The following is a 114,433-nucleotide window of genomic DNA, read 5'->3' as shown; positions in this document are numbered from 1 at the left end:
AATAAATGGAGAGATAAGTCATGTGAATGGATCGAGAGACTTGATACTGTTAAGTCACTTCTCCCCAAATTGATCCATATGATCAAAGCAACTCCAATAGAAATCACGGAGAGCAATTTTTTTTTAGAAATTGAAAAACTGATTCTAAAATTTTTGTTTTAAAGATTTTATTTATTTGTCAGGGAGAAAGAGCACACACACACACAAGCAGGGGGAGTGGGAGAGGGAGAAGCAGGTTCCCCACTGAGCAGGGAGCCCAATGCAGGGCTCGATCCCAGGACCCCGGGATCACAATCTGAGCCAAAGGCAGATGCTCAACCTACTGAGCCACCCAGGTGTCCCCCGATTCTAAAATTTACATAGAAATGTAAAATGCCAATACAATCTTGAAAAAGAAAAAGGCTGTGGTACTTATCTAACACCCTAAAGCCATAGTAATCAAGACTGTGATTTTGATCAGGATAGACATGAAATTATACAGAATAGAGTCCAGAAATTGATTCACACTTATACAATCAACCGATTTCAATGAAAAGGAAAATATTTCAACTAGTAGTGCTGGAACAACTGGATATTTGCATGAAAAATAATGAACCTTGACACCTACCTGACACTATTCACAACAATTAATTCAAGATGGATCATAAAGCTAAATGTAAATCTGAAAACCATAAAATTTTTAGAAGAAATCATAGGGAATATTTCCAGGGCCTGAGGTTAAGCAAAGATTTCTGAGTAGGACCCAGAAAGCAGTAGCAATAAAATAAAAATATGATAAATTAGACTTCATCAAAATTTTAAAATTTTGCTCATCAGAAAATGGATAGCCATGGGGTGCCTGCCTGGCTCAGTAGGTAGAGTATGCAACTCTTGATCTCAGGGTCATGAGTTCAAGCCCCATGTTGGGGGTAGAATTTACTTAAAAAAAAAGAAAAAAGAAAAAAAAAACAGATAGCCAAGCCACAGACTGTGAGAAAATATTCACAAAATTTTATTATCAATAACAATATTAATAAAAGTATTACTGACAAAGGACTTGTATCTAGTATATGTGAAGAACTCCTGTCATTTAATAAGAAAAAAGACAAACCCAAAAAATGGGCAAAGTTGGGCGCCTGGGCAGCTCAGTCGGTTGAGCAATGGACTCTTGATTTAGGCTCACGTCATGATCTTGGAGCCCTGGGATCCAGCCCCATGTTAGGCTCCACGCTCAGTGGGGAGTATGTTTGTGGATTCTTTTTTTTTTTTTTTTAAAGATTTTATTTATTTAATTGACAGAGAGAGAGAGAGAGAGAGAGAGAGAGATAACACCAGCAGGGGGAGTGGGAGAGGGAGAAGCAGGCTTCCCGCCCAGCAGGAAGCCACATGCAGGGCTCGATCCCAGGACCCTGGGATCATGACCTGAGCCGAAGGCAGATGCTTAACCAACTGAGCCACCCAGGCGCCCCTGTTTGTGGATTCTTTCTCTCTCTCCCTCTGCCCCTCTCTCCAATTGCATCTCTGTCTCTCTCTAAAGATAAATAAATAAATCTTTTTTTTTTAAAGATTTCATTTGTTCATTTGAGAGAGAGAGAGAATGAGCGGGGGGAGGGGCAGTGGGAGAGGGAGAAGCAGACTCCCCGCTGAGCAAGGAGCCTGAAGTGGGGCTCGATCCCAGGACTCTGGGATCACGACCTAAGCTGAAGGCAGACACCTAACCAACTGAGCCACCCAGGCACTCCCAAAAAGAAAGAAATCTTAAAAAAGAAAAAGGGTAGAGTTAAGATTTGTGTATTTCGGGCGCCTGGGTGGCTCAGTTGGTTAAGCGACTGCCTTCGGCTCAGGTCATGATCCTGGAGTCCCAGGATCGAGTCCCGCATCAGGCTCCCTGCTCAGCAGGGAGTCTGCTTCTCCCTCTGACCCTCTTCCTTCTCGTGCTCTCTCTCATTCTCTCTCTCTCAAATAAATAAATAAAATCTTAAAAAAAAAAAAGATTTGTATATTTCAATTTTTACCCAAAAATGCCTGCATAAAAAAAAAAATCAAGATGACTGGGGTGCCTGGTTATCGGTAGAGCATGTGACTCTTGATCTCTGGGTCATGAATTCAAACCCCACGTTGGTTGTAGAGTTTACTTAAAAAAAAAAAATCAAGACGACTAAACCAACTGTAGTACATCCTCCCAATGGAATAGTACTCAACAATAGAAGGGAACAAACTACTGATACATGCAACATTATGGGTGAATCTCAAAACATGATGCTGAGCAAAAGAAGCCAGACAGAAAACATTAGATAAATGGTTCCATTTATTTATCTAGTATTCTGGAAAAGGCAAAATTAGAGAGAGACTAAAAACAGTAGTTGCCAAGGTGTCGACCACAACAGGGAAGCATGGGGCATCTTTTTGAGGTGATGGCAAGGTTCCATTCATTTGCTGTGCAGACCTAAATTCAGTCTACCATTTCCTGCAGGTGTTCAAGTATTTTCCACATGGCCAGGATTCCTGGTCACTTCTCTCTGCCCTCTGCTTCTGCCATCACATCTCCATCTCTAACTCTCTTGTCTCCCTCCTTCCTTATAAAGGACTCTTGCAAATGCACCACGGCCACCCATATAATATGACTAATATGACTATATAGGATATACAACTCTATCTGCTTATCAAAACTCAGAACTGTACCCATATAAAGGATGAATTGTATTGCATGTAAATTCTACCTCAACAAGCTTTTTAATTTTTTTTAAGGCTTTTTAATTTTTTTTAAAGATTTTATTTATTTCGGGGGGGCAGAGGAAGACAATGTCATGCAGACTCCCTGCTGAGCTTGGAGCCTGACGTGGGGTTTGATCTCACAGCTCCAAGATCATGACCTAAGCAGAAATCAAGAGTCGGATGCCCAACCACTTAAGCCACCCAGGTGCCCCTCAGTAACATTAAAAAAAAAAACAAAAACTAAGTTAGAGGTGAGCAGGGAGTGGGTGCAAGGATGAATATACCAGGAGAGAGGCAGGGGTGCCTGGATGGCTCAGTCAGTTAAGTGTCTGACTCTTGGTTTTGGCTCAGATCTTGGTGCCGGGGTTGTGGGATCAAGTCCCACATTGGGCTTTGTGCTCAGCACGGTCTGCTTTGGATTCTCTCTCACTCAGATAAATAGATAAAATCTTAAAAACAACAACAACAATAAGAGAGGCAGAATGCTGGTGAGTGGGGAAGCTCCGCGGTTGGTATAGGGTTGTCTGTTCTACTCTTAGGTTTATTTTATTTACATTTGAAATTTTCCATAATAAAAAGTTGTGGTTGTTCATTTTGAGGGAAAGGGAAATTGTGTGATGGAGGCAAAGATGTCGCAGAGTTGGTCAACTGTCCATCCTGCCAGGACACTTTTTGCACATGAAAGAACTGATGTCCCTGGGGTCTCAAACTGACTTCCCGCTTACCCCCTACCCCCCACCCAGGCCCTTAAACAAGCTAGAGCTTTTTACTTTAACAGTTTTTGCTGGTACTCCTCAAAAATTTTTAACGCCATTTGATTCTTAGCTGCCACAATTTTTTTTTTTTTGCTCTGTTTTAAGGTCTCCTTATTTATTTATTTTTAAAGATGCCCTTTTCCTCACAATAGCCTCTTTGATATGTCAGTAAACCATGCAGGGCTTATTTTTCAAGTGGCTGTTCTTTTGGATTTGTGCCATGCATTTATCACGGGCTTCCAATAAAGCACTTTTAAAACGAAATAGGCTCCAGGCTTTCTATGGGCTGTAACTTTTTAAACAATTCCTTTCATTTCTCCCCCTTAATGCCCTCATTCTGTCCTAGTTTCCCTTTCTAAAACCGAGCGATCAAATGATGGATTCGCCCCCTCCCTTTCCCGTTAGCAGGCTGAATGTGTATTGTGGTCACTACTGACGGGAGTGGTTTACCCATGACCACTCAGTGCCCCAGTGTGGTCACTGGGCAGACCCAGATTCAGCCTCCTCTTTCCTGCAGTGGGGGTTCAAGTATTTGCCAAGCGGCCAGCACTCCTGGGTGCATCAATCCTCACCTTTATATTGTTAATCGGCTCTCTATCATCCACGGGATAAAATCCAAGCTCTTCCCACCTACTAGAATGGCTCCGATAAAAAGACTGAACAGGCCAAGTACGGGTGACGAGAAGCAACTGAAACTCGTCCACTGCTGATGGGAAATGTGAGATGCGGCGGCCGCCCCGGAAAACAGTTTGGCAGGTCCTCAAAATGTTAGTCACAGAGTTACCACAGGACCCAGCGACTCCATTCCTAAGTAGATACCTAGGAGGACTGAAAATATATGTCCACACAAAAACCGGCTCATAGCAGCGTTGGTCACATAACCCAAAACTGCAAACAGCTCCAAGGCCCGTCAACAGGTGAATGGATTAAAGATGTGTGGAATACACACATAGCAATAAGGAAGAACTATTGAGGCAAGCCACAACACTGATGAATCTCAAAACAATGATGCTAAGTAAAAGAACCCAGACTACAAAAGAATGCATGCCTTATAATGCCATTTTTATAAAACTCTAGAAAACGCAAACTTCTCTGTATGACAGAAAGCAGATCGCTGTTTACCTGGAGATGAGGCTGGGGAAGAGCGAGGGATTACAAACTAACAGAAGACTTTTGGAGTGATGGATATGTTCATTATCTTGATTTCATGAGCATATCCGTATGTAAAAATTGATTAGATAGGACGTCTAAACATATGCATGTTATTATATGTCAGTTATACCTCAATAAAGCTGAAAAACAAAAGAATTGAAAATAAGACACTTCCTAGACTTGGCCAAGGAAGCCCCAACCTTCTCCAATACTCCACGGGGCAGCACCTGGGCCAGCCACCGTTATTGCTTCATGCTCTTAGTCCAAACTGTAAGGTTTACTTCAGATGCTCATGGTGACACACTGGTCACAGAAGACCCACTAGCCTTCCCCAGGACAGCATTTGCTCCCTCCTTCCTGAAAGCCACCAATACAACTAGCCATAACTGTCAGGCCACTTACCATTTAGTATATATTTCTAGGTCTGCTTTCCCTAATTCTAGAGAAACTCTATAGTAAGGATGTGTTTCAGTTACTTTTATATTCCCAATTTAGGCTTGCAGAGATTTTCAAAAAAATTTTACAAGTGTTCTTTCCACCTAAGGGGACAGCATCTCAGAGACAACTCTTGAAGAACATCATTCATGCAGTTAATAATTACAAAGGAGCTACCGCACAGGAGGCACTGAGCTAGGCCCCTAGGGCAAGGTTCAGTGTCACAGAGAAGATGAGCAAATGTTCAAGCAGTTCCAACACAGCCTGCCCAAGCCGAGAGATGCTGCAGGCACTAACAAGACACCTAACTTGATGTTGAAGTAGGAGTGACCTCTGTCAGGAAAGGCTTCTTAGAGGTGATACTTAATCTGAGGAATGAAGAATGAACAAGAGCCCTGAGTCAGTTGGGGTGGGAGAGTTTCCCTGTAAATGGACCACCACATGCAAAGAGCTGAGAAAGAGAGCAAGCTAGGTTAGCTGGGTTCTGGAATTTGGAGCCTTGTGTTGGTAGGCAGATGTGAAGTTTTGATGGACCTGTCAGGCCATGCAAGGAGTTTGGCATTTGTTTAGATTCTAGAAGACTCTAGAAGGCAACATGGAGCTTTTGAAAGATTTTAAGCTGGGGAATATATATATACTTTTTTTTTTAAGATTTTTTTTATTATTTGACAGAGAGAGACACAGCGAGAGAGAGAACACAAGCAGGGGAAGTGGGAGAGGGAGAAGCAGGCTCCCCGCTGAGCAGGGAACCCATGTGGGGCTGGATCCCAGGACTGTGGGATCATGACCTGAGCCGAAGGCAGACGCTCAATGACTGAGCCACCCAGGCGCCCCAAGCTGGGGAATATCTTGTTCACATTTGTGTTTCCAAAAAATAACCTTGGCAGGGCAAAGCTGGGGGCAGGGAACCTCTTAGGAAGGGATTGTGGTGGTTCTGGGAAAGGTGGTTCTGGGAAAGGCAGCCGATAGGCTGCCTGAGGCACAGCAAGGAGGGAAGACTGAAACAGGAGGATCTGTTACACTTCTGCTCCCACACGCGGCCCAGTCATCTACTTGCTAGTAGATCATCAGCTTCCTCCTATAGCATCCTAAGACCACGTCCTTGTCCTGACAGCCTAACCAAAAATGGCCCTCCCTCACCCAAGTCATTGATACTTCCTCTGAGAGCCAAGAATCCTTCACTCATTGGAAACAAACTTGTCCCCAAGACAGTGACCAAACCAGGATCTCCCTCACCCGCGGGGCTTTGAAACAATTGTCCTCATCAGTCTATCGACAAGACTCCTTTCTCCCATCTTTCTCTAACGTCCAAGAAGTGAAAGGATCAATCCATTCTAAGGGCTCAGCATTAAAGCAGCAGTAGGAGCCCATGACCCCACAAAATGCTGTGGGGCTGCTACTGGCTATATTCCCAAACTTTGGAGAATAGTTTGAGCATAAGTGGACCTTTTAGTTCTCAGCAGGCCTGGCTTCTGGAAACAAGGGTAGGGATGGGGAATCCTAGCCACTATGGGCCCATGCTGCTGTGCTGGAGGTCCGGCCCGGGAACCTGTGTAAGGAGTGTCCCAGTGGGCCCTCATGTGTTCAGGGCTAGAGGATGCATCCTTCTCAAAAACATCTTTGTCTCCCAGCACCTAACATAGGCATATGGTAGCTGCTTCTTAAAGATCTACAGTTAGGACGAGAATCACAGACTTACAGCTGCTTTTTGTCACTACCTATAGCGGGACTATGTTTCAGGAAAAGGGGGTTTGTGTATCAGAAAGTCTGCATTATTAGGGAAATATATCTTTAGCTCAGCTTCCAAAATCCCTTACAAATCCTTTGGAACCTTTGATGGTGGTAGGAGTGGTAGTGGGGCTTAGCTGGTTAGCTTCCAGGCTGAGGAGCAAGATGTGAAGCTGTGATGTAAACTGACCCTGGAAGACGGGCAAAATCGCCCCAAAGCTTCCACCCATAGAAGGCTGTGCTCATGCAGGCCTCTCCCTGCCCCTTGTAACCAACCACCCAGGTGACTTTCCTAGGCATTTGTTATAGTCAACATCCGTTTTTACCCAAAAAAACCTGTTTGGACATGAGTTTCCTAACCTGACACCATCTTATTTTCTGATTTTCCAATAAAGCATGGAAAGCATCAAGGTGCCCCAAATGCTCTCACCCTTCCCCTGCTCCACAAAACCCCCTCTGGGTCATTTCAGCTATCATTCATCCCTCCTGCCCTGCACTTAGAATTCACTCTAGACATCATCATTTACTACCTACATAGTATCTGGCATATGGAGTTTTAGAAATTAAGCTCTGCACCCAACATAGGGCTTGAACTCACGACCCCAAGATCAAGAGTCACATGCTGAGCCAGTCAGGGGCCCCTGGCATAATGTTTAGCTTTGGTTTTGTTTTCTTAAGTAGACTGTGAAGTCTTTTAAGGTAAATCTTGAGGCTTGGTTCCCATAGCACTTATTAGCACTGATCCCTGAACAGCTAATCAATGATTATTGATTGGCAGTGGTATTCAATCTACCAAGGTAGGGGGAGGAGGCTGGCCAGCAGAAGAGCCGCCTCCATTGGCTTTTTATCCACAAGCTATGACTCTACCTTGTATATTCGTTGGGTTTTCCCCAGAGTCCTTGGGTGATCTTGGAGAATACATCCTGGAACTAATTTTAAGTCATGAGGGAAGGGGTTGGCAAGGACCCCTAGCCAAAAAAGTGACATTTAAGGGCCAGAAAATCAGCAAGGCTACAGAGGAAACCCATCTGCTTGCTCACTGGCTTTGGTGAGAAACAGAAAGGCCGGGAGCTACTAACGTTTCACAGTGGAATCCAGGTTAAACAATCACAAGACGTGTGAACACGGGCAAACCACTTGACATCACTTGAGCCAGCAGAAAAATTGGATAAAAAGCAATTTTTGGCAAGGCAGCCAAGGCCGCACTGACACAGCTTCCCCAAACACCACCTCTTTCTGCCAAAGCAAGCTTCTACTTATTGGTGGCTCAGAATACAAAGCTCATCTCTCAAAACTAAATGGAGTTACCGTCGGCTGCCACCTTGTGGTCTAAACTACAACTGCCTATCAAGACTGAAATAGGTGGCTTCGAGCACAAAACCACCTGTTTCCAACTTAACGCTATGAAGCTCACTTGGCTAACTGTCCATCTCTGCACAATGCTTGGCCTGTAGTATCCCATAAATAGGACTCTCAAGTCCCCCCCACTCCCTTAAGATCCACCATTAGTTACCAGTTTTGCTGACCAAAAAAACTTACTTTGGTGGACATGTCCTGAGTTGTTAGCTGGCCCAGAGCCGCTGCCTCAAAAGCTTTGACCCCATCCTATTTCCTGCGACCATCACGTCATGGTTTGATCTGCAAGCCAAAGCCAGTATCTGACCCAGTAAGACTGTCTGCAGGATTATGCCCCTGAACTTATCACTGGCTGCACATTCATGGCCCCAACAAAGCCCCCTGGTACCTTTACCAAGATGACACTTGGACCCACTGGGGAATGTTAATGCTTTTATCCATTTACTCCCATCACATGTAGGGAAGGCCACCACTTATAAAGGCTCCAGGAAAACTCCAATGTTTCCTCCTTTTAAAGGAGCCCTGGGCTGGGGTGCCTGGGTGGTTCAGATGGTTAAGCATCTGCCTTTGGCTCAGGTCATGATCTTCGGACCAAGCCCCACATCTGGCTCCCAACTCAGCGGGGAGTTTGCTTCTCCCTCTCCCCCTACTTGTGTGCTCGCTCTCAAATGAATGAATAAAATCTTTAAGAAAAAATAAAAAGGAGCCCTTGGATGCCAAGAGCTCCAACCAACCAGCTATTATGTAAAAACAAGACTCCCATGGCTTCCTATGGCTGGCAGTCCTTTTCAGAGGTATTTGTGCAATCTTGATTCTGTTTTCTCCTAAGCCTTGAAGGTTGGGACTACTTAATTCCAGGGTCAACAAAGCAGCAACCTTCCCGTGCCACAGAGCTGCATCAGCATGGCCCACCTAGTGAACACCCCGCTCTCCAACTACCCCGCAGAACAGAAACCACACTGGACGGGACTCTGCGGGGCAGCATGTGCTGAACACAGGGCCTGCGCCAGAGCCAAATACTGCGACCCTAACAGCCACATGTGAGACCACCCTGCATGAGGACAACTCCTTCACAAAATCCAGTCTTGCCCTGTTTACATTCTGATCCTTCTATCATTCCTGTTCAGGCCACATAATGCAAACCAAACAGGACACACAAGATTAATTTTTTTCTGGCTACAAATTTATTCAACACAAAACATCTCCAACTTTACTGAGGTGGCTGACCACGTCCGCGACCAAATCCGCCTCTCTGCAAGAGAAAACAGACATCATCAGCATTAGCAGCACGCCGGGCAGCGGGCCTCATTACAACAGGACACGGCCCCCAACGTAAGGCTCAAGAGCTCAGGCCATAAATCCCAGCCCTGCCTCTTACTACGAGGACACGTTCACCTCCCAGGCTGGTTTCCACATCGGAAAAATGGGAATATGGATACCCACTCAAGAGTGTGTTTACGCACACACACGGGCGCACGTGCGCACTCCCAGCACAGGCCAAGACCTTGTGCCTGCCACACACACCTCCTTTCCACAAACGAGGCCGCAGACAACACCTGTCTGCTGTGAAGACCTGCCACAGGACAGTTGTTGCTGCCAACAGTGCTAGGCCTGCCCCCGTGCCAGGCACTTTACCTAGATTCATCTCACAAGTACCTGACATAGCTACTATCGTAACGTCTACTTTAAGGATGAGGAAACGGGCACGGAGGGTATGTGCCCAATATCACACCATCTGAAGATGAAGGACCAGACTCCAGCCATCTTGGTTCTAGAGCTTAATCTCTAGTTTGTAGTTCTTAACCCTAAGTCTTAGTTCATGAAATTAAGGGAGTCACAATTATCATGCTCATTAATGAAGAAACCACCACTATGCACATGTAGTATTGATTTGGGGGACTCATTTCAGTAATTTACGTAATTATAAAAGTTTGCATGCTGTATCTTAACGTAAAAACTCTTGGAATTCATTTTTTTTTGGGGGGGGGACTACTGCCAACAAGGGGTGGGACCCACCACACTGTATGGTATCCCTAAAATTTGCAGACCCCCAGGGCCATGGCCAGAACAATGACTGTCTATAGAGAGCCAACAGGGATACTCACAAACTGGAACTCAGTTGCTGACCCAGCCCCAGCCTCAGCTTTCTTGTCGGCACCAGCTGGAAGGAGAAACACCAATGCAGTCATCATATGTTATGATCTATTACACACCAAAGGAAGACAAGTCTCCAGCCCAATTCTGCAGGAAAAGCCCTGTCACCAAACGTACCCCATGAAGTACAAGTAAATTACACCCAGTGGTGGGAAACCCCCTGTGAACACTTCTGCCCCCTCCCTCTCCTGGGTCAGCTTTCCTTAAGTCATCCTTCCAAACTCACAGCCCAAACTATCACCTCTCCTCCAGGAAGGCTGCCCAGACCACAAGGCCTGGATTACGTGCCCCTCTATGGCCCAAGAAGACCCTCATTCCCATCGAGCGACTTACATGCTTCAGATCAGCATCTAGCTTACAGAGGAAGAGATAAAGGACACAAAGGCCCACAGGAGCGAAAAGCAACCTTGTCATGATCACAGTAAACAAGTAAGATGAAAGGTCCAGTGCTGCCCTGACCTGTATGGCAACCACTAGTCCAAACTGAGGAGTGTGCAAAATACATGTAAAATGTCAAGATTTCTGAGAATGCAAAACATCTCATTAATGTGTATAAAAATTACATGTTAGGGCGCCTGGGTGGCTCAGTCGTTAAGCGTCTGCCTTCGGCTCAGGTCATGATCCCAGGGTCCTGGGATCGAGTCCCACATCGGGCTCCCTGCTCAGCGGGAAGCCTGCTTCTCCCTCTCCCACTCCCCCTGCTTGTGTTCCTGTTCTTGCTGTCTCTGTCAAATAAATAAATAAAATCTTAAAAAAAAAATTACATTTGAAAATAACATTTTAAAAAATATACTGGATTTGGGGTGCCTGGCTGGCTCAGTTGGTAGAGTTTGCAACTCTTGATCTTGGGGTTGCAGGCCTGAGCCCCATGTTGGGTGTAGATCACTTAAAAATAAAATCTTAAAAAATAATAGTACAATAAACTCTACTGGATTTAAAAAATTATTGCTGTAAACTACTTCCACGTGCTTTAGGTGTGGCCAATAAGAAATGTTGTGGTTCACGGGGCGGGGGGGGGGGGGGCGGGTGGTGACAGCACCATCAGGGAGCGTAGTCTCGGTAAATCTTGTTCAATGGGGTCTCCCTTTGGCCCATTTCAGACCACATCCACTATTAGGGTCTTGTCCCCTCACTCCCCTGCGCCCCCAAAAGGCAAGCTACCCATGTCTCCAACCTTTGTTCAGGCTGCTTTCACCTGAAATGCTCATCCCCCCTCAACTCGGGGACCCCTCGGGCCCAGGCCCAACCTCACATCCTCTGGAGAATGACTCCCTGACGATTCCCCATGTGCTGTGACTTCTAATAAAAGCAAACCATTAACTTTCTCTGAACCGAGAGGCTGTTTATTGGAAAAATTCTTTCTTACAATCCAGTAACATACTCAGGTCAAGTGCTCGTTTCTATTTCACAGTTCAAGAATCAGGAACCATGACAAGAAGACAGGCTCGAGTGGAAGAAGTTGATGAAAATTCCCCTTAATACTTTGCCTTCCTATCATAATTAATTGCTTCTCAACAAAGACATGGACTCTCTGAAAAAATCCCAAGCCCTGGGACACCTGGGTGGCTCAGTCGGTTAAGCACCTGCCTTTGGCTCAGGTCATGATCCCAGGGGCCTGGGATGGAGCCCCACATCAGGCTCCTTGCTCAGCTGGGAGCCTGCTTCTCCCTCTGCCTGCCGCTCCCCCTGCTTGTGCTCTCTGACAAATAAGTAAAATCTTAAAAACAACAACAACAAAAAACCCAAGCCCTACCATGGCCCACAGAGCTATGAGACCTCCATCTTCTGACTCTCCTGCTGTCTTCTGGTTCAGAGAGCCACTGGCTGACTCCTTCCTTCAAGTGTTTGCTTAAATCGCTCTTAGGCAGCTTTCCCTGAAAACCCCACCGAAAATTGCACTGTGCATCCCCCTGCTTGAATTTTTCCCTGTAGCACCCCAGGCCACGGACATATTATATACTCAGTTTTGCTTACCAGTTTCCTACTACTAAAACGCAAGTTCAATGAGAAAGCTCGTCTGTTATACATATTACTGTCTCTCTAGCTCCTAAAGCAGTGCCTGGCAAGTCAGATACTCAATATATATTGACTGAACGAACAAACATCTGTTATTCCAAGTCAATGCAAACACCTGCTGTTTAAAAACAAGATCCTGAACTATTTTTTAAGAAAACAACAAAGATAATTTAAGTGGGCGCCCTCGAGGAGCTTGCAACACAGGAACAAAACCACAAAACTAAGAAGGGCATGTTGCTTTCTTAGAAATTTTCAATTTTGCCCTGGTTCAAGGTCTTCTGTGTCCCCAGTGAAGAGGGCTTTTCTCCTAATCCCATCCATCAAATCCATGTACAAGGCAAGAAACATAAAGGACTCCAGCTAAAGATGACCTGAAGACTGAGACCAAGAATCTTTCCTGTCACTTTGGCACTTTCAAGGGCTAAGCCCCAGAGATTCTCCCCCAACGCCCCTGAGAGAGATGACACATTACTCACGGGGCACAGCGCTTCGTCTGTAGGTGTCTCTGTCAGCTTCCCCTCGTGTGAGTCTTGCAGGTCGCTCTCCCTCCAGACCTATACAAATTAAACCACACTGTGAATGTAGGGCAATGTGGGAACTCTGTTCCCTTCGGGCCAAGAAAAGTGGGAATTGCTCTCCTATTCTCACTGGCAGCAACTTAGTTATGATGGCATAAAGGGGACAGAACTCTTGGACCCAGAGCTGTCAGCTAGAAATTTTGTCATCACTGACACTGGCTTCTTAAAAGTCTAGGAGAACACTCAATTAAAATGCTACCCATCTGCAAAAAGATTGCTTTTTTCTATTGTATTTCTCAACACAGATATTTTCCAATTACTCGGCAAATTAAGCAATCCAACCGTTTCTACAAACACCTGAATAGCCAAAATTTTGAACTTGACCCATCTCTGAAATGGAAAATCTCCTGTGCAAACAGGAAAGGAGGCACCATAAGCTGAAAGCCCCACCTCCAGCAGTCAGTGTATAAATACAGAGGCCAACAAGAGTCCTTTAGTTGCCCTGGGCTTCTCCACACACCTCACTAGGCTGTGGGATATATATATGAAAGCAGACTAAAAAGCTTTTAAAACATTCCCATAAACACTGGAAGTTTAATCTGGTATTCTACCTAGTTACCATGGAATTTTACTTCGAGTCTACATGATTAAATATAGACTGTACTTGATTTTGAACACAGGTTTGAACTCCATGGGTTCACGATTCCTTTTTCAATTAACTACTGTATAGTAGTAGAGCAAATATATTTACTTAAGATTTTCTTAATATTTTCTTCTTTATTGTAAAAATATCAATCAACCATTTGTTATCAGTAAGACTTCTGGTCAACAGGCTGTTAATAGTTTTCAAAAAATCCAAGTTACACATGGATTTTGGACTATGGGGGTAGGGATAGGGTTGGGGATGGGGACAATGAAGACACAGGCACCCTGACCCCTAAGCTGTTCCAGGGGCCAACTATATATTTTTTAAGTATGAGAAGTTAGATTGAACCTGTAGGGAATGGCTAAAATAAATGCTAGGTCCCATCTATGACAACCAAATCAGAATCTGTGAGGGTGCAGACAATGGAATCCCCCCTCCCCCGGCCAACGAGGGATTCCAAGATGCAGTGGAGAATCTCTGCTCTACAGATACATAATCCCACCCAGCAAGCCTCTCTCCAGAACCCGGACAGTCTAGCGATTGTCTGTTTTTAGGAATCTCTGCACCTCATCACCGAAGTCCACAAACTGCTCTTCCTACAAAGTTCCTGTGACAAGTTCTTTCAGAACCAAAGGAAAGAGAACCATAACCTTGACAAACTGCAACTGTGAGCCAGCCATGATCTTGAGCCAGAATGTAATTCACCATCCCCGCCCCCCGCACAAGCACATCCTTTCTCCCCTATTTGACTTTTGATTATTTTTGCTCCCATCGCCAAGAAACTCTAGAGTTAAACTCTCCATTTCTCTCACATGTGGTAAACAGCTTTGCTCTGTCCCGTAAAAGTTACTCAATGCTCAACCACATGTGCCTGGACGAAGATTATATTGTGTGTTTAATGGCATCTCCCAGGATGGCCCAAAGACCTGACCTGATTGTGGTTTCCATGACAACTCCCATGCGAGGGGACAAAGGTCCCAGGACTTGGCCCAGGTCCTGCATGCCAGAGCCCCCTCTAAAGCGGACACCAATGGTGTATTGTGAGACCTCTTCTGTCTGATCCTCCCTCCCCCCACTTTCACGGATACCCTTCCCCAAAGAAAGAGCAGCTTCAGTGCAGGACTTCATCTGGGCAACATACCTTTGGGCCGTGGTCGGCCAGTCTCAGGGCGGCTGCGGCGCAGAGTAGCAGGCACAATCTCGGGGGGCAGGTGGAGGTAATCACGGAGATACTGGATGCCCTCGTTGGTAAGGTACCAGTAGAAATGTCTCCAGGCAAACTGTTCCTTTACGTACCCTCGTGATTTGAGAGACTGGAAGACAGAACACGACTGTCAAGACGTAACCAGAGGCTCAAATCTAGAAACTCCGTGCAAAAGGCAGCTAAATTGCATAGACAAGTTTTCACGGTGTATCTACCTCAGCGCCCTTCAAGGCAGCAAGCAGCTCTGGCTGTCCTGACCTCTCCTTGGAATCTGCCTCGGACATTTAGTGGAAAATCCCTCCATCTGCACCCCACTCGAGCAGCCCCCAGGCTACCTGCATGGCTTTCATGACGTGAAGGTTGGGCACATTCTTGTCTGCCAGCTCAGGATGTTTGGGCATGTGGACATCCTTCTTGGCCACCATCACTCCCTCCTTGAAAAGGAGTTCATAAATGGCAATTCGGTTCTTCTTGGGCATCAACATCTGGAAGGAAGCGTATCATCAAGAGCATTTCTGAGCAATGGAGCCAGGGTCCAGCAACCAAGTTCAGGACCCCAGAACGACCCCCACGGAATCACTGTCCAATGGGCTGAAACCTCAAACCACATCGTAGAAAACATGCAGGGAGAACTTCAAACCCTGCAAAACTGAAAGCCGCCAGTTACCTTCCTTCATCCCGCAAAGGCGCTTGAGAAGAAAGTTGCCATGATGTTTAACCAAAACAGGAGCAGGGTTACTGTTCGCTCCAGACTTCGTTCTCACACCCACAGAAGTATAACGTGGGGGCGGGGGCCGCAAACCCTGTATTCCCGGAGCACGGGGGGGCATATCAGCAACGGTACCCTGCGCGGAACGGCGCGACATACTTTGAGGGACGCAGGGAGGGCCTGGGGGAGAGCCCTCCATTCTTGACAGGCCGCTGACCCCAAACCAAAGGGCCAAGGCCTTCGCACCCTCATCTCCCGCCACTCTTCCCCCAAACTAGAGCTCCAGGGCCAGGCAAGGAAACGGCCTGGGGTGAGGAATTCCGTATTAAACAAAAGCGAGCAAGCAGGGCGCAGTCTCCCTAACCTTGCCGAAAGAGTCACCGCGACACAAGGGCTTCAATCCTCCCCTCCTCGGCCTCTGCCAACGGGCCGCCAATCTTCTACCAGCGCCCCACTACTCCCCGAAGTGCGCCCCCGGCCCCTCACTACTCAGAGATGGGCGTGCGGGGAGCGGGAGAGTGGTTCCCCCGCCCCGACCCCGGGGAGGAGCGGCGACTACGACAGCTGGAGAGCCAGGATGGACGCCGATGCCACCCGGACCGAGGAGAAACTCACCTCGGCAGCTTCTATGTCCGGGGCCGGAGCTGGAAAGGAAGGGGCATGCGCGGCGCGCCGCGGCGTCTCTTCCGGGCTGGCGTGCTCCGCCCCCCCTCGAGGACCCGCGGACTGCCTGGGGTGGCCTCGGCGCTGCCTGAGAGGCGGCCGCGGCGGACCTTGACCTCTCTGGCTACACACGCACGTGGGAGCCGCCGCTGGAACCTGTGAGCCTGCGTGCTTGGTGGGAAAATGGTTACTCTTATGCTTGGACAGGCACTTTTGATACACGCTACTTCTTTATTTCCCAGCGATAACTTATAAGTATGGAAGTAGTAGCTGTTCTTTAGGCGGGGAGAGAACATACAGACAGAACAATAACAATAATAAAAGAATAAAACAGAATCCTGTACGCTAAAGATAATGGCCATTAACATTTTGGTGTCTGTTCTTCCAAACTCAAACGCACCCAAGCAAATATATGTATGTATTGGACAAGAATGGGATGTTTTGCGTGTACGTTATGTAAGATGTGGTTGGTGACCTGTGTTTTTCCACTTACCAATACATCGTGAATCTCTTTTCATGTTAATTAATACCTACAATTATAGTAACGGTAGTCCGCTGGTAGATAGTTTAATCAACACTCTGGATATATATTTTTAAAACCCTTTACTATTATAAGTAACAATACCACACACGTATTTGCACAATTGTCCAGTATTTTCCTTAGGATACGTTCCTGAAGTTGTAATTACTGAGTAACAAAGCACATATTTTTACATATTTGACACAGTCTACATTGACTTCCAGAAGGCGTTATCATTTTCATTCTAGTCAGCAGTACTAACAAGGCTCACTTCCCCCATTAACCCTGCTGGGATTGGATAACTTTTTTTTTAAGATTTTATTTATTTATTTGTCAGAGAGAGAGAGAGCACAAGCCGGGGGAGCGGCAGGCAGAGAGAGAAGCAGGCTCGCTGCTGAGCAAGGAGCCTGATGTGGGGCTCCATCCCAGGACCCTGAGATCATGACAGAGCAGAAGGCAGACACTTAACTGACTGAGCCACCCAGGCTTCCCTGGATAATATTCTTACTCATTTTTTGTCAGTCTGATAGATAAGAAATATTAATTTCATTGCTCTTTTTTTTTTTAGATTTTATTTATTTATTTGACAGAGAGAGAGGGATCACAGGAGGGAGAGAGAGAGAGGGAGAAGCAGGCTTCTTGTGGAGCAGGGAGCCTGATGCGGGGTTCGATCCCAGGACCCTGGGATCATGACCCCAGCCAAAGGCAGACGCCCAACGACTGAGCTACCCAGGCACCCTTCATTGCTCTTTTAATTCACTTTCCTTGATTACTTCTGTGGCTCAGCATTTGTATTCCTTCTTTTATAAATTGTTCATTTCCGTGATCAGTTTTCCTACTGAAACTTTCTTCCTATTGATTTGAAATCACTCTTTACATATGAAAGCTATTAATCCTTTGTCACATACTTTTTTTTAAAGATTTTTTTATTTGAGAGAGTGTGTGAGAGAGAGAGAGAGCACAAGCAGGGTGAGGGGCAGAGGGAGAAGCAGACTCCCCACTGAGCAGGAAGCCCAACACAGGGCTCGATCCCTGGACCCTGAGATCACGACCTGAGCTGAAGGCAGATGCTTAACCAACTGGAACCCAGGCACCCCAGTCACATACTTTTTCAAGAATTTCCCCCATTTTTTCATTTGTCTTGATTTTCATGGTATTTGGAAGTAGAAGTTTCACATTTCTTTATATCCAAATCTTTATGGTTTCAGACTTTGGTACAATGCTTAAAAAGTCACTCAACATCTCAAGATTATAGAAATATTCACCTAGTTTTTTCAAGTATTTTTTTTGTGGTCTTATTTAAAAATAAATATTTGTCAGTTTTGCAAGATGGGAAGAGTTCTGGACCTTGCTCGCACAACAATGTGAATTAATACTACTGAACTGTATACTTAGAAATAGCTAAGAGACAACTGGTGGCTCAGACAGTTGGGTATCCAACTCTTGATTTCAGCTCCCTGCACACTTCTCGGGGTCCTGGGATCGAACCCCGAGTTGGGCTTTGCGCTCATCCTGGAGTCTGCCTAAGAATTCCCTCTCCTTCTTCCTCTGCCCGTCCCCCTGCTCACACACTTTCTCTCTTTCAAATAAATAAATCAATCTTTTTTTTTTTAAAGATTTTATTTATTTATTTGACAGAGAGAGACACAGCGAGAGAGGGAACACAAGCAGGGGGAGTGGGAGAGGGAGAAGCAGGCTTCCCGCCGAGCAGGGAGCCCGATGTGGGACTCGATTCCAGGACCCTGGGATCATGACTTGAGCCGAAGGCAGACGCTTAACAACTGAGCCACCCAGGTGCCCAATAAATAAATCTTTTAAAAGATGGTTAAGATAGTAAATTTTATGTTATGTATATTTTACCACAACTAAAAAATGAGTATTCATAAAACATGTTTACAGAAAATTTTTAAAAAGATTGTATTTATTTATTTGACAGAGAGAGACGCAGCGAGAGAGGGAACACAAGCAGGGGGAGTGGGAGAGGGAGAAACAGGCTTCCCGCTGAGCAGGGAGTCCGATGCAGGGCTCGATACCAGGATCCTGAGATCATGACCTGAGTCGAAGGCAGACACTTAACGACTGAGCCACTCAGGCGCCCCCTACAGAAATTTTTTAAAAATAATCTTGAACATATAGACAATGATCAACATAATCTAAGGACTGGTCAAGATTTGAAAAAAACAAAACTTCCAGATGTGAAAACTAAAATGATTGAAATTTAAAACTTAATTAAAAATGAATAAACAATAGATTTGACACACTTGAAGAATAAACAATACTTATCACACATTTAAGCAAAATGGAAGATAGAAGTGAAAAAAAATATTCACAATGCAGCCCAGAGATTAAAAGAGATGGAGGGCGCCTGGGTGGCTCAGTTGGTTAAGCGACTGCCTTTGGCTCAGGTCATGATCCTGGAGTCCCGGGATCGGGTCCCGCATCGGGGTCCCTGCTCGGCGGGGAGTCTGCTTCTCCCTCTGACCCTCTCCCCTCTCATGCTCTCTCTCTATCTCATTCTCTCTCTCAAATAAATAAATAAAATCTTTAAAAAAATAAATAAAAAAAATAAAAGAGATGGAATATTTGAAAGAAAGGATAAGAGATATGATGGATAGAGAGAGAAAGCCTCCTATATGTCTAAGTGAAATCTCATAGGGAAATAATAGAGAATGTAAGAAAGAGACCCTTAGAATATTTTCCAGAATTACTGGGAAACAACACACTTCAGATTCACTGAGCTCATCAAATCCCGAGTTGGAGTACATAAAAACATATCCATCCCCACAAACAAAAAAACTCCAAATAACATTAAATATATATATTTATATATATCCATGCCTAAACATATCATAATGAAACTGCAGCACATCAAAAACAAAGAGAGAAAAACAATAACAAAACAGAGAAGATCTGAAAAGCAGGAAAAGACAGGACTGCTCTCTTCCTAGCAGCAACAATGGAATGCCCTCGATTGATATAGTCTCCCAAGTCTCTATGCTTATAATAGCTAGAGTGATCCCTCTACAACATCAGACCATGTCATTCCCTTGCTTAAAACCTTCAAAGCCTCCCTTGTTCACCTGCAAAAATATTCAATCTTTTTTGTGACTAAATTCTGTTCAGATCTTTAGCCTCCTGGAATGTTTTCTAATGTAAAATTTTTCCCTCCAAACGGTTAGCTGCCATCTCAACATCATTTCCTCAATAAGTTAAGCTTCTATTTCTCTGAAATACCACTAAACTGTTATGAGAGATAATTCAAAAAGATTTTATTTATTTATTTACCAGAGAGAGACACAGCAAGAGAGGGAACACAAGCAGGGGGAGCGGGAGAGGGAGAAGCAGGCTTCCCGCTGAGCAAGGAGCCCAATGAGGGACTCAATCTCCTCTGACAAGCATCAAATACCTCTGTTATGTGCTGGGAGCTATGAAGAAAATGATCAGGGTGACAGAGAGTAATGGGGAGTGAGGAGGTTGAAACCTATGGAGTTGAGCGTGGGTTGAGAACAGGCTGGGGACAGGCTCCTATGAAAGGCTCTGTCACAGAGGAGCGCTTGAATTGAAAGGCAGCCAGCATGGCTAGGACCTGGTGAGCAAGGAAGGCACCCCAGGACAGGCACAAGTGGCCTCAGGAAGAAGTTAGGAATTTATTCAAAGTTTAATGAAAAGCCACAGGTTTAAAGAAGTAGTGACAGGGGGTGCCTGGAGGGCTCAGTCGTTAGAGCATGTGACTCTTGATCACAAGGTTCTAAGTTCCAGCTCCACATTGGGTGTAGAGATTCCTTAAAAATAAAATCTTAAAAAAAAAAAAGTAGTGACAGGATCAGATGTATGTTTTCAGATTAACTTTATAAAGATCCATACCGTTTTTACCATTCCCATGCTATACTGTGCATAAGGTGTAAGTATGACACCTGCCAATCATTAAAGACGCAGAAACCCCAAAGAACAAAAACCCAGGGATGCCTGGGTGGCTCAGTCTGTTAAGCGCCTGCCTTAGGCTCAGGCCATGATCTCAGGGTCCTGAGATCAAGCCCCCAGTCAGGCTTCCTGCTCAGAGAGTCTGCTTCTCCCTCTCCCTGTGCCATTCCCCCTGCTTGTGCGCTCTCTCTCAATCTTTCTGTCAAAAGATTTTATTTTTATTTATTTGACAGAGAGACACAGCGAGAGAGGGAACACAAGCAGGGGGAGAGGGAGAGGGAGAAGCAGGCTTCCCATGGAGCAGAGAGCCCGATGCGGGGCTCCATCCCAGGACCCTGGGATCATGATCTGAACCGAAGGCACACGCTTAACGACTGAGCTACCCAGGCGCCCCAAATAAATAAAATCTTAAAAAAAAAAAAAAAAAGGAACCAAAAAAAACCTCCCAAAGCTGAGGTTTAGAGAAATAGATGTTTCTTTCTAGGTCACAGAGGTAAGAAGTGATGGAACTGGAGTCTGACTGCTACCTTAGGCTGCCCCTCTGCAATGGTTTTTTTTTGCTCGGCCAAGGGCAGGGGCAGGCAGGGAGCCAGAGCCCAGAACTCAGTGCAGCTACAGCAGGGATGTGGCTCTCCTGGGATTTGGTCTCATCCCCGTTCCCCGTTAGAATCCCTTGGGAGGTTTTTAAAAAATCCCTTCACCTAGGCCACACCTCAGACCAATTTAGTCAGCCGCTTTGGGGGTGGAGCCCAGGCATATTTTATTTTTCCATTTTTCTTGATGTGTAATATATGTAAAGTCCACAACTCTTAAGCTTCCAACTTAATATATTTTTATGTATGTGTGTATGTAAATCCGTGTTAACTACCATCTGGATCAAGAGGATCAAGAGATGGAGTATAACCAAACCCCAGAAGTCTCCAGTCAATGCCCCACGCCCACTCCCAGGTACACACTATCCTGACTGATGGGGCCACAGATGTATCTATCTGTGTCTGGCTACCCACCCCCGCCCATCATTAATCAGGTCTGTGAGAATCCACTTCACTGGGGTCAGCAGTTTGTTGCTTTTTGTTGCCGAGTGACGTTCCATTCTATACATATATCAGAATTTATCTATTTACCAGTTGATAGACATCTAAGTTGTTTCCAGTGTTTGGACACAATAAATAAAACTGCTGAGAACGTTCTTATACACGTCTTCTGGGGGACATGGGTGTCGGGCAGCAGCAATTTCTAAAGCAGCCAACCTTGAGAACCACCAGCTTTGAGGAATCTATAAACTCCTGAGTGCTCTTGCAAAAGATGGATGTCAGGGTCTGGGTCCCTGGGGCCCCTGCGAGCTCCGGGTCCGAAATGAGTAAACCATGGCTTGTAAAGATTTCTAGTTGCAGTTCCTTCCGTTTTGAGGTTCCGGAGCCTTTAGCAGGAATATGTGAGGCGCCAAGAATGGAAGGAGACCTGGGGAGCAGTGCCCCCTATGGCCAGCATGGTGGCCTCTATATCTGAGTCCCCGCGGACAGGATGGCCACGCCCTTTCATGGCCCAGGTAAGATGAGGCACTGGCTGTAACAGCAGTGAATCACACATCCCCAGCAGACACCTTGGGCCTCACCAGTTCCGCACATCTCTCTTCACCACATCTAGAATAGCTTTCTAATCCTGTAGCCTGTTACTTCCTCCCACTCTGAAGAAACCTCCTCAAAAGAGCCATCTGTGCTGCGAATTTTCGTTTATAGCTCGCACAGCCTATGTGAGTTTGTGATATGTAGGTAGATGGCTGCTGATACATTCCTGGACACACACGCGGGCACGCCCCCCCCACGCATGCATGCGTGCACACACACGCATGCGTACATGCATGCATGCTCCAGTCACCCACATCTGGCGCCATGGGGCTGGCAATGGGATTTCTCCTCTAACTGGAGCCTGACCATCCCCTCCACATGGGCAAACTGTATTATGGACAACCTCTCCTGTAGTGACTGTCACCTCTTTGCCTGTCATCGTTTGGGGCAGCTCCTGTGCCCTCACCTGCCTGGAGCGGCCCTGATTATTTCCCCGAATTATTTGATAATGATCAGTGTTGAGGCAAAAACGGTAGACAGAGTTCAAGGAATACTACATTTTTACAGCCTGTCAGATCTGTTGCGTTGCAGCCCTGCTCTTGCTGCTGCTGCAGAGATGATCCACGTTGCTGTCAAGGTCTGGTTCATCCCCGGTCAGCTATAAATCTCTGAGCATTTCTCATACTCCCTTGTTTTCTTTTTAACTGCCTAATTACATTTTTGAATGCCTGTTTACAGCTGGAAAAACTGACGCTTGGGAAATTTTGTAATGTCAGCTCCGTGAGGGCAGGGATTTCTGCTAGCAGTGCGCGCAGCCGGTGAGCTGGTATCCCAGCAGCCCGGGACAGTGACTGGCACACAGGAGGGGCTCAGTAAAGATTTCTTAATACATGAAGCTTGTGGTGCGTATTGGTTTTGAAACTCCCAGCTCGGGGCGCCTGGCTGGCTCAGTCAGTTAAGCGTCTGCCTTCGGCTCAGGTCATGATCCCAGAGTCCTGGGATCAGCCCCAGGTGGGGCTCCCTGCTCAGCAGGAAGCCTGCTTCTCCCTCTGCCCCTGCCCCTCCCCCTGCTTATGCTCTGTCTCTGTCTCTCTCTCTCTCTCTCTAATAAATAAATGAAATCTTAAAAAAAAAAATAAAGGTATAGCTTCATGAATTTTTATAAGGCAAATACCCTTGTAACCACCATCTGCGTCAAGAACTAGAACTTTGCTGTGTCCCCCGAGCCCCCTTCCCCCATCCCAGGTACAACCCCTGGCTCCCTCCCACATTGCCCACCAGCCTAGCCCATAGTATTCACTACCATGGAGCGTTATCACCTACGTGTGCATCTCTAGACACTGGAGTTCAGTCTCGCCCAGTTTAAAAATTAACTTTATGGAGGTATAATTTATATCCAAGAACGTTCACCAATTTTAAGTGTGCAGCTTGATGAGTCTTGACAAAAATATGTCGTCATGTAATAAGAACCAGTCATGATATAAGAACATTTGCATCATCCAAAAAATTCCCTTGTGCCCCTTTGTACCTCACAGGGTCCAGGCAACTACTTCTCTGCTTTGTCACTACAGATTAAATTTCCCTTTTCTAAAATTTTGTATAAATGAAATCATATGGTATATTCTTTTTTTGTGAATAGCCTCTTTCACTCCGCATAATGGTTTTAAAATTTATTCACGTTGTGGCCTGTTGCAGTATTTCCTTCCTCCTGTTGCTGTGTAGTATTCCACTGAACAAATATATTGGATGTGTTTATGCATTCGGCTTTTGATGGACATCTGGGTTATTAGCAGTGTTTGGCTATTATGAATAAAGCTGCTGTGAGTATTAGTATACAGGTTTTTGTATGGACATATGCCTCCATTCTCTTGGGTAAATACCCAGGAGTGGGAATGCTAGGTTGCATAAGAGGTGTGTGTTAAAATTTATATGAGCAGTGCCTGGGTGGCTCAGTCATTAAGCGTCTGCCTTTGGCTCAGGTCATGATCCCAGGACCCTAAGATCAAGCCCCGCATTGGTCTCCCTGCTCAGTGGGGAGCCTGCTTCTCCCTCTGCCACTCTCCCTGCTTGTGTTCTCTCTTTCTGTCAAATAAATAAATAAAATCTTAAAAAAAAAAAAAATCTTTTGCCCCTGTGGTGCCTGGGTGGCTCAGTCAGTTAAGTCTCTGACTCTTGGTTTTAGCTCAGGTCATGATCTCAAGGTCATGGGATCGAGCCCCACAATGGACTCCTTGCTCAGTGCAGAGTCTGCTTCAGATTCTTTCTCCCTCGCCCTCTGCCCCTACCCGCTCACACACGTGCGCACGCTCTCTCTCTCTCAAATAAATAAATAAAATCTTTGAAAACATAAATAAAATAAAATCTTTTGCCCATTACAAGGTTTAAAAATTGTGGTAAAATATGCATACCATAAAACTTACCATCATAACCATTTTTAAGTGTATGGTCAGTCTTTTGCCTGTCTCTAAACCTGGATCATTTTTCCTCTTATTACTGAATTGTAGGAGTTATTTTTATAAGCTGGATGCCAGTCCTTTTTTCAGATATATGTGTTATGAATATTTTCTCCTACTCTGTGGCTTGTCTTTTCATTTTCTTAACAGTGTCTTTTGAAGATCAGAAGTTTTAAAGTGATTAATTATTAATAGTCCAATTTATTAATGTTTTAACAACCATGCTTTTGTGTTCTAAGAAATCTTTGTCTACCTGAAGGGCACAAGGATATGTTTTCCTTTAAAGTTTTGTCATTTTAACTTTTACGCTTACATCTATGATCCATTTTAAATTAAAATTTGTGTGTGGTATAAAGTTGAGATTCTTTTTGTTTCCAATGGACATCTAGTTCTTCCAGTGTATTTGTTGAAAAGACGATTCTTTCCACATTGAACGACTTTGGCACCTTTGTTGAAAATGAATAGACCATAAATTTGTGGATCTGCTTCTGGATTCTTCTCTTTTACTGTTCTGTTGTTCTGTCCTGACACCAGCACCACACTTCCTCGATGCTGTTGCTTTACAGAAAGTCTTGAAATCAGGTAGTTTTTTAACTTTGTTCTTTAAAAAAAAATTGTTTTGGTTTGCTCATTAAAATTTTTTTTGAGGGGAACCTGGGTGGCTCAGTTGGTTAAGCGGCTGCCTTCGGCTCAGGTCATGATCCCGGGGTCCCAGAATCGAGCCCCACATTGGGCTCCCTGCTCAGCAGGGAGCCTGCTTCTCCCTCTGCCTGCCGCTCCCCCTGCTTGTGCTCTCTCTCTCTCTCTCTGACAAATAAATAAATAAATAAAATCTTAAAAAAAATAAAATAATTTTTTGATAACATCATAAAGACAAGGAAAGATTTTTTTAAAAATATTTTATTTATTTATTTGAGAGAATGAGATAGAGAGCATGAGAGGGGAGAGGGTCAGAGGGAGAAGTAGACTCCCTGCTGAGCAGGGAGCCCCATGCGGGACTTGATCCCGGGACTCCAGGATCATGACCTGAGCTGAAGGCAGTCACTTAACCAACTGAGCCACCCAGGTGCCCAAGGAGAGATTTTTTTTTAAAGATTTTATTTATTTGTCAGAGAGACAGAGCCCGTGTACAAGCAAGGTGAGCAAGGTGGGCTGCAGGCAGAGGGAGAAGCAGGCCCCCTGCTGAGCAAGGAGCCCAACACAGGAACCCCAGGACCCTGGGATCATGACCTGAGCTGAAGAGAGCCACTTAACCGACTGAGCCACCCAGGCGTCCCAAGACAAGGAAAGACTTACAAACGTACGGAGATTAAGGAGAAAAAACAACTAAATGCAATGTGGGATCCCAGATCAGATCCTGGAAACAAAAAGGAACATTAGTAAAAAATTCATGAAATTAAAGTCAGATCTGTGGCTTAATTAGTGTTGTACCCGTGTTACCTTCCTACTCTTGGTGATACAGATATTAACACTAAGAGAAGCAAGGTGGAGGATGATGACAGAGCAGAAGGCCAGCTGAAGACAGAGCGTAAGCTGACACCCTGCAACCTCCCCCCACCCCCCCACTCCTGGGTGGTACATGTGTGACATTCTTCCAGGAATCTCCCAACTACCTTAATGTTAATACCTTGCTAGAGGGGAAACAACCTTGACAATGGCAAGGCCTCTGGTATCCTGTAAGTATCTTGTAGGTTGGTCCTCTTTAGCATATGAAAGTTCTTTTGATTGATTGATTGATTGATTTTTATTATGTTCAGTTAGCCACTGTATAAGTATATCATTAGTTTTTTTTTGTTTGTTTTTTTAAAGATTTTATTTATTTATTTGACAGAGAGAAACACAGTGAGAGGGAACACAAGCAGGGGGAGCGGGAGAGGGAGAAGCCGGCTTCCCGAGGAGCAGGGAGCCCGATGCGGGGCTCGATCCCAGGACCCTGGGACCATGACCTGAGCTGAAGGCAGACGCTTAACGACTGAGCCACCCAGGCGCCCCAATACATCATTAGTTTTTGATGTAGTGTTCAATGATTCTTTAGTTGCATATAACAGCCAGTGCTCATCTTTTCCTTACTTCCCTCAACTCCCAAGTATATAATCAGCCACTCCTTAAGACCCCGGTGCAGCAGCTCTTTCTGCCCGCGGTCCTGGTCCCCATGCTTTAATAAACCACCATTTTGCATCAAAGACGTCTCAAGAATTCTTTCTTGGTTTTTGGCTCCAGACAACACCCCACCGAACCTGGCCTATGTTTCAAAACCCCATCAGAGGATATAAGACAACTCTTGGTACTATTCTTGCAACTTTTCTGTAGGTCTCAAATTAGGTGAGAATGAAAAGGGTTTTTATTTTTATTTTTTATTTTTTCAAGATTTTATTTATTTATTTGAGAGAGAGAGTACACACCCAAGATGGGGGGAGAGGCAGGGGGAGGGGCAGAGGAAGGGCAGGGGGAGGAGCAGACTTCCGGCTGAGCAGGGAGCGCGATGTGGGGATTCATTCCAGGACCCCAGGATCATGACCTGAGCTGAAGGCAGACACTTAACCAACTGAGCCACCCAGGTGCTCCTAAAAAAGGTTTTCTAAATGTACAAACACTGATTGTAACAGCTGTACCAGTCTGGTGGGGGAGGGGCAGGGGCTACATGAGAACTCTACATTCTACTCAGTTTTGCTGTAAATCTAAAACTGCTCTGAGCCGCCTGGCTGGCTCCGTCGGTGGAGCCTGCGACTCTTGATCTTGGGGTTGTGAGTTCGAGCCCCACGTTGGGTATAGAGATTATTTACAAGTAAAATCTTCAAAAACAACTGCTCTAAAAAACAAGGTCTATTAAAAAAGAAAAAGGTGTTGGGGCGCCTGGGTGGCTCAGGTCATGATCCCAGGGTCCTGGGATTGAGTCCCGCATCGGGCTCCTTGCTCAGCAGGGAGTCTGCTTCTCCCTCTCCCTCTGCCTCTCCCCCTGCTTGTTCTCTCTCTGTCTCTCTCGCAAACGAATAAATAAAATCTTAAAAAAAAATTAAAAAAGAAAAAGGTGCAAATAAAGAATGAGATAGGAAAAAAAACTTGGTATGACTTTTTTTGGGAGGGCAGACATTTCTCTCCCAATTTTTTTTGTTGTGGTAAGATACATGTAACATACAATTTACTGTCTTCCCCGGGCGCCTGGGTGGCTCAGTCGTTGAGCGTCTGCATTCGGCTCAGGTCATGATCCCAGGGTCCTGGGATCGAGCCCCACATCGGGCTTCCCCGCTCAGCCGGAAGCCTGCTTCTCCCTCTCTCACTCCCCCTGCCTGTGTTCACTCTCTCACTGTGTCTCTCTCTGTCAAATAAATAAATAATAAAAAAAAATTTACTGTCTTCCCCGTTTTTAAGTGGACAGTTCAATGTCATTAAGTACCTTCACACCGTTGTGCAACCATCTCCACCACCCATCTCCAGAACTCTTCTCATCTTGCAAAACTGAAACTCTATACTCATTAAACAATAACTCCCCGTCCCCCTTCCATCCAGCCCCTGACAACAACCATTCATTTTCTGTCTCTATGTTTTGACTACTCCAAGTATCTAATATAAGTGGAATCATACCATATTTGTCTTCCTGAGGCTGGTTTATTTCACTTAGCATAATGTCCTCAATCTTTATCTATGTTGTAGCACACACACACACAATAAGCACAAACAAAAAGAATGAGCAAGAAAAAAAATTTGATATGTCTTTAAACTCTCTTTTAATCTTCAGGTTCCCTCTCTGTATTAGCTTTTCTATGCCATGTAACAAATTGTCACAAATTTAGTGAGTTAAAACAACGCACATTTAAAAAAAATTATTATTATTTTAAAATGTTTTTTGGGGCACCTGCGTGGCTCAGTCAGTGAAGTGTCTGACACTTGATTTCAACTCAGGTCATGATCTTGGGGTTGTGGGATTGAGCCCCAGGTCAGGCTCCATGCTCAGCTGGGAGTGTGCTTGAGATTCTCCCCCTCTCTCTTTGCCCCTTCCCCCACTCACTCATGCACACTCTCTCTCAAATAAATAAATAAATAAATCTTAAAAAAATAAAAAATAAAATGTTTTTAATTCAAGTATAATTAACATACAGTGTTATATTACTTTCAGGTGTACAATATAATGATTCAACAATTCTGTACATGTCTCAGTGCTCATCAAAATAAGTGTACTCTTCTTTCTTTCATCACAACAAGTGCACTTCTTAATCCCCATGCCCTATTTCCCCCAGCCCCCCACTGACTCTGGCAACGATCAGTTTCTTTTTTTTTTTTTTAAGATTTTATTTATTTATTTTGACAGAGAGACAGTGAGAGAGGGAACACAAGCGGGGGGGAGTGGGAGAGGGAGAAGCAGGCTTCCCACTGAGCAGGGACCCTGATGCAGGGCTCGATCCCAGGACTCTGGGATCATGACCCGAGCAGAAGGCAGATGTTTAACCGACTGAGCCACCCATGCGCCCCCATCAGTTTTGTTTTCTACAGTTAATAGTCTGTTTCTTGGTTTGTCTTTGTTTTTTCTTCCTTTGCTCATTTGTTTTGTTTCTTAAATTCTACATATAAGCCAAATCATATGGTATTTGTCTTCCTCTGATGGACTTATTTCCCTTAGCATTATACCCTTTAGGTCCATCCGTGTTGTCGTCAATGGCAAGATTTCACTATTTTTTTATGGCTGAATAATATTCCATTGCATATGGATACCACGTCTTCTTTATCCATTCATCTACGGATGAATAGTTGGGTTGCCTCCACATCTTGCCTATTGTAAATTAATGCTGCACTAAACGTAGAGGTTCATGTATCTTTTCAAATTAGTTTTTTCATTTTCCTTTGGGTAAATACCCAGTAGTGTGATTACTAGATTATATGATATTTCTATTTCTCATTTTTTGAGGAACCTCCATACTGTCTTCCAGAGTGGCTGCACCTACCAACAATGCAAGAGGGTTCCTTTTTCTCCACATCCTTGCCAACACTTGTTATTTTTTGTGTTTATGATTTTAGCCATTCTGACAGGTGTGAGGTGATATCTCACTGTGATTTTAATTTGAACACACATTTATTATCTCACAGCTTCCACAGGTCAAAAGGCTGGGCATGACTGCATTGGGTCCTCTGCTCTGTGTCTCATAGGCTGCAATTAATGTGCTGGCCAGGCTGCATTCTTATCTGGTTGTCTGACTAGGGAAGAATCCATGTTTAAGTTCATTTAGGTTGTTGGCAGAACTCATTGCCTCCCAGTTGCATAACTGAGAGCCCCAGCTGTTTGCTGGGTGTTGAATGCAGCTGCCTTTAGGTTCTAGGAAGTGCCCCAAATTTCTTGTCATGTGACCCTCTCCATAGGCTGTTCATAGCATGGCTGTTTTCTTATTCAAAACAAATAAGAGAGTCTCTCCCTCCTGTTAAGATGGAGTCTTAAATAATAAAAAATAGTCATGGTAGTGACCTCCCATCACCTTTGCCACATTCTTTTGGCTGGAAGCAAGTCACAGGTGGTACTCACACTCAAGAGGAAGGGATCATACAAGGACATGACTCATTGGGGGTCACTTAGGGTATGTTGGCCACACTCCCCACCTACTTTTTTCTTAACAGTTAATTTGTTGAAGTACTGGGCTGTTACTATAGGGTTTCCCAGTCTAGATTTTTTTTTTTAGGATTTTATTTATTTATTTGAGAGCAAGCATGAGTGAGTGGGGGGAGGGAAGAGGGAGAAGGAAAGGGAGAAAAATCTCAGACTCTGCTGAGCATGGAGCTCAATGCGGGGCTCAATCTCATGACTCTGAGATCACGACCCGAGCTGAAATCAAGAGTCAGATGCTCAACCGACTGAGCCGCCCAGGTGCTCCTCCAGTCTAGATTTTCTGATTGCATGCACAGTTCAACATGTTCCTCTGTCTCCCGTGTTTCTGACAAACTGGTAGCTGGATCCAGAGGATCCATCAGACTCAGGTCAGATCCCTTTGGCAGCATTTACGTGGTAGTGTGATATTCCCTCAGGAGGCACATGATGTCTGGCTGTCTCTCTTTTTGATGATAGCAGCTATTGACGCTCAGTGCCTGCATCAGTTAATTCACAGGGTGTAGTGAAATGAAGACGTTCTATTTCTGCTATTTAATTTATTGGTTGCAAAACTCTTATAAAGAGATGCTTCTTCTCATCTATTACTTGTTTACCCAGTGGCATAGTTCATATAGGGAAGGCAGGATAAACGCTTGAGTCATTTCTTTTATTTACCAATTTCCAAGACAATAAATTGGTTCCCTATCAAGGTGGCCAATTATTTTTTAGGGGGGGGGGTCACTCCATTTTTATTCCCAGAGCCATGGCCACTCAGAGTTGTGTCCCAACACTGTAAAGGGCAAAAACCCAACCCTTCTTTGGTGTAAATTTTCAGGAGAAGTGGTATAGCACATTTTTGGAGTTTCCTAAACTAGCTGGCGACGTGCAAGGTCAGGTCGTTCCGAGAACTGGGGCATGGCCAATTATTTTTTAATAGCATTGTGAACCCATGTATTTAAACATATCTGATTGATTTGAATCCATTGCATTTCTTATCTTTATTGAAGTTCACAGTGTCCAGTGGGAGCCTCTCCAAACTGGTTCCTGAGTTTTTTTGACACGATCCTGTTAGTCTTGGAGAGTTTCCTGCTAGCTGGTCCATCAAGGCTCACTGTGTACCTTGCATCTCGTACCCTCCTGCTCCAGACTCGAAACAAGGCATTTCTCCAAGAAGCCTGATTTCTGTTCTTGGGAAATGATATTTCAAGACCACGATCTGGGCTTTTAGGAAGCTCATTGCTGTTGGGTTGATTGTCACGTCTAGCCTTTTTGGTGGACAGATTAGGAAATCTGTACAATTCCTTGTGAGCTCATCTGATAGGGGGAAGAAACAGGGTGTCATTGCTGAGAGGCAAACAAATTCATAACTGGCACATGCACCTTTTTCCTGGCCCTTCTCTTTCCTTCATTTCTGCTGTCCCTGCCCTGTGGCTCAATTTTATTCCATGACCAGCAACTTCTCCCCAGTGTGGGGTCCAGTCCTGTGGGGCAGGGAGCCTTGGATGGTCTCTCCAGGAGTTTATAGGAGTTACACCACTCCAGCCCCTTCAAGCACCTTGCATTTGGTCACACTCTAGCATCAGCTGCTCTTCTCAAATTGGATGCCGTGCTTTCCATGAATATCTGTTGATATTTTGGGGTTCTCCTGTTTTCAGGTCACCAGATGCTGCCCCCATTGCTTCATGCTGCTTCTTCCCCCACAGATGCAAGTCTTGTAGCTGTCTGCGATTTGACCGCATCCACTTGCATTTTAGGCTCCGTGGAGACAGCTTGTCACCAGTTGAGTTACAAACCTTGTCTGTGGCTTTTGGTGACAGCCACGGTCACTCACTCAGCTGGTGGCCGGGCTAGCCTGGAAGGTCCAAAACGTCTCACTCAGCATTCCCCCACATGGCCTTTCTGCCCACACGTTGACTCTGCAGTCCGTTATCAAAGCTTTGTCAAAACATGGTGGTGGCTTCCCAGAGAGCAGAAGGCAGAAGCTGCTAGGTCTCCTAAAGGTCAATCCCACTGCATTCTGTGGGTTGACTACAAGTCCTGCCCAGAGTCAAGGAGAGGGAAGCAGACTCCACCTCCTCAAGGGAGGAGCAGTAGGTGCATGCTGAGGGAGATGGACCAGGACATCTTCGGAGATCCCAGTTCCATCTTGTCTGACCCAGAGCCCAGGCAAGTATCATCCCCGACCCTTAGGAAATTCACCTGGGGCCAGCAGAAGCCTGTGTCAGTCACTGTCACTAAGGGGTAAAGCAAGGAGGGAGGGATGGGGGTGCTTCTGGCCTCCAGTTCCAGAAGGGAATCCTGGTGTTCCAACTCTACCATACTCCACCCCGGTTGGAGTTTCCACCTGGGGCTCTGGGGGACCCCCAGGACGGGTGGGCCCTCCTCTTGGGGGCCAGCACTGTGAAAAGGGAAGGAATTAGCTCTCATCTTTCCTCCCCGCCCCGGCACTCATTGGCCTTCTGAGGGCTGGCAGGACATATGGCCCTGCTGGTGGTAAGTCAAGCCGGGAGCCCTGCCAGGGAGGGCCAGATGGAGCTGGAGGAAGGCACAAATCAGCCGCCAGGGCCGGCCCCATAAATAACACTTCTGGGCGTAGTGGCTGCTCTCCAGGCCCATCTCACCGGCCTGGGAGTCTCCTGGAGGTGCCCCCCTCCCCTGCCTCTGGCCTGAAACAGCACGCAGAGCAGCCTGGCACAGTAGTTCCTTGCAGCCTGCAGGGCGAGGACAGCTGAAGGGGAAGGCAGCTAATGGGACATGTCAGGGCCACCCCAGAAGTCATCATTTTCTTCCTGCCTTGCCGCCCCCCGTGTGTGGGAGTGAGCCTCCTGGCTGAGTGTGGAGACGAGTCACCGGCTGGAGCCCCGGCATCATGATGGAGGAAAGGGAAGGGCATTTTCCTCTCTGATGCCTCAGCTTTTGTTCTGGGGCTGGCTGGGAGTGCCTGCAAGGCTGATGCCATATGGCAGTTGCACTTCCTCAGCAATAGAAGTAGGTTTTTGCAAATCGGAGAGCAGGCCCTGAGCCACGTTCCAGCCTTCTTCTGTGCCCGGCTTTTCCCTTCAAGGTGAAGATTGGACTTTTCGGCCTCCAGTCAAATTCCACAGACTGAGGCTTTCATCCTGAAGAATCAGAAACAGGGAGTTCAACCTGCCAGAACTCCCAGAATATTTTTGCTGTCGGGCTCACGGTGAGCTATGGTATTGGGAGGACAAGGGGGCAAAGATGAGCCAGGCTGAGTGTGGAGTCCGCATAAGCTAAGGACTGGGAAACATCTTCGTGCTCTGATTCTCAGTGTGAAGCCCTGGTCCCCTATGGGAGTCACCTGGGGAGCGTTAGAAAATGTCAGGTTCAATCAAGACACAGTGAAATATCACTTCACAGATATTAGCATGGCTACTATCAAAAAAACCCAGAAAACAACGAGAGTTGGCAAGGACGTGGAGAAAGTGGAACCCTGTGCACTGTTGGCAGGAATGGAAAATGGTGCAAGCACCATGGAAAAGAGTATGGAGGGGCGCCTGGTTGGCTCAGTCGTTAAGCGTCTGCCTTCGGCTCAGGTCATGATCCCAGGGTCCTGGGATCAAGCCCCGCATCGGGCTCCCTGCTCAGCTGGAAGCCTGCTTCTCCCTCTCCCACTCCCCCTGCTTGTGTTCCCTCTCTCGCTGTGTCTCTCTCTGTCAAATAAATAAATAAAATCTTTAAAAAAAAAAAAAGAAAAGAGTATGGAGGTTCCTCAAAAAATTACAAGTAGGATTACTCTATGGTTCAGCAATCCTGCTTCTGGGTATGTAACCAAAAGAATTGAAAGTGGAGTTTCCAAGAGACATTTGCTCACACCATGTTCATGGCAGCTGTAATTCACAGTAGCCAAGGGGCAGAAGTACCCCAAATGTCCATGTTTCGATGAAAAGGTGGAGAAATGTGGCATATACATGCAAGGGTACATTATGTGGCCTGAAAAAAGAAGGAAATCCTGTCCCATGCTACAACATGGATGAAACTCAAGGACATTATGCCAAGCAAATTAAGCCACTCATGAAAGGACAAATACTTTGTGATTGCACTGATATGAAGTACCTGAAGTAGTCAAAATTATAGAAACAGAAAATAGGTGGTTGCCAAGGCTGGGGGAAGGGAAAAGAGAAATTAGTGTTTGATGGATCCAGAGTTTTGCAAGATGAAAAAGTTCTAGACATCTATGGCACGATAATTTAAATATACTTGGGGCATCTGGGTGGCTCAGCTGGTTAAGCATCCGACTCTGGATTTCGGCTCAGGTCACAGTCTCAGGGTTGTGAGACTGAGCCCCAGGTTGGGCTCTGTGCTGGGCGGGGAGTCTGCTTGAGATTCTCTCTCCCTCTCCCTGTGCCCTCCCCATGGTCATTCTTTCTCTCCCTCTCTCTAAAAATAAATAAATAAATCTTTAAGAAATATATACTCAATACTAGTGAACTGTGCACTCAAAAATAGTTAAGATGGAATTTTTTTTTAAATTTTATTTTTAAGTAATCTTACAACTCAATGTAGGGCTTGAGCTTACAACCCTGAGATCAGGAGTCACACGTTCCATCAACTGAGCCAGCCAGGTGCCCCAATTAAGATGGAAAATTCAATGTTACATGTTTTTTTTTTTTAAGATTTATTCATTTATTTGAGATAGAGTGCATGAGTGTGAAAGGGGGGAGAGGGAGGGGAGAGGGAAGAGGGAGAGGGATAGAGAGAATCTCCAGCAGACTCCCCCACAAGCATGGAGCCTATCTTGGGTCTTGATCCCATGACCTGAGATCAGAATCTGAGCCGAAATCAAGAGTTGGAGGTTCGGGACGCCTGGGTGGCTCAGTCGGTTAAGTGGCTGCCTTCGGCCTGGGTCATGGTCCCAGGGTCCTGGGATCGAGTCCCACGTTGGGCTCCTTGCTCAGCAGGAGCTGAGCTGCTTCTCCCCCTCTCTCCCTCTGCTTGTGCTCTCTGTGTCAAAAAAAAAAAAAAAAAAGAGTTGGAGGCTCAACCAGCTGAGCCACCCTGGCACCCCTCTGTGATTTTTTTAAACACACACACACACACACAGGGATGGGCTCATTTCCATTTGCAAATGTAAACAATTAAAAAAAAAAAAGATTACCAGACCTCTAGAATCAGAATCCCTATAGAAGAGGCTCAGGAAGCTGCCTTTCTACCACCCCCTCTGCTTTTTTTTTTGTGGGAAGCTGCCTTTTAAACAGTCCTCAGGTGATTATTATTATTATTTTTTAAAAAGATTGTACTTATTTATCGAGAAAGAGAGAGAGAGTGCACACGCATGAGCTAGGGGAGCACCAGAGGGAGAGGGAGAGAATTTCAAGGAGACTCTGCTCTGAGAGTAGAGCCTGACCCGGGGCTTGATCTCAAGACCCTGAGATCATGACGTGAGCTGAAATCAAGAGTCAGATGCTTAACCGACTGAGCCACCCAGGAGTCCCCAGTCCTCAGGTAATTCTTAAGCCCAGTAACATTTCTTGTCTTAGATATCATGATCAAGAAAACACGTGCTGAAACCAAACTGCCTGGCCACTAAAGCGACCCAAGAAAAACAACTTGTGTTCTCGGTGCCTTAGTTTTCTCATCTGTATGATGGGAATAATCATGGTACCTACTCACAGATAGGAGTGCTGTAAGGATTAAATTAATTCACAGCCACAAAGCATTTGATCCGTGGACATATGATCACCAAGCACCACTAGCTCACCTACCACATGTGCTCTCCTGTGCCTCAGTCCCTGAGGGCTTGGCCAGGAGACCCGATCACGGCACTCACGGACTGGAGAGGAACTTGGCCCTTTCTCGAACACACCTGCATTTCCCCAGAATGCCTCCAAGGTGACCCCACATTGTTCATTTCCCTGGCAGATAGAGTGAGGGCTTGTTTTAGGCAAGACATGGACACATGGTTGGGGTGCTGTGGGCGGGCTGGCACGGAGCAGTGGGCCCCTATTCTCAACCCCTGGGCTTTCTCTGTCTGCCTCCCCGGCTTCTGGGGATGGGACAGCATGAGTGCAGACATATACAGAGCACCACGTTCTGGGAGGGTCCCTGGTCCTATATGACCGCACAAGCAAATGCAAACTAATGGCTGTTTGGTAGAACACTAAGAATAATGACAGAGCAAATGAGTTGCCTGTTTACTGTGTGCCTAGCTCTGTTATGATTATGATCCCATTTTACAGCTGATGAAACAGACACACAAAGGGTTTACCTACCTCACCCCGAGCCCCACGGCTAGTAGAGTGGAAGTAGCCTGGATGGTGTACGGAGCCTGGGGACTGGGTCCTACCTCTGCCCTGTGAAGAGGGCCAGCGGGGTCTGTTGATGTAGACCATGTCCAAGTCCCAGCTCTGTGACTCATGGGCTGCGTGGCCTTGGGAATGTCAGTTTCTCTGAGCCTCAGTTTCTCCATCTGTCAGATGGAGATAATGAGCTCGATCTTGTAAGGCTGATGTAAGAGTGAGGGCCCAGCAGAGCATATTCGTTTCCTATGGCTGCCATTACCACAAACTTAGTGGCTGAGAAATCCAAAATGAGTCTCATGGGGCTAAAATCATGACCACAGTGCTGGTTTCTTCTGGAGACTCCTCTAGCTTCTAGAGGCTCCCTGCGTTCCTCGGCCACAGGCCACCTCACTCCAACATCTGCCTTCCTCTCTTCTGTAGTCAGAAGTCTCTCCCTCTTATAAGGACCCCTGTGATTACATTGCATCCACCCAGATAATCTAGAATAATCTCTCCATCTCAGCAGCCTTAATTTAATAACTTCTAGAAAGTCCCCTTTGCCATGTAAGGTAACATAGTCACAGGTTCTGAGGATTCAGATATAGACATCTTTTGGGGGGGTGGTGGCCACCTTTTGGCCTGCTGCACAGGGACCAGCAATAAGGAGGGGTGAGGCAGGTGATCATTAGTATCTTCTGGCCTCAGGTCATTGCCAACTAGCTGTGTGATCCCGGACAAGGTGTTCTATTGTCTCAGTCCCAGTGTCCTCATCCGTGAACCGGGCATAATGATAGGGGCTATAAAATGAGGGGGCTGCATTCAGAGGTGAAAATGCCAGGCCATGGTCTATTGAGTTTGCTGAACGATGCGCAGACACTGAGTTCCCTTGGGGGAGCTCAGTGCAGGGTGAGGCGTGAGGAGGCCTGGCAGGGGGTCTCTGGGGTCTGGTGGGTCTGGGGCTCAGTCCATGGGCCTTGCTGTCTCTGGGGCCAGGATGGAGGAACTGGCAGGGGGTCTCTGGGGTCTGGTGGGTCTGGGGCTCAGTCCATGGGCCTTGCTGTCTCTGGGGCCAGGTGGCAGTTAGGCTCCATGGCAGGGCTTGGGAGGCTCAGGGTGTTGGGCTGTGTTGTAATTTGAGTAAAGGCTGCAACTTTGGGGGATGGGACAGGGATGCTGCCTGTGGATGAGCATTTCGCAGTCACCATGGCTGCTTTTCTTCCTTCTTTGGAATTCAGGGCCTGTGGGCAGGGGCAGGGTGTGCTCACAGGTGGACTTGGTCCTCAGCTCCTGCCCTGACCTGCTCCACTGCAGGTGGGATGAAGGAGACAGAGGGGGGTGGTGGGGACAGATGGGGCTCAGCACTGCCGTGGCCTGCCCAGCTCTCTCCTGTCGGGGCGAGTACAAATTCAGCTGTCTGGGACACCCAGAGCCAGAGAGGAGTAGGAGAAGAACAAGGGCTCTCCTTTCTGGAGAAAGTGTCAAACTCTCTTTCCCAGTCACAATCCAGATTTTCCAGGAGAAAAATCCTTCCCTTCGAGAGGTGGACATGCTATGTGATTAGTGGAGTAATCTTCCCCATCCTTTGTGGAGTACCACTATGCCCTCACATTATTGGTAGTCTCTCTGACAACACTTGCAAAGTGACCACTGTTTGTTCCATGTTGCAGATGGGAAAGTTGAGCCCAAGGGTTCAGCCTGGGCCCAGGCTCACTCTCACACGGCCAGCAAATGGCAGAGCCTGGTTGGGGGCTCAGGACTGCCAGGGCCCAAGGCGGTGCAAGCTTTCCCTGGGAAGACAGGTGGCCTCAGAAGTAAGGAAAGGGGCTTTGTGATAAACAGATTCAGGACAATCCCTACTAAGAGCCTGACGATCTTTTTTATAGAAATAGAAAAACTCATCATTACATTCATACGGAATCTCAAGTGACCCTAAATAGATAAAGCAATCTTTAAAAAAGAATAAAGTTGGGGTTGCTGGGCTGGCTCAGTCAATAGAGCATGTGACTCTTGGTCTTGGGGTTGTAAGTTCAAGGCCCATGTTGGGTGTAGAGATTAATTAAAAATAAAATCTTTAAAAAAAATTTAAAACCCCAAGATTGGAGATCTCACATTTCTTGATTTCCAAAACATACTGCAAAGCAACAGTAATCAAGATGGTGTGGTAATGGCATAAAGACAGACATACAGATCAATGGAACAGAACAGAGAGCCCAGAAATAAACCCTTGTATGTATGGCCAAATGATTTTTGACAAGGATACTAAGCCTACTCAATGGAGGAAGGACATTCTCTTTAATAAAGTGTTGGGAAAACTGGACAGCCACATGCAAACAAATGAAGCTGGATCCCTACCTCACACCATGTACAAAAATTAACTCAAAATGGATCAAAGACCTAAACGTCAGAGCTAAAACTAGAAAACTTAGAAGAAAACATTGGGGAAACTCTTCACGACATTGGATTTGGCAAGATTTCTTGGCTATGACACCAAAAGCACAGACAACAAAAGAAACAGCAAAAGAAAAAATAGACCAATTGGATTTCATCAAAATTAAAAACCATGTACATCGAAGGACTCTATCGAGAGATTAGTGAAAATTCTGATCCTGGTTTTTGCAATATTTTAACTGATATGTAAATCACATGACATAATAAATGATATGAAATAATCCACAGAACATAAAATTCACCATTTTAAAGCACACAGTTCCGTAGCATTTTGTACATTCAGAATGTTGTGCAGCCATTACCACTATTTAGTTCCAGAATATTTCCATCACCCCAAAAAGAAGTCCTGTACTCATTAGCTATCACTCTCCATTTACCCCTCTCCTCTTCCCCTGGCAACCGCTAATCTACTTTTTGTCTGTATGGATTTGCCTATTGATCCTATTTTTTTAAAAGATTTTTTATTTATTTGACAGAGAGAGACACAGCAAGAGAGGGAACACAAGCAGGGGGAGTGGGAGAGGGAGAAGCAGGCTTCCCGCTGAGCAGGGAGCCTGATGTGGGACTCAATCCCAGGACCCTGGGATCATGACCTAGCCAAAGGCAGACGCTTAATGACTGAGCCACCCAGTCATCCTTAATATAAAATTTTAATTATATTTTTCCCATTATCAATTTTCACTGAGAAAACATTTTCTGGAGTGAATCATATTAAGACAAGATAATTCCTTGAGCAATTTTCTAAAGTATATGGTAAAATTTTGTCCATTTTGATTTTTAACTTGTTGAGATTATTATTGTCATTGGGATTAATTCTTTTCTAATAATTTTTAAAAATCCCATGTGATTTATTGACTTTTTTGAAAAATTTTTTAAAGATTTTATTTATTTATTTGACAGAGAGAGAGAGACAGTGAGAGAGGGAACACAAGCAGGGGGAGTGTGAGAGGGAGAAGCAGGCTTCCCGCTGAGCAGGGAGCCCGATGTGGGACTCGATCCCAGGACCTGGGATCATGACCTGAGCCGAAGGCAGATGCTTAACCATCTGAGCCACCCAGGCGCCCCTCTTTGAGTCATTTTTATGTTGTTTTGATGACTTCTCAGGAACATTCATTGACCTCCCTCATAAATACTATCCCCTATTTCTCTCTTGGGTCCTGTTATTCTTCGTAGCACTATCACCACCTGACATGACTGTATATTTATTTGTTTATCTGCTCATTGTCTCTCTTCCCTGCTTCTCCCTCTCCCACTCCCCCTGCTTGTGTTCCCTCTCCGCTATGTCTCTCTCTCTCAAATAAATAAATAAAATCTTTAAAAAATTTTATTTGAGAGAGAGAGAGCCGGAGAGAGGGATGGAGAGGGAAGAGAAAAGAATCTCAAGCAGACTCCTTGCTGAGCGTGAAGCCGACTTGGGGCTCGATCTCATGACCCTGAGATCAGGCCTGAGCCAAACCCAAGAGTGGGAAGCTCACCAACTGAGCCACCCAGTTTCCCCAATCATGCAACTCTCTATCTTGGGGTCGTGAGTTCAAGCCCCACATTAGGCGTGGAGACTACTTTGAAAAAAAAATAAATAAAAAAGAAAAAGTCCATTTCACTGCCTGGGTGTGCCACAGTGTTTCTAATACACCCCTACAGAGGGGCTGTAGAAACTTCGCTGGGTTGCAGTCTTCAGCTGTAACACACTATGCTGTGATCCATACCCATTGTGTTGGTGAGGAAACCAAGGTTTGAGAGGCACAATTTCCCCCCACCCCCACCCCAGGTCACATGGCCAGCTGGTGGCAGAAGCAGGATCAGCTTCCAGTCCGCCGGCTCTATATGCTATGAGGTATACTCTTATCTCATCTTGGCTTGGTCCTCCTGACTCAGGGATGGGGGGACCAGCATGAAAGGGGACAGGTGGCTGGAGTGTGGGGCAGGATGGTGAGCAGGTAAACAACCAGTGTTGTCTCCTCGTCGGCCTGACACTGGCTTCGTGCTGAAGAACCAGTTGGAAGGAAGGCCCTAGATCCTCAGAGTGGAAAGCAGCCAAGCAGAGACCATGGGCTGAAGAGGGCGTTTTGCAGCAGTGAGCCTCGGGGCAGAGCCCTTGTATGAACCTTGTTGTTCCTTCAGGTAGGGTTTGCTTTGGAGGAAGTAGAGGCTGGAACACAGTCCAGGGGTGGAAAGGAGCCCAGCCCCATAATTCAGGAGATCTGGGACCGAGACCCAGGCCTGTCACTGACTCACGGGATCCTTGGGCAAGTCACTTAGCCTCTCTGGGCCTGGAAGTTGGGAGCTTGACCCAATGGGGCCTCTCCCGTCGCAAGATCTAGGTTCTGGAGCCACTGGGATTAGTTTTTTTTTTTTTTTTTTCCCGATTTTATTTATTTATTTGACAGAGAGAGAGAGCACAAGAAGAGGGAGGGGCAGAGGGAGAGGGAGAAGCAGATCCCCCCTGAGCAGGGAGCCTGACATGGGGCTCGATCCCAGGACCCTGGGACCATGACCTGAGCTGAAGGCGACGCTTAACTGACTGAGCCACCCAGGCACCCCTGGGATTAGGTTTCTAATTTTTTTTTAAGATTGTATTTATTTATTTGACAGAGAGAGACGCAGCGATAGAGGGAACACAAGCAGGGGGAGTGGGAGAGGGAGAAGCAGGGTTCCCGCCGAGCAGGGAGCCCGATGCACGGCTCGATCCCAGGATCCTGAGATCATGACCTGAGCCGAAGGCAGACACTTAATGACTGAGCCACCCAGGCGCCCCTGGGATTAGGTTTCAGGGCCAACTGAATCAAGGCTCCCTTGACAAGTCTCATTCTCTCATTAACACAGGAGTCAAAATAATACCAGATGTGGTAAGAGTCAAATGAGATAATGTATATGAAAGACCTTGGAAAACTAAAAAACCTAAAAAAAGATATTCATTTTGAGGTTGATATTACAAATGGTGAACTCTGCCCATTAGCACATCTTCAATATAAAAGATTATTAGTGAACTACATCTCTCTGTTGTTCGGGACACAGATATTTAAAATCCAAGCCAAAACACAAAATCTTTGTTGGGTATTGAACTTGATACCTAGCTTCTGTTTAGGTAATCTGCCTGCATTTAAGGTATAGTGCCACTAGGTGGCAATGGCGTCCAGGCCACTGCGGTGTGCTCCAGAGCAGAAATCCTTTGGACCATCTGGAAGTCCTTTTTTATAGGTTGAGAGGCCTTACTGAAGGACCTGGCTAAGCCTCAGTTACCGCATCTGTAAAATAGGGATAACAGCACTAAATGCAATCGTGTAAAATCCTCCTGTGTACAGTAAGACCCTCAGGAAGTGTTTGCTTCTTTCCTAGCTAAGTGACTAAGAGCCTGGCTTTTGGAACCAGACTGCCTGGGTTTGAATCCCAGCTGTGTGACCTTAGGCAAGTTACCTAAACCTCTCTGGGCTTCCATTTTCCCTGTCTGTCAATGGGCTGGTAATTGTGCCTATCCTCATGGTTAATATGCATGAAGTGCTTAGAAAGTGCCCGGTCCCAGAAGAATGCTCTGAGTTTGCCACTGTCTATGTATGTCCTAGGGCAAACCCTCTCTCATGCATAGTCTGGCTCCTAAATCTGGGCACCTCCCAAGATGGAGTGCCTTGTCAAGACAATAGGTCTTCAGGGCATTTTTAACCCTCCTGGCATGACTCATGGCCAGAGAAAGCTGCAATTCCAAGACTCCCGACACCCTGGTCTCCAGATTCGGGGCACAGCTGCCAATAGCCTCTGTCCACCAGGCAGGTGATGGAAACCAATTTGCAAGTGTGAAGCCAGCTGGTGGGAAGATAAGGAGAGGGCAGAAGGGGCTGTGAGGCTGTTTTAAAAGTACTTTTGTCCCTGGGGGGTGTCTTGCTCACCTTCGTGCATGCTGTTGGGAGGCAGCTCAGAAAATAAAAAATCATGGGCTACTGGGCCAATGGCTTTCCCCTGCTCTGTCCTGCCCCAGCTCCGTGCAGGTTTGCGGGGGAGGTAGAGGCATCTGGTGACGACAGCACCTGACCAGAAGTCAGGAGATCTGTTTTTAGCCCAGCTCTGTCACCAGTGCACTGTGTGACCTTGATGAGTCTCTCTTCCTCTCTGGGCTTCAGAGTCCCGCTCTGCCAAAATTGGGACACACTCCCTGCCCTTCCTTTCCAACCAGAGATGTGGTGAGTATAGAGAAACTCCTCCAAACCTCACCTCCTCCTTGAAGCCTTCCATATTGGATGGAACAAAAGGACTCCAAATCTTTCCCATCTCCCCTCCACCTCTCCCAGGCGAAACATGTGATATGGGCTACTAATCTGTTATTTGCTCATTGATTGATTCCACAGGCTTGTTCAGTGCTGGTCTATCCTCCTGTCTACATGTCCTTTTTGACTTGTCTGCATTAGACACTCATCTGGGGAGGGCTGTGCCTGCCTCCTCAACTCTGAATGGCATGCGGAGTCTAGCAGAGGAGGCTAGCATGACCAAGGCATGGCTTGGGGTTCTCAGTGGGGAGGAAGTTCCCACTGAATCCCAGATGGGCTGGAACCCTTAGTAGGACTGAGAAAAGTGAATTGTTGGGGAAACAAGAGATGTGAAAAGTGCCTTGAGGAGCGAAACGGATAAATGTCTTATTTTCTGGCTAGGGCACAGAATAATAGAGGGAGAGGGAGATGGAGGGGTCAGCTTTGAAGAGCATAAGATTTGCAAGCAGAAAATCTGGAAGGAAACTAGTTCAATTTTAAGAAGCAGGAAAGTTCTGTGTCAATTTCCAAAATAACATATTATTTTGGTGTACACATGGACAGGTGTGTGTGTGTGCGTGTGCGTGTGTGTGTCCGTGTACTTTCTACTCTTTTTTCTTTTTTTTCTTCAGGGCTTAGGCTTGCTAGGGTTTTAATTCTAGGCTGGGCATACCTCAACTCCAAAGGGAATAAGCCAAGCCTACCGGCTCCCTCACCTCCCTACCCTTCCCTCCATCATCTGCCTAATCAGGTCGGCCTCTCTATTCTTCTCCCCACAGTTGCCCTCCCTGGTTCTACCTTCTGTCAACCTCCAGCCCCCTAGCCTTTCTTACTCTCTGCATGACGACCCCCATCCCCTGGGGATGCCTCTACCCTTCCCCCTCTTGCCATCCTCCACCAAATGCCTGGCTGCCAAGGGACACTGAGCATCTTTGATCAGTCAGTGTCATATGCTCTGGACTTCACTACGTCTTCAAAACGTACTAGTCCTGGGCCCCATTCCATCTGCCTCAAAGCCTGATGACACACTGGGCAGGCTGATATTGAGGAGGGGCAGGTATTGTAGTCTATCCAATCTAGAGTGCACTTTAAGAGCTCTTGGGGAATTAGCCTTTTCACCTTGAGAAAATTCTGTCCAACAGGGGAATTTCACAGCGCTGTGGAGACCCAAAGGGGAGGGATTTAGGGGTATGTGCAGTTAATGATAATAATAGATATGATTTATTGCACACCTATTATGTTCCAGGCACTAGGTTAGGTGCCTTACATCCTTTGCCTGATTCCAACAACCCTGCGAAGCAAGTGTATTGATCATGATAATAAAAACAACAAAATTCTCTGAGTACTTATGTGCTAAACAATTCATCTTTATTGTCTTGTGTAACATTCACACGACCTGTGAGGCTGGAGCTGTTGCTGTGCCCCTTTTCCAAATGAGGGAACTGAGGCACAGATCAATGAAGTAAGTTGACACACAGCTGTTAAGATAAGGAGGCTGAACCTCGGAGGGGTTAAGTAATATGTCCCTTTTTACCCAGCAAATAAGCAACTGAGTGAATCTCTGTCTCCCCCCAACTCCCCCAAACATGCTCAACACACCTCCTCTTAGCAATGGGAAGTTCCAGGTTGACAGAGGCAACTGGGACCAGAAACTTCTGGGGTGGGGAAGAGCGTGGGATTTCATCAGCTCCAGACACGAGGGTGTCCAGCATGCTCCGGGACCCCAGCCCAGCTACCTGCCAAATGTCTCCCGGCTTTGCTGGCCTGTCTCAGTAATCCTTCACTGCCTCTGGCCGCATCTGGCTCATCAGAATCGCAGCACACCCACTAGAATGCTGCCTCCTTCAGGAAGCCTTCCTGGTTGGCCCTAAACCAGAGCCCTTTGACCTTTTCTGGGACACTCCACTCGCTTGGTTGCTCTCTTCATCCTTGCGGTAGGTACTGTCATCTGGCCTCCCTAATTAGGTGTTGATTTCCTCTAGGCTCTACACCTGACATGCAGTCAGTACTCAGAATTCTCACTGAATGAATAAACGCCGCTCACCCACATTCCCCTGGGTCATGAATTTCAGTGCCTCTGGTGAGGAGGGGTGGGAGAGGGATGGCAGGAAATTATGTGTGGCCAGCCCAGGTGCATACAATAGAGAGTGGTGAGGTCTGTGGCAAAGGAGAGTTTGCATGCCTACCTGAGGGACTTACAATCAAATTCCACCACTCCCATTCCCCACGAATGTCCGGGACCTGATGGCCCTGTGAACACTCTATCTTTCCTTTTCCCTGGCTTTATTTTCCTACTTTGTGTGTAACATCTTAAAATATACCATTTATTATATTCAACATCTGTTTTCCCTGACAAATGCGAACTCCCTGAGGGCAGAGATTTGGTGTTTTGTATTCTGCTGTAGCCCAGCCCCCACGGGCACCTACTAGACCCTCAACAGACAGGTGTTGAATAAGTCATCAGCCCCTGGTATGTGTCTGCAGTGGAGAGCTGCCCCAGTGCCCCTGCTGTGTCCAGGCTCCCGGAAACACTCAGGGTTCAAGTCAAGAAGAGTGAAGGCCGTTGGGGGTCACAACAAGCCTCCCACAGAGCCCCAAGGAGACGGCCTAGGGTCTGTCTTCTTGATGACAGCAGATCCAGCAGGAACTAAGGCACGAGGGTTAGCGGCTGACCTTTGGGGGTCAATTGGGGCGAAGGTGATTTTGGGGGGGAGGGTGGGTTGGTGGGAGAGGAGGGGCCGTCACTCCAGAGCGCTCCCCCCGCAACACACACACGCCACACGCACCCACAATACACGCACCCGCTCGTACCAGAAGACGCAGGGTTAGGAGAGGCCGGAAACCGACGGACGGACTGTCAGCCAGGACGGTCAGACAGGGCGGGAGCAAAGTCCCAGAAGGTGTGGAAAGGGCACTGAAGGGAGGGGAGCGCCCCCCCCCGTCGCCCCTCCGGAACGCGCTTGCTGGAGGGCTGGGGAGAGGAGGAAGGGGGGGTGCACCCGGCGCCCGCCCGTCCGCCGCAGAGCCCCCGTGGCCCAGCCGGGAGCACCCCCAGGAGGCGGCCCAGCAACTGGGGGAGCCGCCGGCCCCCCCCTTACCCCGGGGGCGCCTGCTAAGCCGGGTGCTGCCTCCGCGGCGCTTCCACCTGCGCAGGCACCGCGCCGCCCTGCGCCGAGCTGCCATTGGCTCGCTAAAAATGCCTCTCTAATCTGCGCCCATCTGTGCACGCCTCCCCCCCCCGCCCCCCCCCCCCCCCCCCCGCCTCCTCGGCTCTGACCTTCCTCCTTCCCGCAGCCCCGGCGCGGTCCGGAGAGACGCGGTGGCGGCGGCGGCGGCGGCAGCGGCGCAGCTTCCTCTTCCCCCGGGAAGTCGTCCGGGCTTGAGGCCGGCCCCAGACGCCCCGCTCTGCCCCGTGGCGCCGCCGCTGGTGCCGGGCGCTCCTGCCCCCAGGTAGGGGGTCTGGGCCTGGGGTAGCGGGTGCGCAGGGAGGGGGCCCGTTCGCGAGTGCGTGCCTGCGGAGCGCGGGCGAGGACTGGGCAGTTACCTGGAGAGCGGCGGGCGCGCGGCCGGGGCTGCTTTGCGGGCACCGGGGCTCGCGGGCATCACCCAGGCAGTGCCGGGATGCCCCTGCGCCGGGCCCCTTGGGAAAGGCAGCTAGAGGCTGAGGCCTTTACCCTGGGGGAAAATGCAGGAACCAGGTTTCTGAGGAAGCTGGCGCCCAGGCCCGGGGATTCCGAGTGGCTGGCCTGGGGCCGTCTGGTCCCAGCGGGATGGGTGGGCTTGTGCCAGCTTGGCGCGTAAGCTATTTATGGATCAGAGTGGGCTGGGAGAAACACAGCAGTTGATGCGCCCTGTGCTGTCTGGTTTGCAGTTAAAGATCTTTTCTTCTGTTCCTCCACCCCTTCCCCCATACCTGGGATGGGGGGGAACGAGGTGATGCTACCTAGCTTGCAAGTAAGCGGAAGCCGTGGTCTTCCTGGCACCGCTCCCCTCCTCACCCCCCAGGCTACTTGCTGCCTGTTGGAACTACCTCTCCCTCTTATTTTTGCCTTAGGAGGGCATGAAAAGATTAAAAGGTCATCAGGGCGTGAGGGCCGCGGTGGCGAACCCCAGAGCTTGGCTGGACCCAGCTTCAAGCCCCAACCTCCCCCTCCGCCCGCAGCCCAGCCCTGCCCCCCATGTGCAGTGACACATGTAGCTGCTTTTCTCTGGGCACAACCATTAATAACCCACATTTCCCTGGCTCTGGCACGGCTGGGGTGCAAACAGCACTGTCTGTCCCTGATGGTGGAGGTTCTATCCCTTACCCACCTGACCTTCCGGTCACATGCAAATCGCCACTCACAAACCACCCCCTCCAGGAAGCTTCCTGATGCCCAGGTGAGATCCTTGCCTCCTGCCCTGCATTCCTCGACCTAGTCTGCCTTGTGGTTTAGTTATTTATGTCCTGTCTGTCACCCTCTAGACCAGAAGTGCCTTCGGGGTAGGAATCTGTTTGATTCATCTCTGTCGCTGACCCTGTGCCTGCCCAGGGTCTGGCACCACGTAATGTTTGTGGAATGAATGGATGAATGGGTCTGAACTATGGGAGGTAGCCGGCAACCTGCAGATGGCGAGGGAGCCTCCTCTTGGGCTTTCTTTCCACCCCCCAGGCCCAGGGGCCACCAAAGGCAGAGAGTCCCATTTAGGCCCTTCCTGGTCCTGCAACTGATGGGCACCTATGGCATTTGGAGATAAATGTCACAGTCCCGATGGCTCCAGAGGGTCTTTCTGGGCCCCTGGTTTGAGTTCCTGGCCTGAGCCAGACTTGGTGGAAGGTCCCGGGGAAGGTCTGGCTTTCCTCAGGCCCCTGGGTTAGCACTCTCTTCCTGGGGTGCCCAGCTCAGACCGCGGGTGTCTGTCTCTGTCCCAGCACTTGGGAAAGTCCTGATCAGCCTCAGGGCATCCGGGAAGGCCCCAGCCAGGCCGTCCTTAGCTTTTGTTTTTGTTTTTTTAATTAAGATTTTGTTTATTTATTTGAGAGAGAGAATGAGATAGAGAGAGAGAGCATGAGACAGGGGAGGGTCAGAGGGAGAAGCAGACCCCCCGCCAAGCAGGGAGCCCGATGCGGGACTCGATCCCGGGACTCCAGGATCATGACCTGAGCCGAAGGCAGTCGCTTAACCAACTGAGCCACCCAGGCACCCTAGACTCCTTTTTTCAGATTTTTTTATTTATTCATTTGAGACACACACAGAGAGAGAGAGAGCATGAGCAGGGGGAGGAGCAGAAGGAGAGGGAGAAGCAGGTTCCCCGCTGAGCCAGGAGCCCAATGTGGGACTTGATCCCAGGACCCCGGGATCATGACCTGAGCTGAAGGCAGACGCCTAACCATTTGAGCCACTCAGGCGCCCCAGGAGGCAGACTCCTGGTGGGTTTTCTGGCCTGACTGGCACATCCACCGTCCTTAGCTTTTGGAGTCCTCATAGCGAGCTTGGAGCAAATCTCATGACTCCATTGTGTGGAGGAGGAAACCCAGGCCAGAAGGAGAGGCCAAGGGTTCTGGGGTCTGTGACAGATGTGGACATTTAGCAGACCTTTCCCCAGCCCTTGTCGCTCCTTTGACAGCCACGCTGATGAGACATCTGCAAGATGTTCTTGTCCTGGCCTTACAGAGGGGGAGACTGAGGCCCAGAGAAGGTCAGCAGCAGAGCCGGGGGTGACACTCAGTTCCTGGCTCCAAGTCCAGTACTCTCTCCCATGGGGCGAGAGGGAGCTAGGGTGAGGCCCCAGAGCCAGGTGGGGATTGTTTTAGAGGTTCCCCCTCTCTGGCTCTGTCTTGACCCCTAGTCATGGAAAGTGTAAGAGAGTATGGGAGGGGTGCTTCAGGGGAAGGGGGAGGCAAGTGGAGGATGGGTTAGTTAGTGCCTGTAGGGGGTTGGCCCTGGGGGTCTCCAGAAGAGGGTGCAGCAATAGCAGTAAAAACTAACAGCACTTGGCATTTGTCACGTGCCAGGTCCTGGTCCAACTCTAACTCGTTCACTCCTCACTGTAGCCCCATGAAGTAGGTACCGGGATTAGCCCCATTTTACAAATGAGGAGACTGAGGCACAGAGACGTTCTCTGTCCAAGGTCACACAGTTTGAAAGTGGAGGAGCTAGGATTTGAACGGTAGGCTCCAGAGTCCATGCTCTTAACCTGTATTCCCTATTGCAAGAGCAAGAGGGCTGTGGAGCTGGCTGCTGGGGCTTGCTGTCTCCATGGAGATACAGGTTTCAGGTGCTCCGCGGCTCAAGTTCGAGCACAGTGGGGGGGATGTGCCCGATCGTGATTGTGGGTTGTGGCTACTGAGAATAAGAATCCACATCAGTGAGCAGGAGTGTGACCTTTGTATGATGCACACCTGGCCCTGTGTCCCTCCCCTGCTCTGCATCCTTCAGTGGCTCTCCATTGCCCTGAGAACAAAGGACAGTCTCCTTAATGTGGCACTGTTGTCCTCCCCAAGTATGGGTTTCCGCCGTCTTTTCACCCTCCCTCTGCCCTCCTGCTCCTCTGAACTGCTCTCAGTTCCTCAAGGAAGTCATGCTTCTCTCACCTGCAGGCCTGCGCGGAGGTTGTCGCCCTACTCGGACACTCTCCCTCCTCTTCCCTCCACGTCACTTCTCACCCTGGGGCGGGGGAGGGGGGGTGAGACTTCTGCTCCTCCCGGAAGCTTCCTGACTTGGGCATCCTGGTCACTCACCTCCCCTCGCCCAGCACCCTCTGGGGCACTGGGGTGTTGCCCCACCTTCCCACTGCAAGGCTATGAAGTCCAAGGGGCAGAGTCTGTGTCCTGTGTCCAGTGTCCCCCGCGCCTGGCACTGGGTCGCTCTAGCTCACTTGTAGAATGAGTGAATGCGTATTGGTCCCTCACATCATCAACCTCAGGACACATGAAGCATTTTTCTTCTCCCCATAGGAGTTGAGGAAGTCGCTCATCAATTTGCATCTAGCCCCCGGCAAGGGTAGGCTGGTGGTAGAAAGCCTTCACTGGAGAAGTGAAACGGCCTGTGGGCCTGGTGGGACAGGGTTGGGGGGGTGGAGGGGTGGGAGAGTTCACGGATTTGGGGGCAGCCCTCCCTCCCGCGGGAACAGGTGGGAGGGATGGGGGAGGAGTGAGTGTGGAGGAGGGATGCTTGGTTTTACACTTTTATTAAGTTTCAAGAAAAAAAAAAAGCTTTTCTTTTTCTTTTTTTTAAAGATTTTATTTTTGACAGAGAGAGAGGGAGAAGCAGATTCCCCGCCGAGCAGGGAGCCCAATGTGGGGCTCGATCCCAGGACCCCGAGATCATGACCTGAGCCAAAGGCAGACGCTTAACCGTCTGAGCCACCCAGGCGCCCCAGCTTTTATTTTTCTTATTACCAAAGTAAGATGTGCTTGTTGTGGAAAATTTGGAAAGTACTGGAAAGCCAAATAAAATCCATTAGCCAGCACCACACCCACCTGATGTAGGCACTTTGTGGCTGGTTTCCAGCCAGGGGCAGCAGACTGGGGCAGGGGATGGGGGGTGGTAGGGACTGGGGACAGGTGGGGTAGAAGGTGGAGGGGGGATTAGCGTGCAGGTGGGGGGTGGTCCCTGAGTCTTGGCTCTGGTCAGCCGGGGCGGGAAGCAGGCAGAACAGGGTGAAGGAAGAAGTGGAGCTCCGAAGTAGCCCCGGCAGGCAACCTCAGAGACCCACGGTTGGCTCTGGAGCTAGACTGGGCCTCTGGAGCCAAGCTTGGAATGGTCAGACCTCTAGACCTCAGCAGCCATCAGGCACTGGGCGGGGCGAGGGCCTCGCTCTTAGGCAGGTGGCTCTGTAGCAACAGCAGTCCCCGAGGGGCTGCCACCTGAGGGTCACATCACACACACGCCCCCCACCCCCGGGGCAGCTGGGTCGAGAGATAGTGCTTACCCACCTGCACGGTGGGCCAGGGGAGATGAGCAGGAAGCTGGCCCCAGCTGGCTCTGAGGGGATGGGAACTCCAATACCAGGGAAGCTGGTGGGGCCATCTCTGAGTGGCAGGTGTGCCGTGCGGGTAGGGGCGATGCTTCTGGAGACTTTTCTGACTGTGAGGGGCAGCGGGCTGGGCAGGCGGCAGAGGAGGCCTCGGCTGCTGCTGGGTGGGGGCTGCAGGAGGCTTAAGGGATAAAAACCAGGATGCTCAGTTAAATTTGACCTCCAGATACACAATGAATTTGTTTAGCACGAGCGTGTCCTAAATATTGCATGGAACATACTTGCACTAAGAATTTTGTTTGTTGTTTATCTGAAAGTCACATTTAAGTAGGTGTCCTGTATTTTGAGTTGCTAAATCTGGCTACCCTAGACTGGGATGGGGAGGGGGAGAGAGAGAGAGAAATAGAGAGAGAGGGTGGGAGTCCTCATTTTCTCTTCTTTTGTATTGTGGGAGGGGTCAGTGGATACTTGCTTGAAGTTGACAGTTAAAAATTAACGACCATTTTTAGAAGTCAAAGAGATGTTTCAGATTTTGCATCTGTAAACTGTTTACTGTCTAGAGAATGACTCTTTACTGTGGATTTGGGCTCCCGAGGGCGGCTCAGAAACAATAAAGGATGAGTCCTCTCATTTATTCAGGAGGGACAAAAGGAGATTTGAGGACCCAGGGTGGAGTCTCTAAATAGCGTTAGTTCATTCGAGAAATAAAAGCCATCATCATAGTAAACCTCTGCTGTGGCTGAGGGTATGGGAAGCCGGGGGAGTAGGTGGGCACTGCCTTCCTGGCAACAGCGATCAGAGCTTTGACCTGGTAGTCTCTCCCACAGGTGCCTTCACAGGGTGCAGAGTGGAGATGGTCAGCGCGGCAGAGCTTCATGTCCGGCAGGGGTGCTGGGGACAGAATTAAGATGTCTCCAGCCGGTGCAATTTTAGGCAGCTGTTCAATTCTTTCGTTTGGTCAGTGGATCTCTCCACTGCACGTCCCCTGTGTGCCAGGCACCGTTTTAGATGCTGGGGGACGCTGAGAGAGAACAGATGGTCAGAACGTATGGGCAAGTGAAGGCAAGTGGAATGATGTATTTCATGTGATCCCATTTAAAAAATATACGTATGTGTCTGTGTGTGCATATCGCATAAACATGTTTAGAAGGCTGCATACCCGATTGTTACTGGGGCTTACCTCTGGGGGCAGGTAGCGGGAGGCTTGGTGCCAGGCAGGATGGGGAATGCTTCCTTCTTTTAGCCATCCTGTGCTGTTTGCATTGTATACAACAAATGTCATCCCTCGTAAAAACATAATTAAGATTACACTTGATAATATCTGGGATTTTTCTTGGAAATCTTAAAAAAGTGAGCATTTAAATTGCATTCCCCTCAGTTGGTCAGATGCTGCCACTTGGGTTTACATTTTTATTTGTGGCTGGTTTTGAACTGGTCCCCACATGGCCTTCTTTCTCCTCTCCTTCCTTGCATTCCTGGGGTGGATGAGACCTGGTAGGATGGGCACGTGGGTAAGGTAAGTCTGGGAACCAGGAAGGCAGAAGGAATGTCACAGAAGCCAGGTTTCCATGAAAGTGGTGATTGGGCGCCCACTGTGTGTGTGGTACTGAGGTGTCCTGGGGGGGGCCACAAAGGAGGGAGGCAGGCCCTGGACAGCAATGCCAGGGGGCCCCAGGGGGCCTGAGGTCCACTGACATGCACCAGGCACTATTTTGTTTATCCATATTTATGAACTCATTTAGTTTTCCTCAGTAGTGTTATCCCCATTTTACAGATGGGGAAACTGAGGTTAAGTGCCTTGCCTGAGGTCACACTGTAAGTAAGTGGCTGACGCAGGAGTCATACCCATGCAATCTGGATCCGGAGACTCTACTATATTTTTTTTTTTTTTAAGATTTTATTTATTTATTTTAGAGAGTGGGGAGGGGCAGAGGGAAAGGGAGAGAATCCCAAGCAGACACCTCGCTGAGTGTGGAGCCCGATGCGAGGCTCAATCTCAAGACCCTGAGATCATGACCTGAGCTGAAATCAAGAGTCGGACGCTTAACTGACTGAGCCACCGAGGCGCTCCAGAGGATTTGCTCTTAACCTCTATGCCACGGCACCTCTCATTAGGGAGTGCAGATAGGCATGCTCCTGAAGACTGAGCGTGGTTGACCATGGAAGGTCTTCTGCCAGAGGTAGATCTGGAAGGAAAGGATGGTAGATTTGGAGAGGTGGAAGGTGCCTTCCAGGCAAAATGACAGGGACAAAGATGCAGAGGCTGGAGCACGAGAGGTGGATTGTAGGGGCTGGGGAGGAAATCTGCGCAGGAACCCGAGGGAGGAAGTGGGAGGTGAGGCTAGGGGCAAATGCCAAATATTTTAAACCACTGGCCTCATTGGACTTTCTGGAACAGGTAGCCCAGCACCTCTCAACCCCCTTCTGTCCTGTCTGGCCCTTCCCCAGGGCTATACCACCCTATCCCTGGCCTGCCTGGGTCCAGCCTTGACCGACCATTGGAGGAGAGACAGCTGAGGCAGGGCAGGAGCATGGGCTGGGACGCAGGGGGGCCGAGGGCGAGATCCTGGTCTTTACACCCACTCATGGAGGAGCCTTGGCCATTTGGCACCTTGCCTGGGACTCAGTTTCCTCTTCTGTTTTTTATTTTTAAACTTTCTATTATGGGAAAATATAAGCCTTTACAGAAGTAGAGAGAATAGGATAATGCACCACCATGTACCTACTGCTCAGCTTTAACTCCTACCAGCTCATGGCCAGTCTTGTTCCATTTCTGCCCCCAACCGCCCCCGCCGCCATTCAGACCAAGTCCCAGACACCATTTCCTCACAAATACATCAAGATGTGTCTCGAAATGATAAGGACTTTTCCTAACATAATCACAATGCCATTTATTCTACCTAAGAAGAAACTATTCCTTTATATTGTCACATATCCACTGAGTGTTACAGACATGTCTTTGCTTTGTTTTGTCTTGTTTTTATTTTTTTGCACTGAGTTTGACTCAGGATCCAAATAAGGGCCGCACATTGTGATTGGTTGATACGTGTCTTAGTCTCTCTTAATCCGTAGTTTCCCTCTCCATCTTTTCCTTTGTCCTTGGCAGTTGATCTATTGGAGAAGCCAGGTTGTTTGTCCTGTAGAATTTCCTGCAGTCTGGATTTCGTTGATTGCATCCCCGGGGTATAGGTTGACATGTCCCTCCTCCCCTCTGTAAATTGGGTAGTTGAATCCATCTGTCTCCTGACTACCTTCCTGACTTTACCTTCACAACGCCTAGAATTGCACCACCTCTCCCCACATTCATTGCTGCCCTCCCTTCTGAGCCTCCACTGTAGCTTTCCTGCATCATTGCAACAGCCCCTACCCGGTCTCCCTGCTTCCCTCCTTGTCCTAGCAGCCAAAGAGACTCTTTTAAAACCTAAATCAGATCCATCCCTTCTCTGCTCAAAACTTCAATGACTCCCTCTTCTTTGGAATAAAACCCAAAGTCCTATAAAAAGTCCTGTTAACGGCCTACAAGGCCCTGCGTGATCTAGCTGCATAGTACCTCTGACCTCATCTCATGCCACTCCTTCCTCACTTGGTTCCTGGCCACTTTTTGGATGTATTGGACATCCTCCTGCCTCAGGGCCTTTGGACTGCCATTCCCTGGAAGTGCCTGGCTTCAGAGGTCAGGATGGCTCATGATGTTCACATCTCTGCCCATGTCACCTCCTCAGAGAGGCCTTCCCAGAGCATCTCATCTAAAATAGCTGCTGATGGGGCGCCTGGGTGGCTTAGTTCATTAAGTGTCTGCCTTCGGCTCAGGTGATGGTCCCAGGGTCCTGGGATCGAGCCCCGCATCGGGCTCCCTGCTCAGCGGGAGCCTGCTTCTCCCCCTGCTTGTGCTCTCTCCCTCTCTCTCTGTCAAATAAATAAATGAATAAAATAAAAAAAATAAAATAGCTGCTGTTAACTGATGAATTACTGAACTCTACATCTGAAACTGATGTACTCTGTATTGGCTAATTGAATTAAAATTAAGGAAAAAATAGCTGCTGTCGTTCTCCATCCCCCACCCCGGCTTCAGTTTCCTTCGTAGCAGTTGCCCGTCCTTGATGTTAACAGTCTTGTTGCTTTCCCCTCCCCGGCTCCGCTACCTGCCTGTGAGCTTGGTGAGGGCAGGGCAGCAGGACTCTGCCCACAGAGCAGACAGACATCCTCTTTCACTTACGGGCTCCCAGTCAGCTCCTCTCTTTTCAGCATTTCCTGGAAAATAAAACAATGCTTCAGAGTTTACAAAATACTTTCTGTCCTAGGTCAGATGCTGGGAAGCATAACCCAAGACAAGTGATTTACTGCAGGCAGGCCTGCAGAAGGGAGACAGGGTGTCTGCAGGGCACTTGAGAAGGGGACAGCAAGTGCCAGGGATGGGGTCCTGCCTGGAGGCAAGGGGCCAGGCCTCTTGGACCCCCTTACTAGGTAGTCGTTGGCTGCCCCCCACCCTGGGGGAGGGTATAACCTCCCAGGCATCTTGGGTGTGGCCACACACCCAGAAGCCCCTACCAACTCTCAGGAGAGGGGGACAGTGGTACGGGCATCAGGTACCCCTTCTCTACTTCCTTTGTATCCATTTGCTGCTGTGAGCCCAGCCATCAGCTGCGAGGGTGGTATTTATTTATTTATTATTATTATTTTTTTAAAGATTTTATTTATTTATTTGAGAGAGAGAAAGTGAGAGACAGCACGAGCGGAGGGGGGGCAGAGGGAGAGGGAGAAGCAGGCTCCCCACTGAGCAGGGAGCCCGACGCGACATGGGACTCCATCCCAGGGCCCCAGGATCATGACCTGAGCCGAAGGCAGACGCTTAACCGACTGAGCCACCCAGGTGCCTGGAGTATTTGCTAATGACTGCCATTCCTGTGTGATATATGAAGAAGCCCAGGTTCTGGGGGGCAGGATGGTGGAATGACTTGCCTGGGGTGGCAGAGCCAGAAAGGGGCAGACCTGGGATTTGAGCTCTGATTCTTCCTTGGGTCTCTCTTAGTGACTGCTGGTTCCTGATATTCTTCTCATATGTTCGTTCCGCAAATAGGTATCCAGAGCTGTGTGCCGACTGACCTGGGTGCTGGCCATTCGGTGGCGAGTGAGCCCCCTCCCGGCTGTGGACGTGTTCGTCCGCACCCTGCTCACCCCCGCGGAACCCTGAGCCCCAGCTTCCGTAACGACAGCATGCGCACTCGTGCCCGCCCTGTGTTAGACCCCTCGTGGGGATTAGCACACGTCAGCCTCACAGCACCACAGTCAGATGGGCAAGCTGAGGCTGCAGCGGGGCTTAAGGCTTCGGGCCAGGGTTCCTAGCGAATGTGTGATAGAGCTGGGATTCACCCTGGGTCTGAACACGGCTCTCCCCACTCCCACCTCCCCTCCCCCGGCCCCGCCCACAGCAGGCTATCTGGTGTCACCTCTATCAGCAGCTCCATCGGACACCAGGCTGCCACCCTGTCCTGCTCCCCAAGTGTTGGGTGACCAACTGCCATCTCACCTGCCCCACTTGGCCAGGCCCCAGGCAGGGCATCTCTGATGGGAAGTTTCCGCCACCGTACAGGGCCCTGGATTCCTGCCTCCGCCCCTTCCCCAGCCCCTTTGTCAATGGTGCTGACTGGCTGGGTGGGGCCCTTGTGCACTGGGGGCCCCTCCCCCTCACACCAGCTGGCCTGGTAAGCTGCAAAGCTGGCTTGGCCTGGGTGCCCCTGGACAGGGCTGGGGGTGGGGTGGCAAATCACAGCAGGCTTCCTTTGCGCCTCCTCACTCCCCAAACAGGGTCAAGACAAGTCTGACAGAGAAATCAAGTCAGTGACTTAAGTTGTAACATTGCTGCATTAGGTATGGAAGGGCGAGGAGGGGCCCCCCCACTGCCTTGGGGATGGGGGTCTGTGAGGCAGTAGATTGGGGATGGGGGGCCCCTACTTGCGTCAACTCCAGATTCCCGAGATCCCTGCTCCCCCCAGGACCCTTTCCTATCCCATCCCCAGGCTGCTCTGGACCACTGCTCAGCTGAGCTGGGTGCTAGAGGCCAGGCTCTTTCCCAAGTCTGAGGGTTCGAGGCTCCTGCCAGGGGCTATGCCCAGGAGGGGTCTATGCCCCCCTTGGCAAGAACTCCAGGAATGTTTGTGCAAATTCTGGACAGGAAATAGCATGCAAAGCACGTGCAAAAAAGCCCATCGTCCTGTTGCTGTAGCCAGTGGAGTAGTTACCCTGCTCACAGCCTGGTCTGGATGGCTGGAGTGCTTCAGTCTGCAGGGGAGTGAGGCACTCCCCAGAGCTGCTGCAGGGGTGCAGGGGAGGTGGGAGCCCCAAGAGCTGTGACCACCTCACCCTTAACTGTAAGTCAACAGCTGATTTCCATCATATTTTCCTTCTCACCAGATGGTGATTTTCTAATTTAATCATTTTGTTTGCATTAGCTAGACTTCTGTAAAGGACTTTCCCTCTTCATTTATTTTGTTATTCTGAAATATGGTATGTGTAGTAGGATAAAGACTTGATTCTTTCCCTTTATTTATCAGTTTTAAAAGAAATGATGGGGGGTTGCCTGGGTGGCTCAGTCGGTTAAGCGTCTGCCTTTGGTTCAGGTCATGGTCTCAGGGTCCTGGGATCGAGCCCCACGTCAGGCTCCCCGTTCAGCAGGGAGTCTGCTTCTCCCTCTCCCTCTGCCCCTCCTCCCACCCCCCTCTTGTGCTCTCTCTCTCTCAGATAAATAAATAAAATCTTTAAAAAAAAATGAGTTGGTGCTCTAGCAACCTCCAAAGGTGACCAGTGAGTATTTTTCTCATTTTAAAATACAAAAGTGTATAACATAGGTTATACATTTTAGCAAATCAATACAAAGCCAACATCCAAGTCACTACCATGTAGGTCAAAACCAGAGAATTGCTATAGTCACAAAAGCCTCCCTAGCACCCTTCTCCCCCACTGGGCCTCCCTCCCAGAGGGACCCACCATTCTAAATAGTTAGTGTTATTAGCTGCTTTGTGTTTGGTTTTACCACGTAAGTATGCATCCAAAACCAAACAGTTCTGTCTCTCTTTGAATTTTAATTAATAGAATTACTATTCTTTAATGGCTCCAAGCGGACAGCCTGACGCGGAGCTTGAACCCAGGACCCCGGGATCATGACCTGAGCCAAAGGTAGATGCTCAACAGACTGAGCCACCCAGGTGCCCTGTTTCTTTCTTTCTTTCTTTCTTCTTTCTTTCTTCCTTCCTTCCTTCCTTCCTTCCTTCCTTCCTTTCTTTCTTTCTTTCTTTTCTTTCTTTTCTTTCTTTTCTTTCTTTTCTTTCTTCTTATTTATTTGACAGAGAGAGACACAGCGAGAGAGGGAACACAAGCAGGGGGAGTGGGAGAGGGAGAAGCAGACTTCCCGCTGAGCAGGGAGCCCGATGCAGGACTCCATCCCAAAACCCTGGGATCATGACCTGAGCCAAAGGCAGACGCCCAACGACTGAGCCACCCAGGTGCCCTCAATTAGCATTTTCTCTTTACCATGCATCTAGAGTGTTCTTTGTAGTAGTGATTCTTTCATTTTTCCTCGTTGTATGGTATTCTAATATGTGAATAGACCATGATTTACTTATCCAGGCTAGCATTTACATGATCATGGTTGTTTCTGATTTACGGCTATTGTGAAAAATGCTACTCTGAACATTCTCTGAATAAACCACTCATGCAGTTCTTTTTTTTTTAATTTAAAGATTTTTATTTATTTACTTGAGCGAGAACAAGGGAGAGGGAGAGAAAGAGAGAACACAGAGGGAGAAGCAGGCTCCCTGCTGAGCAGGGAGCCCGATGCAGGGCTCGATCCCAGGACCCTGGGATCATGACCTGAGCTGAAGGCAGACGCTTAACCAGCTGAGCCACTCAGACACCCCCCAACTCATGCAGTTCTGCAGGGTATAAACCTAGGAGTGGAATTGCTGGGTCACAGGGTGTGTCTTCACATTTACCGGATAGTGCTAAACTGTTATCCAGGGGTGCCTGGGTGGCTCAGTCGTTAAGCGTCTGCCTTCGGCTCAGGTCATGATCCCAGGGTCCTGGGATCGAGCCCCGCGTCGGGCTCCCCGCTCCGTGGGAAGCCTGCTTCTCCCTCTCCCACTCCCCCTGCTTGTGTCCCCTCTCTCGCTGTGTCTCTCTCTGTCAAATAAATAAAATCTTTAAAAAATAAAATAAAATAAAATAAACTGTTATCCAAAGTGGTTGTACCAGTCCCCACACGTACAGGCAGTGTGTGCTAGATCTCGGTGCTCCACATTCTTGCAGACATTTGGTTATTAACAGACTTTTAAAGTTTTTTTAGATTTTGATTTTTATTATCGTTATGGATTTTTATAAATTTGATGAGTTTCAGACCTTGTATTCATTACTCTCAATGATGCTTAAGTTGTCCCACTTTTGGCCAGTGGGAGCCTCTTCAAGTTAACTCTGGTATCCTTTTCACATAAGTGCACTGGTGTTTGGAAGTGTCCTTGCTTTCTGGAATGAAGGTGTTCTAGGCTCCTCAGAGCTGTAATCAGCCATTTCTTCAGGGAGCTCTGGGTCATTTTATTTATGTGTGTGTATGTGTGTGTGTGTATAAAATTGTGATATAATTCTATACCATAATTTTATCCCTTTTAAAATGTACAGTTTGGGGGCGCCTGAGTGGCTCAGTCTGTTAAGCTTCTGCCTTAGGCTCAGGTCATGATTCCGGGGTCCTGCGATCAAGCCCCTCGTCCGGCTCCCTAGTCAGCAGGGAGCCTGCTTCTCCCTTTCCCTCTGCAGCTCCCCCTGCTTGTGCTTTCTCTCTTTCTCTCTCTGCCAAATAAATAAATAAAATATTTTTAAAAAATAAAATATATAATTCGGTGGCTTTTAGCGCATTCACAAAGTTGTGCACCATCACCACTATCTAATTCCGGAACATTTCCATTACTCCAGAAAGAAACCGCATGCCCTTGAGCACTTACTCCTCAGTTCCCCTCCCTGAAGCTCCTGGCAACCACCCATCTCCTCTCTGTCTGTATAAATTCACTGATTCTAGATAATGCTTATATAGTAAGTGGACTCATACAAGACTTTTCTGACTGGCTTCTTTCATTTAGTGTACTGTTTTTAAGGGTCACCCATGTTGTAGCCTGGGTCAAGACTTCATTCCTTTTTATGACTGAATAATATTCCATTGTATGGGTATACACGTTTTGTTCATCCACTCATCCAGTAACGGACATCTGAGTTGTTTCTACCTTTGGGTTGTTACGAGTAATGCTTCTATGAGCATTTAGGTACAAGTGGACATAGGCTTTCATTTCTGTTGGATCTATACCCAGGGTCACATGGTAAATCTACTTTTAACTTTTTGAGGAGCTACCAGGCTGTTTCCCAGACTGCACTGGTTCACATTTCCACCGGCAGGGTATGAAAGTTCCAGTTTCTCCTCATCCTCCCCAGTGCTTTCTGTTGTCCATCTTTTTTTTCTTTAATTTTAAAAAAGATTTTATTTATTTGTCAGAGAGAGAGAGAGAGAGAGAGCACAAGCAGGGGGGAGCTGTAGGCAGAGGGAGAAGCAGACTCCGAGCAGGGAACCTGATGCGGGGCTCAGTGCCAGGACTCTGGGATCATGACCTGAGCTGAAGGCAGACCTTTAACTGACTGAGCCACCCAGGCATCCCTATTGTCCATCTTTTTTTTTTTTAAAGGTTTTATTTATTTATTTGACAGAGAGAGACACAGCGAGAGAGGGAACACAAGCAGGGGGAGTGGGAGAGGGAGAAGCAGACTCCCCGCTGAGCAAGGAGCCCAATGCGGGGCTCGATCCCAGGACCCTGGGATCATGACCTGAGCTGAAGGCAGACGCTTAACGACTGAGCCCAGGCGCCCCGCTATTGTCTATCTTTTTGATCATAGCCATCCTAGTGGGTGTAAAGTAACATCTTATGGTGGTTGCGATAGGCATTTTCCTAATGACAAATGATGTTGAGCGTCTTCTCATGTGTTTATTGGCCTTTCGTATATCTTCTTTGGAGAAATATCTTTTCACATCCTTCCCCAAGTTTTTTTAAGATTTTATTTATTTATCTGAGAGATTGTGAGAGAGAGAGAGCACAAGCTCGGCGGAGAGGCAGAGAGAGAAGGAGAAGCAGACTCCCGGCTGAGCTGGGAGCCTGATGTGGGGCTCGATCTCAGGACCCTGAGATCATGACCTAAGCTGAAGGCATATGCTTAACCGACTAAGCCACCCAGGCACCCCTCCTTCCCCAATTTTTAATCGGGTACTTTGTCTTTTTATTGATGAGTTTTCAGAGTTCTTTATATATTCTAGATACACTTGTCAGATATATGACTTGCACATTTTTTTTACTCATTTCTGTGAGTTGTCTTTTCTCCGTGGATCCATTAAATGAGGAATGGTGATTAGAGATTCAGTCTGGGCGTTAGAGGCATTATGCTTTTTGAATTCTAGAAACTAACCTAAGAACCTACCCATAGCCTCAGAAGCTCTGGGCAGTAGGGCCTTGGGCTGTAGGGACCAGCCAGCCTTGCCTGATCTCCTTGTCTCATCAGGACACTGAGAGGCAGAGGGGCACCCAGTTGCTATGTGGCTATGGGGCACCAGAGTCAGGTCCCCATTTTAGTTCCCATTACTCCTCTTGGGGTCCTCACCCTCGCCTGACCTACATCTTCCAAACCCCCAGACCCAACCATTCTCTTTACTTCGGTGCCTCCAGCTCTGCTTTGTGGCTCTCAGCTTCTCTTCTTTCAAGGAGAAGCTTCTTTGGTTGCCCTAACCCAGAGGGCTTGTCTGGGATGTGCTCCTGTTGCCCCAGGAGGTGGGAAGTTGCATTATCCAGTGCATTGGATGCATTGTTAGTGGTCAAATATGGGTAAAACCAGGTACACCCAAGGTAAAGAGTTTGTTTTATGCAGGACTCATCAGTGCCTTTAACATACTGTTGTTTATTGTGAATGTCAAGGTATTTAATTGCCAACACTTAGAAGCAAACCAAGACATCTTGTAATAGGTGAATGGATAAATAAACTCGTATGTCCAGACAATGGCATACTAATCAGGACTCAAAAGAAATGAATTATCAAGCCACGAAAGACATGGAGAAACCTTAAAGAAATTAATAAGTAAGAGAAAGTCAGTCTGAAAAGACTACATACTTTTTTTTTTAAGATTTTATTTACTTATTTATTTATTTGAAAGAGCGAGAATGAGAGAGAGAGAGAGCACATGAGAGGGGGGAGGGTCGGAGGGAGAAGCAGACTCCCTGCTGAGCAGGGAGCCCGATGTGGGACTCGATCCCGGGACTCCGGGATCATGACCTGAGCCGAAGGCAGACGCTTAACCAGCTGAGCCACCCAGGCGCCCAAGACTACATACTTTGTGATCCCAACTATATGACATTCTGGAAAAGGCAAAACTTACAGAGACAATAAAAAGATCATGGTTGCCAAGGGTTTGGGGAAAGGGAGGGAGGGTGAGAGGGATGGATGGGTGAATAGATGGAGCACAGGGGACTTTCAGGGCAATGAAACAGTAGATGGATACATGTCATTATACGTCTGCCAAAATCTGTAGGATGTACACCACCAAGAGCAAACCCTAATGTAATCTATGGACTTTGGTTGGCAATGATGTGTCAGTGTTGATTCATTGATTATAACAAGCACACTGATGGGATGTTGGTGGTAGGGGAAATGGGGGAGTGGGAATATATGGGAATTCTCTGTATTTTCTGCTCAGTTTTGCTGTGAACCGAAAACTGCTCTAAAAATAAAGTCTGTTAATTAAAAAAAATAACAGGGAGTGATGAGTGTTACAAAGGGAAAATAAAACAGAAGGGGCTAGGGAGTGACAGGGGTGGACTGGCTATTTTAGATAGGTTAGGGGTCAGAGACATGAATTAGAGACCTAACAAGGCAAGGAAATGAGCCTTGTGGACATCAGGGGAGGACCATCCCAGCACAGGGAGGGTGCATGCAAAGGCCCTGGGGCAGGAAAGAGCCTGATGTGTGTAAGGGACACAGAAGGGACAAAGTGCCTGGAAGGGAGAAGGGGATGGGGGGAGCGGCTGGAGGTAAGAGTAAGCAAACAGGTTGGGGCCCTCCATGTTCCACCTGTAGGCAAGGCAAGCCCTTGGGTCTTGTTCTCAGTGAGATGGTGAGTCACTGGAGGGTGGGGTGTGACATGTCAAAATTATATTTATGATTTAAAAAGAGGGATGTCTGTCAAATAGATGGTAGGGGGCAAGGGTGTAAGGGAGACCTGTTAGGGGGCCACACAGTCCTCCAAGTGAGAGATGATGGTGTTGACCCACCGTCTATGGCAGAGGGAGTGCAGAGTAGCTGGAGTCTGGGTATAGTCTGAGGGGAGAGTCAGGGGGATGTGGGGATGAGGGAAGGAGAGAAATCTACATCATTGGTTTGAGCATTTAGGTGAACAGTGATGTCATTTTGGGGGGTGGAGATGACCAGGGTTGGAGCCAGCTCCAGAGCAATCAAGAGTCCTTTGGGGACAGGTCAACTTGTTGGACATCCAGATGGGATGCTGAGGAGGTGGTTGGATTTATGAGGCTGAATGGAGTTCAGTGCCAGAGTTGGGGCCAGAAATATGAGGGGATCACTTGGAGAGTAGATGTGCTCAAGAAAGAGAAGAGGCCCCAGGGCTGAGCCCTGGATGTGCGGGCCATAGAGAGTCAAGGAAAGATGACGGTGAAAGTGTGGTGTCCGGAGCAGGAAGGCCATGATGTCAGGGCCCATGGGGCGGCAGCCGCGTGGCAGTGGGAGGGGGACTAGAGAGGGGCTGGGGCTTTGGCGCCATGGGGGCCAGTGGTGACCAGTGAGGGCCAGAGCCTGACTGGAGGGGCTTTGGGAAGGAGGGCCTGTGGACGGCCTTCTCGGAGTGTCCTTGATGAGCCATGGGAGCAGGCCCACGGGGTAGGAACTGAGGGCAGTGTGCAGTTCTGGGGGGCCTTTTTTTTTTAAGATTTTGTTTATTTACTTGACAGAGAGACACAGCGAGAGAGGGAACACAAGCAGGGAGAGCGGGAGAGGGAGAAACAGGCTTCCCGCTGAGCAGGGAGCCCGATGTGGGGCTCGATCCCAGAACCCTGGGATCATGACCGGAGCTGAAGGCAGACACTTAACAACTGAGCCACCCAGGCTCCCTGCCCCCCTTTTTTTTAATGAGAGAAACAAACCCTGTTTCTCCCTTGGTGGGAAGGAGTCTGTGTGGAGGGAGAGTCCGAGCATTGCAGTTGGAGAGCCAGGAGGCCAGGGGCTAGCGCCGGGTGCCTGGGAGGCAGCGCTTGGGAGCGGGGACGAGTGAGTGTGGGGGTGTTCTCGGCAGGCTGCTCCCATTTTCTTTTCTTTTTTTTTTTTTTTAAAGATTTATTTATTTTATTTTGAGAGAGTGAGAATGAGAGAGAGAGAGTACATGAGGGGGGAGGGGTGGAGGGAGAAGCAGGCTCCTCGCCGAGCAGGGAGCCCGATGGGGGACTCGATCCCGGGACTCCAGGATCATGACCTGAGCCGAAGGCAGTTACTTAACCAACTGAGCCACCCAGGCACCCAGGCTGCTCCCATTTTCTCCTGACAACGGCACCTGCGTCAGCTGGGAGCAAGGAAGGAGGAGGTGTTGTGAAACATTGGTCTCCCATGGTGGTTCTCACAGCCGCCCTGTGAAGTAGGTGCCATCATCCCTGCTTTGCAGAAGATGAGAAAGGAGAAAGTGGGCCCAAGGGTGACTTGCCAGGAAGCGGCAGGACTGAGATCGGAACAGGGTCTGGTGGATTCCCAGGGCACTCTCCGGGTGTTCATACAGGAGTGTGGACATCAGGATGGGAGTCTACACCCTGCTCATCCAGCCTCCCCGCCTAGGGCAGCCCTTGCCCCGCACAGTGGGCACCAGGGCCCAGACAGGGGAGGTGACTGCCCCTAGCTCATACAGAGTGGCACAGGGTGGACTCAGTGGACTACCCGGGAGCCAAACCTGGGCCAGGAATCCATTTGGCATCTGGCCCCCATTATGCTCCCACCAAACAGGGGCCATGATGACTTTGGGGCCCTGGACTGATATCCATTTGGACCCTGTGTCTAATAGGCCTTGAAATGCTGGGTATTCCTCCTTCTCCAGTGATGCTTACCCTGAGAAATGGCTGTGTAAGTCCCTCTAGGGAGGCGTTGTTCAAATCATTATCACATATATTTGTTCTGGGGTCACGGGGCCCTTCCTTGGGGGGACCTGGTCTCTACTTCAGTCACTTAGATCTGAAACCTTGCTCAGGTCTGGAAATCGGCAAAGGATCATGACTTTTATTGATCCTCAGGCCTTGGTTTCTTTTGATTCTGTAGAGGGGGAATGTCTTTGTTGGCTGCCTATCCGGCTTGCCCCCGAGGCCACCACCTTCTGTTTTTTTTTTTTTTTTTTTTAAGATTATTTATTTATTTATTTGACAGAGAGAGACTCAGAGAGAGAGGGAACACAAGCAGGGGGAGTGGGAGAGCGAGAAGCAGGCTTCCCGCCGAGCAGGGAGCCCGATGTGGGGCTCGATCCCAGGACCCTGGGATCATGACCTGAGCTGAAGGCAGATGCTTAATGACTGAGCCACCCAGGCGCCCCACATTCTGTTAATCATTCTCATAGCTCTGCAGCTCAGGCTGTCCCAGCCGTGGCTCTGACCTTGCCCGTAGTTGTGATCATTGTACCCACCTTGCTTCTGACGAGGAATCGCTGTGACCTGGCCTCTTATTGGGGGAATCCTATCATCTCATTGCCGTAAGGGCACCCAGTTCTGTAACAACAGCTCCTACTCTTGGGTCTTTGAAGGATACTCACCCCTAAGCTTGTCAGGCTGCTGAGATCCACGCCCCCCCCCCGCCCCGTCACGCCACCACGTTCCTTATGGCTTTGGCAAAGGGAGGGCCCATCAGTCCTGCAGGAGGTAGACTCCTTTTTTTTTTTAAAGATTTTATTTATTTATTTGAGAGAGAATGAGAGAGAGAGACCACATGAGAGGGGGGAAGGTCAGAGGGAGAAGCAGACTCCCTGCTGAGCAGGGAGCCCGATGCGGGACTCGATTCCGGGACTCCAGGATCATGACCTGAGCCGAAGGCAGTCTCTTAACCAACTGAGCCACCCAGGCACTCTAGACTCCTTTTTTCAGATTTTTTTATTTATTCATTTGAGACACAGAGAGAGAGAGAGAGAGAGGGAGAGAGAGAGAGAGAGAGAGCATGAGCAGGGGGAGGAGCAGAAGGAGAGGGAGAAGCAGGTTCCCCGCTGAGCCAGGAGCCCAATGTGGGACTTGATCCCAGGACCCCGGGATCATGACCTGAGCTGAAGGCAGACGCCTAACCATTTGAGCCACTCAGGCGCCCCAGGAGGCAGACTCCTGGTGGGTTTTCTGGCCTGACTGGCACATCCACTGAATGTGTCTGAGGCTTTGACTCCCTTTTCCGCTGACACAGCAGCCCGGGCGTTTCTGCCTCGCCCGTGGTGGTCAGGGCTTTCTCCCTGTAACTCTTACATGTGGGATTACCTCTCCCTGATCCAGCTTCGTGACCCGCCCCACCCCTTGATCCAGCCCTCAGCTGGCATCTGCCTGCTCTCCTGGCTTCAGCAGCCGGGCCGACGTGTGCCTTACCCTAGATACTGGGCTGGTGGCCAGGGCGAGGTGGGGCGGGGGGCAGATCTGAGGGAGGATCCTCAGCGCTGTCTTCAATGTGAAGGCATGCTAGGCTCTGAGGAGTCACTTCCAAGTCCCACTCTTTCCAGAGCAAGACCTGACCTTGGTGCCACAGACTCATCAAGGGCTGAGAATTCAACCATCTCTGACATTCCGGCCCCTTATCATGAAGCCCTGTGTCTCTTCCTTAGCTATTCCCTCCCCCTCAGCTGCAGGGGAGAATTTTTATGCAGCTAAGGAGGCCCTTGGCTTTGACACTTGGCCTTGAATTAGTGATTCATCACTCTCAGCCTCTCATTGTCTTTCTCCAGGCCACAGAGCCCCCAGCTACAGCCAGCCCATCCCCTGGGCTTTATAAGGAATTACTACTCCCCCAAGCCTCTCCCAGTTCCAGAGGCATCGCCCCTGCCGTGTGCTCCCCCTTCCTCCTGCAGCCCCGGAAAGTGTTAGCAGCTTCACAGGGGTCCTGCATTAAGGTGAGGGATCCGGGCCTGGTGGCAGCCAGTTACTGGAGGTGAGCTGCCCACCTGGAGAGGTCTGTCAGGTGGAGGGCAGTTCTTGGGGAGGGACTGAGGGTTGTCAGCGGTAAGCACCCCCCACAGCTGGAGTAGGGGCACCTTTGGCCTGAAGCAGGGCTCTGGGGAGCGTAGCACATGTGACTGCACACAGTTGAGTCTTTCCACTATCGGTGGACATCTGGGTGGTTTGGGCCTAATACCATACCACTGCCGTGAGCATTCATGCACTGGCTCCGGTGGCTACCTGCGCTCGTGACCCTGGGGCATATAGCGAAGAGTGGAAGTGTGGGTCTAAGGTGTGCATGCGGTAAACTTTGGTAGACATTGACAAATGCTTTTCCAAAGTGGCATCTTCCACCCCCCACCAGTGGTGTTTGAGAGTTCTGGTTGCTCTTCGTCCTTGCCAACACTTGAGATCTTCTGTCTTTTTCACCATTGTGGTGGTCCAGACAGCTCTGGTTCTTATATACAGACAGGGTGTCCCCGCTCTGGCAGGTGGGTGGCTGTGAGATTTGGGGAGCCGGGAGCACCCCCACCTGACTGTACCTGGTACCCATTTCCAAGGGCCTTTTCAGATCCTGGCAGATGCATTAAAACATTATCAGAAAATAACACCGTCGCGGGACTTGGTTTGTCTGCCTCCTTTCAGCCTGAGATTCCAGCTCTGAAGGGTCATGGGAAGGAAACAGGTAAGTTTGGCTGCCTGCGAGGCCAGGTGTACGTGGGGTCTCCTGAGGACACCAGGAAACAGCGGCAGTGACTCACTCTGTCTAGAGGCTCAGAGTTTCCAAAATGCTTTCTCATCATAGCTCCTCTGGGCCCCATGACACCCTCACGTTAGTGACAAAGTGAGCTGTGCACCCAGTGACGGACTCCCAAGTCAAGGGCCCCAACTTTACTTCTCATCTTATTGGCCTATGCCCCCCTCCCTTCCTTTAGAAGGCAGTTCAGGGCCAGCTCAGTGGTGGGGTTTAACTCCTCTCCCCAGTCGCCCCCCCCACTTGTTTTATGTGGTACCCCTGCCTGTTGCCCGTTCATGTTCTCTTAGAAGCAGGTAATGCCCGAGGTTCTCTGGGGCTAACTGCTAATTGGACTAGAGCTTCTTATGTGCTCAAAAGTCTCTTGGGGATTTTGTTAAAAGATTCGGAGTCAGAGGATGTGGTGGGCCCAGGTTCTGCATTTTTTGCAAACATCTGGGTGATGCCTGTGCGGCTGGTCCATGGACCACACTTTGAGTTGCGAGGAGTTAGACCATTCCCGGTTGTGGGCTGTGCTTGGCCTCCGCCCATGGAGCTCAGGCAGGCACTGCTTACCGTCTGGACTCTGGCATGAGTGTCAGTTACTACAAGTTCAAGCCTCTCTCTTTTCCCATTGGAGACATGCCAGTCAAGTCATTTGGCTCAGTTCAAAGCCCCTTAACTCCTAATATGTCTCTCAGGAGCATCTCTATTCCCTCCCTCTTCTTGTTCTCTTCTCTTCCCTCAACACTCCCTTTTTTTTCTTTTTTTAAGATTTACTTATTTATTTGTGAGAGAAACAGAGAGCACCAACAGGGGGAGGGGCAAAGGGAGAGGGAGAGAATCCCAAGCAGACTCCCCACTGAGTGCAGAGTCTGACGTGGGGCTCGATCCCATAACCCATGAGATCATGACCTGAGCAGAAACCAAGAGTCGGACTGGGCTCGACCCAGGCTCAACGCTTCTAATTCCTACCCTCCTCTTCTCCTAAATGGGTAGATTGTCAGCTAGACATTAGGCAGAAAGCTGGCTGAGTAAACTTCTTTATACTAAAGTGTGAGTGACTCACATCTCTTCCCTTACCTCTCCCAGGGGTTATTTAGATGTGAAAAAGAAGGTGCTTTGGGTTGTTAGAAAAGTCGGCAGTGAGGGAAAGAACAGAAAATATTCATGAATTCCTTCCTGTGCCTCCTAACGTTTCCCAAGCTTGGGCTTATTATTGAAATCATACGAGGGAACTTTTAAAAAATATAACAAAACAAGACAGAGACACTTGGGTTTTACCCCAGATCAGCAGACTCAAGACTCTCCAGAGCGGGGACTAGGAATGTGTATTTTCTTTGAAAGCGATTTTGTCACACATCCAGGTTTAGAAACTGCTTCCCTAAATTATACCACGGGTGCTACTCGTGTGTCCATTTCCCCTCTGTTTCTGGAGGAAAATGACTCAGAGGGTCTTTCCGCCTCACCCAGGAAACTGTTGAGTGGGAATACAGGGGACCCAGATGAGGTGTGAAGGGGCCAGCTCCCGCCCGATCTCAGCTGCTTACAGGCCACTCGTCCTCAGTGAGGAGGGGCCTCTGTTTGCTCATCTCTGCAATGGGGCTGAAGCCAGCCACCAGCAGCCCACCCTGTGGTTGTGGCTGGAGGGTGGAGAGGTTGTGCACTTGCAGCTGATTATGCCATGGGACAGAAGGCAGCCTGTGTGTGGGGGCAGGCAGCAACCACAGCACATTGGGGGCTCAGCACCTGCACTGAAGCCTGGTCACAATGGCTTGCTGGGAATAATTGCTGTGGTAATTATGAAGATTGCAGAGGCAAATGGATTCCACTTTACATTCTGCTCCCTTGCAAAGGTCATCTGTAATCGCCTGACTTCCTCCCTGTGGTGGGTAAGAGGCTGCGTTGGGGGCCCGTCAGGGGGTCTCTGTGATGCAGGCCCAAGCTGGGGGGCGGGACTGGGAGCCCCTCCGGGAGACCTCGGCCTGCCTGAGGTGGGTGGCAGGTGGCTGAGCCCTCAGTGCAGAAGCTGCCCTGCCTCCTCCTCCAGGGTAACGCCGGGGCCCCCTACTGCGCTCTTAGTTGAGCTGGGCTGCAGTTTGGGGCACTCGGTGCTTCCTGCCTCATGGGGAGGCTGAGGCCAACGTGGTGATCTGTCCTGCCCATCAGTCCAACTGGAAGCCTCAGCCCCAGTTCCCCTGCAGCCTGCCATGCTGTGGGGCTCTGCGCCGTCACCAACCTTCTCTGGTTGTCTTTCTCTACAAAACGAAGGAGATGCAGTGGCTTTGGGAGGCCCCCTCCAGCTCTGGGTTCCAGGAATCCAGCATCTGTTCCCAAGTTTTGTAGAAGATTTGTGCACAACTTTGGAGTCGGACAGAATGGAGTTTCAATCCTGGCTCATTCCTGCTGGGTGATATTGGGGCACTGACTTTACCTCTCTGATCCCCAGTTTCCTCTTGGAAAAAATAGATAATGGTATCCATCTCTTAGGGTTGCTGTTGAAATTAAAGGAGATAATAATGAAGAAATCCCTGGTTGGCACTACTGATCCCTTCTTCCACGTCAGGCAGGGTTCCAGGGGCTTTTCCTGTCCCGGGTCACATAATCCACCCAGCTGCCCTGTGCGCCAGGGACTGCTGCTGTCCCCGGTTTAAAGATGAGGAAACGTAACAGTGGAAAAGCATGGGCAGAGAGGCTCCCAGCAGATGTCAGCTGCTGGTACAAATATTTCCTCTTCTGTCCTCCTTGGGAAGCTTCTCCACCTTTGCATCAGGTGTACGCATCTACATGCCTCTGCTGGGGCTCCTCCTCCTCTGAACTCCCCTTCCTTCTGGCCCTTCAAGGCTGTACCCCAGCCCTGCCTTCAGGCAGCCCTCCCCTGCAGCCAGACCTCTCTGATTCTGTGGTGTAGACAGCCTGCCTTACACTGTCCAGCACCCTATTACCATCTGACTCTGGTCTCTCCTGAGTCTATCCATGTTTCCCTGGTGCTGACTCTGTGGCCAGATCTTATTTATCTCCTTAGATGCACCTGGCATAGCATGGAAGGTGCTGGAGAACTGTGTGTTTGAAAAGTTCAGACATGAAACATGTGCATGAAAGATGACATACAGAATGGGAGAAAATATTTGCAAATAGTATATCTGATAAGGGATTAATATTCAGAATACATAAAGAACTACAACTCAACACAAAGAACCAAGAACCTGGTTTAAAAATAAGCGAAAGATTTGAATAGATATTTCTTTAAAGAAGAGATGCAGGTGGCAAATAAGCACTTGAAATGTGTTCAACCGCATTAATCATTAGGGAAATGCAAATCAAAACTACAATGAGGTATCACTTCACAGCCGTTAGGATGGCTATTATTAAAAAAAAAAGTAACAACTGTCGCTGAGGATGTGGAGAAATTGGAACCCTTTCTGCATTGCTGATGGGAATGTAAATGGTACAGCTGCTGTGGAAAACCAGTTGAGCAGTTCTTCAAAAAGTTAAACACAGAGTATGACCCAAAATTCCACTTCTAGGTATCCACCCAAAAGCAGTGAAAGCAGGAACTGAAAAACAGATACTGAAACACAATGTTCATAGCAGCATTATTCACAATAGCCAAAAGGTGAAAACAACCCAGTGTCCCTTGGCAGATGAATGGATAAAGAAAATGGGGCAGATGCCTCCAATGGAATATGATTTGGCCTTAAAAAAGGAATAAAGTACTGACCCAAGCTACAACATGGATGAACCGTGAAAACATTAAGCTAGGTGAAAGAAGCCAGCCACAAAAGATACATTGTGTGATTACACTTAATAGGAGGTGGTCCGTATATTAGGCAAATTCGTAGGTACAGGAGGAGGTGGAATGGTAATTACCAGGGACTGGTCGAAGAGGGGGAATGGGGAGTTTATTCATGGGGACAGAGTTTCAGTTTGGGATGATGAAAACGTTGTAGAGATGGGTTTTAGCGATGGTCGCATTAACAGTGGGAATATACTTAATTGTATACTTAAAAATGGTTAAAATGGTAAATTTTATGTTATGTGTATTTTACCACAATTAAAAAGAAGTGTTCCAGGTAATTCTTGTGTGCATCTGGGTTGAAAAGAACTTTAAGAGGGGCCAGCAGATTGCATGAAAGTGATAGTTGCAGTTAAATATTACAAGTGCTGTGATAGACATGAACGTGTATGTAGAAAGGTCAGGGGGTCAGGGAAGATATTTTTCCCCACCAGGCAGGCTGCTATAGTTATTAGAAGGTCAGTTCTAGGGCCAGACTATTTGGTTTCAAATCCCAGCTTGCTCCGTGGGTCTTGTGCAGTAATTTGGGCAAGTTAGTGCTGTGTGCCTCAGTTTCCCCCTCTGTAAAATGGGAATTCTAATAATGCCTGCCTAATAGGGACACTATGAGGTTAAGCAAGGTAATTCATGTAAAATGACTTTATAAAAGGCAGTATCTGCTCAGTAAATGTTAATGTTAGGATGCCTGGGTGGTTCAGTCAGTTAAGTGTCCAACTCTTGGTTTCAGCTCAGGTCATGATCTCAGGGTGGTGGAATCAGGTCCCGGGTGGAGCCCTACATCGGGCCCCACGCTCAGCAGGAAGTCTGCTTGAGGATTCTCTCTCCCCCTCTCCCTCTGTCTCTCCCCCATCTTGCACGCAAGCATGCATACTCGCTCTCTTGCTCTCTCTCAAATAAATAAATTAATTTTAAAAATGTTAACTAGAGGAACCTGGGTGGCTCAGTTGGTTAAGTGTCTGCCTTCAGCTCAGGTCATGATCCCAGAGTCCTGGGATTGAGCCCCACATCGGGCTCCCTGCTCAGCAGGGAGCCTACTTCTCCCTCTCCTTCTGCCTGCCGCTCCCCCTGCTTGTGCTCTCTCTCTCTCTCTCTTTGTCAAATAAGTAAATAAAATCTTAAAAAAATAAAAAATGTTAACTAATGTCATGATAATATGAGTATACTGTAATTTATTTATTAATTTCCCCAACTATGGACATTTAGGTTTTCTTCCTTTCCTGATGTAACAAAATTGCAAAGGACATTTTAATGTTTGTTTTCTTGAGCATATGTTAAGTTTTTCTCAAGAGTGTATGCCATTAAGTGGAATTCCTGTGTTGTAGGTATGGGCATGGTCAACTATATGAGGCATGGCCATAGTGTTCTCCAGTGTTGGGAAGACTGTTGGGACCTCTCTTGAGAGAATTATTTCAATGTGATTTAAATGTATGAATCCTGTATTCAGATGGGTTAGCTTAAGCCATTGTTTCTCGAATTTTATTGTGTATACAGATCATATATTACCTGTGAAAATACAGGCTCTGAAAAAAAAAAAAAAAGAAAATACAGGCTCTGAGAGTAGGTCCCAGAGTGTGGGGTGGGGCCTAAGATTCTCCGTTTCTGACAAGCTCTCAGATAATGCTAATGTTGATGGTCCTTCAACCACACTTGGAGTAGCAAGGGTTCTCAAACTTGGCTGGCCATTGAAACACCTGCGGAAACTTAAAAAATACCAATTCTTGGATTGTACACTCAGAGGTTCTGACTTAATTGATGTGGGGTGAGTTTTAAAGTTTCCCATGTATTCTAATGGACAGTAAAGTTGGGGAACTAGTTGCTTAAACTAAAAGGAAAACTTGCTCTCTTGCTCACCAAGATCTCCTGAAGACAGCTCCAGCATTAGTTCTGTGACTCAACCACCGCCAGAAACAAGCTTTCCATCTTCAGTGGGTAGGTTTAGCCCTCAAGCTAGAGCCTTCTGGGAGCCCAAAATGGCTGCCACAACTCCAGACATCTCATGCAAACTCCACAGTGTTCAAGAAGAAGGGACTGTTTCTTCCCAAGTGCCTCTTATCATCAACAAGGAAACCTTTCCTGGAAGCTCTTTCTCTCCGGTCTGATTGGCCAGGGGAACAGGAATGCCACAAATGACTTAGACCAGTGGTTCTCAAAGTGGGTCCCTGAACCAGGACCGTAAGCATCACCTGGATGCTCAATAAAATGCAAATTCTTGAACCCACCACAGACCTATTGAATCAGAAACTTTGGGAGTGAGGCCCAGCAATCTGTGTTTTATCAAGTCCACCAGGTGATCCTGATGTATATTCAAGTTTGAGAACCACTGGCTTAGAGTTTATGCCTTAGGCCAGTGGTTCTCAACCTGGGTTCATTTTGCCCTTTCCAGGAGACATTTGGCAATGTCTGCAGAGTTTTTGGTTATTTTAACTCGGAGGGAGGCTGCTGTTGGCATCTACTGGGTAGAAGCCTGGGCTGAAGCCTGGGTTGCTGCCAAACCTCCTACAAAGCGCAGGTCAGCCCCACAGCAAAGAATTACCAGCCCCAAATGTCAGTAGTGCTGAAGTTGGGAAAACCTGCCTTCGGCCTCTCAGCCTTTCTTATGAGTCTCTCGTAATGCAGTTGGCACTCCGGTCAGCAAGTACAAAGGAGGACCAGCTGTTGGTTAGACAACCAACAGTGGCTGCTCCTAAAAATTGCTTTCACGGTAAATCAGACAGCCCGCCATCTTTCCCACACTGTCCCCTTGCAGAGCAGCCCTTTAGAAATAGACAACCCCATGGGGCTTGCAGGGTCAAAGAAGTTCCTATCTGTCAGGATGAGCAAGAAGGTGGAATCCGAAGGGGCAGGTTATGGGTAGGGGCCATAGTTGGTGGCCTACCCCAGATATTATTGGTCATGCAGTTTTATCAAGATCTTAATCATCTTTCTTTCTTTTAAGATTTTATTTATTTATTTGAGAGAGTGAGAGGGAGAGACAACATGAGCGGGGGGGGCGGGCAGGATGCAAAGGGAAAGGGAGAAGCAGACTCCCCACTGAGCAGGGAGCCCGACACAGGGTTCGATCCCAGGACCCCGGAATCATGACCTGAGCCAAAGGCAGACGCTTAACCGACTGAGCCACCCAGGCACCCCAATCATCTTTTTTTAAACATAGTACATGATTCTAAAGGTTGGCTGCATTCCAGGGGTCCTGGCTGGCTCAGTTGGTAGAGCACATGGCTCTTGATCTTGAGGTTGTAAGCTCAAGCCCCACGTTGGGTATAGAGCTTACTTAAAAATAAAATCTTAAAAAGAAATGTGGTTGGCTGCATCCCTAAGTGTGATTTTTGCACTGTTTTGGAGCCAGTTTTCTTCTTCTTCTTTTTTTTTTTTTTGCCCAAGAAATGCATTTCCATTGTATCATATGAGCAGCTAGAATTTGATGTGTAGGAGCTCTCCTTTTGGACCCCATCAAATGGATAGTGTTGGGCATGCCTGCATTTGTATCTTTTCTTAAGGTTTTATTTATTTATTTTTTTTAGAGAGAGAGAGAGAGAGATCGGGGGCAGGGGCAGAGGGAGAGAGGATCTCAAGCTGACTCCACGCTGAGCATGGAGCCTGACATGGGGCTCGACCTCACGACCCTGCGATCGTGACCTGAGCCAAAATCAAGAGTCAGATGCCTCAATGACTGAGCCACCCAGGCACCCCTGCTTTTGTATTTTTGGTGATACCTTACAACACTGTGTGTTTGGATTTTCTGCAGTGATGAGAATGTTCTGTATCTACCCTACTACGGTAGCCACTAATGACTATTGAGCACATGGAATGTGACTCGTGCAACTGAGGTTCTGTTTTGTTTTTTTTTTAAGGAATTGAATTTTCAACTTAAAGAATTTTTTTTTAAGATTTTATTTATTTGAGGGAGGGAGAGAGAGAAAGAGTGAGAGAGAGAGAGAGAGAGAGAGAGCGAGCAAGCATGAGCAGGGGAGGGGCAGAGGCAGAGGGAGAAGCAGATTCCCCACTGAGCAGGGGGCCCTACTCGGGGATCGATCCCAGGACCCTGGGATCATGACCTGAGCTGAAGGCAGATGCTTAACCGACTGAGCCACCCAGGCACCCCAAATTTTCAATTTTATTTAATTCTATTGAACTTAAATTTAAATAGTCAAATGGCACTAGTGACTACCACAATGGACAGTGCATCCTTAGACACCCTGTGTTTTCCCCAGGGTGCAGGGCGGGGTGCTGGCTGGTCCATTTCAGTTAGAGGCCTCCAAGATTCCAGAGAGGAGCTCGGATATTGTCAGAACTGCCCCCAAACTGAGCATTTCCCACACTGAGGCAGTTCAGTCCATCCAGGACCTCAGAGCGCTTTGCTCTGAGTGGGAGTTTTATCAGTTCAGCGTAGAAATGTTGGTAATGTGCTGATCAGAAACTCTACGTGGTAATTAATTGAGTCAAAAGTAATTTGTTGACTAGATTTTTAAAAATGTCTTAGCTCACACAGTTTGTTTGGTAGATAAAAATCTTTCCAAACATGGAGCTCCTTTGGGGTGCCTGGGTGGCTCAGTCGTTAAGCGTCTGCCTTCAGCTCAGGTCGTGATCCCAGGGTCCTGGGATCGAGTCCCGCATCGGGCTCCCTGCTCAGCGGGAAGCCTGCTTCTCCCTCTCCCACTCCCCTGCTTGTGTCCCCTCTGTTGCTGTGTCTCTCTCTGTCAAATAAATAAATAAAATCTTAAAAAAAAAAAAAAGAGTAGTAGAGTAGAGAAGCTATTTAAAAAAAAAACAAAACAAAACATGGAGCTCCTTGGGTGAAGAAATATGTAAAGGGTCCCTCAATGGTGCAGAGGTTAGAGATTGTTCATCTGGGCCAACCCCCTCACTTTGAGGGGAGCAGACTGACACCCAGGGAGGGATTGACCTGTGCAAGGCCACCTGGCTGGATTGAGTCCCACCCTTGTTGGAGAAGCTAGTATCTGAACAGTGTTCTTGTGACCCAATGGGTGTGTGGCTGCCCTGGGCTGTCCACCCCCCGCCCCCAGAGAGTGATTGTATCTGTGACATTCCCTTTGATCGGTGACCAGAACAGGTGGGGAGACTTAAAAGCCTCTTTGATGTTGGTGTCATAGAATAGGTGTAGGAATAGGATAGGCTGAGTTCTTGCAGCGGTCACTGGAACGCCTATATCCCCATCACAGTGGGGAGCTACCTGGAAAGAAGGTCATAGAACATGCAAATCCGTGGGCCCCACCACTGACCTACTGTGATGGTCCGGTACATCGGTGCTCCCCGCTGTCACCTGTGATCCCCACCTCCTGCTAGATGCATCCTGGTGTAGGGCCCCGCGCCCCGCACCCCCCCCCCCCGACCCCGGGCTTGCTCTGTGACCTGCTTTGGGCAATGTGACATTGGCCAGCATGAGAGAGGCAGAGGCTTAATAAATAAGACAATTGAAAGACAAGATGCACACTGGAACTTGTCCTTCTGAATGTCTACTCTTGGAGCCCTGAGCTACCTTGTAAGTAGGTCTAAGGTCCCCTGCTGGAGAGACCAGAGCCTGGGGGGAAGGATGGGTGGGGTGGAGGGGCAGGGTCAGCTGAGGGCCACTCACTCGGATGAAGAAGCTGTCTCGGACACTGCAGCCCCAGCTGAGGCCGCTGTAGAAGAGACAAGGCACCCAGCCAAGGGTGAACCCCGGTGAACCCAGCCAAGCCACAGCATTGCAAAACACAATAAATCGGTGTTTTAGGTCACTAAATTCTGGGGAGCTTTGTCATGCGGTGACAGACAACCGAAACCCCTGCTGGATCAGCATCTCTGTGGCTGTGGCCAGAATCTCCATTTTATCCAAACCTCCAGATGGTTCTGGAGCTTCCTAAAGCCTGACAACCCCTGGAAGGGGAAAGGACCTGATTCAAATCACCGTGAGCTGTGTGACTGCAGACAAATTCCGTAGCTTCTCCCATTTTCCTTTTCCTCGTGGGGTAAGTACAGACGCCAGAGATTCGGGGAGACAAGGGGTTTTTTCAGACACTACTTTGAGGACTCTTTCAGCCCCACACTCTTTCTCTCCCCACCACCCCCCCCCCCCAGCAGGAATGTTGGCTCTTCTGTTATGGGCCCATAGCGCCCTGAGGCTCTGTTCTTTATCTGTTGTGCAGATTGGGTCAGTTCTATTGTTTTATCTTCAAGTTCACGGATTCTTTCCTCTCTTGTCTCCACCCCACTGTTGAGCCCCTCCGAGGACCTTAGAGTTCCAAAATTCCAGTTTGATATTCCTTCGCATCTTCTGTTTCTTTGCTAAGGCTTTCTATTTTGTCATTTGTTTCCAGGGTGTTCATAATTGCTTGTTGAAGCATTTTTAAGACTGCAGCTTTAACTTCCTTGTCAGATAGCTCCAATATTTGTGTCATCTTGCTGTTGGCATATGTTGGTTGCCTTTTCTCATTCAGATTGAGATTTTTCTGGCTCTTGGTATGACAGATGATTTTTCTCTTGTATCCTGGACTTTGGGGTATTGTTATGAGACACTGGCTCTTATTCAGATCTTCTGTCTTAGCAGGTCTAAGGCTGTGCCTGTTGATGCCGGGTCGGGGCGGAAGTCCAGTTCTACACTTCACCTCCGTTGACAGCCTGGTAGGAAAGAAGGCTGCCGCCTCCTTACTGCTGGGCAGGGGTGGGAGTTCTGGCTTCCCACCAGACCTCCACTGATCTGTTACTGCCGGGGATGGTGGAAGGGCTACTAGGCCTCCTAGACCCCCACCCAGCGTGGAGGGGGAGGGTCACCTTCATGCCGTTGGGTATGGATGGAAGCCCCAACTCCCCACCTGTTCTTCTCTATAACCAATTGGTGGTAGGGGAAGGGGTCACTGGTTACACCCAGACAAGCTCCCCACTTGGTGTCTGGTCCTGCAGAGAGGATGGGGCTGTAGTTTTTTCCATGGTGTTTGGCTCTAGGACATTTATTGTTTTAAGGATTTTTGTCTGGCTAGACTGTGCCTTTCCTAGTCCTGCAGCTAGGGGGAAGAGGCTTTCCTGAGGCTGTTTTTGTCCACACTCGTTGGTATTTTTGGGTTGCCAACTTCCCAGCTCCAAATCTGAGATATGTGGGGCAAGAAGAAAACCCAGAGAACCCACTGCTGTGTTGTTCCTGGGGTCCTGAGATCCCTAGTCAGTCTGCCTTCTTCTCTCCCTTTTTAGAGTTTTTGTAAGTTTGTTTTAATATATAATGCCCAGGGCATTAGCTCTACTTCTCAGGAGGAATAGGGAGAAGTGTATCTCCTCCATCTTATGCAGGAACCAGAAGTCAGTATTTACCTATTCTTGAACTTCATATAGAGTCCACTACATATGTTCCTTTAAGCTTGGCTTCTCTTACTCACATGATGTCTTGAAATTATCCATGTAGTTGTGTGTAGTCAGATGTTTTTCATTGCTGTGTAAGATTTGATGGTGTGGGGTCTCCTGGGTGGCTCAGTCGGTTAAGTGTCTGCCTTCGGCTCAGGTCATGATCTGGGGGTCCTGGGATTGAGCCCCACATCAGACTCCCTCCATCAGGGAATCTGCTTCTCCCTCTCCCTCTGCCCCTCCCTCCTGCTCATTCTCTCTCTCTCTCAAATAAATAAATTAAATCTTTAACATTAAAAAAAAGGTTTGATGATATGAACAAACCACACTGTGGAATTTGCCTGGTGGAATCCTATATAGCCATGAAAAAGCAAACTACCTATCTCGACTGTACGCAGTAAACCACACACTTTGCCGATCAAGTCCTTTTGTAGATGGCATCTGGGTTGCTTCCGATTTGGAGCTATTATGAACAAAGCAGCTTTGAAGAGAATTTGCTATTATGAACAAATGTTCTTGGATGTGTGTTTTAGTGGCCACAGCACTCCTTTCTGTTGGGAATAAATATTTCAAAAGCCTCTTAACTGGTTTGCTTCTTCAGCCCTTGCTTCCTTCTACCCACTTTTCCACGTAAAAGCCATGGCAATCTTTTGAAAACATAAATTGGATCTCTTCCCCCCCCCCCTCAAAAATAGCGAAGGCTTCGGGGCACCTCGCTGGCTCATTTGGTGGAATGTGTGACTCTTGGCCTTGGGGTTCTGGGTTTGAGCCCTACATTGGGTATAGAGATTACTTAAAAGTAAAATCTTAAAAAAATATCAATGGCTTCTCTTCATACTTAGAACAAGATAATAGAATCCTCCCTATGACCCATGAGGCCCTGCAGGATCTAGCCCCTGCCTGCCTCTTCTTTATTTCTACCTTATTTACTACCTCTCTCTACCTGCCATCCCTTTGTCTACCCACCTGTCCATCCATCCAGACATCCATTCAGTTTTGGGGAGTCTTTTAGTGTGCCTGGCTCCTGGCTTCCTCCTGCTTCAGGACTTTTGCCCTTGCTCTACCTTCCGCCGGAAAACACTGTTCCTGCAAATCACAACATACCTCCCTTTCCCCCTTTATTTAAATCTCTGTTCAAATGTTATCTCGTCTAAGAGAGATTCTTTTTTTTTTTTTAAGATTTTATGTATTTATTTGACAGAGAGATAGAGAGAGAGAGCACAAGTAGGCAGAGTGGCAGGCAGAGGGAGAGGGAGAAGCAGGCTCTCTGCTGAGCAGGGAGCCAGACGTGGGGCTCAACCCCAGGGCCCCAGAATCATGACCTGAGCTGAAGGCAGCCGCTTAACCGCTTGAGCCACCCAGGCGCCCCTCATCTAAGAGAGATTCTGACATGTCCCCCCATTCATCCTCTCTCTTTGCCCCCCATTATTTTTCTTGATAGCTCCTCTCACCACTTGAACTGCTATTATATATTTGTTGGGTGTCTCCCGCTTTGGGAAAATGTTCGTGTACTATCCACGAGGTTATGGATATCATGTGTCTGGTTGTCTCCTGGGTCCCTCCCCTAGCGCAGTGCTGCACATAGTAGGTGCTCAGGAAAGATTTGTTAATTTGGGATTAACTGGTTCAGGCCCCAGTTTCCTCTCCTGGCTGCATATCAGAGGGCAGGTCCCTTAATGAGTACTTCTCCCGCTCTAGTCTCCTGGGCTCTTGTGGCAATGTGAACTCTGATTCAGGGTCTGGGGTGGGACCTGAGATTCTGCATTTCCTCCCAGCTCCCAGATGATGCCCCAGCTGCTGGTCCTGAGATGCAGGCGTTGAGTAGCGAGGCCTTAACAGCTCTGAGCCTCAGTTTCCACATCTGTAAGATGGTTCATTGTGAAAAGCAAGTGGGTAAAGTGCATAAAGCACTGTGCATGGTGCCTGTACTTTGCAGGTGCTTGTTAAGTATCTACTGCTCTTCCTCTGGGTGCCTCTCTGGGTCTGAAACTGGAAGTTGCCTCTGTTTTCTCCTTCTGCCCTTCCCCGTCCCTCCATGTTTAGCCCCCTATGCAGACCCTCAGTGGAATTTTATCCATTTTATTTCTCCAGAGCTGGCCAGCCCTGCCTGTCATGGGCAGCGGTTTTGGGAGGATTCTGGCATTTTGACAGTCGTGGGAACATTATGCAAATGAGATGCAAAGCAGCAGCTAATGAGCCCTGATTGCATTTGCCTTGGCACTCGGGAAATGTGGGATAGTTGTGCTGGGCTGGGAAGGGGGGCGGGCAATGAATGTTTTCTGGTTTGGATGGGGAGACAGTAACAGAAGGGTTTGGCTTCTCCTGGGTGGCATGAGGCCCCCTCCTCATATGTTGATTGCTCCCGCCTGTGGGACTGCATATGGTTAAGGTCCAGCGATAGGGCTGAGGTCAGGCGTGGTGTGTGTTTGTGTGTGTGTGTGCTGTAGGGGTGTCCCCGAGACTGTCTGAGACCTGCAGGTGGGAGGGTACAGGACTGCCCACTGTGGCTTGGGGGCCCTCCCAATAGCAGATGAGACTGGATCAGGCTGACAGTGGGACAGCATGGAGGTGGATGCTCTGCAGGCAGAGAAGGGGCCACAGTGGGGTCAGCTTCTCATGGGAGGGAAGAACTCAGGGGTCTGCCAGGCAGCAGGTGGGGCTGGATCAGGCTGAGGGAGGGGTGGAGGTGGGGGGCAGCTATCTTTCGAAACCCAGGTTGAGCCTGGCTCCTTAGGAGAAAGATGATCCGGGGCTGGGGGGCTGGCAGGTGGGCAGGGGGCTCTGCTTACAGAGCCTGGAAACCCAATCCCTCCTTGCCCCCAGCTGAGGTCTCCCCGCTCTCCAGGGAGCCCTGGCTCTCAGGTGCTAGGTATCCCCACTCTCTTGGCCTGGGCCTTGACTTGACCCTCTACTGAGAACCTCCAGGCCTGGGGACAACTGTCAGGCTTCTGGCTCAAGGATGGTCAGGCTAGAAGTCACTTCTGAGGTCACTTGGTGGGGGAGGGGGAGTCTTTACTCACATTGAGTTCTTTTTGTTTAAGATTTGCATTCGCATGGGGGGGGAGCGGAGGGGCAGAAGGAGAAGCAGACTCCCCGGGGAGCAGGGAGCCCCATGCGGGACTTGATCCCAGGACCCCGGGATCATGACCTGAGCCAAAGGCAGCTGCTTAACCCACTGAGCCACCCAGACGCCCTCGCCCTCACATCGACTTCTTGACTGGCACTTTAAATGCATATGACCCCGTCTTGCCTTTGATCTAAGCATGAGAAGCACACTTGGCTGTGAAACTTGTAGAAAATGGGTGGCTGCTGCCATGTCACCTAATCAGATCTTAATGGAGCCAGTGTAGAGCATAGGAAAAAGCTTGGCAAAGCCGCGGGTTCAAATCCCAGCCCAAGCATTTACTGGCTGTGTCACCTTGGGCAAATTGCTCAGTCTCTAGAGCCTCTGTCACCTTGTCAGTTCTGTGACCTCACCTGTAGGACAGCCAGAGGCGCTGCAGGAGAAGAGGAGGTCAGCACATCTGCTCGCTCGGCACCCTCGAGGGCAGAGACTTTGTTTTGCTCATGGCTGTGTCCCCGTTCCTAGAACAGTCCCTGCTACCTGGTGGGTGCCTAGTAGCATCTGCTGAATGAACGAGAGGCCCTGTTTTATCTCTCCCAACGTGATTTTCCCCCTCCCAGTTGACCTCTCTGACATTTGGATGCAACGCCGAGCTTACAGCCTTGGTGTAATCGGTGGTGGTCTCATGGTTGAGGGGGGTCTTAGATGGGATGAACTATGGAAGAGGCTATTATTGTTATTATTAACAGTTTTTTGGTGGGCTTCTGGGTTTTTCCGATTGTATCTGCCTTCTCTGAACTGTCTGAGGCCCCTGAGAAGTGCCCTGGGGCACAGGGGCGGCCCATGATCCTTGCCTGGGTCCTTCTGCTGTGGCGCTGGGCTGGGGATGGTGCGTCCCGTGGAGCACACCATGGGTCCTGGGCCCCAGTCCCCACTTGACATCCCCACCTGGCCTCCACCACATACTGCCCCTCCTGGGGGATGGCAGGGTTCTCTGAACCTGGAATTCCCTCCAAGGAGGAGGGGCCCATTTTACTGTATCTGTCATGATTCCAAGTCCCAGGACCTGACAGCAACTGAGGGGTGGGTGGGTGGGGATATCTGTGAGTCCCTGAGGCTGAGGGGGCTCTAGGTAGGATTTAGTTTGGATCGGATCAGTAGGGGAATTTCAGAATGAGGGAGGGAGTTAGGGGAGGGTGTGCCCTGTCTCCACCCCTACCCCAGGCCCCTCCTGCAGCAGGGCTGAGACAAGGTGGGCAGATTAGTGTCTGGTCTCTAGAGGGCAGGTGCAGAGCAGACAGATCCTTTCCTGGAAGTGGATTCTGGTTCAGTCTCCTGGGTGGGACACTGGCTTGTGTCACTGATCCCCTCCCATGGGGCTAGTGCTGGGGGCTTGTGTGGACAGCTGTTGATCTTGTATAGAAAGGGCTTATGAGTTGCATGTTCTGGACCCATGTGGATATGTGTACATGTGTCTTAAAGATGTGTAAATGCCGGTGTTAATGTGTGTCTGTCACCTGTGCACAGGTGTGTAGGTAGATACACAGACTTGTGGGAATGCATGGGTGCAAATACATGGCGTGGGTGTTTGTATTAGAAGCGTGTTGTGGGGTGCACGTTTGCATGGACACGCACGGCAGCGCGTGGGTCACATGAGCGCAGAGCAAGCCTAGTGGTTTGCCTTGAGGGGGTGTGCACTAGCTGTGGCCTGTGGGAGCAGCACCAGAGATGGAATCACAAGGCCTCACTGCCAGTGACCAGCCCAGGAGCCTCGGATGCTCAGCCAAGTTGTTTGACTATGGTGGGCCTCAGTTTCCAGTCTGTAAAACGGGCACGGATTCTCCGGGGATGAGACTGTAGGGGAGCATCCTATACTCCGCCTGACCCAGAACACACTCAAAATTGTGAGGAATGACTGAGTGAGTATAAGTGATGAAGCAAACACATGTTGACGGAGCAATGAGCAGTGAGGTGTAAGCACCTGTGGCAAGTGCAGGGGACGGTGCCTGTGCCGCCCACAAGGTCTTGAAGGGAGGTTGGGAGGCAGGGTCTTGGGCAGAGAGAGAGGAGAGGGGCTGGAGCGGGGTCCCCCACAGCCAGGGGTGGCCGTGTGAGCCCGTCTGTTCACCAGCATCTCAGCGAAGGTGAAGGGTGCGCACCCCGCCTGGGGTGATGTCCTCCACACGTAGAAGGCAGGCGTCCCCTGGCGTAGGGGAGGGAGGCTGGCTGTGCGGCATTGCCCGGTCGCCATAGAAACGAGCAGAAGGCGGTGGGTGGCTGGAGAAGGAGGCGGGTCGGGAGGAGGGAGGGGAGGAGGCATTGGGGGGAGGGCGGGGAGCTGGCTTCTGCAGTTCTGGCGCTGCTGCCTTCCCGAGCCGAGCCAGCGGTGGAGGGAACCCGAGAGGACCGAGCCCCCAGCCCGGGCACCAGGCCCCCTCCCTGCCCGCCACCACGGAGGAGGAGGAGGACAGCCAGCCCCTCCGGCCCTGGCCTGGCCCAGTGGGGGCAGTGAGCTCCTACCTGCCCCTGGCTTGGTGCCCAGACAGGCCCAGGTAGGCATCCCGATGGGGATAGCTGGAAGCGGCGGCATGGAGAATGGGGGGCCCCCCCCTGCCCCCGAGCTGCCCCCTGCCTTCCTCCCAGCAGCACCCGGTAGGAAGCATGCAGGCTGGAGGGGCTGGGGTCAGTGGACCTGGGTGGGGAGCAGCCTGCATCCTGGGAGGCCCTCTCCAGAACCCGGATCTTCCTCAACAGGAGGACCGTCCCCACCGTCCCCACCGTTGCCTCCCTCCTCTGCACCTCTGTCCCTCTCTCCGCCACGGCCACAGGTCCCGACTGTAGACATGCTCCCCTCCCTGGGGGGAAGTGGCCGAGGGGGGCTGGAGCTTCCAGGGACCCACGGTGCTACCCTTCCCCAGGCTGAGGCTAGAGGGAGAAGTGAGGATGCCCCCTGCCCCCCACTCAGGGCACTGGTAGGCCCTGGCCATTGGAGCAGCGGACTCATGTCCCACCCTCCACGCCAGCTGCCTCCATGCTGGCCCCAGATGATCTGGGGCATTGGGCTTAGACCCCCTGATCAGGCAAGAGGCATCTTTCCTTCCTGGGTAAAGCCCCAGAGGGCCCAAGGGAGCCCTGTCCCTTCCCCAGCAAGCCCAGGGTCTCCATGTTGGGGGATCGGGTGGGGGTGCGTGTGGCCCTCCCTCCCCCATCACTGTCCCTCTGCTGCATTGCTTCTGGGGACAGGTTGGGCTGCTGCTGGGGAGCTCAGGCACTGCGGAGGAGGGGGTGGGGCTGGGGCCTGGGGATGACCTGGGCCGCACTGCTTCGCTCTGGGCCCTGAAAGGACAGGAGAGGGCGTGCGGTAGTGCAGTGGGTGAGTTGCACCTGGTCCAGGTCTGCCCTGGGACAGAGCAGAAGGGCCTCAGCTGGCGTGTGTGTGGTGGTGGTGGTGGGGGGGTGGAGATCCTAGCCTGAGAAGGGCAGGGGATTGGCGCGTGCAGCCCCTGGGAATGCTGCAGGCACCTGGGCATCCGAGGGTCTGCCTCCTTCTCCCACTGGTCTTCTCCCACCATCTTCCTGTATTCCCTGCGAGCCTGGCTGGGTCCTTTGCTGGGCCCTGAAACCACATTAGGGGGCTTCCCGTTTCCCTGGGCACATGGGGGTCAGAGTACCTGGCGCGGGGCCAGGGAGGGATCCTGGGGCCTGTGATGGGGTGGGGGAAGCCTCTCCAAGGAGCTCGTTCCTTTCTGCAAACATTAGTTGCACCTGCTGAATGCTAGGCACGGGGGGAGGGGGGTGGGGGGGGCTTCTGCTTTGGGGTTCAGGGCCTGGGGGTGAGAAGGCCAGACAAGGTGGGGGATGTCGATCTGCCCAGGAGCTGGTGGCCAAGTAACCCGTATACACTGTCACTGTCTGCCCCCCTGCTCCTCTGAACCCCACCACCCTCTTTGCTCATCTCTCTCCTTCGGGGGGAGCTAGAGACCCCCCTCCCCACCAGGGCCTGGCATGGGCATCTGGGGCCTGCTTCCATCTGGCCGGAACAGGGGGCTAGTGAGGCCTGGAGGGGAAGTTCCCTTGGCGAGAGCTGGAAGGAGCTGCCCCTTCCCCCCCAGACCCTCCAGGCCTGGCCCTGTCTCCCCTGCTGCTCACCCACCTTCTCTTGGCCACTTTCCCGCTCTTCCTTGTTTTCCGCCCCACATGTCTCTAGGGCCTGTGCTTGCTCTGTGTCTCTCTCTTGCCCCCAGACCCTGGGGCAGAGAGCCCACCAGGATGGCCTCCTGGGGCACATTCCCCAACTCTACCCCGTTGCGTCCAGTGGGCCCACAATAGAAGCCAGTTTGAGACCCAGCCTCCCCGCATCAGTCTTCCCCGTGTGAGAAGGGTTGAAAGGAAGCCCCAGCGGCACCCAAGGCCTGGGGTTTAGCCAGGGGCTGGGGCCCTGGGACAGGCTGCAGTAACTTTGGCCCGAGGCTGGCCCCTCCTCACAGGCCCCCTGTGCAGGAGCTCTGGGGGAGAGCCAGGAGGCCTCTCCACCTGGCTCCTTCTGGGCATCTCAGGGCTCCAAAACCCGGGTCCAGCTCTGTTCCCCCTCTCAGGACATAGCACTCCCCCTGCTGGCTGCTCAGGCCCGAACCCCAGAGCTATCCGCAACTCCTTCCAGGGGTCCCACGCTCTCCCCCAAGCCATGAGCAGATCCCGTGGGCTTCCGTGTCAGAGCCATTTCCAGACCCCAGCCCCTTCTCGCTGCTCCAGCACGAGCGCCTCGAACTCCTCGAGCGCCTCGCTGGGACCCTGCCCTCTCACCCAGAGGACTGTAGCCGCCTGCCAGCCAGCCTCCTGCTCTCCTCTGCTCCCCCCCAGCAGCCAGGGATCCTTTAAAACCAAAGCCAAGTCACAATCCTGCCTCTTCTGAAACCCCCGCAGGGGCTCCCAGCTCACCCTGGGGGAAGAAGTCAGAGGTCTCACTTTGACCCACAAGGCCCCATGGAATCGGCCTCTGGCCTCAGCCTCCCCCCCCACCCCACAACCTTCCCAACCTCATCCCTTCCCTCTCCCCGTCACAACCTCTCCTCCAGCCACACGGCCTCCTTACTCTTCAACCACGGTGGCCACACTTCCGCCTCAGGGCCCCTGCCTTGGCTGCTCTCTCTGCCTGGTGCTCTTCCCCCAGACTCCCGCATGGCTCCCGCCTTCACCTCCTGCAGGTCTTCCCGCAAATGTCACTTCCTGACCATGGCCTTCTCTGACTGCCCCGTGTAAAATAGCGTGACTGCTAGCCGCCACCATCGCTCCCTGCCCCCTTCCCTGCCTTGTTCTCCACCGCACTCGGCACCAGCTGACCCACCTGATCATTTCCTTATTCATCTGGTTTCTTCTCTGTCCAGCCCCTCCAGAATGTCAGCTCTGTGAGGCCGGGGGCGGGGGGGGGGGGTTTGGTTTGTCTCACTCACTGCCATAGCTCAGAGCTGCCCTGCAAGGACCTGGGCCGTGGAGTAAAGCTGGGGCCTGCCTCCCCATCCCTGGCCACAAAGGGGAAGAAAGTGAACCGCACGCATTCCATCCCCGGTGCCACTAAAGACACAGGGCACCTTCCTCCAGGTCCGAATTTGTCCCCAAATTTGATGCCATCGGGAAAGCATGCTGTGCACCCCTCAGGGGCCTCCCCTACAGAGCAGGCCGACCTGGTCCCTGCCCTCCAGGAGACCGTGGAGGCTGAGGGCTCAGGACAGGACCGACCCTCTCAGGCGAGCCATGTGTGGGATGACTGGTCTCAAGGAGAGAAATGCACCCAGAGCAGAGAGGACAGGGGCCTGTGTATCGCCAGCCCCCACTCCTGCTTCCTCCTCTGTGGTGTTATGGTTTGGGATCCCCAAGAGGCTGACCCAGAGACAAGGATATGATTTGAGAGGTGATCCCTGGAAACAGTGAGCCTGTTCCTCCTGTGGGCAACTAGGCCACAGTCCTGCTGTGGGCCTCTGGGAGCCATTGGAGGACCCACCTCAGCCTTGGCCCACCAGGAGGGGGCTGCTGGGGTGTGTCTACACCATTCCCCCGCCATTGCTTTAGGGCTGCTCCTGACCCCCTCTCACCCTGCCTGACTTTCCCCTGAACTCTTGTCCCCACCTAGCGAGCAAGATGATAGGCCTTCACTTCCTGGCCTTCTGCCTGACCTGGAGTGTAGGCTCCGTTGGGGAGGCCGACATCATTCCCTGTGGAGCCTGCACCATCCTAGGGGCTCCCTGGTGGTGGACAGGCTGGATGAGATGTTTCCTCAACCACTTGGCCTGGGAGCCAGGAGGTGGGGGACAGGGTGGGGGCTGCCTTTAGGAATGATTTTCTAGAGGAGAGAGAGTCTGGGGCTGGAGGAAGAAGGAGAGGGTAGGGAGGGTAGAAGCCAAGGTCAGAGTGTAGGGAGGAGGGGAGCAGAGGCCAGCCAAGGTGGCTGAGGTGGAATGGCTTTACCCATTTGCTTTAACCATTTTCCGGCAAGGATGAGCCTACCTGGTCCCTCCCCACCCCCGGCCCTGGGCCTCTCTGGGGCCCTCCAGACTCAAAGGAGACCCAGGCTCTGCCTCCCCCAGTTTCCCCATTTGTCTTTCCACCCTCTTCCTTACTCCCTACCTTGGGACTGAGCTGTGAAGGGAGGACCCCTTGGGGCCTGCCCCATGGACCTTACTTAGAGGAGATGGAGGTTGGGGGGGGCCTGGATTTTACAGCCAAAGAGAAGGCAAGAGGAAGCCAGGCCTGGGTCTTTTCACAGGGTACCTGGAGACCTGGGGGTCCCAGAGGAGGCCCAACAGTCATAGAATGGAATCTCAGCTCAGGTTGCCAGAACAAAACACCATAGACTGGGTGGTGTGAACACTGGCTATTTATTTCCCACAGTTCCAGAGGCTAGAAGTCCAAGGTCAAGGTGCTGGCCTATTGGGTTCCTGGTGAGGCCTTTCTTCCTGGCTTGCAGATGGCTGCCTTCTCGCTGGGTCCTCACGTGGACTTCCCTCAGTGTGTGCACAGAGGGAGACTGCTCTGTTCCTCTTCTTATAAGGGCACCCATCCTATGAGATTGGGACCCCACCCTTCTGACCTCATTTACCTTTAATCACCTCTTAAAAGCCCTGTCTCCAAATATAGTCACACTGGGGAGGGGGTAAAATATTAGCATATGAATTTGGTGGGGACACAAGTCAGTCTTTAGCAAAGGTCTCTGGGGGCATTAGCCCAAAGAGAGGAGAAGGGGGTGCGAAGTCATCCAGAGAGATGAGCATCTCCTGCTTTGAAAGGTCTGCAGCTGTGGGAAGCACGGGTAATAATACCTCTGATAATAATACTAATAGTTAACACGGTGCCTCTTGCACACTGCACATCATTTCACAATAACCCCGTGGGCTGGTACCCTCACCCTCACATTTTGCCGATGGGGAAACTGAGGCACAGAGAGTTTAAGCAACTTAACCAAGGTCACTCGGCTGGCAAGCGGCAGGGCCGGGATTTGAACTTAGTCGTCCCCTCTGGCCCCCCAGGCAGTGCTGTCAACCACTGTGCTAGCCTAGCCGGATTTTCTCTACTTGTCTGGAGGGAACCAGCAAGATGTGGTTCAGGGCAGGTGTGACGAAGAACCGCACCAGGGTGTAGTGGGGAAGTAGGTGAGGGCTGGCGTATTCACGGAAGGCTTCCAGGAGGGGGTGGGACTGAGTTGGCCCTTGAAGGGAAGGAAGTGGGGTTCTTGTATTTTGGGGAGGGGTGAGTGATAGGACAGCATGCACCCCAGGCAGGAGGGAAGGCGAGCAAAGCGGCAGAAACTGGAATGAGGAGGGGGTATGCATCACAGGGAGGGGTGGAAGGACAGTGCCTTACAGCTGCATCTGAAGCCCCAGCAGGGGCTGGTAAGGGTCCTGGTGTGACCCCAAGTCAGGCGCAGTGAGCCCGTCCATCTTGGGGTAACGTGAGGAGCAGGGCTGCTGCTGGGAATGTTTGTGGGACCTGAAGACCACCCTGGGTGAGGGCGAGGCAGCTCTGGCTTCCCATGGCCCTGCCCGGGTTTGAGCCGAGCCGCTCCCTTGGGAGAGTGTCTTAGGCCAGGAGGGCTGGGGTGACGCCCACGGAGGGCTGGCTCTGCACTGGGCACCTGGTGGGAGGCAGGGGAAGGACTTGCCCCTGGTCTGGATCTGACTCTGTGTCCTCCCTGCTGTGTGAGCTTAGATGGGTCATTTAACCTCTCTGAGTCTCCGAGAAGACAGGAAAGTCACCGCCCATCTCAGTGGGTTGTCTCGAGGATTGGAGATGAAGGTATGAAGAGGCTGGCACATAGCGGGTACTCAGAAACGGCTGGTATAGGGTGCTATAAAGGGAGAGTGAGGAGAAGGGTAATAGAACAGCCTTGTCTGTGGGCGGTGGCTCCCTGGGGAGGGAGGGCTCCCCCCTGAGGGCAGAATCTTCATGGGGGACCAAGGAGGAAGAGACCCTGGAACTGGACCCTGAGGGTTGGCCAAGAGGAGAGGAAGGGGATGCCTAGAGAAGCAGGAGGCCTGGGAACAGATTTTGATTGTATCACCATCATTATCAACATTTTTGAATACCTACTGTGTGCAGGTGACTGTATTTGGCTCTGAGGGACAGAATTCAGTATTTCTACTATTTAATGAATGAATGTTACAGAAGGTGCTTGGCTTTCATTCATTCATTCAACAAAAAGGTACTGTGCATTTAACTATGTGCCAGGCACTGCTCTGGATGCTAAAAATACAGCAGAGAACCAGACAGACAAAAACTACTGACCTTAACAAGCTGACATTACAGTGAGAGAAGAAGACACAAACATGATGAATACTCTAATGTTGGGAGCCTGGCATATGGTAACACGTGCTGTGAAGAATAATAAAGCGAGGAAAGGGAGACAGGAGAGTGCCGGGGGTGGGAAAAAGTGTCAAGTGAAATGTGGGGAGGTTAGGACATTTGAGCAGACATGGAAATCTGGAGCGGGGGGCACTCCTAGCAAGTGCAAAGGCCCTGGGGTTAGAGCAGCAAGGAGGTCAGTGGAGCTGGAGGAGATGCAGGGCCCCCTGGGAAGGAATTAGACTTTTACCTGGAGGAAATGGGGAGTCACGAGAGGATTCCGAGGAGGGCAGTCTTAGGTATTACCGGTGTCCCTCTGGCTGTTGTGGCAGGGAACAGACTGGAGTGGGGGCGGGGGTGAGAGACACAAGGTCGGAGGCAGGAAGGCCACTGAGGAGAGTGATGGGGCTGGGACCAGGGTGGTTGAGAGCAGAGCCCAGGATCTGCTGATGGATTGGGTGGTGGTGGGGGAGAAACGGGCTCCTGTGATTGTCAGTGACTCGTGCGGGATGCAGGAATCCACATGCCACCTTTGTCCATAGCTCTCCCGCCCTCTCTGGGCCCCTGCGTGTAATTCCTCAGTCCCTTCTTCAAGCCAGGGTGGACAGAACATGCCCAAGGCCCCGGACCTCCAGGGGCTTTTAGAGGAAGCAGGCAGGAAGCCTGGGGCCCAGAGGAGGGACGCTTTTCACCCTGGGGCTCCTTTCTCCCAAAGGAAAGGTCAAGGCCAACATGCAAACTTCACACTTCCATAAATGGTCTGTATTTTTCAATAATGCCCTCTTAACGATTTGAGTGTCACATGGTTGTTTTCCCATCAGATGAGTTAGAAAACCCAGACCCCATGACAGGGCAGTGCTGGAGCAGAGCCCATGTCCCCGCCCCCCCCCCCCCCGCCCCGTTCAGCAATCTGAGGGCTGCACCATCTTTGTGGGCAAAAAAGACCTGGCTCCTTCCCTGGCTCTACAAAAACAGCACGCGCCCCCCCCCTCCCGCCCCGCCCGCTACGGGACCGCCGCCCCCACTGTAGCAGTGGTGACAAATCAATAATGAGAGCTGACAAGCTCTTTCGGTCATGTCCCAGCCTCTGGGCTCTCTCTGCAATAACGTGGGGGTGATAGTAGCACCTGCCGTAGAGGGGTGCTGGCAGGATTTGATGAGTTAAGACACATGGACGGTCCTTGGCACCAACTCTGTGCTCCATAAATGCCGGTCGTTATTATCAGTGACAAAGGGCTTGCAGGGCCGCGATTGCTTTACAAGCACCAGGGAAGAAAAGTCAGATGGGCACTGTGCCCATTTGATGGCTTCTGCTCGGAGCACATCAGGCTCCCCCATGGGCATGACATGTCGGCCACACCGGCTTCCTGACTCTCAGAGAAGCAGCGTTTTCAGTGGCGGCTCCTGATCACCATTCAGGAGGGACCTGGCATTTGACCAGAGTTAAGCCTCTCTCCGGTGCCCAGGGTGGGGGTGTGAGGCTGATTTGCGGGATGTGTGTCTGGCAGGTGGTGCTGGGGGCCTTCGTGCCCCCCCCCACATCCTCTCCTGCCTCTGTGTGGGTCCAGCCTGGCCCCTCACCATTTCATCCGGTCCTAGTGTTGGGTCATAGCATCCTCATTTCACAGCGAGGCCCGACACAGTCACGTGAATCGCCTAAGGTCACACAGCAGTTTGGTGACCAAGCCCCCCAAGGCTAGAGCGACGCGTGCTACCCCAGCTGGGAGCCTGGAGACCTATGACTTGCCTGCATTGAGAGAGGGGCCCCGGCAAGTCCTGTCCCTCCCCCCAGGTCTGGACAGAGTGGAGATTGGTCTCTGCCTTGGTGCATTCCCGGCTATCTGACATGCCAGGGCTTAGCTGCACGGTCCCCTTCCTCCGGGCGTCCAGTGCACTCTAGGTCCTGGCTCCCAGCTCCCTCCAACGCTGGCCAGAGGGTTTTAAAAACTGTGCAATGTATGCACACAAGGCAAAATATAAAAGCCATAAAGGACTGACAGTGACAAATCTCCTTCCCATCACATCCCCCAGCCACCTAGTTCCCTGAAGGCTGCCACGCTACCAGCTTTCCAGAAGTGTTCCCTGTTTGTATATTTCCCCCCATACAAATGGAAGCGTCCGTAGCCTCCCTGTTCTGCACCCTGCTCCTTTTGTCTCAGTGCCATGGCTTGGGGAGAGCTCCTGTCAGGACCAGAGCATTCTGTTGCCTGCCTGCACCAGAATTTACTTAAGCAGTACCCTGGACGGGCAGCTGGGATGTTTCCAGCCTTTGGCTTTTATAAGCAGTGCTGCAGCAAATGGAATTAGGCAGCGCCAGTTCGCCCCGCTGGCTGGAAGGTGAATTCCTAGGAGCGGCATTGGCATTGTGGGGTGAGGGAGGCGTGCCTCTGTAGTGGGGAAGAGAAGGCACACCCCTGCCCCCTCTGATCAAGGCTCATCAGGTCACTTCCCCACTACCTGGGGTGGGTTTGACCTTCATTCTCATGAATTCTCCACCCACTCCTGCCCCCACCGCCAGCCTGCTGACAGCTGTGCATTATTTGGATCCCAAAGAGCACAGTTCGGTATGACTTCAAGGGTTCTAGATAGGGCTCTGGCCCCAGAGATGCTTACCTAACCTGGCCGAAAGTCCTTCATTAAATATCCCTGCCTTTTACTTTCCCATATCTATATGCAGCACTCTTTTATGAAGTGAACACTGCTTTGTAAGTGAAAAGTGCCAAAGTCAGAAGAAAAAAAATCCAGACCCTTTCTTTGTCCCTTGATGAATTCTAGCCACCTTCCCTCCCATCCACCCCCACTGTGCATGAGTTTGTGGGAAAGTTTATCTGTGGTTTTGCTAAGTGGAAAGGAACACAATATACTTAGGGCCTGGGAGGAGCAAGGTGAAGGCATTCCTGGGTTATTACTGGGAAAAGGGCACTAGCCCCTGGACAGATAGGGAGACTGAGGCCAGAGAAGGGAGGAATATCCTTGACCAAGGATCCTCCCGTGGTGATGCCACCTGCTCTGAGCCTGAAGGTGAGCTGCTGTAAGGGCTGAGCATCCCCTGGACCCCCAGGTTGGACCGAACTTTGCAGAGGCCAGCCCTCCCCCAGTATCCTCATGGCATGGGCTACCGTAGTCTCTGAGCGGTGCAGAGACAGGGGGGCATCCCCTGGACATCCCCTGTCTTGAGGCTGGCAGCTCCTCATGGGGTCATTCCTGCCCTGGCCTCACTGCCCCTTTGAAGACCAGGTCCCTGGCCCTCTGGGTCCTGTCTGCTGACTACTGAGCCATTCTTGCCAGCGGGGGGGGGGGGGGGGGGGGGGCAGTGAGGCCTGGGTGGGGGATGGGAGAAGGGCAGCGTCCCCAGCCCTGGGGCAGCACATGGCCTAGATTGGACCGCCGCGATGCCGACCGACAGATCCAGGCCACACAGAGCAGCTCCAGTGTTTACACAGATCACAGTGGTCTGACCCATAGGCCAGGAAGCCACATGTTTGGGACTCTTAAGGAGACATGTAAGTGGCTAATGGAGGCTTTGGAGGCCGGGTACCAGGGCAGCCAAAAGGGCATTTACAGGGGCCCAGCCTGGGCCAGGGAACTCAAGTCCAGGCTCCAGGTGGGGCATCTGGGGAGGTTCTAAGGGGCTGAGATCAGGGACTCTGCTGTGTGGGGGAGCTGAGGAGGGTATTTTGGGCCTGGTGCAAGGGTTCAGGTGGATCAGGGTGGGGGCAGTGCGAAGAGGGACAGATTGAAAAGCCACCTGGGGTTCATTGAGCCCCAGTGGGTCCTACGGGGTGCCAGGTCCTGGGGAGGGGGTATAGGACATGCATAAAGATTAGCCCGATTGCTGGTTTTGAGGAGCTGTGTGTGTCTATGAGGCAAACTGCGAGCTTATATAAAGCCAATATGTAATTGTGTGTCTCTAATTTGGCTCTGAGTCCAGGAGCCCGAAAACATTTGTGGTTGGGGTAGGCTTCTGAGAAGAGCTGCCACACTGGAGCTGGAGAATGGATCTGGGGGAGAAGGGAGGGAGAGGATGTGGGCTGAAGGGCTCATGGAGGACAGGTGGGGGGATGCGCACAAGGGGTGCTACGAGCTTACTCTTGGGGTTACGCCAGGGATGGCGAGCCAATCACCCGGCAGGAAGTCCCCATCCCAATGCAAGGCCCAAGCCTGTGGAGCCCTCATGCCCACAGCACGTTGGGGCCCCAGGCCTGGAATGGGGCACGTGGGGCACTTCCTCCCTCTCCGGGGATCTCTCTTCTACCCTCCCAGCGCATGAGCAGCCCCGCCTGCTGACCGCCACTGCACACCCACCTGTCCCCCACCCCCGCGGCTACACCATGTCTGGCTCCTACGACGAGGCCTCGCTAGCTCCAGAGGAGACCACTGACAGCTTCTGGGAGGTGAGACAGCTTCTGTGACGGCCCAGGCTCCCACCCCCCACCACCTCAGGCCTTGTTCCCCAGTCCCTCGGGTCCCTCCAAAGCCCTCGGTGTTCAGTGAAATAGGTTAAGACGACTGCCCACCCAGCCCAGAGCCCCTCTGGCCTGGCTGCCTCTGGGGAGATCCTGTAGCATTTCTGGATGTGGACCAGGCTCCTCCTGTCTGCCTGCTCTCAGACCCCGGCTTCACAGCTTACACAGCCTTTCGCAGCGGCTCCCCGCCCCCGCCCCTGTGGCGTGAATTCCAGAAGCCCCACAGCAACAAAGAGGTGGCGACAAGCCTAGAAACCAGCATTTCAGGAGCCTCCCAAACTATTTGAGACCAAGAAATACAATTTTTTCGATTGGCTTCCAAGACCCAAAGTGAAAACTGCCAAACCTGTATTAATAAGTGTTTAATGAGGTGTCTACAAAACATAATATTATGTCAAGAAGCTGCAGCTCAGCTCAACACTTACATGCCTCTCTAAATATAATACATTTAGCTCACAAGAACAAAATGAATAATTCATTCTAGTCTGGGTCCAGATTATAAAAATCTTGCACTTTGTGGCAGCGAGGAAATTATGTGTCAAGTGGGGTGAGGGAGTGCATAGCCCGTCGGGTATGATGCAGGACGCTGAGGTCCCCAAAAGTGAGAGCGGGGGAGCCCCCAATGCGTTCCGGCGGGGCTGCGAGGCTTCACCTCGGGGGCAAGATGGACGCGGCGGGCGCCCCCTGCAGGCCGCGGCGTCCTGGGCGGGTTGGGGTCGGGGGGGAGGCGGGGAGCCCGCGGGAGTCGAGCTCGCTGCTTGGCCGCCAGGTGGGGAACTACAAGCGGACGGTGAAGCGCATCGATGACGGCCACCGCCTGTGTAACGACCTGATGAACTGCGTGCAGGAGCGCGCCAAGATCGAGAAGGCGTACGCGCAGCAGCTCACCGACTGGGCCAAGCGCTGGCGCCAGCTCATCGAGAAAGGTGCCCCCATGCCCACCCCGGGCGCATCGCCCCGGCCCTCCCCGGCTGCCCACAGTCTGGGGCCCCGGGAGCACCCCGCGAGCCGGATGCATCTGCCCCCACTCTGGCCACCGGGCCATTGAAGGCACCGTCCCCACACCCGCGCTCTGACCCTCCCACACCAAGCCAGGTCTCCCTGTCCCTGTTCAACTCGACTTTGTACAATTTTAGGTTGGATTAAAAAGACAAAACCAAACCAGACAACCTTTTTATTTCCAAATAATTTTAACTTAGAGAAAAGGTGCAAGAATTGTGGAGAGAGCTACACAGTCTTCAACCAGATTCACCAGTGAACGTTTTACCATGTTGTTTCTGCAGTCCCTCTTTCTTTGGTGCATATGTTTTTCTGAACCATTTTAAGTGGGAGACCTGCCACTTTACCCTAAATCCTTCACGTATCTCCCAAGAATAAGAACATTTGTTTACATAACCGTGGTTCACCGATCAAGCTTGGGACATTTAATATGGCCCATATGCAAATTTTATTATAGCAATTGTTTGTGCTGGTCCAGAAGGCGATCCAGAATCACATCCTGCATTTAGTTGTCCTGTCTGTAGATTCCTTTAATCTGGAACACTTTCAGGTTGGGGCTTCCATGTAATTGTTAAATTTTTTTTTTCTTCCATGAGACCCTAACTTGCACGAGGGCAGGGGCTGAGCCTGGTACTCCCCAGCATGGTGCCTGGCCCAGAGCTGATGCCCAATATAGAGACCAACAAATGACTGGAATGTCTGGTCCCAGTGGCCTCCTGGCATCTGCCACCACCTGCGTCTTCAGTTTTATGTTCAGTCAACATTCCTGAAGCACCTACTGTGTGCTTGGTGCTGCGCTGGGCTTGTGAGGGCTTGCGGGGTCCAGGCTGCCCCCCACGGGGCTCACCAGCTGACAGGGGAGATAGGAAGTGGACACAGAGGCAGATGCTATACGAAGAATTCAGTGAGGGCTGCAGGCTGCAGGGTGTGAGAACGGAGCAGTCAGAGAAGGCTTCCTGGAGGAGGTGCGTGGGCCCTGAAGGACGGATAAAACTGTAAAGAGAGCAGGGGAGGGCATTTCTGCAGACACGGCAGGTACGGGGAAAGCCTCAGAGAAAGGAGGCATGAGGGAGGCCCCTGGGCGGCGCGTGATGAGGGCCTCGTGACCCCATGACCGTTTCCTCAGGGCCACAGTATGGCAGCCTGGAGCGGGCCTGGGGGGCCATCATGACGGAGGCGGACAAGGTGAGCGAACTGCACCAGGAAGTGAAGAACAACCTGCTGAACGAGGACCTGGAGAAGGTCAAGAACTGGCAGAAGGATGCCTATCACAAGCAGATCATGGGCGGCTTCAAGGAGACCAAGGAAGCTGAAGACGGCTTCCGCAAAGCCCAGAAGCCCTGGGCCAAGAAGATGAAGGAGGTGCCCTGTGGGTGGCTGCTGCAGATGGGGCAAGGGTGGGCAGCCGAGCTTGAGGGGGGGGCAGTCTGATCAGAGGGGGCGAGTCGACAGAGGGGGCGGGTAGGACATCACCCGCTGGGGTTGTACCCGTGGGGAGCAGCCCTGCTTTGCCGGCAGAAACATCCACCGATGGGTGGGCATGCTCCCAGATACCTGGAGCCGGGGCCTACATCCCTCCTGCCTCTTCCGAATGTGTGCTCCCAGCCCCCAGCGGGGGAGGGCTTGACGAGGGACCCCGTCTGTTCCTGCTCCTAAGTAGGAGCTCTCCCTCCTGCTCCCTCTGCCCCTCAGCTAGAGGCAGCAAAGAAGGCCTACCATCTGGCCTGCAAGGAGGAGAAGCTGGCCATGACGCGGGAGATGAATAGCAAGACCGAGCAGTCAGTCACGCCCGAGCAGCAGAAGAAGCTGCAGGACAAAGTGGACAAGTGCAAGCAGGACGTACAGAAGGTGCCGCAGGCCTGGCGGCCGAGAGCCCCTTGGAGTGGGAGGCGGCTGGGAGCTGCACGCCTGGGTCTCACCCTTCCTTTGCCCCGGTGCCCACAGACGCAGGAGAAGTATGAGAAGGTCCTGGATGACGTGGGCAAGACCACGCCCCAGTACATGGAGGGCATGGAGCAGGTGTTCGAGCAGTGCCAGCATTTCGAGGAAAAGCGGCTGGTCTTCCTCAAGGAGGTGCTGCTGGACATCAAACGTCACCTCAACCTGGCCGAGAATAGCAGGTAGCTGGGCATGGCGGTGTGGCGGGCGAGGGCACGGACGGCAGAGGGTGGAAGTGTGTGCAAGGCGCCCTGGGCCCTATGGTACCAGGATGGGGGCGGGGGCAGAGCAGCAGGGGCCCAGTGACTGCCTGGGTGCCGCTGACACAGACTGGGCCCTAGAGAAACATAGCGGGTGTTGCTCTGGAGGGTTGGGGGAGCGGCTAAGGCGGGGATAGGGAAGGGTGCGCACGCGGGGATTGCTCCTTGGCCAGCCCACCTCATCCCTAGCTGGGGCGCCTGCCAGCACCCTGGTCCCCTGAATGGGCTCCCTTTGGCCATCAGCGAGGATGAGAAGGGGCCATGGTGCATCTTGCCCCATCTCCCCCATGCACAGCTATGTCCACGTGTACCGGGAGCTGGAGCAGGCCATCCGGGGGGCCGACGCCCAGGATGACCTTAGGTGGTTCCGCAGCACCAGCGGCCCTGGCATGCCCATGAACTGGCCCCAGTTTGAGGTGAGGAGGTGTGGGGATGGGGAAGGGAAGTCAGAAAAGGCTGGAAGAGACCTCAGGGGGCAGCCCCCCTGCCTCACTGCTTCCCTGGTGCCCACTAGGAGTGGAACCCAGACCTTCCTCACACCGCCGCCAAGAAAGAGAAGCAGCCCAAGAAGACAGAGGGCGTGACGCTGACCAATGCCACTGGAGTGGTGGAGACCACATCCCAGGCTGGGGACCGTGGCAGGTGAGTGCCTCCTGTAGAGCTTCCTGGGTCCAGAGGGACCCACATACTGGGGCAGATGAGTTTTACCTCAGGAGACAAGAAATGATCTAAATCACAGCAACCTCATGCTCCTCTCAAAGATAGTGGCAGGGCTTCCTTTGAGGGCACCTACTGTGTGCCAGGCACTGTTGTAAGCATTTTCCATATATTAACTTATTGAAGCCTCCCAACACTCTGAAAAGTGTATAGAGTTCCATTTTGCAGATGGAGAAACTGAAACCCAGAGAGATTAAGTGACTTACCCAAGGTCACACAGCTAGTTAGTAAGCCTCAGAGCCAGGATATGAGGTCCAAGAGGTCACGCTGCTTAACCACGAGGTGCCCTTCTCAGATGAGGGGTCAGATGTTCTCAGGGGTCCACTTCAGCATCCCCTCACTCAAGGGCTGGGTAATAATGCTAATAGTCCTGCCTCCCATTTGTCGAAAGAGCTGTCAGTGAGGATCACTGGCTTGGGACCTCCTCTTACAGGGCCCATCCCTGCTCCCGCCTTGGTGGGATTTGGGGCCAGGGCTCTGACTGGCAGGAGGGGGCAGCCCTAAGGACGAGGGGAGAGGCAGTTCATGCTGGGTCCTCTCCTTAACGTCTCAGCGTTAGCAGCTACGACAGGGGCCAGCCTTACGCCACCGAGTGGTCGGACGACGAGAGCGGGAACCCATTTGGGGGCAATGAGGCCAACGGGGGCTCCAACCCCTTCGAGGACGACGCCAAGGGAGTGCGTGTGCGGGCACTCTATGACTACGACGGCCAGGAGCAGGATGAGCTCAGCTTCAAGGCTGGTATGGTGGGCGGGGCGGGGCGGGGCCTGAGGGCAGGGGATGCCGGGATTTGCCGGGAATGCGGCTGAGGGCGTGGCCTGGTGCGTGGGCGGGGCCAACCCTGGAGTGGGACCCCAGAGTAGGGTGGGGGCGGGGCCTGAGGGCAGGGGCTGCTAGGAGAAGGGCCCGAACCCGAAAAAGGAAGCCAGAGGCGGGGCCTGGGCTTGGGGCGGGGTGGGCAGGGCCGAGACCCAGATAAGGTGGTTTTTTTTTTTAAACTTAATTTTATTTTGTTATGTTATGTTAGTCACCATACTATACATCACCAGTTTTCGATGCAGTGATCCACGATTCATTGTTTTCATACAACACCCAGTGCTCCATGCAGTACGTGCCCTCCTTAATACCCATCACCGGGCTAACCCATCCCCGCACCCCCTCCCCTCTAGAACCCTCAGTTTGTTTCTCAGAGTCCATAGTGTCTCATGGTTTGGCTCCCCCTCCGATTAACCCCCCTTCATTTTTCCCTTCCTTTTCCTAGTGTTCTCCATGCTGTTCCTTATGTTCCACAAATAAGTGAAACCATATGATAATTGACTTTCTCTGCTTATTTCACTTAGCATAATCTCCAACAAGGTGTTTGGCGCGAGGCAGCCCGTGGGGGGTCGGGGTGTACTGGGGCTGGTCTCCCGAGCGGCACTGGAGCAGTCATGGGAGGGATTGGGGTTGGCCCAGAATAATGGTATCGGAGAGCTTACCTAGCATTGCGGGGTTAGGGGTGGCTCTCTCTGAGCCCCTGTCGATGCGCTCCTCTGTGTCCCCTTCCTAGGAGATGAGCTCACCAAGCTCGGCGAGGAGGATGAGCAAGGATGGTGCCGCGGGCGGCTGGACAGTGGGCAGCTGGGCCTCTATCCCGCCAACTACGTGGAGGCCATCTAGCTGCCCTGCTCCCCTCCACACCACCCCTCACTCCTCGTCCACTGCCTCCCCTCCCTTCTCTCTCTCTCGTCCCTCTTCCCTCGCCATAGAGTTCCAGACATATTTTCCGATCAAGCTTTTATTTTTTTAAAAGTCAAAACAGAACAAAACAAAAAATACAGAGACAGAAGCATTTGCAGGGCCGCCTGGAGGCCAGGGTGGTGGGACTCGGGGTGATGGCCCCAGGGTAGGTGAGGGTCTTAGTACTTAGCCCAACAGAGACATTGCAACATCTGCTCTTCAGATCCCACCAAAGAATCTCCTGAGCCCTGAGGGTTGTCTCCCGGACCCTTCTCTCCTGCCTCACTCCCCAGAGACTACGCTTTCCACCCCTGCTCCCCCCCCACCCCAGGTTGCCAGTGTCTGTCCCCCTCCTCTTCTCTGGGCCTGGTTTTCTGACCTCTTCCTTCTGCCCCACCATGCTCCCCTCCCTCCACCACCCTACTGTCAAAGGCCTCCGCTCCAGACCCCAGAGAAGGGGGGGGCCTCCCAGCCTTTAGTCTTCCGTTTTGCCCTGGGGAGTACCCTTCTCCTAGCCCCACCCCTAAGGACTGGTGGGGCTGGAGGAGGAATGGTCACTCTCTTCTACCATAGACATTTCCTGGGATCCCTAGACTCCCCCAGACATGACAAGGGGAGAGCTGGAGGTGGTGACAGTGTCACCGGGGTGTAGGAGGGTGAGTGAAGAGGGGGCAGGCCCTCGGTCCTCTCAACACCAGGCTCAGCTGAGGGACCAAGACCCTGCTGGGGCCCTTCTTTCCAGCTATCAGCAAATTTGGGCACAAGCTCTTAGAGCCCTACCCCGCGGTCACTTGCAGAAACCCTGCCCCCCTCTCCTAAGTCCTCAGGCAGGGGGAGAGGCCGCAAAGCCCAGGGCAAAGCCAGCAACAGTAGCAGCCTCCTCCCATTTCCTGGGGAGGAGGGCACCTTGCCCACCCACCTCCCTCCCTCCACGTGCATCTAAAACCGCAGATTCACTAGGTTCAGCCAGCCTCTAGGAGACAGACGGCCTTGTGGCCTCCCATCCCTCTCTGCCTTTCTCTGGCCTTCCCGAGAAGACACTGCAAGGCCCAAGGGGGTCTCCAGCCTGGAACCATCAGGAACACTGTAGCGCCAATGGGAAAGACATGGCTTTGGAGGAGGGAGGACCCGAGGCTCTCTGGAGCAGAACGGTCCCATGTCTTTCTTCCTTGTCCCCTCCTCCCCAACCGGCCCTTGTCCCTGGAGCAAAATTCCCCCAGCTGACAGCCGCTCCAATATCTCTAGGCCTGGGTCTCAGTGAAAGGACTTTTTGGGGAGGGGGAGGTAGGGGAGGCAAAGGGCCTGCCCAGAGCCAGAGTGTTTCCTGGGGTTGGTGAAGGAAAGCAGTGTTGGGTTACCAAGTAGTAGTACCACGTTCCAGCATCTCCCACACATGTGGGCACAGGGTCTTGGGAAGCAGACCAGGGCAGGACAAAAGCTCAAGGGCACGGGGGTTGGGGGGGGATGGCTGGAAGGAGGAGTCTCTCTGGAACCTCTGGGGCGAGGCCCCGGGACTTCTTGTAGCTCGAGGAGAGCTTCTGGGCCTTAGGACTGCAGACACCCTACCTGCCCCCTTCCACAGCACCTGGCTCCCGGGGCCTCCAGATAAAGACAGTGTGATACCCCAGCCCTTCCGGTACCCCTCAGTCCTCTTTTGCTCCCTGCTTCTTCTCCCAACACTCCACTGATGGGTCGTGGACCCCAGCCTCCAGACCCTGACCTTGTTCATGTGTGCCAGAGGATCCTGGCAGACTCTGGCAGGGGCCTCAGCGGGCCAGGCCTCCCTCAGGGCCAGGGGAGTTGGAGGGTGGCGACGATGGCACCCCCAGGGACAAGCAAACTTCGCCCCCCATCCCGGACCCCCATTTCCTGTCACTGTCTGCTCTCTGGGCATCTGCTGCAGCCTGAGATGTGCCCTAGGCCCCTCAGAGCCCAAAGCAAGATTTCGGTAGCCCTCTGCCCTCCCAACTCTAGACCAAAAGCCTCTTCAGCCTCTCCTCCAGGTGGGAGTTGAGGTTGGGGGCCTTTGACCTTTACCACGTATCCTTGGAAGGCAGGAAGCTGGCACATCCACGCCTTGAGGCCGGGGCTCCCCCTCTCTGTGCCGGTAGCTTTCTTGCACCTGGGGAGGGTCTGGTCCTGGCTGGACCCCAGACCTGTCCCCTCAGCACCCCAGCTCCCCACTCCGGAGCAGGGACTTGAAGTCCCATTCTTTCTGAGCAACCACCTCCACGGCCCGGTTTGGGACCACTGTCTCTCAGTCCCCAGGCTCTTCAGGACCCCGGAATGGGAGGGTGTCCCACCCGGCAGTCCCCCCCTGAGCCCTAGGGGCCCAGCCCCACCTGTCAGTGCTGGTGTCGGGGCACTCACCCCCGAGCGTGGGGGCCACGCCCCTCGCTGTGCCCACCATCTCTCGTAGGCCCCTCCCCGCACCCTTAATGCTGCACGGGTCTGCCCTGTGGGGCTCGGCGACTCGTGTGTTTTTGTCCCTAGTTAACCACCGTTCTGCGGCCTGGCTCTGCCGGGGGCCGGGGCTGCCCTGCCACCTGCCATCTGCTGCCCTAGGCTTCCTGATTCCATTAGTCCGACACTTGTGACCCTCCGAGAAGTGCTGTGGTCTCAGCAATGCACCTGTTTTGTACATGATCGTGTAATTTAAAGGTATATAAATACAAATATATATCTATCAGTTGTGATTGTATGACTGTGGATAAAATCCAGAACTGTGTCAACCTGGCTGGACGTGATCCTCTTGAGTCTTGTGTGTCTTTCGAACTCTCTGGAGTTATCCGTGGTTGGGAGGTGTGTCGGGGAGGTGGTGCCCAGCATGCCGAGTGCTGTCCTGGCTGACTGCCAATGGGCTGGAGGACTGAGGGCTGGGTCCTAACCTTCCAGGGCCCTGAGCCCTGTCTGCACAGGGCGGGTGACGGATGGTCTCTGAGGCTCCTGAGACTGTGGCCCTAGGGTTCTGGGAGCCTGGTGATGAGCACTGACCAAGAGCGCTAGAGTTCCAGGATGACCCCTAAATAGGTTTTAATTTTTATTTATTTGTTTTTAAGATTTTATTTATTTATTAATTTGAGAGAGACCAGCAGGGGCATGGGTGGAGTAGAAGGAGAGGAAGAAGCAGACTCCCCACTGAGCGCAGAGCCCCATGTGGGGCTCGATCCCACGACCCTGAGATCATGACCCAAGCTGAAAGCAAGAGTCGCATGCTCAGCCCACTGAGCCACCCAGGCACCCCAGGTTTTAGTTTCACTGTAAGAGTGACTGCTGAGGCCTGTGGCTCCTGGTTGTTCACAATCCCAGCTCCCTGTTGTGTGACATCAGATCATGTCACGTTTTTCCTGTGTCCTGCTCGTCCTGCGACAGCATTTCTGTGAGGGACCCCGGGGAGGGCTCCTCCAGGAGGATTGCTCAAGGGAGTGGGCAGGACTGAGGAGGCTGTGGGCTCTCAGCGCTGATGTGCCAGGCCCTCACTCTGCCCCAGCCCTGCTTCCAGCCTCCCCACCCACAGCCAGATCTCCTCTGGGCTGGGCAGGAGTCCCAGGTGGCCGGCCAGGTCTGCGCCAGTTCACTGCATCCCCACCTGCACCCCAGCCTCAGCTTCCCCCAGTCAGGTCGGATAGCTCTCCGAGGCCCCTCTGGCCCGGGCAGCCTGGCAGAGCCCTGACACAAACCCATGATTCAAAGCAAATGTCCCACAGCCCCCCTTGCCCTTGCTGCTCTCCCCTGGCCTCCGGATAAACGGGGAGAATAGGTCAAAGGGGGGGTTGATCTGTTCACCACCCCATGTCCTTTATCCCCCAGATCCAGCATGAGTGACTAGCCCCTGGTTTTAGCCACACAGAAGACCCTTCAAATAAAGACCAAACTTGGCCTTATTTGTGCAGGCTCTTGCATGCAGTCGTGGGGAGCCCTGCAGGAGGGTCTGGGGAGGAGTGTCAGGGAATACCTGGGCTGGATGGAGTTCTGACGGGCAGGTGTTCGGAGGAGGAAGAGGAATTTAGAGTTTGTTGTCAGCACACGAGGTGTCAGTGGATGGGTGTGTGCCTGCCAAGGGGATGTGTGCCTCGTGGCAGAGCCTCTCAGCAAGGAGCTGCCTCACCCCACCCCCCAGAGCGCCCCTTTCTGGAGGAACTCCAGCTCCCCGCTCCTAGCCAGGAATCCCCCTTCCTCTCCTCCCTCCCAGCCCCAGCCTGAGACTCCAAGCTGCTCCAGGCCCAGGTCCAGCTGGGGGCACGCAAGCAGGTGGCTCCGGGGACTCCGCTGGGGGCAGGGCAGGAAGGCTGGAGACAAAACCAGTTCAGCAGAGCTGAGCTGAGCGCTGGCTGGGGTCCCAGGCGGCCCCCTTCCTGGGAGGAGGCAGACAGCCGGGGGCCCAGAGAGGCACAGGCTTGGGGCAGGGCCCCCTCCTCCTGCCAGTCCAGTCCCAACTGACAGATGCCAAGGTGTTGTTTGCTCATTGTCAGGAGTAAACTTTCTTCTGGAGACAATAAAATTGCCGGGAGCAGAAGGCAGCAGTATGGGGCAGCATTTAACCCTCAGTGGTCCGGGCAGTGCTGGCTGGCTCCCAGTCCCGTCTCCTGTGAGCCTGGCATCAGAAGTGAAGGGTTATGGAGGCGAAAGGTGGTGACCAGTCACAGAGCAAGAGGCGTGGAGGGGCAGAGAGAGCATGGTCGTTGTGGGTTCAGTGCTTGGTTCTGCCACCGATTGGCTGTGTGACTCTGAGTAAGTCACTTAACTGCCCTGAGCCTGTTTCATTGTCTGCAGAAGAGCAGAGTAGCCCCTACCTCACAGTTTTGTTGGGAAGGTTAATGACAAAAAAGCAGTGGAAGCACCTAGTATGTAGTCGGTCCTCAGGACACGGGAGCTGGCTGAACAAATGTGGGGGAGCTGAGACATGCTGCCCCCCCGGAGAGTGGGTGGGAGGTCCCCATCTCCCCCAGCGCACACGCGCACCCACACACATTCTGACCCCCACCTCTTCCCATCGGTGTGGGGGGCTTCGCAGGGGGCATTGCAAAGGTCTGTGACTCTCTCCGAGAGAGACACCACAAACAAGCCAACCTCTCTTCCACCCCGTCTGCTGCTGCAGAGCCAGGGTCCCACGGTGGGGGCTGAAGTGCCCACCCTTTCCTGCACCCCTGCCGTCCCATCCCAGAGCCCCCCTCGCAGAGACAGGGGCTCAGGCATCCCCCGCCCCCGTAAGAGGGTTAGCACCCTGGCCACCGCAGGCAGAAACCCCGATCTACAGCAGAGCAAGAGGGTGTGGAGAATGTTGCTTTCTCTCCATTCCGAAGTAGGGGAGACTCCCCCCCGGCTCCAGTCCTGCTCCTCCTCCCTTTCGGCCCCCACCTGGGAGGGGGGAGGAGGTGAGGGCCATTCCAGCCCCTCCTTGGCCTTGACGGCTCACTGCCCCTTGCCTACATCTTCTACCAATCAATGATCCCTTTCCTTGTGGGCTCAGCTTGATGCTGCCTCCCCCAGGAAAGCCTCTTTTAACACCCCCCCCAAGGCCACTGTGACCACAACCACTCTGAACATTGGTGGCCTCAGGGATGTGCCACTCACTTGCTGCGCAGACAGTGGGGTTGTGTTGGTTCTCTAATATCTTTATTACGCGTTCCCAGGAGCACCCCTGGCTCCCCAACTCAGGGGTGCAGACGTCTCCCAGCACCACGCCAAGCATGGTGCAGAATGGGTGGCAGGGAGCACTGGACTGCGAGTGGCCTTGGCTAAGTCACTGCCATTCGGCTGGCTCTGCTCTGGAAATTCTGGGGTCAGAGACTGGGGTGGAGGGACGGCCTTCTCTGGGGAGCCGTGAACACTGAGGACTGCCCGGGCTCCTTCCATCCTCCAGTGGACCAGGTACGTGAGCCGTCAGGCCCGAGGAGGAAGCACCCCCACCCTGGGGTCCCTTGGGCCCTGGAGAGCTCACTTAGCCCCCGGGGAGCTGTGGGCTGCCCCCTCCCTGACCTTGGACTCCGATGCCAGCCGACTGCCCTCTCCCTCAGCTCAGGCTCTGGCAGAGGTAGGGACGGGCAGGAGGGAGGGTGGGCGAGGGCGAGTTTCAGGCCTAGGGCCTGGCCCGCAGCCCTCAGATGGGGTGCACAAACTGGTAGACGAGGCGCTGGGAGATGTCCGGCTTCCGGATGATGCCCTTCTTGTAATACTGGCGGATGGAGCGGCTCAGCTTGTCGTAGTTCATGGCAGGCCGGTTCTTGCGGATGCCCCACAGCCGGGCCACCTGGGCGGAGTCCTCGATTTTGAAGATGCCTGAGGGAGCAGGGGGGGTGGCGGGGGGTCAGAGAGAGCCAGCCGTGCAAGGTGTTGGGGGGCAGTGTCAGGAGGGTAAAAGACCAAAACCAACAGGTCAGACTCAGAAAGCCAAGGAGGCCAGTGTCAGCAGGGAGCAAGCACCAGGCTGGGGAGGCCATAAGACCTAGTCCCAAGTTTGTGCTAAGGGTCAAAGGCATCCGTGCAGAGTGCGTCACGGGGCCCAACAAAATGGCAAAGCTACCCTGGAGTCACCAAGGGTAAGCCTATGCCCATTAGTGGGCCTGGCCCCAGCTAGCCTCTGATCCCGCCACGGGGTTGGCACACCGGACCCAGAAGCCCTCCGGGGCTCTGCACTGTGCCCACGGCCCACCTGTCAAGGTCGTCCCCCCCTCCACCCCTGCCGCCTTTCCCGGCTGATGCCAAGCCTGAAAGAGCTCTTTGCTGGCCTCAGACATTAAGCCAGCACAGCCCTTTCTGGTAGGATCCATTCAGAGCAGGGGGTGGAAAGAGAGAATTTGGAGCCAGGCTGACCTGGGTTTGAAGCCTGGCTCTACCATATTCTACCTTTAGAAGCTGTCTGAGGCCCCTTTCTCCAATCGGTGGAGGGGGTGGTGGCGACTACCATTTGTTGAGTGGTGACAGGGAGCTTACAGCGGAGCCTGAAGGAGCTGCCCCTTGTGAGGAACTATTACACTGTTAACACCCCAGTTCTCCTGGCAAACCCAGGCCAGCACACCCCCTCCAGGAAGGCTTCCCAGATCACTCTGCCCTCCCTGATCTCTTTTCCCTCAAAATCTACCATGGAACCATCTCCCTGAGGACCGGCTCGCATTAAGTCTCAAATATACACGAGGGTTACAGCCCCTTATGCAGGAACTTCGCTCCACCCCCTCTAACCCCACTCGTCCTTCCCACTCAGCCCAAGTCACCTCCCCCATGAAGTCCTCCTGGACCAAGACTCAGCTGCCCCCATTGCCCCATCGAAGCCCCGACATGCTCTGTAGGCCAGCTCCTTTCACTGCTAGCTCTCCCACAACACTGCAGATCCCTCAAGGATGGGGTGCAGCTGAATCCTCCCTAGACCGTCGGGACACTAATTCTCTGTAAACATTTCCTGGGCAAGTGTGGACAGAGGTACTCAATGAAGGGTTGTTGGATGAATGGATCCGGTCCATTTTATAGATAGGAAGACTGAGGTCCCGGTACCCGTAGATACAGATGACAGGATGGGGCCTAAAACCCAGGTTTCTTGACTCTGAGTGTTTTCCAACACACACACACACACACACACACACACACACACACACTATCTAGTCCTGTCCAATGAGGTAACCACTTGCCATATGTGGCCTTGAGCACTTGAAATCTGGCAAATCTGAATTGAGATGGGCTGTAAGTGTAAAATACACACCAGATTTTGAAGACTTAGTAAGACTATCTCATTAATAATTTTATATTGATTATATGTTGAAATTTTAATGTTATAATATTAGATTAAATAAAAGTATTAAAATGAAATTCACCTGTTTAAACATTTTTATAATGTGGTTACTGGGAATTCTAATACTGCCTATGTGGCTCGCATGAGGTTTCTCACTGGACCCCAGTGGTCTCCCTGGTGAAGCTACAATGTGTTGCAGGCAAAGACTGTGTCCAATTCTCAGCCCAGTTTGAAGCCCTTAGTATGTCCCGGGCACTGTGTGGAGCCGGGTGTCCTAAATAAGACAGAGCTCGGCCGGGAGACAGAGGCGGACACGAACGCACACAGACCCCGGGCCAGGCCAGTGATGGCCCGGTGTCTGGCATTCAGGGCAATGGTGGGGGTGGCTCCCCTCTGCCCAGCCCCCAGCCCCCCCCCCGTGCCTGGCACCTGGTGGGGGCCAGCAGGGCCCCTCCCCCCACTGCTCACCCTTCTCCTTGTTGAGCCACCGGATGAAGCGGCCATAGCTGTGGGGCTTGAGCAGCAGCTCCTTGAGGAACTGCCACAGGTGAATGGGCTGCCCGGAGCAGGATGAGTCCACCTCGCTGTCGGTCCAGCTGTCCTCGCTGGTGGAGGCTGGGCAGCCGGGGAGGGTGGCAGTGAGTGGGGGGGCCCCCTGCTTCAGGGGCAGCCATCCCTCAAACCCGGCCCCCAGGCCTCTGGCCCCTCCCTGCCGGCCCTGGCTCACCGCAGTAGTGGACGGTCCCGGGGGAAGTCCTCTCTTTCATCCAGGCCGCTGCAGGGCAGGGAGAGAAGGCTGGAGACCCAGGGCAGACCCCCAGGGTGGAGGAGGGGGCTTGGGGGGGTGGGACTGTGGGGCCACAGAAACTGCCCCCTGTGGCTAAGCAAGGGGGCATGGAGGCAGCCAGCTTCTGCCCCCATCACCACCTGGCTCTTAGCCGGGCACGGACTGCTCCTACCCTTGCCTGCCACTGGGGCGGGACACTGGTCCCTACTGGTCATACGAGTGGGTCCCGTGCCTAAGGGCAGGGGCCTTGACTCACGGAGCAAGCACTGCCTCTTCCAAAGCACGTGGCTCTGTGTGGGGCACACAGTGGGGGGAGGGGGAGACGATTTCAACATGGTCGGCACACAGCCATTAGCAATAGGGCGGCTGTAGAGATGCTGATGGGGGAATAAGATCCAAGATACACGAAGAGCAGAACAGTGTGATACTCCGGTGCTATTCATATTAAAAGGGGTGAAAACCACGCATGTATATTTGCTTGCTGTGTGCATAGACTCTCCCCAGCAATGTGCCCAAAAAACTGGTAACTGTGGTTGCCTCTAGGGAGGGGGGCTGGGGGTCAGGAGTGAGTGGGGAAATTACTTTTCATGGTACTATTTTTCGCTATGGTCTTTTAAAATATTTTATTTATTTATTTGACAGAGAGAGCACAAGCAGGGGGAGTGGCAGGCAGAGGGAGAGAGAGAAGCCCGCTCCCCACGGAGCAGGGAGCCCGATGTGGGGCTCGATCCCAGGACCCTGGGATCATGACCTGAGCCGAAGGCAGACACTTAACTGACTCAGCCACCCAGGCGCCCGCTTACTATGGTCTTTTTAGAAATCATGCACATGTATTACCTCATTACTTCTTTAATGAGAAACAACACAAAACAAACAAATGAAATAAAAAAAGGACAAAGGAGGACCTCATAGTACCCACGGGTCCCCATCAGCTGTGCTGGCCCTGTCCCCAGAGTGGAACTCCTACTTTTTAACTTCCCGCATGCCCTACCCTAAGTTCTGTGGGCTTGACCGGGGCTGGGAGTGGGTTGGGGCTGGCGAGTTCGCCCAGGATCCCGTGGGGCTGAGATTTAGAACAGAGCCCAGACTGGGAGCAAGCAGCTGCCGGCCCAGCACAGAACAAGCCTGCCTGGTGTCCTGGCCCGACCGCCCACCGCCCTCGGTGTCCCGGGCCTGGAGCTGAGAAGGTGCGGCTCTCCCAGGCCATGCCCCACCTGATTTCCAGATGTCCAGGTGGGCGTGCAGCACGTCGCCACCCAGAGGGGAGCGCTGCCGGAACTGTTCCTCCGACATGGCACACAGCTCCTTGCCCCCCAACTCCTGGAAGGCTTTACCCACGGGCGGCAGCCGGTACTGGTGCTCTGTCCACAGGAGCCACTTCTGCACGTTGCCAGGGCTCCAGTCCACGGGGTCTGGGCAAGAGACACTCCCTCAGTTCCATGGGCCTCTCGTGGGGTGCCCCTGGGAACTGGAAGCAGCTTGTGGCCAGGACCCGGCCAGGTGAGAACAGGGCAGGCCAGACAGGGCCTGAGGGGCTCTGTGGAGGGGGCACCCGAGAAGAGAGGAGGGTGTGAAGGAGGAGTCAGGGCCCTAGAAACAAACTTGGCTCAGGGCAGGGTAGCCTGGGGTCTCTGCACCCCCCACCTCACCCGGACCTCACGCCCCCCTGACTCCTCCAGTCCCTCCAAGGGGCCTTTCAGGAGGCCCCAGCCCTGGAGGAGAGAGTGACACTAAACCAGACACCTGAGCTTCTCTCTCAGCTGCCTCTTGCCATACCCAAACACTTCAAGGGTTCCCTTCGAGGAACCAGAAAAAAAACAATACAACTAGGGAGGAGCCCTACAACCCCAGCCCGCCCCATGTTTTACGGATGAGGAAACTAAGGCACAGAGAGTTCTAGCCCCTGTCCAACACCCAACAAAGGGCTGCTCAGTGCATCTGCACTGAATAAATGAATGGCAGGGAATTGAGTGATCTGGGGCAGCTGTAGGCCTCAGAGGCCAGGAAGAGAGTCACTGGATGTCACTGGATGTCCCCCTGGGGAGCTGCTCTGGACTGAGCCTGGCAGGGCACAAGGGGGGAGGCCAGGCTGATGGGCATGGTCACAGTGGGGCCTCCAAGTGAACGCTGTGGTCTAAGCTGGTGCCCCAGCCAGGTGACCTGCAGGCTGGGCTGCCCCCACTTAATAAACCCATTTTCCTTTCCAAGGTCAAAGCAATTTGTTTCTGTCCCCATTGTTCAGAGGGCAGGCCCCTCCCTGGCCCAGTGTGGGAGAGGAGGCACCATGGGAACACCTCCAGGGGTGGGGACTGGCAGGGGCATTGGGTAACTGCAGGACTGGGGTAGGGCAGGACCTGCCTGGGCTGCGGAGCAGGGGGACACCAGCTGGGATGGTTGTGGGGAGGCGCTGGGCCTTGGCGACTCCACGGAGGAGGGGCTGGGCCTGAGGGATGCCTGAAGACTTTTTGTGCGAAAGCAGCATGAGACTGAGATGCTCAAATGCCAGGACCCAGCATCCAAGGAGATGGGTCAGACCTGCCCAAAGCTGGAGAGACGATGTGGGAACAGGAGGCCTGGCAGCCTCTCAGCCCACAGCGGCAGTGCCATAACCACACTTTCCAGCTCCTGGCAGACACACAGGTGCCTGGACTCCTAATGCCCCCTCCTCATCAGAGCCCCCATCACCACCGGACCCGTGACACACTTATCTGCGTGTCTCTGATCCGTTTCCCTCACTGTAATGTCAGCTTCATGAAGAAAGGGGCTTTTGTGTGGCGCTCACCACTCAATTCCCCCGTGCTAGAACAGGGCCTGGCATATTAAGAAGTTACTGTTTATTGAGCATTTACTATGTGCAAGGTGCCGTCCTAGGAACTGGGGATGTAACAGCAAACACAACAAGTGGAAATCCCTGCCCTGGGGGTGTGTACATTCCAGCGGGGGAGACACAGCAAATATGATAAATCAATAAAATACACAGGGTATCAGTACCTGCGATGGGAGAAGGCAAGCAGGGAGGAGGAGTAAGAGGTGGGGGTATGGACAGCAATTTCAATAGAGGCGTCAGGGAAAAAACATCAGAACAGTACCATTTGAGTCAAGATCTGAAGGAGGCGAGGGGTGAGCCAAGTAAAGATTTGGGGGAAGAGCGTTTTAGATCGAGAGACCAGGAGATGCAAAGGTCCTGAGGTATGAGTGTCGTGGGAGCAGCGATGAGCAGGTGTGGCTGGAGCCAAGTAAATGAGGAGAGCATGGAGGTGAGTCCAAGGGGAGGTGGTGGGCCGGATGGTGTAGAGCTTGGATGCACTGCCCGCGGTAGTCAGGGCACAGAGAGGATCGGAACCTTCCCAGGCGTACGGCTGCTACATGCTATGGGCTGACTGTATGTGCAGAATCACCAGCATCCTTGGGGCTGCTGAGGCTGGGCGGGGGGTGGCCAGAGTGCCGCAGGCAGCACCCTCGCCCCCGCTTGTGACCTCAGCCCTGCTGGTGCCCCACCTTACAGAGGTGGGCCCGCGGAAGGGCTCACCTGCAGTGATGTTGAGTAGCTTACAGGCCGTCTCGATGTCCTTAAGCACCTCGCCCACCACCATGGACTGCACCTGCTCCAGGGAGTGCTCCTCCAGCATCAGCCCACCCGGTGCCAAGTCCAGGCTGCCCCCGGGGGCTTGGCTGTCGATGACCGGGCACTGCTCAGGCTCCTCAGATGGCTCCTCCCGAGCGCTGGCCCCGGGACCCTTGGCGGCCCAGCTGCTGTCCTCGGAGTACAGCATGTCAAAGTAGGAGAGGTAGAAGGCAGATAGGCCCTGCTCAGGCGTGGCAGGTGGGCTGGGGCGCCAGTCCCGTCTCTCGGGCCCCACCGCCCCTGCGGCCACCTTTTCCAGGCCTGTCCGCAGCACAGTGTCGGGGGGCGGCAGGAGGCGGCTGGGGGACACGCTGCTCAGGCCGGGGCTGGCGCTGCCCATGCCGCTGTCGCTTGGGCCAGTGGCTGTGTCTACAGAAATAAGAGAGCATGGAGAATCAGGTTCTGGCTGCTTCCCCGCCCTGCTGGGGGCCGCTAAGCTGGTTACGGGGTTGAGGGGCTCAGTGGGCAGTGGCTGGGCCTGGGAGAGAGTTGGGGCTTCTGGGTCATTGGGCAGTTTAGGACAGGATTGGGCAGGTAGGCTTCTGGCTGCGAAAGACGGAGGTATAAACGGGCAACTCCGTCACTCCCCGAGGAAGCCGGGTTGGCTGAAAGCAGCAAATCTTTACACACGTGGCGTGCTTAAAACAACCTTCTGAGGTCCTTGACCTCACTGAATCCTCACCCATTAGGTGAGGATTCCCATTAGGAGGCACCCATTAGGAGGCACAATTAGACCCATTTGGTAGATGAGCAAACTGAGGCCTGTGGACAAGGAGTCTTTAATGTCTGGGCCTCTGGCCCTGGGCCAGCCCATGCCCAGATCCCAGTCCACTGCCCTGTGGAGGAAGTTCCTTCTGAGAGCTAACCTCAATCTTTCTTGCTATAGCAGAGCTTGTTTTCTTTTATTCTTCCCTTAGAGAGGGTAGGGAAGGGAGAAGGTCACCATCACCTTCACCTTCAGGTGAAGGAAGAAAGGAACAAGTGAGGGGTGTGACAGGGTAGAATCCCCTTACAAGTCAGGGAGGCAGACCCCTTCCCCTCCAACAGGGTCATCTGGGGGGTACGAATAAATTTCCAGCTGAACACCGCTGAGGTAGTCACTGAACAACACCACACCCACTCAGGCCTGGGTTTCTGGCCCTCATCCCACCTCACCCTCCCCACAAATGCTGCCCCAGCCCCTCTCCGCTCCCAGGGGCTCTCTCATTTCCCCACGCTGCTGCGCAGACCTACAGGCCCAGCATGGGGGGGGAGTGGAGGGGGGATGCTGG

At 51.3% G+C, this 114,433-nt stretch overlaps 3 protein-coding genes across 6 annotated transcripts; 1 reads left to right on the top strand and 2 right to left on the bottom strand.

The window, feature by feature from the left end:
• Positions 1–9,281: 9,281 nt before the first annotated feature.
• RPS10 (ribosomal protein S10) lies at positions 9,282–16,061 on the bottom strand. 2 transcript variants are annotated; one of them, XM_028120470.2, is made up of 6 exons: positions 15,983–16,061; positions 14,994–15,143; positions 14,596–14,767; positions 12,767–12,844; positions 10,226–10,281; positions 9,282–9,372 (listed from the first exon to the last, which is right to left on the bottom strand). In XM_028120470.2, the coding sequence occupies exons 2-6, from the start codon at positions 15,141–15,143 to the stop codon at positions 9,331–9,333; spliced, it is 498 nt and encodes a 165-aa protein (XP_027976271.1). In that variant the 5' UTR covers positions 15,983–16,061; the 3' UTR covers positions 9,282–9,330. The 2 variants fall into 2 exon arrangements, with proteins under 2 accessions (XP_027976271.1, XP_027976272.1); XM_028120471.2 differs by lacking the exon at positions 15,983–16,061 and adding an exon at positions 15,326–15,476.
• A 30,296-nt stretch (positions 16,062–46,357) lies between these two features.
• PACSIN1 (protein kinase C and casein kinase substrate in neurons 1) lies at positions 46,358–103,763 on the top strand. Its single transcript, XM_028120383.2, has 10 exons — positions 46,358–46,436; positions 95,192–95,322; positions 96,164–96,320; positions 97,520–97,755; positions 98,086–98,241; positions 98,338–98,513; positions 98,887–99,007; positions 99,106–99,233; positions 99,862–100,049; positions 100,858–103,763. Exons 2-10 carry the CDS (start codon positions 95,260–95,262, stop codon positions 100,965–100,967), a joined length of 1,335 nt encoding a protein of 444 aa, XP_027976184.1. The 5' UTR covers positions 46,358–46,436; positions 95,192–95,259; the 3' UTR covers positions 100,968–103,763.
• Positions 103,764–107,127: 3,364 nt separating this feature from the next.
• SPDEF (SAM pointed domain containing ETS transcription factor) lies at positions 107,128–113,502 on the bottom strand. Of its 3 annotated transcripts, none has more exons than XM_088024373.1 (5): positions 113,067–113,502; positions 110,752–110,949; positions 109,478–109,546; positions 109,219–109,365; positions 107,128–107,306 (listed from the first exon to the last, which is right to left on the bottom strand). In XM_088024373.1, exons 1-5 carry the CDS (start codon positions 113,500–113,502, stop codon positions 107,128–107,130), a joined length of 1,029 nt encoding a protein of 342 aa, XP_087880499.1. The 3 variants fall into 3 exon arrangements, with proteins under 3 accessions (XP_087880499.1, XP_027976227.1, XP_027976228.1); XM_028120426.1 differs by having other exon boundaries at positions 109,478–109,525; XM_028120427.1 differs by lacking the exon at positions 109,478–109,546.
• Positions 113,503–114,433: the final 931 nt, after the last annotated feature.

This window comes from Eumetopias jubatus, unplaced genomic scaffold (genome assembly GCF_037043125.1).
Source record: "Eumetopias jubatus isolate StellerSeaLion01/CBP00866 unplaced genomic scaffold, mEumJub1_p1.0 scaffold_6, whole genome shotgun sequence".
NCBI lineage: Eukaryota > Metazoa > Chordata > Mammalia > Carnivora > Otariidae > Eumetopias > Eumetopias jubatus.
Note: the sequence above shows the minus strand (reverse complement) of the source record. Positions and strands in the feature narration are given on the sequence as shown.

Excerpts from the sequence above, each read along its gene's own strand:
- RPS10 (XM_028120470.2), bottom strand. The coding sequence starts at position 15,143 with ATGTTGATGCCCAAGAAGAACCGAATTGCCATTTATGAACTCCTTTTC. Across the intron at positions 12,845-14,595 it reads TGGCCGACCACGGCCCAAAG|GTCTGGAGGGAGAGCGACCT; the intron begins GTATGTTGCCCA and ends TAATTTGTATAG. Across the intron at positions 9,373-10,225 it reads CAGCAACTGAGTTCCAGTTT|AGAGGCGGATTTGGTCGCGG; the intron begins GTGAGTATCCCT and ends TTTCTCTTGCAG.
- PACSIN1 (XM_028120383.2), top strand. The coding sequence starts at position 95,260 with ATGTCTGGCTCCTACGACGAGGCCTCGCTAGCTCCAGAGGAGACCACT. Across the intron at positions 98,242-98,337 it reads GCAAGCAGGACGTACAGAAG|ACGCAGGAGAAGTATGAGAA; the intron begins GTGCCGCAGGCC and ends CGGTGCCCACAG. Across the intron at positions 99,234-99,861 it reads CAGGCTGGGGACCGTGGCAG|CGTTAGCAGCTACGACAGGG; the intron begins GTGAGTGCCTCC and ends TTAACGTCTCAG.
- SPDEF (XM_088024373.1), bottom strand. The coding sequence starts at position 113,502 with ATGGGCAGCGCCAGCCCCGGCCTGAGCAGCGTGTCCCCCAGCCGCCTC. Across the intron at positions 110,950-113,066 it reads GCTACTCAACATCACTGCAG|ACCCCGTGGACTGGAGCCCT; the intron begins GTGAGCCCTTCC and ends TCTCTTGCCCAG. Across the intron at positions 109,547-110,751 it reads CCTGGACATCTGGAAATCAG|CCTTCTCTCCCTGCCCTGCA; the intron begins GTGGGGCATGGC and ends CTGGGTCTCCAG.